At 47.8% G+C, this 142,224-nt stretch overlaps 4 protein-coding genes across 7 annotated transcripts; 2 read left to right on the forward strand and 2 right to left on the reverse strand.

The window, feature by feature from the left end:
* Nucleotides 1-7,258: 7,258 nt before the first annotated feature.
* On the reverse strand, nt 7,259-59,414 carry LOC109283731 (killer cell lectin-like receptor subfamily B member 1B allele A). 3 transcript variants are annotated; one of them, XM_019490025.2, is made up of 5 exons: nt 14,278-22,443; nt 13,661-13,792; nt 12,062-12,216; nt 9,604-9,713; nt 7,259-7,424 (listed from the first exon to the last, which is right to left on the reverse strand). In XM_019490025.2, the coding sequence occupies exons 1-5, from the start codon at nt 14,336-14,338 to the stop codon at nt 7,274-7,276; spliced, it is 609 nt and encodes a 202-aa protein (XP_019345570.1). In that variant the 5' UTR covers nt 14,339-22,443; the 3' UTR covers nt 7,259-7,273. The 3 variants fall into 3 exon arrangements, 1 of the variants encoding a protein (XP_019345570.1); XR_009461887.1 differs by lacking the exons at nt 7,259-7,424; nt 9,604-9,713; nt 12,062-12,216; nt 13,661-13,792; nt 14,278-22,443 and adding exons at nt 31,911-36,348; nt 36,919-37,029; nt 48,256-48,294; nt 56,059-57,194; nt 57,717-57,870; XR_009461886.1 differs by lacking the exons at nt 7,259-7,424; nt 9,604-9,713; nt 12,062-12,216; nt 13,661-13,792; nt 14,278-22,443 and adding exons at nt 31,911-36,348; nt 48,256-48,294; nt 56,059-57,194; nt 59,325-59,414.
* Nucleotides 57,937-63,247, forward strand: LOC132250237 (C-type lectin domain family 2 member L-like). Of its 2 annotated transcripts, none has more exons than XM_059726747.1 (6): nt 57,937-58,221; nt 58,364-58,447; nt 59,339-59,532; nt 60,481-60,584; nt 60,877-61,036; nt 61,858-63,247. In XM_059726747.1, exons 1-5 carry the CDS (start codon nt 58,017-58,019, stop codon nt 60,992-60,994), a joined length of 705 nt encoding a protein of 234 aa, XP_059582730.1. In that variant the 5' UTR covers nt 57,937-58,016; the 3' UTR covers nt 60,995-61,036; nt 61,858-63,247. The 2 variants fall into 2 exon arrangements, with proteins under 2 accessions (XP_059582730.1, XP_059582731.1); XM_059726748.1 differs by having other exon boundaries at nt 60,877-61,025.
* A 1,874-nt stretch (nt 63,248-65,121) lies between these two features.
* Nucleotides 65,122-78,569, forward strand: LOC132250061 (uncharacterized). Its single transcript, XM_059726212.1, has 5 exons — nt 65,122-65,136; nt 66,128-66,138; nt 67,172-67,655; nt 76,513-76,663; nt 77,024-78,569. Exons 1-5 carry the CDS (start codon nt 65,122-65,124, stop codon nt 77,080-77,082), a joined length of 720 nt encoding a protein of 239 aa, XP_059582195.1. The 3' UTR covers nt 77,083-78,569.
* Nucleotides 78,570-129,358: 50,789 nt separating this feature from the next.
* On the reverse strand, nt 129,359-132,518 carry LOC132249871 (C-type lectin domain family 10 member A-like). Its single transcript, XM_059725531.1, has 2 exons — nt 132,401-132,518; nt 129,359-129,588 (listed from the first exon to the last, which is right to left on the reverse strand). The coding sequence occupies exons 1-2, from the start codon at nt 132,474-132,476 to the stop codon at nt 129,359-129,361; spliced, it is 306 nt and encodes a 101-aa protein (XP_059581514.1). The 5' UTR covers nt 132,477-132,518.
* Nucleotides 132,519-142,224: the final 9,706 nt, after the last annotated feature.

The raw sequence follows: 142,224 nt of genomic DNA on the forward strand, positions 1-142,224 counted from the left end.
CCTGACCCCAGGCTGGGATGCCCTCACTGTCTCTGCCTTCAGCCCTCTGGCCCCTGACCTCAGGTCAGGCTGCTCACTGCCTTAGCCCTGAGTCCTCTGGGTCCCTGACCCCAAGCTGAGCTGCTTTTGCTCCCTGTGGACTCAGCCTTCCCAGGCTTAGATTGCACCAGCCCACAGCTCTCTGGGTCCCCAACCCCAGGTGAGGCTGCCTGGACACTGAGTGCCCTCCAGGCACCCCTCCAAGGCCTCCACATCTTGCGCATGGTCACAAACTAGTCCTCTAGTTCCAAGCTCAGAACAGAACATAAACAGAAGCAAGCTGCTTCAAAGCAGCCCACCCTCCTCTGCTGCAGCAGCAAGCAGCTATCCCCTCTTAAAGTTACACAGGCTTCAGTCCCTGTTACAGCACCTTTATAGACTAACTAAATCAGACATATAGAGAGAGAGCACAAGCTTTCATGAACCCAAGCTCACTTCATCAGATGCTGTGAATAATCTCAATTATTAATTGATTAATATGTGATGAATATGTGATTAATCTATTAGTCTCAGAGTTGTTTAATACACACACACCTGTTGGGGTTCATCACTGATGGCTACTGGAAATGCCACTGAAATGAGGACTCTGGAGCCTACAGGTAACTCATGCCAAGCTCTTCATTCACAGGTTTTGGTCCCACTTGTTCTCTACTTGTTCTTTATTTCCTATAATTACCGGCCACACCTTCAGTGTGTAATGTCCTTGTTATCTCACTTCAGAAAATGAGCACTTATGAGATCATTGCCCATCTTTAGCTATAGGAGCAGAACAGTTGCTTCAGTCAGACATGAGATCCACATAGCACAGTATCCCAGTTCTGACACTGACCAGCACTATAAGCTTTTAGGTACAAAACCACCCACAGACATGGAATAAATCCACACTTTCACAAAGGTCTCATCCTAGTAGCTGGATTGGTTTAAGCCTAGTATTTGAGGTTTAAATGCCCATTCCAGTGCACTTTTTCTGGTGTTCATTGTTCTATTCTGTTCCTGCCAGGTTCCTTCTGGATGAAGCAGTTCTCTATGGAAGTGTCAGGGTGTGTGCACTAAATGATGCCTACAACCACCAGACTCTACTTTGTACAACCACACAGCACATCATACAGGTTTTGACTACCTCGTTCTGCATTTGGATGCCAGCATTTTGATTCATTTTATCTTTTCAAATAGTATGCTGGTGGCTTCAGAACTAGTTGTCTGCCAGGTTGTACAGCACTGAGTGGGGTTTCAGCCTGTGTAGCATTTCTCACGAGAGAGTGAGCTAATGGATCACACCCGCTTTCACATTATGAGCAACAAAGAGTTGGCAGAAGTTGCCCATTTTCCAGATATTCAGATTCCCAGGAGGCAGCTGAAAGGGGCAGATGGGCTCAGGCAGGGCTGGTATGATGAGTACACTGTCTGCATGAAAGCAGAGAGGAGGGATGACAACTGTGTCCCACACTCAATGGGCACATCTACACAAGATGCTATGGCACTGTAGCAACTAACTATGAACAGCAATATAGCATTGGCAGGCACGAACTGTGACGTTGATGCTACTGCACAGTAGGGTCCAAAATGACCCATGCACCATCAGGACTGTGCAGTAACAGCAGTTACTACACAGTTGGGCACACGTGTAGATGTTCTCAGTGTGTAGTACAATTTTGACTCACAACAGAAAGGTTTGACAGCCTGCCATCTTTAAAATATGTGAGGTTTCCACTTTGCATAGCTATGGAACACAAGTTTATGTATCTGGAGGCTATGGGTCTGGGTCATTTTTCTTGTTCAGGCATTTTATATGAATACAGTGTTTTTACTGGCCAGTGAACATAGCTCCCTTCCATGTTTGACTGCTGTGCAGATATGCCTTCCTTGTCTGTAACAAGAGGCAGTGGGAGGCCGTGCAGAGAGCTCATTTCATATTTCTGGGAAGTGCTTTGACTAGATGCAGAATTCATAGGCTCCTGCTGCTGCCATGCTATTTCGTACAAGCATTGGAAGGAGCAATTTCAAGACCTCCTCAATGATATTCTGTTGTTGATGAGAGTGTTCTCAATTTCATCCCACAACATCCAGGAAGAGATGATCTCAGAGTCCCTCTAAACCTTGACGAGGTGAGGAAAGCTATCAAGCAGATGACATCTTCAGATTGCTGCTTCCAATGGGCATTGATGGCTTCCCTTTCCTTGATCAGGTCTCTTTCATCCTTAGGTCTCAAGGGAGTTGGCCCCTGAATGCTCAGACCATAGGTGGTTTGGTGGCACTAAAGAAACCATGCATATTGTGGATGTCAGCGAGATGTTGAATCTCTTTTGCCTTGTCTCCCCATTATCTGTTCTTCATATCATAGGTCCTCCTTTGGACCTCTGTCTTTGCTTGTTGGTGATTCAGTTTCTTTTCCTTGGAGTGCTAATAGGTGAACAGGGCTATGGGTGCTCTGGTCAGGTTTCATTTCCAGGTTTGCTGATCTACAATATTCATTCAGGTGAATAGAAAAGATTCTGGGTACTGACTTCTGCAGCATGGCTGCTGTCACAATGGATAATGGGATATACCTTGTTGTCAGGTAAATGTGACTGCTGGGGTCCTGGAGATATTTTTTGTTGGCAAGAAGTGAGTCCTCAATGAAGACAGCAGTGTGTCCAGCTGGACTGGACTCTCTCCCTTCTGGTTATGGAGAACCCTATACTTATGGGCATGTGACCTTAAAGATCCCCAAGGAACTCCTCCTGTGTCTTTTTCAAGACGTTTATAGCCCTGAGAGCTGAGCTGGCATGTACTTAGTGTCTCTACATGACACAATATAGTGATCTGCAGAGATACCCCAAACATGCTGTGAACACATTAGTTCATGTGCTAGAGTCTACACCAGGGATGAGCAATTATTTGGTGGACCACTTAATGAGTTTTGGTGAGCTGTTAAAGGCCACACACATAAACTTAATGGTGTTTAACAATAGCTATGCTTAAAAATTGTTATGACATTTATAGTATAAACCCATTTTCTGCACAACATTGCCATTCATCCACACACAATTCCAGGAAAAAAGTTCCCAAATTACACTAAAAATTATCAGTTTTCCATGCAAAAAACTCACATCTCCATACTTTTCCAGAAAAAGTTCCAAAATTACCACACAATTTTCCAAATATTATATTTTCATAAACATTTCCACAAAATAGTTCCCAAATCACCACAGATGATCATGTTGCCACAATTTCCACTCAACCCACCCCTCCCCTTGTGCTGTGGCAGCTCTCAGCACTGGGTCTTGCCCATGGCACCTGCACCTCTCCTCCAGTTGCTGTCCTGGTGCTGGCTGCATTGCAGTCCATGCTGCGGAGCAAGGCTGGGTAGTGCCAGGCTGTCCCAGGTGCACGACGTCCTCCACTACCTGGAGTGCATCATGGCTGCCATGTGCTCCCTGAGACCAACAAATGTGCACAGGCTCAGGGTGAACAGCAAGCCAAGGCAGGCAGTATGAAGCAGTGCCCTGTTGGCATGGGTTCCACAGAGAAGCAGCCTGTGTCTGCCTGCTGCTTGGCTGCAAACCCTGGAGCTTGGGGAAGCTCAGGGAGGGGCACAGATGGGCTTTGTGTGGAGGGATACCGCTCATTTCCCTGCAGGACATTTCCAGGCTGCTTTGCTGGCTCCATCTGTACACAAAAGGCCTCTGGGTGCATGCCACTGCTCTCCCTGCAAGTGCATGTGGCTGCTGCATACTGGGCCCAGGGCACTGTTGTCCTTCTGTGGGCAAGGGCAGAGGCCACCGTTGCCAGGTCTTAAATATGAAATTATCATATTGGAAGCGCAATATTATCCTATTTGCTGAAAAACTATCAGACACTGAAAAAATAAGCAAATAAGTATGCAAATACATCTTCTTATTTTCTTTATATTGCTCATGTAACTTGCCAGTGAGTGAGTGAGAACTGGGTCATCAAAGTTGAAACATATTTCCAGGTAAACAGTCATAAGAAAGTGCTGACAGCAAGCCAAAAGTCATTTAAGATTCTCTGAGACTGACTTGGGTTTTGCATATGCTGCATTAATTACCTATCACAAAAATTATTGTACACTTGGAACACTTTTGCTACTATTGATTATTCATTGTACAGGGGTTGAAATTATTGTACAAGTAGGATGATTATTGTACACCTAGCAACACTAACAGGGGCAAAGTATTGGGTCTCGCTGCCATCCAGTGGACAAATGCTGCCATAGCAGCTGGAGAGGGCGTGCAGCAGTAGTTCTCCATCTTTCATGTCATTTCCACACTTAATCAAAGTAAGGGCAAGTGTTAACATGCTAACAAACGTAATACATGTCTACCTAAAACTTATTCACAGGCCAGGTACAATCAATTGGTGAGATGGAGACCACCTGTGGGCCATATATTGCCCACCACAGGTCTACACAGTTGTAGCACGTATAAGAATGAAGCTTTTGCCATCTGGAAAGTGGTGAAGTATCAGGCACAAAGTCCCAGTTGGGCTGAAATGATGGAAAAGTCCAAAGTGCAGCCTGACATTTGTCAAAGAATGAGTGATAGGAGATTACAAGATGCAATTATAAGTAACATAAAGAAGAGGAACCAGTCAAGTGATTGCAAGGGTGCAAGAAACAACAAAACAGAATCACAAATATTTTTAAGGGAAAAAATACACCTGCTGATTGTAAGTATTACGTATGGTGACAGCATAACAGACAACTGCCACAAAAGTTAAGAACAGTGAAATAAATGGAATGAAGAACCTATGAAACAAAGGGGCTGCAGTAGAATGGAAAAGAATATGGTCACAAACATTCACATTTATAAGATTAAGTGAATCTCAGAGCAAAGCCATACACAGAATTTAAGCCTCCCAGCATGGTTGCTGTAGAGGAGAGTAACTAACCAGATGTTGTTCTGTCTAATAACCTGTGGAGCACTAGGTCCTCTACTGCAATACTAAGACTGAAAGCACTCTCAGGAGGTCTCTAGTCCAACCTCCTGCTCCAGGCAGGGTCATCCCTGTCCAAACCCCTCCTGCCAAGTGTTTGTCAAACCTCTCTGTAGAGACACCCAGCTGCTCCTGGTGATGTTCTGAATAGGTTCACACAAAGAAGACCCCGTTCAGCAGAACCTAACCTATGTCAGGAGCCCCCTACCAGACATTTCAGCCCTGTGCCTTAAAGCGAGGGGTGTGATAGGCACTAGGGCATGGCTTCCGGGATACTGATCTCACCTGCAGCATGTGTCCAGGAAGCCCTGGAAGAGAAGATGTTAAACATCTTTGTCTCTTCCTTTACTCCAACCTGTCAGTGCAGCCCATTCTCTTTCTTTTCCCTGCCCTGCTCCCTGCCCTACCCTGTCCCACCTAACCCTGTCTCTTGCTCCTTCACTTCCCTCCCCCCGCAGGTGCATGATGAGCCCTTTATCTCCTACCACTGCTTCAACATTGTCTCCCCTTGTCCAAAAAAACAAGAAAAGGATTCTACAAATATGTGAAAAGAGGAAGACCAAAGAGACCATAGGTCTCATACAAAATGCAGAAGGCAATCTAGTTACAGATGATGCAGATGCAGAGAATGCTAATGTATTTAATATCTTTGTTACTTCAGTCTTCACAAACAGAGGCAACTACCAGACGATGAGTGCTATGAGCAGCAAAGACAGGGAAGAAGACTAACAGCCTAGCATAGTAGAACAGGTTAGGAATTACTTAGGGAAGCTAGATGCTTTCCAGTTGGCAGTGCAGTGATTCTCAACTTGGGAATTCTGGCATCCTGGGATAACACTCGATCCTTTTAAGGGTACTCCTGGGTCATGTTGCATATTAGCACTCTTAGGTATACAAACACCTTGTGTGAGTCACAAGATAAACCCAGAGATTTGAAATAGGATGCCATAATGTCAAAAAACATTGTGACCTGTTGTGGTCTTGCTGAGTTCTTGGCAACAGAAGAATTGCTCTACTGTATTACTTTTCCATAGTCAAAAAAATTAGGGAAAGCTAAGAACTGACATTTTCCAAGAGGTGTCTTTAGTCTAATGAGGGGTGCCTTATATCTAAAACCATTGAGAACCTCTGGCTAGAGGTTGAGCTCTAGTTTCTGAAACATGCTCAGATATCCAACCCCAGTCTGATGCCCCCCTGCTTGTCAGCTCCACCTGCTGCACTCTCTGGCTTTGCTTATCTTGTGTCTCTTGCCTCCTGTGCCTTTGATGAGAAAATGATGAGCTTGGGAGGCTGCCTCCAGAGACCAGAGTAGCTTCCTTTGATGACTTCCCTCTCAGCACAGTCCTCGGAGCTTCTCTGTCCCCAAGTTCATCCTTTGGGCTCTACTCATGGCCCTACAGGCTCTAACTGGGGCCTCCTGGTCCTAACTATTGCTTAGAGGCCCTAATTGTGGCCTCCATCCTCCCCATAGCCACACCCATACCTCATAGGTCTTACTCTAAATTAATTCCTTGAGTTAAGGCATTTGTACACATGCTTACACCGCAACACCGGGCACTTTTAGAAGTGCCTAGCACTACAGTGCATACATTTTTATGAATGATGAAATGCATGTCAGTGGTGAGAAAATGATAGTGGTACACTTTTGAACTAAAACACACTGGACTAACACAAATTGAAAAAGACTTGAACATTGGAGGTCCCAGCTGGACTGGAATGGGTGGAGGAATCAATTAACAGGAAGTCAGTATAGAAGCTACATAGGACCTGAGGCAGGGGGATAGATTAGGAGTAAATAGAGAGCAGGTTCCTGGATGAGGGAGGAAATCATGGTAAATGGAGGAAGCAGAGGTGACCGGGAGCTAAAATCCTAATGCACAGCTGATTCTGCATTGTCTTGGGAAAGAACTTGCCTCTCTAGGGGGACAGTGGGTATCTCCTGGCAAGCCTAGCTGAGGCAGAGGGTGCCCAGGACTGGCTGTAGATTTCCTGATGGAAGGCGACACTGGAGATGACCCTCAGTCCCTGAAGAGCAGCCTGTGTCCCGATAGGCTTATGCTCTGTCTCTTGCACATTGAACACGCTGTTAGGAGTTCAGTTTTCTAGGTGAGCTCATTCCAAGGCATAAGGGAGGATTCCATATTCTAGCTTAATTAGTCCTTTGGCTTCAGACCTCATGCTGGGTCCCATTTGCTACATTTGTGTCTGGGCCTGGGGTAAACCCAGCTCCTTACTCCATCTTTGCAGAGGTTTCACTAGGACCGGGGGGGGGGGGGGGGGGGGGGGGGGGGGAGGGTTGTCAGTCCAGCAGATCCATCTTCACAGATGGGAACTTCTTGGTGGCTTTCTCACAGATCCACTTGTTGGGGTTGAAACAGCTCTCAGGCATAACCTCATCTGCACCACAGACAACACAGTTGTGATTGTCACTGCCACCTGCAACCTGAAACCTAATGGAAGACAACATCAGAGAAGCAGGTTTTACACCAAAGATGTTTGCCATCATTTGACTAAGTACTTTTTAAAAACTATTTGTCCAGGTCTGAGTGACATAAATGTTAATAAATGCAAGGAGAACCCTTCATTCTGTAGATGGATGAATAAAAATCCCTTCTACTCTCAGTTATTCAGGTTTTGCTGCTTTGATATTTGAGATCATAATTCTACTGATTCTCCCGTTGTCCATGAAATCTCTCAGTGAGTGAAGAAGGAAGACAAAAATCAGGAAAAAAATGTCATCAAAACAAAGGAAAAATCATACAGACTGCTGCTATGTACCACAGTTAAAGGATGGGAAGTTGCAGGGTTCTGTTGCACTTCTCACTAATCCTGGATGCTGTCAGGATTTAAAAACACATCCTTTCACTACCAGTGTGTTATAAAATGTTGTCCTTTCTTTCCAGATGACAGCCTGGCCACAGTTTTCTAAGGATTGATTGTCAGAGCCTGGGCCTCAAAAAGGCAGAACCCAGGACATCCCCATCCCCTAGGAACTAGGCAATTCATCTCCATGGAAGGCACTCAGCCAGATTTCAAAACCAATGTAAGGTGGTTCGTGTCCAGGCCTTGCCTACACCTATGCTCACACCACAGGCTAGAGGGTAATGCGGAGATAAGTGACCTAACTCTGAATAATAATATGGGTATTTGATGCAGTCTAGCCCTGACAACAAAGGGCTTAGCCTGGGCTAACATGCCCTGCTGCTAGACTTGCAATACCCAAGCTTGCTCTTCAAAAACTAGCTTGAATGTGCCTTCCCTTCCCTGCAATGTACACATACCCTACATAACTTGAAAAGTCTGGCCTTCAGGCACTGCCATGATGGGTAACAATGAAGAACTGATGAAGGGTTCCTCAGAACAAATCTGTTACTTGGGTATTCTCAATGGACCCTAATCATTATTTATTTTATTGTTATTTATTCATTAGATTTATATGCTATCCTTCACAAAAAAAGGCTCAGGGTAGCTTACAGTACACAACAAACAACAAAAATTATAGAAACAGAAAATAAAATATTGAAGAATAAGGTGCCACAAAAAACTCCTCCCACTAAATGACCCTCCTAAATTCAAAACCAACCCACTCTACCTCACTCTCTTCTGCTCCCTTCTTCTGACCAAGGAGAGCTCCTCCCCAATGTTTGCTTCCCAATCCACATTCAAAATCTCTATAAAATAAAACATCACTTCCCTTCACCTGTATTCCCTCCCATCTCTGCTTATTCCCACTCTTACTCCCAGTCCCTTGACTCACATGCAGGGAATCACATTGTTCATTCAAGCTGCAGCAAGGGAAGTTTAGGTTAGATATTAGGAAGAAAAATTATCACTAGAAGGGTAGCAAAACACTGGAACAGGTTACCCAGAGAGGTGGTGGACTGTCCATCCTTGGTGGTTTTTAAGACTCAGCTAGACAAAGCCCTGGCTGGGGTGATCTAGTTGGGGATGGTCCTGCTTTGAGCAAGGGTTAGACTAGATGACCTCCTGTGGTCCCTTCCAACCCTCATTTTCTATGAATCTATGATTCTATGAATCCTCCTACCCCTTACTGTCCCTCACCAGCTGAACCTCCCCCTCTCAAAGCAGGGCTGTGACTCTCTTCCAAACCCACTCATTTTCTTCTTCCCCACAAGGAAATACATTGTTCATTAAAAAATACCAGCAAACACTCCTTTCCCTGTCTCTGTCCCCAGTGAAGGGCAAATGGCAAAGTGGTCACTTGGCTAAGAAAGTGCATTTAAAATGGATGTGATGACACAGATTGTTATACAGAAGATGTTTTCTCTCTGGAACTCAGTACTCACAGTATTATTTCATAGGCATCTGTAGTTCAACGCCTTCTTTCAGGGCACAGAGGAAACACTGTTGGGGATGGGCTTGGGGGTGGGGTGTCTCTCTATGCTTAGACCCCTGATCCAGCTGTGAAATGTTGAACATGGAATTTCACTAAGGGGGACATTCACCTTCCCCAAAAGCATCAGGAACTCGATTCTACCACAAGCCAGGTGCCAAACTAGACAGTGTAATGATCTCATTAGGCACAGCAAGGACAATGTATTAATGACAGAATTCTTATTTGATCCATTCAGTTTTAAAGGTGTCATAAAAAGGAATCATTAAACGTACTTCTCTGGCGGCAAACCAGCACCAGCCACCCACAGCCACTTGTCCGCCACCTTACTGAGTCCCAGCCAAAAATAGCCTTTCTCCATCTTCATCCTGTTCATAATAAAGGTCTGGAAAAAACATGACAGACATCAGAGCATAAGATGGGACCTGGCATGCTAACAAAGGCAAGTGAAGAAGTGTGTGGTCCTGGGTCTTGATGCTTTTGCAGGAAGTAATCCTATTAATGTGCATTTCCCTGGCACCTTCCATCCTAAAGTATTTTATGAGCATCCATTTAGTATTATCTTCATTTTACAGATTGGAAAGCAGGTAGAAAGAATGAAGTTCACTGATTACAAAAGGTCAGCACCAGCCCAGGTAGCACTGAAATGCCATAATGGGCTATATAGAAATTGTTTCTGGTTCACCACCTAAAGATAGATTTCACTCCAAGAACTGAAGTGATTTCATGAAGTCGCACAAGTTTGTGTGAAGACTAGAAATAGAATCTCCTGCCTATAAGACCTACATGCTACGTGTCTCTTCTCTCTGGGAACATATATACTAGGTATAATGTTCATTCATGGTATTAATAGTTTTTTGGGGAAATGATGGTGATTCTGTATCTTAGGACCTTTAAGGAAAAGGAATAGATAGAACAACAGTGAATGTGGAGAGTGTTGTAGGGAACAACCCTGAACTGCTTGGGCACTGGTAGGATAGAGGCTGTGATCTAGTGTGGTCCACTACAGCAGGGTTTTCTGGGGTTTTATGCCATGAAGCATGTAGGAAATTACTCTGCTTTACTAATGACCTTTGCCCTCAGACACAAGAGGAGTCGCTTCAAATGGGTTCAGGTTGGCAGCTGATCGGATGTGGTGCCTCGTTAGAATAAACGCACTGCAACCATTCCTGTGAAAGGGTGAGATGGACAGACTAACATGCCCTTTGAAGCCCTCCAAATGGCAGAAGTGATCCCAAAATGTCCCTCAAGGAAGCAGATCCTATTTAGAAGTGCTTCAAAATGAAACATTTCAGGTTACATATGCACACCCTACAGAGCATGAAAGGAGACCCCAAAGTCCTCCAGCATCCCACAGTGCTTCACTCTTCCCTTCCATAGGTGGAGGAGGGGAGACAAGGGCGCATTGTATCAATGACTGCTCTCCTGCCCAAGCTGGCTCCGCTCTTCCAGAGTGACCCCCTCCACCTCACTGGAACCAGGAGATGGGAGTATCCCCACCACCTCAGACCAGTATTCCTGCTCTCCAGTCCCCTTATACCCATGGAGCTCCTTCCATCTGGTCTCCCATTTCTGGGGAAGGGTGAACATGGTGGGTTTCCAGTTCCAGTGGAGGAGGGATGTTCTGTGAGAGGGGAGATGAAGAGGATTGGAGAGCGCTCGCTGACACTAGTTCCTCCCCCACTCACATTGGGAAGGAGACTGGAGCTGCAGAGCTACACTCATGGTCTGTTCTGCTCCCTCTCATCCCTCTGTGGGGGGAGGCAGGGGGGAAATGAAGCCATATAGGTTGCTCCTGCACATCACTGCATGCAGCTGTGGTGGTTAGAAGTGCTCCGGTCAGGGAGTATGGTATGGGGCCGTACATGTGTCCATGGCTGAAACACTCCATTTTTGAAGCACTTCAAATATTACCTCTCTCCATTCTAGCAGTCTGAGTTTAACATCTGCTGCATGCTCTTCCTCTGACGTACCTCCCTCTCCCCTTTTGAAACAGCACCAGGTGAATGTTTCTTCATGTTCTCTAGAAAAGTGGGGGCTAATCTTTTAGGCAGGTTTGCCACAAGTTAAATCCTTGCACCTTTCCTGAGTGCCACTCTGATCCCCTTCCCCTGCCTAATCTGTTGCTCTGTTTTTTTACTCCCAGCTCTGCTTCCTGCTTGATCTGATGCTCTGCTTCCTACTCCCTGCCGCTGTGCTTCCCACCCCCTCCCCAATCTGCTGCATCCCACAGCCGAGCCTGCCCATGGCATCTGTGGCACTTGGGCTGCAGATTGACCACCCCTGCTCTAGAAGATGTCTGAAAGACTATGCCATCCTTGGGTCCACAAGGAAAACTCTGACTCCAGGTGACAGAAGGCAGGCTTTCAAGGAGAAGTATCTCCTGAAGTAAATATTGCACAATGGAGAGCGCATTGTGGATATACATTCTCAAAGTCAGAAGCAGGATACGGGGTTCAAGGAACGTTTGGAGTGTAACTGGTATGGCAGACACTGAGACAGGACATTGGGGGAGATGGACCACTGATCTAATGCAGAACAAACACAGTGAAAGAGGGGAATCTGGACATACAGATACATGGGGGCTTGACACCAGATGCCATGGCCTGACCAACTGAGGCAGCAAAGGGCTGCACATGAATTCCCTCTGCCCTGGCATCTCTTCTGCTCCCTGGTAGACTCAGCCCTCCCCTCTCCCATCCAATGAGAGGTACAGCTCAGGCATCTCCTCACCTTCTCCTCCTCACTATTGACCACAGCCAGGCTGGCCATCCATGAGCTGCAGTACCTGGTGCTGCCATGCCAATCTCTCTTCTCCTCAGAGAAGTAGTAGCATTTTCCCTGGTGCAGTACCCAGCGGAGTGGGCAGTACTCGCACCGGGTCTGTTCTAGAAGGAGAAAAGAAGGTCGCACAAGAAGTGGAGCAGAGCATTTCCATTCTCTCCTCAACTCACTTTCTCACTCTCTTTATCCACCTCCCACTCCCTTCCAGACACCGCCCTTTCCTCTCAGAGGCAGTACTTGCCAAGCTCCCCATGCCTTAGCCTCCTCCAGGCGAAATTGCATGAACATACAGCCCACCTGTGGCTTCCTGTGAGACTAGTAAAATGCCTCTGTTTGTGTAAAATGCAGCTTCCCACTTCCTAAGTGGTACAAGCAACACCAGCATACTACAGCCAGGCTTATTTCCTGTCACCAGTCACCATTTCACTCTTCCTAAGTGGTACAAGCAACACCAGCATACTACAGCCAGGCTTATTTCCTGTCACCAGTCACCATTTCACTCTTCCTAAGTGGTACAAGCAACACCAGCATACTACAGCCAGGTGCATTTTCTGTCACAGGTCACCCTTCACTGAAAGGTCTGACTATCATCCCTAAAGCTCAGTCAACCTAGGCTCTGGTTCACTCAGACTCCCCCTGTATCTTTGTGTCTATTCATGGACACCCATGGAATGGCTCCTGCTAACCATCCCAGAGGGTTCAGAGAAGGGCCACTCGTATGGTTATGGGTTTACAGGCCCAGCCCTATGAGGAGAGACTAAGGGACCTGGACCTCTTCAGCCTCCACAAGACAAGGCTGAGAGGAGATCTTGTGGCTGCCTACAAATTCATTGGGGAATGCAGCAAGGATGCTCTGTTCACCAGGGCACCTCTTGGGTTAACAAAAAGGTCACAAACTGGCAGAGAGCAGATTTAGGCTGGATATCAGGAAAAACTTGTTCATGGTAAGAGTGGCCAAAATTTGGAACGGGCTCCTAAGGGAGGTGGTGCTCTCCCCTACCTTGGGGGTCTTTAAGAAAAGGCTGGATTGGCATCTGGCTGGGGTCATCTGACCTCAGCACTCTTTCCTGCCTATGCAGGGGGTCAGACTCGATGATCTGTTGAAGTCCCTTCTGACCCTAGCATCTATGAATCTATCATAGCTATGAGTGCCGTGGTACACAAGGTCTCAGTCCTCACCTTTGGAAATGGTTCTTGCTGGAAAAAACAATCTGAGCTGGGCCTGTCCTTACCGGGAGTGTGGTGTAACGTTCACCTTCCTGTCTAGTCTGCAGAGCATGTGCAGGTTGTGGAATGCCAGCTGAACTATCAGGTGCCATCCTCATGTCCTTCCTGGCTGGCTAGCTTGGGGCTGCAGGGGCAGTGGCCTCTACTTTGGGAGAAAAAAAATATTGTTCCTAAACCTACTCTGAATTACTCACACTGCACTCAGATGCTGCAGTGGCTTATGCTTCATGAATGCTTGCAGTCACAATACACCAAGTTATTAATAATAATGTTGGTCCCTGCAGGTTGGAAGGGCATGGAGTGTGCCCATGAGGCTGTTACCTGATTCCTCACTTTCTGGCTCTCTGCAAAAATATTGCCTTAGTTTGCCCAGGGTCTTCATGGCACTTCCATGGAGCTCACTGGAGATGTTCTGGGCACTGCCGAGACAGACAGGCCGAGAGCCTTGGGAGACTTCAAGAGAAATTACACGAACAGAGCTATAAGCATATATAATTCCTGAAGCAAAATGGAGGGAAAGTGAAGCTATTGCAATATCATCCTCTTTTTTACAATCACTGCTTTACACTTGTCTCATGAGGCCACATAGACCTGTAACTGGAGTGACTGGTTATGCAAAGTACAAGATGACAAGCTAGGAAACTCCTCCAGGGGCTGGGTTCACCCTACATCACTTCAAATAGCTGCAAGCTAAAAATCCCAAGGTACTGGGCTCCCAGGCTAATGTTAAGGGAGGGAGATAAAGCGGGGAATATATAATATATAACATAAGAACTGCCATACAGGGTCAGAACAAAGGTTCATCCAGCCCTGTGTATAGTCTCTGGCAGTGACAAGTAGTGGATGCTTTAGAGGTCCTGTGGTAAGTCTGACCCACTCTTGACACATCTTCCCCTTCTTGTGACTTCCCAAAGTTGCAAGAAGGAACCAGAACTTACTCAGAATAGCAAGGCCCATCACAGTTGCCAGAAGAACAATCACCACTCCACCCAGGGACATGGTCAAAGGATGACAAACCGGAGAGGCTGAAAACACAGGGGAGAAGCTATTGTCTGGAAATAAGAATGGTTGCACTAAGGAGCAGGCTGATTATGCACTCTTCGTTATCCTAAAATGGAAGGGGCATCTGTTCTACACAGCATAGAACAGCGCTGGAGCTGCCCTGTGTTAATATTGAGGCAAACCCAGTGAAGGTCCACCTTTGCCCACAGTCTGTTCACTGGAGTTAACGTTTCTAACAGTTTTAGCTTGAGTTAAGAAAAAGTGTGCAAGGCTGTGAAATAGGAGCTACATTGACAGGACAGCTAACAGGCAGCTGAATTGCAGAAGAAAGGCTACCTTGATTAGTGGAACATGAAGACCATTAAAAAGTAAAGCAGGTCATTGACACCTCTGGAATGAAGAATTTAAAAGGAATCAAGCGGATTATAATGAGACATGAAGTCAGTTGCCCCCTTTCCCCCCAGTGTGGCCTAAATAGAAAGGCTGCTGCTTCTCCCAGGCAATTTGGCTTAGATTGGGAGGAACAGGAATCAAAGTTGGGGGGCAAGCAGGGGGGGACACACGCTCCACACTACTGCAGCCTCCCCCTCTGCCCCAGTTCCACCACTGTGAGCACACATGCAAAGTGGGCTCCACTTACTCTGAAGGATGACTTTGTCCTCCTATCAGTTACAACAGGATAAATCAGAAGTACCTCCATGGAAGTGTAAGTGAAAGGGGAATTAGACTCTTTCTACTCCAAGTGCTCTAACCTGACTGTGGCTGGGGCATCACGAAGCCTCAGGAAAATGAACTAAGAGTAAAAATAAATGAGCTGCTGTGTCTTTCAGCTCTCCTCATAGAAGAGACTCAAGAAGTCTCCACATGTCACGTTTTCTCCCCATTAACCATGTAAAACAACATCTCACAGGGAAGGAAGTAGAAGCATGATCAGTTTGAATAGGATGCTGAACTGGAGGTTATGCAGCAAGTCCATAGTGCAGCTGTGCAAAGACCGAAGGAATCCTGATGCCCAGCTCCTGCTCTACCCACTAGATCACACTGCCTGGTGTATAGCCCACTGCTCTTACCTGCTTCCGAACTCTTCTTCCTCCCTGGGAAGCGAAGGGCTGTGTAACCTTCTTCCTCCCCATCTCCCATTGGCAGAGCCTTTTGCAGACTGGAGCGCAGAGAAGTGGACAGAACCCCTTGCAGGGCACAGTGAGAGTATCACAGGGAAGTCAGTAGGCAAAAGGAGTCAGTGTGGTCACCTGTACCTCAGCCAGAACACACAGGAAGCTCGTGCTTTGTTTTGGTTTTAGAGAACATAGTTTAGCTCATGCTGAAAACAAGGGGTTTGGTTTCTAATGAAAAAAGGAATGCTGTATTGGATTGTGCTACAAGTGTCACAGGGGAACAGCAGTGAATTAGGCTCACAGTAGCCCTTTGATTAGTGAGGTGGCCATGAAAACGATGTAACCAGCCAATGTGAAACCTGGAAACAAGTCCAAGGCCTCCTGTCCCTTAAGATCAGTGTCCTCTTTCTCCACAGACAAAGCAACAGGGACAGTGAGTGCTAAATGAGGGAGCAGCTGAAGGGAGCAAGCACCTTTTCACCAAGCAGTTTCAGGTTGGGGTTGCAGCATCACAGCACTTTGGGTAGGTCTCCCACCGCAGGAGTCTTATGGTACTGCATGGGTACGGTGACCATATGTAGGGACCTATTTCATTTGTGATTTCGTGGATTTCATGAAAGGTGTTTTTTGTTGTATCTTTTACTGGACCTACTGAATAGCTGGGGGAATGGTTGAACATGGTTTTGGACATTGAGTGCCCTTCCTCAGATTTGTTAAACACATGGCCCACAGGGCTGGGCTGGAGCATGTTGCCAGCAGGACAGGCAGCTGTGTCCGGGACCACGGTGTGAAGAGAGCCAGTGCCCAGGTGCAGAGTTCTTAGGAACCCAAATCAGCAGGTGGGCTCTGTTCCCTGCTGGCACCCACAGGGTTAACACAGCCACTTTGGTCACCCGTCAACAAAATCAGTGGCATCAGTGATGGGGGAACAGGCTCTCTTAAGCCCCTGGCTGCTGGCAGGGTATATGGCCCACCAAATGATTTGAGTTTGACACCCCTGACCCAGTGGTGTTTTAAGGCAGGTTATGCACTTTAAAAGCATTGCTGATACTGTTCATTGTTCCAGGCCTGAGGAAGGGCACTTGATACCTGAAAGCTTGTCCAACAGCCCTCCCAACTATGTAATTACTTCAGTAAGGGAGATCCCCCCAAAATCCTAGCTTCTAGAAGCGTGTAAGCAATCCTGATCATGGAGAGGAAAGAGTAGACTTGAACTTCACCTCTAAACTGTGTTTGCTTTGCAGCATGAATGGAAGAAATAATTAACCTGACTGACTATGTACAGGGAGCAAGTCCCTTGTGTAATAGATGCCATGTTCACATAGTCTCTCTCCTGGAGCTAAACCGTGTTTTCCCCCGTATGTTTTAATTTGGTTGTATTTTGGCTATGACAGAAAGCTCAGAAAGCTGTTTAGATCTGGTTATGCAGCAGAGCTCCTTGATGGACCAGGGAAACTGTAGCAGGGGCTTTCTCATCCCTTTATTGAAGAAAGCATTCACTGAACTTCTTACAGATGCTTCCTCAAGCTCTTCACTAAAGCTGGTTGGAAACAATTTGGCAGTTGTCATCATTTGTCTTATCATGTAGGCAACTGTCAATCCTTTGAATCATGGTGTACACATAAGAGGTCTAGTCAGGTGCCTGATGAATCTGCTTCTGGCTGACAAGTCAAATTGAGAGTGACAGATCCATACGTTGTCTGAGTTGGACTCCAGGTTTACAGCGTACTGCTTTCTTCTTTCTCGTTTTACTTCCACCCTCTGGATCGAAGCAACTTCATGCTGAACCAAGTGCCAGATGTTCCCTCCAGATTCAGGATTCTGCACACTCCTTCCAGCTTTCTATGTTGATGTTAAATGACTTCATATCATTTTTGCACACGTCATGGTACCACCACAGAGGGCAAGCCTGCTTTCTAAAGCCATCTCAAATTTTGCTATACAAAATATATTTGGGGATGCAGTCTCATCCCATTCTTCTGAACTGGCCAGTCCACGCAACCTCTTCTTCTTAACAGTGGTTTCTAAGTGTGTCAGTTCTGCACGCTCTGTGTTTGGTATTCTGTCATTCCACTTTATATTCAAGATCTTATGTAGACATGTATCATGGAAACTGTTCAGTTTCTTGATGTGCCTAGCATATATAATCTGCTTCTGAACCATACTGCAGGAATGACAGCACACAACTCTTGTAGATTCGCATCTTCCCTTAGCTCATAGTTTGCTGTTAATCCATTCGTGTTTCTGTAATAGCTCAAAATTCTTAGCCGCTTTTCCAATTCTGTTAGTCAGTTCAGTCTGAAGGTCAAGATTCCTGCTCATTCATAGAACCCAAGTAGCAAAAACTGTCAACAACACCAAGAGATTTATCCTCCGGTGTTATCGTAGGTATTGGTTCTTCAACCCCTTAGTACATGGTCACAGTTTTCTTGAGACTAATTGCCATCCCAAACCTCTTGCATGACTCAGAAAATCTGCCCAGGGGATTTTGCAGGGAAGATTCACTGTGGGCAAGCAACCAAGGCCACATCATCCGCAAACAGGAAATCTCTCAGAATGAGTTCTTTCACTTTGGTTTTCACTCTAAACCTACAATGTTGAACAAGTCTCCAACTAGTCTCATTCAAAGATAAATGCCATCATTGCTGTCCTTGAATGCATGAAGAAGCAGGAATGAAAAGTCAATGTTAAAAAGCACAGGGCCTAAGACATAACCCAGTTTCAACCCACTCTTGATGTCAAAGGCATTTGATCCTTGTTTTCATACACCACTACAGTTGCCTTCATACCTTGATGTAATGAGCAAGTGATGTTCTGTAGTTTGGTGGGTGAAAGGGTCCCATCTGTTGATTGTATCAATAACCTTCATCAGATCAATGAAGACTATGTCCAGTTGTATTTGTTTTTTCTCTGCACTTCTCTTGTAGTTACTTGACTGAAAATACCATATCAATGGTGAAGCGTCTTGAGTGGAAACCGCATTGACTTTCAGGAAAGATGCTTTCACCTAGAGACTGCAACCTAGGGAGCATGATGCGAATGACAATTTTTGCAACAACGTTCAACAGGGAGATACCTCTATATTTGCCTCAGTTGCGTCTATCCTCTTTGCTTATGTATACTTTTACAAACTGAGCATCTTTGAAATCTTGCAGCACCACTTCCTTTTTCCAACAGAGCAGTATAACTGCCTGAAGCTTTCAGAGTACTTTGTAGTTGGCACATTTGTAGATTTCAGCAGGCGAATCATTGTCAGATACCTTGCTCCCAGGAATTGATTTAATGGCTTCCTGAGAATCTTCTAATGTAGGCTCATTGTCCAAATCCATCATAACTTTGAACTGCGGTAATCCTTCGAGCTCTGTATGTTTGTTTTCAGTCTCATTGGAGTATAGAATTCCATAGTGTCCAGTCCACTCTCAAGTTGTTTATCAGTCATGCCATTTCTGTTGAAGTCTTTTAGTGGAGCTGTTTTCTACTTGACTGGACCAACTGCTCATTTGATGGCTTCATACATTCCAAGGCTATCACCTAGGTCAGCTGCTTTCTGATTATCATCACAGAGTTTCAGACAAAAATCTTGGGCGCAACTCCTAGCCTCCTTTTGCATTTCTGTTTAAGCCTTTCTTAGATTGTCTTGGGTTATGGTGTGGGGATATTTCTTATAGTTGGTTAGCACAGTCCTTTTATACTCAACCAGCTGTAGAAGGGTTTCAGAGTGTTCTTCAAACCAGTCTGCATTTTTCTTGCATTGTTTTTGCCAAACACTGTTACAGCAGCATTGTACATGTTAGTTTTTAAGCTTTTGCAAGCCTTGGTGGCTAAATTGTTATGTCAACTTGCTTTCACAACTTCTTCATTGAATAGTCTGCATTTTGCCGTGTCTTTAGTTTGACTGATGTCTATCTGTGGACAACTGGTGGTTTTGCTGTGGTGGATCTTTTTTTTAACATTGATTCTGACTTTGCAGGAAACTAAGGCATGGTCAGTGTCACAGTCAGCACAGTAATAAGACCTCATATGCATGATTTCTTTCAGGTGGTTACTCCTGGTCAGTTCTAGATCTAATTGGTTCTCTGATCTTGGATGTTTCCACAATGTCTTTCTTGTGATTTTCCCAGCAAAGTAGGTGTTGATAACACATAGATCTTGACTTGTACAGAGATCTAATGCTCACTTTAGACTACTAATTCATACTACCAAGTCTGTGTTTGCCCACAGTACCAAGCCAATTCTTAAAACTAGATCCAGCTCTTGCACTGAAGTCACCAGTATTATAATGGTCTTGTTTCTGTGAGTTTTCTCAATCTCTTCTTCAAGCTGTCGTAGAAAACATTCTTGTCCTTGTCATTAGCTTGGAGGGTAGGTGCACAGCCACTAAACAACATGATGAAGCCATTCTGCGTATGCACTCTGAGCATCACAAGAACAATGGGGCTTTCACAGAAAGATAGTAAGCTGTTTCTAATAGCAAAGCCTATCCTCTGGTCTTTCCTTTTTACTGTTGGTTTCCCATGCCAGAATACGATGTAATTATTCTCTTGGATAGTACCTGTATTTGAGAGCTGAGTTTCTGATAAAGTAGCAATGTCAGTTCCAAGTTTAACCAATTCATAGTTTAGTAGTACCATTGCCAATAAATCAGAATCTGATTTACAGAGTCAGAGTCTGAACATACCAGCTTGTGAGTCCCTTTATCATTTTGGCCAGTATAGATCACACCAAGATCTTCAGTGCATACACCTAGGCAAGAGTATGGAGGGGTGGAGGCTGCCGTAGACCTACCATCCCCTCTTTAAACCACTGAGACAGAGTCCAAAGGGCAGAGTCCAGATATTCAGTGCCTCAGTGGTTGTAGCTTCTGCCAGAGAGTAACAGATATTAATTGTTGCTGACTACCTATCAATCAAACTAAAATCCCCCTTGCAGTCAGTGCCCTTAGTTCCTGGAATGTGATGTGAATGGACCAAAGGGGTACCACGTGGGCCAAATGACATATTTACTAGCTATGTGCAATATGCAAAGCCTGCCCAGGCATGTACAGGGTGCTGCTCTAGCAAGGGCCTGGTGCTACTAAGGGTCTTGCACCATTTACTTTCATATCACCCATTTCTGTATGCTAACAGAGGCCATGCATGGGTGAAGATGAGGTGAGGAGGCGACTGGTTCAATCTTGCCTGTCCCTCACATATGGCTGATCAGATGAATCCTCTCAAAACTGAAAGCAGTAATTAGTGGATGAAGGTCCGTGCTTTGGCTGAAGCTGCTCCCATGGCTGGAGCACCTAGCTAGCTCTTCTCTTTGGTCTATCCCCAGGACCACACCATGGAATAGAGGGGAGGAATGACTTGGGTTCTAGCGTCTGGGACTGTTTGGCATGATCTTGGGTCTGTTTAGGGTGCTGGGGCAGAGTGACCTGTTCTTGTCCTTTGACCTTGAGAGTTAAAATAGAAAGAGCTCATAGTCAGAATCCTATTGTACTTACCTTGCCCAAATAAAATTTACCAAGTCACTTCATTGCTGCTTTTGGCACTTAGACATAGTTTGTAACAGTGTCCTATGAGTAGTGTGGATCTGCAACCACTGACAGGGCCACTTAGCATGTATAGGAGGCTGCACACTGGCTGGGCAGGCATGCAGGTCTGTACAGAGTTATGGCTGTAACAGTTTCCCATATTCCTTTGTATCTTCTAGTCAGTTGATTATAACTATGAAAACTGATGAGCTTAAGCACTGTGCATACAGGATTTTGTAAGGTAAAGTTGCAGTCATTCATTTAAACTTTGCCAGAATTTTTCTGCACTACGTGAAAATGTGGGGATTTATAACTCTCGTCACTCCCCATCATCACTTGGGTGAGCAGATTACTAGAAATGTGTGAGGTTGGTTGCCCCAAAGAGTTGATTCAGATACTTCACAGCAAAAAGGTGCGTGCTGTGCTATATGTGAACTTTCAGAAGGAACAACAAACTAGCTATGGAATGACACCTTCTAGACTGGACACCATATTCTAGCTCAGACCTAAGGAGCACTGAGTCTTTAATAACAATGTTAAACAGTCTTGAACAGAGTCTTGTTGAACCCCACTTGAGACTTTCTGCCGGTCTGATATTCATTCAGTAACAATGACTTGGTGCTTGCAGATATTGAGCCAATTATGCATCCACTTACCAGTACTTTGGTTTAGGCCACATATTTCCATCTTAAGTGATGAGACTAGCATGTGGGACTATGACAAAAGCCTTACTGAAGTCCATGCATATAATGCCCACTTACATTCCCCTTATCCACCAAATTGGTTACTTGTCAACAAAGGAAATCAAGTCGGGTTGTTTATGACAATTAAATGCATGGTTCCTAGTAGTAACGCTTTCATCATCCAGCATTTTATACACTCACTTCCTATTTGTTCTAGTAAACTCCCAGGTATTGAACCTCCCAGACTGGTCTATAAATCCTCAAATCTTCCTTTTTCAACCCTCTTCTGCCTCCTTTTCCTGGGTATGGTAATCCCAGGACCCCCAACCCTAAGTCTATGGACCTTTGTACACTCAACAAAATTGGCCTTTAAAGTGGCTTAAATTCCCTTTTGCACTACTTTAACAGCATTGCTGTTTGCACGCTCAGCAGCATATTCCGATTTAATGGCGATGCTCTTTGCGTGTTTGGCGGCATATTCCGCTATAAATGACTTTGTGACATAGCAAGATAAAGCCCCTTCAAGGTGTTTTAGTTTGCTACCTAACAAAGTGCAACGGTGCACGGGGCGCTGGAAGCCAATGTGCTTAGGGAAGCTCAGACGTGGTGGGCTGCCAGTGCCTTATGCACCATCCCCGCTGCCTTCCCCCACCACCAGCACACCCAGCCACCCTCCTGCCACCTTGCTGCTCTGCCCCAGTGACAAGCCAGCTGTTCCCAGGTGGTCTCAGGTGGCAGGAAGGCAGCAGAGATGGTGCAGGGGTGCTGGAGATTACCTGCCTCTCCTGTGTTGGGGGGGAGGGGGACAAGCTGCCAGTAGGCTGAGTGGTCCTTGAGCTGTGAGGAAACCTGGTGCTTCCCTCCACAGTGGCAGCACCCCCCAGGCTGCACCCACCTGTTGCCATCTGGCCCAGGTGGTCCTGGGGTGCACCACAGTCATGGAGGGAAGCACTGGGCCCTGTGTAGCTTGGGGGCTGTGTGAGCTGGCAGTAGCTGTGCAGGCAGGCTTGACTACATTAAAAAAAAGAAGTGAGGAGCCTGATCTCTTTTTTTTCCCCCTTCTGGAATCTGTCTGCCTGTCTGAGCTGCGTCCCTGCAGGGCCGCCCGGGCTGGGTGCTAGCAGACAGGTGCCACCTGCTGGGACGGGTGCCACCTGAGGGGCACCACCACTATGAAGGGAAGCACCAGGGTCCCCTACAGCTCAGGGACCACTTGGCCCACCGGCAGCTTGCCCTCTTCCCTGCCACGGGAGAGGCAAGTAAGCTCTAAGGATAGGCCCCTTAACCCTTGTATACAAGCGATGGGGATTTAGCTCAGTTTAATTCTCCATAAATTGAAATGGTGGAAACGGTGGGTTTTTAAAAACCCACCATTTTAATTTAGGGAGAACTAAACTGAACTAAACTCCCATCGCATGTACAAGTACCCTATGAGATTCCTGGTGACTGGTCAATGAGGTCTGTCCCTTGACTCATAGATTCATAGATTCATAGATGTTAGGGTCGGAAGGGACCTCAATAGATCATCAAATCCAACCCCCTGCATAGGCAGGAAAGAGTGCTGGGTCTAGATGACCCCAGCTAGATGCCTATCTAACCTCCTCTTGAAGACCCCCAGGGTAGGGGAGAGCACCACCTCCCTTGGGAGCCCATTAGAGACTTTGGCCACTCTAACTGTGAAGAAGTTCTTCCTAATGTCCGATCTAAATCTGCTCTCCACTAGCTTGTGGCCATTATTTCTTGTAACCCGCAGGACTGCCTTGGTGAGTAAAGCCTCACCAATTCCCTTCTGTGCCCCCGTGATGAACTTATAGGCAGCCACAAGGTCGCCTCTCAACCTTCTCTTGCGGAGGCTGAAGAGGTCCAGGTGCCCTAGTCTCTCCTCATAGGGCTTGGCCTGCAAGCCCTTAACCATACGAGTGGCCCTTCTCTGGACCCTCTCCAGGTTATCCACATCCCTCTTGAAGTGCGGCACCCAGAATTGCACGCAGTACTCCAACTGCGGTCTGACCAGCGCCCGATAGAGGGGAAGTATCACCTCCTTGGTTCTGTTCGTCATGCATCTGCTGATGCACGATAAAGTGCCATTAGCTTTTCTGATGGCTTCGTCACACTGCCGACTCATGTTCATCTTGGAGTGCACTAGGACTCCAAGATCCCTTTCCGCTTCCGTGCCTCCAAGCAGGTAATTTCCTAGGCTGTAGGTGTGCTGGACATTTTTCCTCCCTAGGTGCAGCACTTTGCATTTCTCCTTGTTGAATTGCATTCTGTTGTTTTCCACCCATATGTCCAACCTGTCCAGGTCTGTTGTAGTTGTTCCCTGCCCTCCAGCGTGTCCACTTCTCCCCATAGCTTTGTGTCATCCGCAAACTTGGACAGAGTACACTTCACTCCCTCGTCCAAGTCGCTGATGAAGACATTGAAGAGTATCAGTCCAAGGACCGAGCCCTGCAGGACCCCACTGCCCACACCCTTCCAGGTCGATACTGACCCATCTACCATGACTCTCTGGGTGCGACCCTCTAGCCAATTCGCCACCCACTGGACTGTGTAGTCATCCAAGTTACAGCCTCTTAACTTGTTCACCAGTATGGTGTGGGATACCGTATCGAAGGCCTTCCTGAAGTCTAAGTAAACAATGTCAACCCCTACTCCTGCGTCCAGGTGTTTTGTAACCTGGTCATAAAAAGAGATTAGATTAGTCAGGCATGATCTACCTGCTACGAACCCGTGCTGGTTTCCCCTCAGCATAATTTTTCCTGCCGGGCTCTCGCAAATGTGAGCCTTGATAATTTTTTCAAAGAATTTGCCAAGGATGGAGGTGAGACTGACAGGCCTATAGTTTCCTGGGTCCTCCTTCCTCCCCTTCTTGAAAACAGGGACCACACTGGCCCTTTTCCAGTCCTCCGGGACCTGGCCCATGTGCCATGAGTGTTCAAATATTCCCACCAGTGGCCGTGCAATGTGCCTTCAGTACCCTCGGATGCAGCTCATCCGGGCCTGCCGACTTGAACACATCCAGTTTCTCCAAGTGACTCTGCACCATCTCAGGGTCTATGCTTGGTAGTCTGGTGCCCTGCTGCTGCCTCTCTACAATCCCAGTGAGAGACTTGTCTTGCCCCTCGCTTAGTAACACTGAGGCAAAGAACTCGTTGAGGAGTTCAGCCTTGTCCCCCCTGTCCGTCACCAATTGTTTCTGCCCATTTAGCAGGGGTCCTATTCCTCCCTGGGCCTTCCTTTTACTCCCTATATATCTAAAGAACAATTTTTTGTTATCCTTAACTTGGGATGCCATCCTCAGCTCCATGGTAGCTTTGGCCTGTCTAACTGCCTCCCTACAAGCGCGAGCAGAGGAGGCATACTCCTCTTTAGTAGTCTCTCCCAGTTTCCACTTTTTATATGCTCCCCTTTTTACCTGTAGGCTGTTCTGGGTTTCTCTGGTCAGCCAAGGAAGGCTCTTGGCCCCTTTCCCCCCTTTTCCCCGCATCGGGATCGTCTCCCTCTGTGCCCAAAGGATCATTTCCTTAAGGCACAGCCACCCTTCCTGGGCTCCCATCTCTTCAAAACTCTTACTCTGCAGTGCGTCCTTGACTAAACGCCTGAGTTTATTGAAATCAGCTTTCCTAAAGTGTAGCACTTTCACCCTACTAGTTACCTTACCCACTCGATGTCTTATGACGAATTCTATTATTTGGTGATCACTGTCCCCCAGGTGACCACCGATCTGTAGGTCTCCTACCATGTCATCCCCCATTGCCAATACCAGGTCCAGCAATGCATTCCCCCTAGTGGGACCATGTACATCCTGCGTCAGATGGAGGCATCCAGGGCATTCTCAACAACACCTATGATGAGAACCTGAAAGCAATTGTTTACTCCTAGTTGTGTCTGACACGTTGTAGTTTTCCTTTTTCTGGAGGCCACAGGCTGCCAAATCTCTTCCCCCTTCTTGATCTCTCCTGCAAAGTCCTCCCCACTTCACCAGCATACTGCACTCTGACTAGTGGTGCCTAATTAAAACTCAGGTCCCATGCAAGTGCTCTCACTGCCAGGTCATTACATAAGGAGAAGTGTAAGATGCCTTTACCAAACCTATTTAATAGGCAAGTGACTTGGCTATTCTCCTGGGAAGGGACAGGTGCAGGCTTTAACACCCACAGGCTTAGGTGGGCCTAGAACCGAAGCTGTCCTCTTGCTGGGAAAGTGCTTTAACCAGTTCAGTATTATGGAAAAGGACAACAGCAATACCAACCTCACCAGCGTGCCAAGTGCCAACATCCAGAAGAGGAACAAGGCTATCTGAATCCAAAGTGAAGAGTGGTATTGAAGCTGGAGAGAGACAGTTACCCAGAAATATTCCTCCACTTCTTGTGTCCTCTTGGCTACCTCTCAGGACATCTAGCTTCTTTGGAACTTCGCTGGGTGGCAGCCAAGTCTGCCCAGTGACTATATAGCAATCCTAGACACATTGCCCTATCTGTTTGGTACCTTCTCTTAGGCCAGGGGTGGCCAGCCTGTGGCACACATGCCACAAGTGGCACTGGAAGCCTCTGTGCGTAGCATGCAGCAGCTTGGAGAGGGAGCAGGAAGTATTGTGGCAGGCAAGCAGTGGTGTACCAATGTGGCGAGAGGCGGGAGGGGGCCATGGCCCTGGGGCGCTGGCGGGGTGTGGGGGTTGGCCGAAGAGGCCGGGGCACCTCCTGCATTTTGTGTGTGGTGCACCCGCCTTCCCAGCATGTTGTGGTTTTCTTGGGCTATTCCGGTTGGAAATTCTGGCTGCCGCCTCTCGCCCTATGGCTGGTATGCCACACTGCTAATTCTCCTGCAGGATGATTAGCCTTGGGGCCCACACCCTGCTTAGATCACCCTGGGGTGTGCACAAATGTAAGGATTAGCCCCTGGGTGCCAGAGACCCATGGTACACCACTGCAGACAGGGGCAGGTGTTTCAGGCACAGTGCTCTGTGCAATGATAAAAGGACTCCATTTGGATCGCAAGAACTTGCATCTGTATTAAAAGAGCCATGTGCTCAGTGCTGCTGCTTGCAGCCATGAGGTGCAGACTGTGCTCAGAGCGATGGCAAAATTCTCAGAGCGCATGGAGCTTTCTGGTCTCACCCTCTAAATCCTGCCCACAAAACTTGTGACGTTAAGCATGAAAAATGTATCTTTCATGCAAATGATTTCCACAATAGATCTGCACTTCAGAGAAGCTTCTGTCCAGAGGTTAATATTGGCAACATGAACTGATGATTTCTAAATTCTCATTTGCTTCCTATACAATCTCCTTGCAACACAAATAGAGAGGGAATTATTCTAAAACTTTTACTTGGGGTTGATAATATTTTAGTGCTTATTCATATTAGTATTAGCTTTATTTTCAAAGGTGTTTTTTTCTACTAGATCAAGGTCCTTCAGCAAACAGAGATATTTTGAGGATCTAATTGTTATCATTTATAAAATCAGAAAAAAAAAATTTCTTAAAAAGTCTAGTGGCTTTTATATATCATAAAAACAAGGAGGATGCAAATGTTAGCAGAAGTGTATTCTTGCTTTCTATATTTTAGAAAATAGTTTCTATACATTATCAAGGTTTAATATTAAAAAAAAAGACTGATGTTCTAACTATGTATATGTGGTCTTCTCATTTTCTTTGTTCCTATGTACAGTTAGTCTTTTTGAAGCTGCAAGCCACTTTATTTACCTCAATATTATAAAGAAGAAAGGACACTCAAACCAAAGCAAGACAGGATGTATACCACGTGACTATTTGACCCCAGCTGCCAGCTATAGAAATAACCCAAGTGTGATAATTGTATTATGTAATTATGTAACATGATACTTTTGCTTTCTGTTGAGCAGGTGATGATTGGTAAGAACTCTGCTGGAACATCCATTCTGAGGGTGGAGTTGCTACAGCTTGTTAGAAAAAATATATACACAGACCAGTGCTCTCCAATGGAGACTTTCTCCCTGCTTTCTCTTGTCTGACTTCTTTTCTTTTGGTGCTTGCTTTGAGTGTACAAAACATGGTAAGAGATCTGAGGATGAGGCACTGAACCCAGAACATCAAATTAAAGCAGCAGTAAATTGGGACATACCCAAAATGGCATGAGTTAAGTGAAGTTCTTCCAAATCTATTCACTTCAGTGGGTGTGTCTAGACAAGATGCTTAACTGTGCAGTAGCATAGTTTACTGCACAGCAAATGTGCATCTACGTGTGTGCATGCTTACTGTGCAGGTAGCAAATATACTGTGCAGAGATGGGTTACTGCACAGTTACACACATGTAGACACGACCCACCAGCCGTGCCAGCCCTGGCCACATGGCAAGGGTCACACTGGGGGGAGGGTCCTCCCAGCCCCGACCCCTACCCTGGCCCCTGCCTCTGCCCCACCTCCACGTCTGGCCCATCCACACTCCCCTGGACAGAATGGCCTAGTGGGCCGCATCTGGCCCGCGGGCCGCATTTTGCCCACCCCTGGTGTAGTGGGTTGGGCACCCCTTGGTCCAAGCAAACAGCTCCTCATGCACCACCTGGGGCGCACACAGCAGCGGCATGCTCAGGATGCAGCAGTGGTGAGGTGGTAAGCTGGACCTAAGGCACCTCCCCAGAGATGCCCACCTTCCCACTCATCTAGGAGCCCTGCATCCTCCAAGCCTGGGTGCTGTGGGCAGTTGGTTTGTAGAAGGAGAGGTCGGGGAGCAGGATCTGAAGCCACAGCAGCATGTGTTGCCAGGAGCCTGTCCTGTCCTGCCCTGAGAAGAGGATGTGGGAGGCAGGCTGCCTGCAGCCAGCACCCAGCAACCTGCTGGCCACAGGGGAGCAAGCAGGGACAAGGGCTTGGCTAGTGGCCACATGGGCTGGAGCCTGCCTAGCCAACCATGGTTCCCAACCACCTGTGAATGCCCAACCCCCAATCTGAGGCCAGGCAGTGCATAGCCCCTGGTACAGAGCATCTTATCTCCAAAACATTGCAAACTCTCACAAACAACTTCTGCCTCATGGATCTACAGGGGCTGCAGCTGCATGTGTGGGAGAGGCCCCCCATTGGTAGCCGGGATTCAGCCTCAGGGTCGCCACAGCCTGGTGGCCCTGTGGATGCACCAACTCTGCCAAAAGACAATCCTAGACAAAACCCTCCTGCTGAACTGCCTGGTCATGGTGTTGGAGGACCAGCTGGGGGGCACTGGACAGGACAGGTGGTGGGAGGAGGATGTGGCCCACCAGGACAAGTGGTGACCAGCGGACGTCACCCAGGAGGAGGTGTGGGACCAGGTGGACCAGAAGTCCTGGGAGCAGCTCCTGGCCCTGGAGCACAAGCGCGTGGAGGACCTGTGGAAGCAGAACACCATCCTGGCCCAGGCAGTGCAGGCCACAGACGATGACCGCAGGGTGCTGGACACTGTTCTGGCCCTGGCAGTTGCCTTCGTGCCACCTGCTGCCCAGGCCCTGACCCTGGCCCTAGCTCTGCCTGCCCCTGGCAGCTACCTGCCGCCCAGCAGCAGCCTGCCTCCCTCACCCACTGGGCCTAGGAGAAAGTCCTGTACCACCTCCTGCCTGCCACTGGAAGCTGCATGGCTCCCCTGGGGCTTCAGTGGTGGTGGGGGGTAGGGGTGCCTCCTGCAGCAAGTGGTGTTCCTGCTGCCAGGTGTCCTCTGTGCACCATGCTTCCTCCACCAAGGTCTTGCAGAAGAGCTCTCCCCAGGCCTTGCAGATATTATGCATGCAGGCTGTGACCCTGGGGAGATTGTCCCCTGTGAATTTGAGGCAGGTAGTGAGCGTGCGCCACCATCCCTTGAGGTGGCCAAAGGTGCACTCCACCAGGGTGCGGGTCTTGCCCTGGCAGTGGTTGAAGTGGGCCTGGAAGGGGTCCAGGTGGCCAGTGTAGGGCCACACGAGCCAGGGCAGGACCACCACAGCACCCAGCTGCAGGTCTGGCACCCCCAGCACAAAGCACCCATTCTCTACTAGGTCTGGCAGACCAGAGCTCTAGAAGATGCGGGCGTCATGGGTGCTGCCTACCCAGCCTGTGCTCATGTGCATGAAGGCACCTCAGTGGTCCATAGATTCATAGATGTAGGGTCAGAAGGGACCTTGTAGATCTAATCCAACCCCCTGCCCTGGGCAGGAGAGAAAACTGGGCTCAAATGACCCCAGTCCACAACAGCCTGGAGCACTATAGAGTGAAAGCCCCTCCAGCTGTAGCATAGGCCATCTCCATGGGGGAGGCAGGTGACAGGGATGTGGGTCCCATCGAGGGCCTGACGTACTGAGGGAACCCAGGGCATGGAACTCTACCACCACTGCTGGGGGGGTCGTGCACGCGGAGCACAGTGTGCCACAGCACGTCCTGCAGGGTGCCGCACACCTCCACGATGGCCCCCCAGCGGTAGCCTTGCCCATGCCAAACAGGTGGCTGAAGCACTTCAGGCTAGTGGGCATGGCCAGCTTGAGCAAAGCAAGGGCCAGACAGATGTCCATGGGGAGAGGTGGCTACATGTCAGTGTCCTGCCACTCCAAGTGTGGCTGGAGCTGCTCCAGAAGGTCCCAGAAGGTGACCTGAGTCATATGGAAGGCCTCCAGCCACTGCTTGTCATCCCAGGTCTGCTGGATGACATGCCGCCACCAGTCCTGGCTGGCTTGGCAGGCCCAGAGGTGGTGGAGCTGGAGGCCTAGGAGGGCAATGGTGGCCCCGGTGGTGGTATCTTGGAGCCCACTGGCACCATTCCTGCCAGGGTCCAGCCAGGCAGATGGGGTGGAGGTGGCAGGTGCACAGTGGTGGCCCTGGGATGGCCTGACGTAGCCTGGCAAGCTATCACTGCACTTTGGGCCACTGAGTGGGGTGAGATGGCTATAGGCTAGATGTCAGTGCAGCAGGGCTGTGGGGCCAGCATGGCAGCCAGCAGGAGTGGGGGCGCTGGTCGTTGCTGCCAGAGGCAGGGTCTGAAGCAGCCATAGCGCGGGGAGGCAGAGGTGGTGAGGAGAGCATTGCCGCATGCTGCCCCCGTATTATGCTCAAGGCCAGGGAAGTGGCTAGCTAGAAAGCAGTGAGTGCAGCTGTCTTTTGAAGAGGGCTGCCAGCTGCAGCGGGAGCTCCCTCCCTGGTGGCAGCAGGGGCGCTCTGCAGCACCCCGAGAAGTGGGAGCCAACTGGCAGCAAATCTGCATCTGCTTCACTGCATGTGTAGATACCTGCCAAGCACCATTTACTCACAAGCTATTTACTCGTGAGTAAACTGGTGCCACAGGAAATGCACACATAGACACACCTAGTGGGATCTAGATCAGTCCCTGGGAGAGGAAAGAGCAAAATAAAAAGCTGGATTTTCAAGTAATCTAACTATGCACATAGATACCAGGTGGGATTTACAGCAGTACCCAAGAAGGTTAACTGCCTAACTCTCATTGAAATTTAAATCCTGCAGCAGCCATCCAAAGGAACTTTGCAATTTGGCCCCATGTCGGTCAAGCATTTTGTCTTAACTTTAAACACAATCTCAAATTTGACTGAAGACAATGGAAAGGCTCCCTTTGATGTCAGTGTACTTTGGATCAGGGCCTAGCTGTACAGGGATGCACTTAAGGGTTTTGTTGAACTGGGATCAAGACATTGTCTTCTGAAAGGGGTGACAATGAACTCAGAAAAGACCTAGAAAAGCAATGAGAAATCTAAATGAGGCTCCAATAGAGGTTGTGAATTTCTGATCCTCAGTTCAACCCAGCAGAGCATTCTCTCCCTCCCTTCCTTTTCTTTTCACTACCCAGTCCTCAGCTGGAACAAGCAAAGTGCCATGGTTAAAATGGTCAGATCTTGGAAATTCTGCAAAAGACTTCCAGATAATAAGATGTGACTCCCCAAATTCAACCACACTTTCCCTCAAAGGCTCCAAAGCAATAGGTCTTGCAGGGGACAATTACATTAACAATTATAGAAGTTAGAGAACAAACTATTTGATTTATATATATATAAAATGTGAGAAACTTGAGTGTTGCACATACACAAAACCCCTGGCCTCACTGGGGTCAACACAAAACTCCTACTCACTTCAGGAGTGGGATGTCAGGGCATTTCTAAATTTCACCCCACATTTCTAAAACATTCTGTGCGATTCATGTGATGTCCCGCATGCAACCCCCACAAAAAATAGCTCCTTCTGGGCAAAGACCAGGAGTGAGATACATAATGAAAATTGTCTTTCCTTTGTGGAATTCGGCAGGGCATCCTCATCTTGAATACAATGGAAAGCTAGTACACAGTTGATGTTTTTTTATAGCAGGGAAGGAATACACTGGCGGCCTTACACTTTGGCTTCTTTAATTTAGAGGTTGTGTTCTTCTTTAATAACAACATGCTTTTGCAAGAAGTTAAAAATTAATACAGGCTGTCTGGACTCCATGATGCAAAGTATTTGAATTATGTGTAGTAATTTTGTCCTTTTAAAAGACTGACCCTTCCTTTAAGCAACAGCAGCAAGAGATGTGAAAGGAAGGAAGGTAGGTGGGTGTAGTGTAAAGTACATACCTCACTCAACCTCATACACTCTGAAGAGACCGATCAAAAATGGCGAACAGGACCACGTATATAGACTTACAGTTGCCAAAGGAAAAGAAGACTCCAATTTTAGATCCAGGTAAAAAGCATCTTAATAGTACATTTTAGGAAGATAAAAATTAAAAAGGTTTCTAGATCTGTTAAAAGAGGTTGTTTCATTTTGTTTCTAGAAATATTAAGTAGTTAAATAATGGTGGCTGCTAATGTGGCAGCATCACATTTGAAACCCAAACTATACAGGAAAGAAAGTATGTCTAATAATAGAATGAAACTGACTTTTAACCTGCAGTTTTAAAACACAATCAAGTTTTCTGGCTACAATGATTATTCTGATGTGAGGTCACAGTTAAACTTCTGAGTGTCCTCGTATATTTTGAATTTGTCTTTAAAATTCTAATGTTGCATTCAACGTGTGTGCCTGCAGTTTTTTAGCAAACTGCTACAAGGTGCCAGAAAGCCCTTAGTGGCAAGGAAAAGTGTGCACATTGTCAATGCAAGATAGCAGTAATTGCATATAATTTACTTCTATTTTTAATCTTGGTTTTTATGAGGGGTTCTTAATGGTAACACAAGTTCATAGGGCTATTAACTTCCTTCTCAACAAAATACTAACTGCGTATCTTTAAAAATCCAGCACTGACATTGTTTTGCTGTGAACATTTATCCAGGATTTTAAAAGACAATATTTCTGTGGTTTTTATGTATTTTTGTAAGTGAAACTCACTGTGTATGTGAGCTGACATCTTCAAAAATAGGAGTCTAAAATTCAGCTGCTAGACTTAGATCGTTAAAGGGGCTGGTACGATTTTGGTGCTGGCATGTCAGTGGGAGAAGTGCAGCTCATTTCCCAAAGTTCCCAGCCATAATCCCATATTCCGGCACCTAAATACGTGGTCAGGTGTTCCAAAAACTCAGACCCATGCAGCTGCTACTAATTTACTGAAGCAATAGCTACTGAGCAAAAAGCATTTTTGAACATCAGGGCAGCTGTAGAGATGCTTAAATATGAAGTTAGATGTTTAACTTTATGCTTCCATTTATGAAGATCTCATTCATATTGTTTTTCATTTTTGTTTGGAACGGGACAGAATACATTAAAATGCTATAAGGGAAAATACCTTTTTTTGCCATGTAGTGGCTGACTGGAAGAAAAAATGAATACTGTCAAAAGCATCATTAATGTGTCTGAAAATGACATTGAGAATCAAATGTGTCAGATCCATTAATTCATCATTTCAGGGTATCAGGACTGTTTCCTAAAAGAGCACCACCCAGCTCCTTTGTGATGGGGACAACAGATCTCCTTTAGGCTTCGTGAAGTGGCCTCTCTCCTTTTAATCTTCCAAATTCCTGCAGTTACAAATGCTGTTTTGCATTTCAGGATTAATGAGCATGTACGCAGAACTGCAAATGCCTCGGGATTTGGACAGCACAGTGGAGCCTTCCCCCACTGGTAACAATGGAGAATTTCAGATTTTGTTCAACTTCATTTTTCCGGGGGCAAACCTTGAAATGATTGCTCACAAACTACTTCTGTCATTTCTTCACAGTTAGCTCTGGACCACAGCAGTGCAGACAGTGTGCTCCCCTGGGCAGTGAAGGGGTAGTGCTCAGAGAGGGTGCGCAAAATGTCTGGGGCAGTTGGGTAGGGGCTGGAATGATGTATCAGAGGGATGGAGGGACAGGACCATTGGAGACACTTAGCAGGGCAGGACCATTGGAGTCACTTAACCCTGAGCCTACCAGCTAACCTTCCCCATGACTTAATGTATGCGTGCTGTGTACATACCCACAGACAGTGGGAACTCTTGCAGACCTGAGGCTGCAGCAGAAACCACACAGTAGCATTGATGTGACTGCAGCTGCTGCAGAACAAACAGGGGTAGATTTTTATCTGTGTCTATTGCACAGCACAGGTTCCCATGAAAATTTCATTTGGGCCTCTACTTATGGACGACAAATTGTCAGTGACCCTTTAAAGGGAGCTTTGCCTGAGGGAGGAGCTTGCTGTGGTTTGTAATTACAAGTTTAACTATACAAGCAATTTTCTCAGCAAATGGGGTCATATTTCAGACGAGGTTTTCGCTTGTAGAAACACGTGGCACTGACGAGTTTCTGAGAAGTGTGAAGGAGGTTTGGAATGAAATGTGTCAGTCCCAGTGAAAAGCAAGTGAGACCTAATGATAAGTAATGGTGGCAAATGAATAATATCCACTTAAATGTTATTTTCTCTTTCAGCATCCCTATGGGGACAGGTCCTGACTCCAGTCCCCACCCACTTCCCTTCAAGTTGCCACAGGTTCCAGCTACAGTACAATTCCCAGGCCCTCCTAGAAGGACCCAAAGCTTTCTGAGGGAAATGGGGACAGTATGCAGCAGCTTCCCCCCTAGCATCTCTTTAATAGCCCTGCTCTTTCTAGTGCAGCACAACTGACATTAGAGAGTCAGGACCCACAGGGTCCCAGGAGTCCTGAACCATTTCCTATTAATGCAGAAGGAATTCTCTGGGTCACCTTGGAGGTGTACTAGGATCATGAGGGTCCTGAGACACATTTCCCAATAAAAAACCCTGAGAAATAGGAGCGTGTCCACAGAAAGTGATGTGTGGCTGGGATCACAGATAGAGATGTTCAAAGCCAGCTAGTAAATTTAGCCTTGCAACTCCCTGAAAAACAAAGACGTTGGGTGGCTAAATCCTGAAATTCTGCTTCAACAAGTCTCAGGCATAGAATTTGGCTGGGAGAGATTCTTATCTCTCCCTTCTGAGCACCTGTGACCGTTTGAGAACAGCTTGTATATCCCAGGGAAGCAAACAACCACAAGGCTTGCACCACGGGTGCTGACAGGTGGTCAGGCCCTCATTCTAACTCATGGCACTTTATATAGCACTATGAGGTAGAGCACCTCCCCCTCACCACTCAACAGATGTTTGCCTGTTAGGTGGTGGGGTGGGGGGGGGGTGGAAGGAATCAAGTCTGCTTCCAGAAACCTGAGGAGCTGCCCCTATCCCCAAGCTCTGCCCGCCTCCCCATCCAGCTCTATGGCTATCTGCAGGAGGAGGGGGAGGAAGTGGGAGGGGGGAGGTGTGATAAGCTGCCAGCTGCCAGCCCAACTTGAGCTGGAGTGGGGAGGAGCCGGGAAGGACACCATGAGGTGGGGTGGTTCCAGTCTGCCTGCCCCCCCAACTCCCAGCTCAAGCCAGGCAAACCCCAGCTGCCAGCATACTCCCTCCACCCCCTCCTTGCTCCCTTCTGGCAGACAGCCCCAGGGATGAGGCTGGGCTGCATCAGCTAAGCCCCAATCAAATCACAAATGAATCCTAGGGAACACAAGTTCCCTAAGGCATTCCAAAGTGGAGCACCTTCATCTGATCCCTCATTTGATGTGGGTTAATTTGTCGCAGAATCAGCCACTTCAAAAGCACTCTGCAGCTGTGCACGTGTGTCATAGCACGGCTGTAGAGCGCTTTCAGGGAGCCAACTGCACAACAAACATAACTTCTGTCTGCACCCCATGTGTCACAGGGTCCATGTGAAGGCCTTTCCTGTTTTCCTCTTCCTAGATGCATAGGGCATCAGTTCCTTTCTATTAAAGACCAACCTTTCGTTTGCTATTGCAGGCTCTCGGCGTACAGGCTGGTTCTACATTGCTCTGTTCCTGGGGGTTATCACACTGATTCTGTTTGCTGCACTGATCCCACACCTTCAGGGTGAGTGCTGTTGTGTGATTTACATCTAGCCCATGACACAAAGCTGTGATTCGGGACTGCCAACATGATTGACATAAGGTTGGTCCCTGAGCACAGTCCTCTGTACTGATGAGGTTGTCTTAGCCCCTATGTGCGGAGGTGCTTCCAAGGGGAAAGTAGGGTAAGAAGAGAAAGGAAGAGCATCTGGAGAACCGCTATATATGAGGAAAGGAGGTCTTAAACATAATCCTTAACCTGTTCTTAGGGCACCTACCTCTGTGCTCTTCTCAGGCTCCTGCTACAAGGCAGAAAGGATGTGCAGCCATGCAGCTGTGCTCCCTGCTCAACACCTTTTATCCTCTGTTGGAACTGCAGAGAATCAATCCTGTACTGTTAGCTTCTTTTGATTCTTTTGGAGTCTTCTTTCTTGTAAGTGCAATGGATCCATTTCTGTAAGTTGTATCAGACATACACTGCTTTTAGTTGTACTTTAAGATATTTTTAATTCACCAATGTTGCTATTGGCAGTAATTCGGCTTTTTAATTAAGTTTTTGGATTGCTTTGAGATGCCTCTAAAATACAATGCAGTGGAGCACTAAGTGCAAGCATGTTCTTAATAGACAAAGAAATGCTGGTCCTTAGTTACATTGTGACCAGTCACCTTCAGTGAATATGAATTAATTTTCTCAAGTTCTTATTGCTTTCCCAGAATTTGTTCTCAAGAGCAATGCTTCCTTGTTACATTGTGTAAAATGGAAAGATAATTTTTGAAGATGGCTTTTAATTGGGCAAACCTCAGCGTTGCTTTAAAAGTGTCTCTTTAATCACATTCCTAGTAACCATTGTCAATAAGCTATCAGCACAAGTACCTGCTAGTGCTTTTCCCAGCCTTTTTACAAGCTCTTCAATTATGAGAAGTGGTCCCAAAAATGGGACAAAATCTGTACACAAACCAATCCTTTGGCCACAGATAGAAAGGAAGAATGAACATGATTCTGTTCCTGAATGGTTATACTCACATGGATTCTTGTCCCCTACTCCAAGGACAGCTTCAGTATTTTATATTGGCCAGTAGATAGATATAATATATAAACTTTCCTTGGATCAGGGACTGGAAATCAGATTTTCCCCTACCCATCAGAATGGTCAGGAAAAAGAAAGAGAAATGCGGGACAAGATATAAGAATTATTTTTATATTTGCAAATAATATAATTTGTTTTTATCTTAAATACAAAGAGACATACACTGATTCTATAATATATGAATGATATAAAAACAATACATGAATTGTGATCCTCTGCCACTGACTTTTTCCAAGGTACAAGGTCCAGCTCTGGCAATGACCAAGATTCATATAAGAAGATGTATCTAAATATCTCATCGGAGCTGTCCAAACTGAGAGAGACCCTCTGTGGGCCAGCAAACGCCAATAACACAGGTAACAGCTTCGTCCATTACACTCCCCTTTGCTATTGTTGTTATAGTAAAGTAGCCTTCAGAAAGACCAGCTGGCTGTGGGCCTCACTGTGTTTCTGTCCCTTACTGCCTGAGAGGCAAAAGAATGTAGGGAAGTCAGGAGGACAAGCAAAGGACACTGTGGGACAATGATTCCCAAGGGGTGTGTTGGGGCACACTAGTGTGTCATGAGAACAATGTAAGTATGCTATGAGATCCCCCTGTGTGAGGAGGTAAATGCTGTCCTACCCCATCCAGCACCTGGCACCTGCTCCAGCAACTCCTGTGGCACCTGCAGCTACTTCTCTGAGAAATGCCACTACTGCTGCTGCCTTCCTCGGTCTTTCCCTGCCCCTGGGTAGCACCTGTGCTGCGCTCCCCACCCCCCCATATTCCCAGTAGCAGGCTCTGCTGCTAGCTCAAGCATAGATGCACAGATGGAGCTGTGCTTTGCACCCCAGCTTGCCCCCTCCACTTCCAGGGCCGGCAGGAGGGATTCTGGGGCTGGTTGCCATTGTGTGAGACCCTGGAGGAGCAGCCACAGGCTCTTGCCCCCTGAAGTACAGACCAGGGTTTGGAAGGGGGCAGACAGTGGAAAGAGCAGGTCACAGTAGGATGAGGTCCTGTCTCCACCACCCTTAAATGGCATCAGTGACAAAAGTAGTTTTCAACTTTTTTAGCCTCCACCTCTTCCCCCTCTTCCCCACATCTTTTCTGAATTTAGATTTAGCTCACTGGTGCATGTAGTAGCTGTGTTGGTCTGAAACAAAGAGAAATGCAAAAATCTAGAACCCTTGGTTCAGAGATGATACCTTTTATTACACCAACAGTGAAATAGAAAAAAACCATCTTTTTTCTGCAAGCTTTCAGTTTCACATGCCCTTCATCACATTCAGAGAAAGTTAAAGATGGTAAAAAGTCCTCATATGTAGGAAATAATCTTCATTTTTGCACAGAACGAAGCTGAAGCTGGAAATCTGCCCCTCTGGGTCCGTGAGAGTGTCTTTGTGAGGTGCTCTTTGTTGTGCAGACCAAGCAGGATTCCTTCCCTGTTGGTGCCAGGTGGCAAACATGATAACATTCGGAAGATGCCGAATTTTAGCCGATTTTGGAATATAAACCTCATTCCTAAACAGCATGAAAAATTTCTGTACCTCCTTGCTTGCCACCTCACACCAGCAAGGAAGGAGTCCTACATAATTTGCACAACAAAGAGCACCTCACAAAGACACTCTCATGGACCCAGAGGCGCAGATTTCCAGCTTCAGCTTCCTCTGTGCAAAAATTAAGTTTATTTCCTACATATGGGGACTTTTTCCCATGTTTAACTTTCCCTGAGTCTGATGAAGGGTGTGTGAGCTCGAAAGCTTACAGAAAAAGATTTTTTTTTTGTTGCAATTTCTCAGCTGGTCTAATAAAAGGCATCATCTCTAAACCAGGATTTCTAGATCTAGCTCAGTGATTTTCAGCTGAGGGTCTGTGAAATTCAGACAAGTTATAGAGGGGGGCCTTGAGGCTGAAAAGGTTGAGAACTGCTGGTATAGAGACTAATCCTTTCCTTAAAGAGGTATTTGGTGCCATTTTTAACAGTACATCTCAGTACTGGTATGATTTCCTTTGGCAGGGGAATGGAATATGTTTTGAAAAAATATACAGTACACACACGCGCACGCATACGCATGTGCACACCCTCTTCTTGGGTGTATGAGTCAATTTAAATCCAGAAAAAAGTGTGCCCAGGTATCAACGTTTTGTGAAACACTTCCCTGGGAGGAGGGAGAGGTATGGCCAGGAGATGCTGTGTCACTGTTGTTAAAGGCCTCTGTTTTCTCCCTGTAGAACAGCTCCAGTGTAAATACTGCCCACGCAACTGGGTGCTGCACCAGCGGAAATGCTACAGCTTCTCTGAGGAGAAGAGGAGCTGGAATGACAGTGCAGAGTACTGCAAGTTGCAGATGGCCAAACTGGCTGTGCTCAGCAGCGAGGAGAAGGTGAGAGGAGGCTGGAGGTGTACCTGCAGTGCAATCAAATCAGAAGTGGGCATTTGCCAGAGCAAAGGTTTCCCTCGCTGACCCGGAGAGACCCTCGATTGCCCCTCTGTTTTTACCTGTAGAACCACGGTGCATTAGCCAAACACATGTTTTATTAAATTATCTTTTGTTTCTTCTGGTAGCACCTCAGGGACAGTGAACAACAGAGCCTCATTGAAATAATCCTGTCCATACATGGAGAAGTGCATGGTCTATGCCCCAAGGAACCGGGACTCTATACAAACAGAAAGACACTGGGTTGGGGAGGGCCACGGCACCCAGCTGGAGTGTGAACAAGGCATGGGGGAGGGTGGCAGAAGGGGTATGTTAGTGCCACAGTTTGGAAAGATAAGGGAAGGAAGATCATGAGCAAGAAAGTAAGGGGGACAGCCTCTGAATTAAAACTTCCCAGACCTTAAATGGTGGAGTCTGCAAGTGAGAGAGGAGCTGTGGAAAAAACCCTGTTCATACCCAGTTCATTCTCCCTTGCAACATCCACTCTCTGCCGCAGTACAACACCAAATCCTGGGTAATATGGACCTATGGTCTGACCCAGTAAAAGGCAGTTCTTACGTCCTCACATTCTAAGGGCACGGGACAGGAGAAGTGGCAAGTGTGGAGTGAAGTTGAGGTAAAAGTTGTTCAACCCTGCTCCGCTTTGGCTGTTGGTGCAGCTCTTTGTATGGGCAGTCGACTCTGATTGGTGAACCCTTATGTGCTGTGAGTTTGCTGGAGATGTCCAAGTATGCTAAGTGTGACCCAAAAAAGGAGAGATGTCACACTTTGCGGCAGTTCTTACTTGCTAAACAAGGCTCAGCCAGGCTCACTCCTAGATGAGATATGGGCGCACAATGATCTGTTGGTTCACCAATGCCCAGATCTTATTTGCCCTTCACATGCCTACATGGCTTGTATGTAACATAATAGCAGTTTTTGGCACTTACACAGTTGGGTTTCAGTGAAACCTGCATAAGCCCCCTGAGCATGCTTCCCAACCTTCCTCCTGATGCTGACCCACTGGGCAGCCAAGAGGGGAAAATGTGCCAGGTTTGGAGGAAGGGAGCAAGTCAGAGACTGTATGGTTCAGTGAGATGGATGCTGCCCTGGATGGGAGAGCCCTCTGTTCTAGCCTGGGCCCTTGTTACTAATAAGGCATTAACTATTCTGCTGCTGCTTATTCAATGAATAATAAATATGACATGTAGTGGATCAAGTTCAAGAGGAGAGCTAAGGAGTGACCTGGGCCCAGCCAGGCCAACCTTTTTGGTAGGCATGCTACAAAGTAGGCCTGCACCCTCTCCAAGTGCTACTCTGATCCCCTGCCCCTCCCCAATCTACCACTCTGCTTTCTGCTTCCAGCCCTGTGCTCCCTGTCTTATCTGCTGCTCTGCCTTCTGCTCTCTGCCCAGGAGGTCCCTCCACCTTCCCCAGTCTGTTGTGTACCACTCACAGATGCAGCTCATGCTGTGAATACCACTTGTGCGCCTGGCACAGGCCATGGCATATTGGTTAACGCAGGGGTAGACAATGTTTTTTGGCCGGAGTGCCAAAAACCCCACGATGTCTATCTTGGAAGGTGCCACAGTGCCAACATGCCAGAGCCCAGAGCAGCTGTTTGCTGCCTCCTGGCTGCAGATGGCTCACGGAGCCTGGTCTGCTCCCAGCAGGGCTTGCAGTCTCCCAGCTGCCTGCTGGGAACAGCCTGGGCTCCATGGCTGGCAGCAGCTGCCTAGAGCCTGGGCTGGCAGCTGTGTGCTGAGCAAAATGGCCTCACGTACCATGCTCGGCACGTGTACCAGGGCTTGCTGACCCCTGGGTTAATGCATTTATCTGAGATGCAAGTTCAAATCCCCTCTGTGGTAGAGGAGGCTGAATACCAGGTCACTCATTATCTGAGCAAGTGCCCTGTGGCCTGAAAGGTGGGGTGAAGCATGTGAAGAGTAAGTAGAATCTGTCCCTTTGCTTTCTCTTTTCAAGTCAGAACAGAAATAGTGCCTCAGCATGCAACAAAGGTTGAACTTCTGATGACCATAGACTCATAGAAAATTAGAGTTGGAAGGGACCTCAGGAGGTCATCTAGTCCAGCCCCTTGCTCAAAGCAGGACCATCCCCAACTAGATCATTCCAGCCAAAGCATTGTCTACCCATGTCTTAAAAACCTCCAAGAATGTAGTTTCCACAACCTATCTGGGTAACCTGTTTCAGTGCTTTACTACCCTCTAGTGAGAAAGTTATTCCTAATATCTAACTTGAACTTCCCTTGCTGCAATTTGAGACCATTTCTCCTTGTTCTGCTATCGACCACCACTGAAAACAGTCTAGCTTTATCCTCTTTGGAACCATCCTTCAGGTATTTGAAGGTTGTTTCTAAATCTCCGCTCAGTCGTCTCTCCTGCAGACTAAATAAGCCCAATTCCCTGGCTCTCAAACTATTTTCATTGCTCTCTGCTGGACTCTCTCCAATTCGTCCACATCCTTTCTGTAGTCCCAAAACTCCAACTTATCCACATCCCTTCTGGGGTCCCAAAAGACACAGATATGGCCTCACCACTGCCAAATAGAGGAAAATAATCACTTTCCTTGATCTGCTGGCAATGGTTCCACTAATGTAGCCCACTATGCCATTAGCCTTCTTGGCAACAAGGGCAGGCTGTTGGCTCATATTCAGTTTATTGGCCACTGTAACCCCCAGGTCCTTTTCTGCAGAGCTGTACCAGTGCATGGGATTGTTCTGTCCTAAGTGCAGGACTTTGCACTTGTCCTTGTTGGATCTCATGAGATTTCTTTTGGTCCAATTCTCCAACGTGCCTAGGTCTCTCTGATTCCTAATCCTACCCTCCAGCATATCTATTACTTCCCACAGCTTGGTGTCATCTGCAAACTTGCTGAGGGTGCACTCCATCCCATTTTCCAGATTGTTGATAAAGATATTGAATAAAAATGGCCCCAGGACCAACCTCTGGGGCACCCCACTTGAGACCAGCTACTCCCCTAATGTCAAGCCATTAATCCCCTTGGAGGCTGATGACCCAGCCAGTTTTCTGTCCACCTTACCGTCCGTTCATCCAATCTGTACTTTCTTAGCTTGCTTGCAAGAAGGTGCATCATGTCCAGCCCCATGCACTTGTACACATCCAGCTTTTCTAAATAGTCCCTAACCTGATCTTTTACCCCTGTTGGCTGCTCACCTCCTCCCCAAACTGTGCTGCCCAGTGCAGCAGTCTGGGAGCTGACCTGGCCTGTGAAGACTGAGGTAAAAAAGACATTGAGTACTTCAGCCTTTTCTGCATCATCTGTCACTAGGTTGCCTCCCTGACTCAGTAAGGGACCCACACTTTCCCTTATATTCTTCTTGTTGCTGACATACTTGTAGAAACCTGTTTTTGTGGTCAGATGAAAACAAGGGCTTGGGCTCAGGAACCAACTAATATTACTGAGAAAAGTACCTCATCTCCCCTTCCAGTTCATTCCCTTCCCCACTCACCAACCCAAGTCCTGTTTTCTACAAAAAAGATGCACCACTCTACCTGCCCCCTTACAGCCCCCACCTCCGCCTGCCCTACCATGTGCTCCCCTACTGGCTGTTCCCCACCACCCCCCACAACCTTCCCCGCTACTGCCCCCTAACACCTGCCCTTCTACTGCCTGCCCTACTCTCTGGCCCTCCACCACCTGCCCCATTACAGTCCCCTCATCACCTCACCCCCCGCTGCCTGCAGTAGTGGGAGGATGAATTTAAAATAAGCCTCCAAGAATTAGATTCCATAAATGGAAAATTATATTAAATGTATATTTTTTCCATGCATAGAATCTAGTTATTGGGGGGAGTTGTCCTAAAATCAGGGTCATCTTGTATTTGGGTAAATGTGGTAATTTAATCAGGATACAAAAACCTTAGTGGCACACATTCAAACCAAAGTAAGAGTCCCATGCGTTTCCTTCTCTCTGACATCTGCAGAAACTCTGAGAACAAGATAGGAGCTGTGTCTGCACGCTGACAGACATCTTTAGTACTGTAAAGGAGCAGAGATCAGGACACAAAAGCATTTCAGTTTCATAGATTCATAGATGTTAGGGTCGGAAGGGACCTCAATAGATCATCGAGTCCGACCCCCTGCATAAGCAGGAAAGAGTGCTGAGTCTAGTTGACCGCAGCTAGGTGCTCATCTAACCTCCTCTTGAAGCCCCCCAGGGTAGGGGAGAGCACCACCTCCCTTGGGAGCCCGTTCCAGACCTTGGCCACTCGAACTGTGAAGAAGTTCTTCCTAATGTCCAATCTAAATCTGCTCTCTGCTAACTTGTGGCCATTATTTCTTGTAACCCCTGGGGGCGCCTTGGTAAATAAATGCTCGCCAATTCCCTTCTGTGCCCCCGTGATGAACTTATAGGCAGCCACAAGGTCGCCTCTCAACCTTCTCTTGCGGAGGCTGAAAAGATCCAGTTTCTCTAGTCTCTCCTCATAGGGCTTGGTCTGCAGGCCCTTAACCATACGAGTGGCCCTTCTCTGGACCCTCTCCAGGTTATCCACATCCCTCTTGAATTGTGGCGCCCAGAATTGCACGCAGTACTCCAACTGCGGTCTGACCAGCGCCCGATAGAGAGGAAGTAGCATCTCCTTGGACCTATTCGTCATGCATCTGCTGATGCACGATAAAGTGCCATTGGCTTTTTTGATGGCTTCGTCACACTGACAACTCATGTTCATCTTGGAGTCCACTAGGACTCCAAGATCCCTTTCCACTTCCGTGCTACCCAGCAGGTCATTCCCTAAGCTGTAGGTGTGCTGGACATTCTTCCTCCCTAGGTGCAGCACTTTGCATTTCTCCTTGTTGAATTGCATTCTGTTGTTTTCCACCCATATGTCCAACCTGTCCAGGTCTGTTGTAGTTGTTCCCTGCCCTCCAGCGTGTCCACTTCTCCCCATAGCTTTGTGTCATCTGCAAACTTGGACAGAGTACATTTCACTCCCTCCTCCAAGTCACTGATGAAGACATTAAAGAGTATCGGTCCAAGGACCGAACCCTGCGGGACCCCACTGCCCACACCCTTCCAGGTCAAAACCGACCCATCCACCACGACTCTCTGGGTGCAAACCTCCAGCCAATTTGCCACCCACCGGACTGTGTAGTCATCCAAGTCACAGCCTCTTAACTTGTTCATCAGTATGGGGTGGGATACCGTATCGAAGGCCTTCCTGAAGTCTAAGTATACGACATCCACCCCTCCTCCTGTGTCCAGGCGTTTCGTAACCTGGTCATAAAAAGAAACTAGATTGGTCAGGCACGATCTGCCTGCCACGAACCCATGCCGATTTCCCCTCAGCATAATTTGTCCTGCCGGGCTCTCACAAATGTGAGCCTTGATAATTTTTTCAAAGACTTTGCCAAGGATGGAGGTGAGACTGACTGGCCTATAGTTGCCTGGGTCCTCCTTCCTCCCCTTTTTGAAAATGGCGACCACGTTGGCCCTTTTCCAGTCCTCCGGAACTTGGCCCATGCGCCACGAGCTTTCAAATATTCCCGCCAGTGGCTCTGCAATGACGTTGGCCAGTGCCTTCAGCACCCTCGGATGGAGCTCATCCGGGCCTGCTGACTTAAAGGCATCCAAATCTTCCAAATGACTCTGCACCATCTCAGGGTCTACGCATGGAAGTCTGGCGCCTTGCTGCTGCCTCTCTACAATCCCTGTGAGAGACTTGTCGTGCCCCTCACTTAGGAACACTGAGGCAAAGAACTCGTTGAGGAGTTCAGCCTTGTCCCCCCCTATCTGTCACCAATTGTTTCTGCCCATTTAGCAGGGGTCCTATTCCTCCCTGGGCCTTCCTTTTACTCCCTATATATCTAAAAAACAATTTCTTGTTGTCTTTTACTTGGGTTGCCATCCTCAGCTCCATGGCAGCTTTGGCCTGTTTAACTGCCTCCCTACAAGCACGAGCAGAGGAGGTATATTCATCTTTGGTGATCTCTCCCTTTTTCCACTTTTTATGTGCTCCCCTTTTGTCCCTTAGGTTGCCCTGGATTTCTTTGGTCAGCCAGGGAAGCCTCCTGGCCCCTTTCCCTCTTTTGCCTCGCTCGGGGATCGTCTTGCTTTGTGCCCGAAAGATCGTTTCCTGGACAGACATAGCTGTCTATCCATAGCTGGACAGACAACCAACTGTCCCCTTACGCCACTTCCTTCTTACCCCCATATTGTGCTGATGGTGTGTTTCTTTATTAATACTGTTGCCATGGTTATATATTTGTGCAATGCCATAAATGCATAGTGTACAGGTTGCATGTTCTCTCTTATGCAGAATGTTGTAATAACAAAGCTGAAGATAAAAAGTGACTACCACTGGCTTGGACTGTCTAAGGAGAAAGGCAGATGGTTATGGATGACTGGTGAGGAGTTCCCAACAGAGAAGTACGCTTTCTTTTTATTATTGAGGGGAACCCCTCCTCCCTCCCCTCACCCCCAATAAAAACCAACAACCCAAACTCCAGATCGTATTGTTTTGGACAGGGTGAGTCTTTATTTCACTAGTCATGGCCTGAACTTGCGCTGGCTAAAAAAGGCAGGAGACAGTGCTAATATTGTGTCTTCCTTGTTAAGGCAGTAAGATTCTGTCAATGAGAAAGGTGTTGCAGCAGCAACTACCAGTAAGTACTATGTAAAGTTGTTCTAATCATCAGTTTGTAAGTGCACCAGATTTTCATTTCATTTCATTGTGTGTTTGTTTTTAAAATAAGCATTGGTGGTTCTTACTGCATGCGCTTTAAATTACTGCAAAATTATTTGGTTAGCTTTACACAAAAATATTTATTCATTCATTCGTACTTCTATTAATCTAATTTAGCAGTATAATGGGTCTCCACTTTCCCAAGTTAAAGTAAAGCTAAACTATATTTCCATATGCATTATTACAGAATATGTTCTTCTAAGTACTACAGAAATAATTGTATTTAAAAGTAATAATGGACTTGTAAGGGACCAGGTTTTGTTCTTCATTTCTTAGGGCTTGTCTACATGGGGAAATAGTACAGGGTAATTATTTCATGGTAGCTATTCTGCATTGTGGGACATAGTTAAAGTTGCACCCTGCTGTTTCTAGATCTTTCAAGCAGTTAACTAAAAATCATTATTACTACAGTATACTCACACCCTGTCTTGTTTTTTGCTTGTTTTCTTTGCTTATTTGTTTATAGTGCCCGGGAAACTAGACCCATAACTCTCATTTGATGATCCTTGTGCTACAACAGAATTTAGGATTTTAATCTTCTTCGGCATTCAATTAAGTGTTGCTAATAACTATACTATTGTCATGAGTCTCAGGATAGCTGGTGTTTTTTTCAAAGCCCTAACTTCTGGAGTCATATGAATGCATGATTATCTAAACCATTATGTTCCTAAAAATTAAGTTTGTAAGCATCTTGGTTATAGACCAATGCTTGAAATAGAAACTGAGCAAACCCTGTGGGCCCCTGTAACAGAAGCACGGAGACTCCTGTTATTTTAAGAGGAAACTAGAGCAGGCTGAGCTGGATCAGGGACGGCTGGCAGCTTGGAAGCAAGCTAGCTGCTAATGACCTTGCTGCCAACAGACAGACTGCTAGATCTGGCTAGACATCCACCCTGGGAAGGTAACACACAGAGAGGGGAAACAGAGCAGCAAACTACACTAAGGCAGACAGGGAGACAGCCCTGCAGCAAAAGGCTGCAGGCTGCTAAGATAAATCCTCCTAGGGCAGAGCAGGAGGGTCTTCGGGTCCAGGAAGCAAACACTTGTGAGTATCTGCAGAACCCAGATGGACAGGGCTTAGGAGGGACACAAGGCCAGGGCATGGGAACTCTGGCCCTGCAACCTGAAAAGGTAAGAATGCCTGAGCAGGAAGGAAGGGGACAGCCTGGTGGACTTAAGATGCCATGAGCTCTGCAATACTTTGCAGGCAAGTGGTACTCAGTATGGAGATGGAGCCTAGTGGTCCCTCCAGGGAGCTTATGTAATATTGAAACCTGGGGCGGGGGCAGGTGTTGTGACAGCCAGAGGGCTTTCTGATTGCATTGTGGTTTATAATAGTGGTTTGGATGGGACTAGGTCCCATTAGTGCCCAAGGGGCACTTGATTGCCTTGAAGTGCAGACAGGATGCAGGGAGCCCAGTGTTGCTGGAGAGGGGTGCAGAGCTTGAGACCAAGGGGCCCAGAGCCCAAGGAGAGAGGAGATTTGAAGGCCTGGGAGGTAAATGGGGACAGGGAGCCCTGGGCCCAAGTGGGGCAGAAATAAAAGCCCTGGAGGGCCAAACAACAGGTTGGAGCCCAGAAGCCAGATTTGAAACAGTGGGCCTTGGCTAAGGGACTGGCTAGAGTAGAGGGCTGGAAGCTGGGAAGGCTGAAGCCCCAGGTGAGTAAAGGCCTGAAGTGGCCTGTTGGCTTTTGGATCGAGTGTCCCGCTAGATGTGTGACCTATGCAAGGGATAGGCATGGTGTGAAAGGGATAGTGGGAGCTATATACTAAGCCCTTAAGATGCAGAGTAATGAGACCATATCTCAGGAGTGGATGAGATCTCATTCAGGGATCCCAAGGGGATCCTCCCTTTCCTAAGTACTTGTTCACATCAAGGCGTGGCAGATAAAAAGGGAAGAGTTCTTAAGGGACAGAAGATGTAACAGGAGTAGGGTGATAACCAGGGGGTTGCACAGCCAGCCCTGGGGTCCTTCACAGCCCCCTCCCCCGATCAGGAAAATGAAACTTTTGAAAATGTGTTGGTTTTTTTTAATTATTTTTAATCACTTGCTATTACGTAGACCTTGACTTGTGACTTTTGAATGCTTGTGTTTGGCAATATTAAATTAATCCCAGTATTAATGATTATGTAAATGCCATAATACTCACCTGTCATTATCATTCTCTGTCATTGCCATTGTCATTAACCTGCAGAATGGAATGACAAAAAAGGATACCTTATTACAGCTGCAGAAGGGAGTCCAAGCTTTGCTTGAGACTCAGTGCCTCTCCTCCCCACCCCTGACCCAGCCATCAATACACACCCCATCAAAACCCCTGTGAACAGCACCTGGCCCTTCAAGTTGGGATGGCAGAGATGACCACATGCTGCTGACCCCATCTTTTCCTTGTGTACTTTCATCTGCAGAAAGACACCAGCTTTCTTCTTTATCATTATGTAAATCTATGCCCCTGAGAAATAGCTCAGTCGCACAGCCATCTCAAAAGAGCTTTTCCCAAACCAAGGGAATACTTGTGCTTCTTTGAGGCAGGGCACTACTGCAGCCCTGGTGTTACAGTTCTGTGCTTTCCTCCCTTAGGCATCATATTGAAGGGAGCGAGCACAGCAACCTTGGCTGTGGTGTACTAACAGAAAAGGGCTTTCAGGCTGAGGTGTGCACCAACATCAACAAATGCATCTGTGAGAAAAATGCTATTGAATTTCCAGCCGTCTCTGAACAACCACAGGAATGACGTTCCCCTGGTATCCCTGCTACCCCCAAGATGCAGGCCTGACTGGTTCAGAATCCAGGATTGAAATGCAAAAAAATACAGCCTGGTCTGCCTGTGACATTAGCTGTTCATTTCTCCTCCTGTGCTATGTGCAATGCCCGATGAACACAGACCACAACTAGCAGTGCTATTGATGCATGTTATAGTGAGAAGGAAGCCTGTTCACAGTCAGACTGACAGTCTGTCTTACCCTGCAATTGCACAGGGTCTTATTCTAGACCTGCTGACAGCTACTGTGTCTTTTAATAGAGCACAAGCTTGGAAATCTGTGCGTGTGTGACTTGAGTGCACCACTCTATATACAGTAGTCTAGATTTTCAGCTAAAGAAAGAGTATGCATATATGGATTCCCTGGTATTGTGGTTTTAAGCAACATAAAAACCCTGTAATAATATAATTAAAATAATGTGCAAATAATACACTTCTCTGTCTCATTCAAGACTCCTCAAGGGGCATCATTTCAAAGTTCACCACCACAAACCAGTTGGAAATGTGAGCCTGCCATTGCCAATTAAAATAGCTTTATGCATACTGCAATGGCAAAAAAGCAGAGAGGAAAGAGTACTGCACTACATTACATATTTTAGCCATTCCATATCACCTAAAATACAATGGCGCAGTTTGGAGGAAAATTGGTGAAAAGATGCTACATAATTTTAACAAAAATGAAACTGTGTTGTAGGATATGAAGTGTATGTCAGCTCTTAAAAATGAAGAAGCAATAGATTTAAACAGTATGGCGAGTCTGTTGGCAGGGTTTGGCAAATGTGTGTATTTGTAATTTCCAAAAACTCATGTCATTGCCATTTTGGGGTGAAAAGCAGAGATATCTTTGGTAACATTTGCATAATGCATTTCATAATATCACTCGGTTTTTCAGTTCCTAAAAACTAACCATCTTCAATCATTTGGGTTTTAGTAGAGGGTTCTTGTAGTAATGAGGGTCCAGGAAAGGTCTGAGAGGCAAGGCTTTTTTGTGATTTCTTTTATTGTACTAACTGTCTAGTAGGGAGAGCCACTGAACATGCCTGCAGGCTTCCTCAGGTCTGAAGGAGAAGCAGATGCAGGCTGAGCTTGGGTTTCAATTGCATGATTTCAGGGTGCTGGCTGCAAAGGGCTCTGACCTCATTCAGTGCCCAGGATAGAAACTATGGACAAGGGAAGTACAAAGTGAAAAAATTTAACCAGCTCTAGTGGTTACATTGGACAAATACTGAGAAATGCTGAATTCTTTCAATCTGCCATAATCTCCTGTAAGTGGTGGTGGGCAAGAACATATATCGTATATCCATAAGGGCTGAAAGAAGTGACATGGGCTGCCTTGCCTCTTACCTGTGCATAGATGCTGTGCTTAACTTTGCAATTGCTATGATTTTTTTTAGTGCCACTTTTGAATGTGCTTTGAAATAAACTGAAGAATGACAAAGAACACAAAGTGAGTGAACGTTTTATTATAAGACCAACTAGTTTTAGCCTATTTAGCTAATCCATGATTGTTTACCCCAACAGGACAAGTGTATTAGCAATCAAACTAAAGCAACAACGAGCAAGGACACAAGTCCCTGTATAGGAAGACGATGTATTTTAAAAGTCCTGTGGTCTCTCACGGTGACAAAATCTAAACCCGGCCTATCCATCTGCTTCTGCTGGCATTCATGTGTACTACAAACCACAAAGTAGTATGGCTTTTCCATAGAGCTCCTGCAGAGCAATAGGATAAGCATAAGAGCAGCCTCCGCCTGTCCTGGTGCTGATGCAGGTGGAGACACCCAGTGATGCCACTGGAACAGTGAGGGTGGTGGGGAGCTGGGGGCCATGCTGGGCAGGAAACCGTGGCTGGTAAATAGCATCTGGTGAGAGAAGCACTGGGCACAATGTAGGGCAACCAAGGTGCCTTCCCCAGGGAAAACCTGGCTGGTCCCGCTGAGGATCTCCTGAGGTAAGGGGAGGTAGGGTTGACCTGCAGGTCCCCACTGACAGCTTCCCTTTCACATGGATGGACTCCCTTGTGCTGTTGCTGGTCCCTGCAACAATCTGCAAGCTCCTGCAGCTTGGAACACAAGTTGTAATAGAAATAATTTGTAGTGTGACACCAGGAATGACACTCCGGCTTGAGATGGAAACTCCACAGCAGCCCAATGGTGGAGGATGCCGATATTGCCGAGGTATCTTCATCCTCCAGCTCCTGGGGGAAGGGATCTCTTAGTATGCATCTTTCAGGCCCAATATTAGGATTACCTTCTTCACATAAAAGTCTGAAGAAATTTTCTTGAACACAGCTATCCCTCTTGCCCAATGACTTTTCTACAACTATTTAGTCCTCATTTTTGAGGAAAGCCAAGGTAAGGCCAAGAATCAGCAATGTAGGCACCCCCAGCTTGTGTCTATTTTTGCTATACTGTCCTTCCCAACTCTGCTTGTGTCAAGAGCCTTGGGATTCAGACCTTTCACCTCTTCAGCTGTGAATCCTAGAGTCCACCTTGTTTTTGTCTCCAGCTCAGGCCTTGGATCTTTCCTCACCTCTAGACAATGACTTTTAGATCTTCTGCCCACCTTGGTTCCTGCCTCAGACTCTCCAGTTCCCAGTCCCTGGCTCAATTCCTGAATCCAGATGTGTGATTCTCCCTGAATGTAGCTGCTGGCTCTACCTACTGTACCAAACTGTCTACGCCTTGGTCTAATTGTGTTGTGATACTCAGGGCATCAGAACCCATGATCCAACAGACCTTTATGGCCTTACAGTTTGTTACCTGTCAGCTCTGTGTTCCTGGGGTACCCTGGCGCAGTCCCAGCCTATGTTGGTAAAGCATGTGTGGGCGTGAGAACAAGATGTGATACTGTAATTAATGGACATTGGATTCAACCCATGGTGCCTTATGTTAATCGCTGTTTTTGTAATGTAACCACCATTTTTAGTTGAGATCTGAAGTGTACCATGCCTATATGGACTATACAACATTTGACTGCCTATCCGGAGCTCTGCAAGGTTTCCTCCATTTCACCGGGAATGGGCCTCACTGCTATTAAGAGACTATTCACTCATCCCTCTTTCCAAGCCGAACTGCAAAGGCTCAGACCTTTGGGAGAGAAGGGCAAACCCGAGATTCAAACACCAACCAGGAGATCTCTAGGCTGGCAGCTACAGTTAAAAACACTAGCCATCACTTCTGGTGGGAGGCTTTGCTTGGGTGGAGCCCCAGTGCAACAGGTCTTTTGAATATCATGCTTCACCCCATTGTGGTGATCATCGGTTTCCAAGTTATACTAGCAATTGGTCTGGTTCTGCTGGGTTGCTGGATCAAGCGACTGATGTGGCTGCCATGGACTGAAGATCAGACCCGGGACCATGGAGTAAGGATGTGATGGGGATACTCATCCAATGCAAGCACCCCATCAATGGGGGGACATCTTACCTGTCAGCTCTGTGTTCCTGGGGTACCCTGACACAGTACCCAGCCTGTCTGATTCACGAAGGACTCCCCCCACCCCTCACTCTCCACCTCTGCCTGAACCAGAACTGATCAGAAGAAGGACTTACAAAGGCAATGACGATACAGTGAGAGATGCACCTAAACCCCTCCAGATAAGGCTGACAGGATTAAGGCAACTTCCCTAGTTTAATTTGCATCAGAGATGAGACAGGGTGGCAACTCCCCTAGTCCTACTTGCATGACAGATGGGAAAAGGGGCACCTCCATTAGCATTCAGGATGGAGAACAGAGATTCCAAGGCAAGGACCACACTGACTCTGGGACCAGAGAAGCAGGGCAGCACTGCATGATGGGGGATCCCTGCTCCAAATGCTAATCATCCCACGTCTGCACACACCCAGCCATAGGCGACTGGGGGGTGAATATGCCCCCCCTGACTGGACTGGTGCCCCTCCTAACAGTCAACACTAATGCTGTCAGTAGGGCTGGTGCCCCCACCCCACCCTGACAGGGCCACCACCATTGGCAGCTTCTGCAGGTGCCCCCCCAGATTCAGGCGGCACCAGTCATTCATGCACCCAGCTCAGCATTTATCAGACCAATTCTAGTGATGACTCCTTTATTGGTACCCAAAACACTGAATTTGCCTATTTGTATTGTGAGATCCCTCAGGGTAATGCTGCCTACAGCCAGGGTTAATCAGCTCCTATTGTCCAGCATAACAAAACAACTCTGCTACATTCCCTTAAGCCATCATTTACCCATAAACAAACCTAGTGTCCTCCCTTGAACCATTGTTATTTCCCTACAAAAACCCCTACCCAAGCTCAAGTTCTGTTCTGGTGCTTGGATCCAAACGCTGCACCAGTTCCACTAGGACTTCACCTTCTCCTTTCCTGCCTGGAATAACTCCACTGATCTTGCTGGGGGCTCTGCCTCTCTCAAGCACTCTGGACCCTAAGCTGAGCAGCTTATCTGGGAGCTCCAACAAACACTTGGGAACTGTTAGGGTGACAATATTTGGATTTTGGGGATAACTGGATTTGCAGCTGAATAAAAGGCTATTACCTGTAGCCTAGCAAAAGCTGCTAACCATGAGGCAGAATGATATCCAAGCCATCCATTTGCTTATGCTAAGTAAGCATCTTAACTGTGTCGACCATTTTCAAGTAAGTCTGTGCGAGTCTGTGTGCTGTGAATGAGGTAAAGCCTTAGGAATATGGAAGATGGTACAACAAGGGACTGAAAAGCAGACTGGAATGTGGAAGACAACACATAACTGGTAACAGAATCCGAAATAAACATATGCAAAATGGTGAATGGTGATTGGTGAAGAAGCCTCCAGAAGCTTCCAGATTTTGGTCAAAGTCTGCCCATTGACCAAAGAAGAGGAGTCAAGGTCTAAGACACGCGCTCGTAGCAAAAAGGCATGTAAATGAGTAAAATGCATAGGGAATTCCATGGTAATGAAGTAAACAGTAAACAGAGGCAGAGCTTGAGATAGGAGGAGATATGGGTGGAACAAAAGGAGGAGTGAATGTTAATGGGTATAAACCAAAGTTTAGAAATGTGGAAAAAAACTATTGTTCAGTGCAGGTCCCGGGTTGGTTGTTCTTTTGGACCTGGCCTGAAGCTGTCTCCATTCTGAATAAAGCTGCTGCGAGCAATGTGTGCTGGTGTTTGCTCCCTGCTTGCTCTGGCTAATGAGTAACAGGATCCATGGGCAATTGGCTCATCGTCTCCCTACTCGTTGGGCGCTGCATGGAGTCGGGGTCTAACAGGAACCTCGGCCAGTTCAAGCTTTGCTGAGTGGTGAGACCCCAACCCCCCCTCTCTCTTTCTGTTTAAGCCCACCTTCTAAACCCCAGACTTGGTTTAATCCCTCTCTCTCTCTTCCTCTTACTCCAGGCACAGCTTTCTAAACCTGATTCTTCCTGATCAAACTTGAGCTAGACTTCCCCAAATACCCAAACGAAACTGTGTAATATTGTAATTGCTTTGTTTGTTTGTCTCTCCTTGTATGGCTATTACTACTAGTGTCATTATAAGTTTCATATACCTGGCAATAAAATAACTTTTATGGTCAAGCAAGTTGCCATACTCTCTCTGAACCTCATTTACTCTTCCTTCTCCTCGACCTCCCCATTTGCTCTGCAGCAATGCTTCTTTTACCTAAGCCAAAGACTCCTGTAAAGCCCCAAAATCACGTGGGGTTTGCTCAAGGGAGTTACTACCAAAACAACTGGGACAAGAGATTGGGAAATGCTGAGCCGGGTGTCAGCCTGGACATGCTGATGCTGAGTAACCCTGCCCACTCAGACGTGACCTGTTAATATGTGTGTGTGTTCGATTGATTCGGCAGCTGGAGGAACCCAGCCCCATTGAAACTAAACCCTGCAAGGAGCTCCATTGGGGGTGAGGACATGCAGAAGGGAGAGATAAGCTCCGTATAGAAATACAAGTGACACCGGAAACGTACCCCAAATAAATGAGTATACCCCAAAAGGGATGGGCAAATCTGGTAACAAGTAATCATTCCAAGTACATAACAGAAACTCAGAGGAAATCAATTGGAACATTCATATGAGTAGATGTGCAGACCTGTTTAAGTGTCAGTATTGTTTTCAGTGTCAGATTTTGTTTGTAGTGGCAGTTTATAAAAGTATTTATAAAGGGCCTATCCAGATTATGTATCCATCATGCCAATGTATTCATCATGCCATTAAAAATAGCAGTAATAATTACACACGTTTACTTGTAATAGCATAAATGTCTTGTCTGACCTTTATAAAGTCTCCCAGCAAGTGAGATCTCAGTTGAAGGTTCAACCAGCTAGCTTGTTTCCTAGGAGAAAGTATCCTATCCACTGGCAGGGGTTTAGGTTGTAGCCATGTTGCTCTAAGGATATAGGCAGACAAGGTTCCTTGGGTGAATTTGATATCTTTTATTAGACCAACCCAAATGGTTGGAGAATAGTTATTAAGCAAGCTTTCGGGTTCAAAAACCCTTCGTTGGGCTAAGGAAGCTGCAGCAGTTGGTGTGTGCTCTTCCTGGATGGAAACTTTGTTTACTTTTCATTCCATCCAGGAAGAGCACACACCAACTGCTGCAGCTTCCTTAGCCTGACGAAGGGTTTTTGAACCCGAAAGCTTGCTTAATAACTATTCTCCAACCATTTGGGTTGATCTAATAAAAGATATCCTATCCACTGGCTACATATTAGCTGGGTGGGGGGTTTTTTTGTTTTCTTTTGGGGGGCGGGGGAACAGGGTGGGTGGAAAAGGAGCATTTTCCTTCTTTTGGTGTTTACTAAGAAATGCAAGACTGATAGGAGCAGAAGGATCACGAACAAGAGGGGCCCATCTCTAGGCCATGAGTAAGAATATTCCCATGGAAGAGAACAAGGAAAAAATCCTAGTGTCTGGTCCCCGTTGCCAGCACGGCTCACAGCTGCTTCAATAAACAGGCATCAGAAAAAACTGAATATACAGTGCTAGCATCAATATTTAAGAGCACTGTCCTTTAGTGATCCAGTCACCTGAACATCAGAGTGTAACTTACTAGTGTGCCCACCCTGCAGCCCCAGAAACTGGCAAAAGAAATAGGGGGGAGGGTCCCACTTTAATACAGAAAACCTTGGGGGTTAGTGTCACCAGCTAATGGGCCAAAAGTAGAGAACAGGTAAAAGGTGTTATTAACACTGTAGTAACATACACTCAGCACCTTAATCCGCCACCCCTGCCCCCACCTCCGGAAGTATCGCCAAACCAGCCTTTAGTCCCGAGAGCACCCAAACAGCAGCCTGCGCTTGCTCCCACGTCCGAGTCCAGCTCCTTCAGTCCACAGCCCTGGCCGCCAAACCAGGGAGATCTCCAGTTCCACAGCTGTGCACTCCTGAAGCCTGGACGATCAACACTACCCCTCACACAGCTCTCTGCATTTTCTTCCAACCACCCTGGCTTCCCCTTCCTTTTTCTCTGCCCCCTACCTCCTGGGGGCCTCTGGGAACTGTAGTCCAAATTACAGTCATCATCACCAGGGATCCTGGTTTTGATTTAAAAAAATCCTCACTTTTGAATTAAATAAAAAGGAACCCCAAATCAACATTTTTCTGTGAGTTAAATGAAACACGACTAATTTATGTACATATATGTATAGTGGTGTTTCAGTGTAATCATGGAAAAGTGTAGATTTGGGGATATTTTTATGCACATAATTCCCTGGGGTGTAAAAAGTAAAAGCAACATCTGCATGTGATCCACAGGGAGCATAAGGATGAGCAGGCTCAACTCCCTAGCTGCTACTACTTGCATTGCTTACTACTAGAAAAGATTCTTTTCTTTATTCTGCCTTTCATAAACACGGTGCATAGCTTATTTCATAGTGTGCTGGATTGTAAAAAATACATTATGTCCCCACAAAGCCAGGAGTAGCACTGCTGGAGCTTTCCCCCACCACGTTCACACAATGCCTGAGGCGCAAGGGGTGGAAAAGGATGAGAATAATGGCCGAAGATATTTGTATGCCATGGGCTTTTTAATTGCTTAATACACACACAGTCCACCCCCCCCCCCCCACCTGCCAAACAGCAGGAAGAAGTATGGATGTGCGTTATATGCGAGAAGCATGGATCCACAAGGAAAGTGGTGGCACTTAATGCTGCCAGTTCCCCTGCCCCTAAATCTCTGGATCCGAGGAGCAGCCCCTGCTGGTGGACACGTCAGCTCAGGCTGATGCCCAATCAACCTATGGTGTGTCTCTCCAGCCTTAACGTACAGGTGCAGACTCATTACATTTAGTCTTTTAAATGTTCCAGAAAACCAGTATGTTTCAGCATGAATCTTTAGGGTGGTGCTTTTCAACCTTTCTTTTATCTGTGGACCCCTAAAAAAAAAATTGTAAATGGAGCTTTGCTTTATGGTTGTAGATCCCCCGAATGGCAGTTCTGTTTCACCCACATTTCAGTAGCTCAAGGGTAGGCAATGTTTTTGGCTGGAGTGCTGAAAAACCCCACAGTGTCTACCTTGCAAGGTGCTGGAGTGCTGCCATGCCAGAAAAACAAAACCAGGGTGGGCAGTACACTGCAGGATGCACTAAATATTAATATAGTTATTTACCATAAATGTTGGGGGGGGTGTACAGTAAACACCGGGTTGTCTAAAAATTCAAAACCTGGTGACAATAAAACGTCATATACTACCTGTGTTGTGTGTTGTTCTTTGTTAAGCGTGTCGTAATGAGAGAGAGAAAGAGGGAAAGAGAAAGAAAAAAGAGGAGAGAAAAAAGAAAAAGACAAAAAGAGGGGAAAGAGAATGAAAAAAGGGGGGGGAGATAATTAGGGGAAAGAAGTGAAGAAAAAAGAAAAGAAGAGGAGAGGGGAAAGGAGGACAAAAAAGAAGGACCTACCACGATTCACACTAGGGGCAGAGCTTCCGGAAGCATCGTGTAGGCGACGCTTTCGCTTGGCTGCGCCTGATTGGCCGGGAGGACAGCTGCAGTTTTTAAACTGATTGGTCGAGGAGGTGCTCGGAGCGCCGTTATTGGTAAGATATGGTTTGATCCCAGGTTGCCCGGCAGCGCCGAGGCATACAGCAGAGCTGAGCGGGCGGGGCGGGGCAGGCGAGGGTGAAGGCGAAGCACCAAGACTCCTTACTCCGCCCCGCGGAGCACCACCTCTCCTGCGGCTCTTCATCTCGTCCTCCACCAATGGGAGCCTCCCTGGCGCGTAGTTTAAAATGGTTTAAATCTAGCTGGGCGAGCTGTCAGTTGGTTCTGGTCATAGGGATTGGAGGGATGTTGCAGAGCTGTGTGCAGCTGCCGTCGGCTTCCCCACGGGGTAGCACCGCCCCTGAGCCGCAGCCCAGCCTGCCGCTGCTGCCGGGGCCCTGCGGGGGAGCAGCGGCCCGGGGCGGTGAGCGGGACCTACCGGGACTGGAGGGAGGGGGCGCCCTGCACATGCCACGGAGGCTTCCCCTGCTGCCCCAGCACCGCCCTCCCCGGCGCTGCCGGGCTCCTGCCACATCCCGCTAACCCCCCGCTCTGCTCCGGTTCAGGACCGTGCTCCAGCCTCTGGCTGTGGAGAGCTCTGGCCCTGCTCCTGCTGGCAGCTGTTCTGGCACTGGGGCTGGCTCTGAAAGGTAAGTGCCCTGGGGGAAGGGGACACTGAGGTTCCATTAGATGCTTTTAGGGGTGCTGCACATATCACCACTTGTAGGTGTGCAGATCCCTGCACAGGATTTGAAAAGTAAATGCAGAGCTTTTTAAAGAGGAATCCCTGGTGTCAAAGCAAAGTACAACAAATCCCTTGTTACAGCTCGAAGGCACTGACCTCAGAAACATGGTGATTACTAGAGCTGTGCGAAACAGCACCGTTTCACTTAGACTTTTGTTTCAACAGAACAGTTTCATTTCAAGTTCAGTTTTGTCTCAAAAACACTTTCCTTTTGTTTTGTTGAAACAAGTTTTGATGATTCAATTTTTTGCCCATAGGCTATAATGGGGAAGCACAAAACTGGAAGAGGAGCAGCTTTGTGTGATCACAGGCAGATCAGGGGCCTGCACCCCCAGAGGAGTCTGGCAGAGCCCTCCTGGGGGTGTGGGCAGGAGGCTGCCGCCTGGGACCAACACTGGGAGCTGAGCACGGTGGAGGGGAGCAGACTGCAGCCCCGGCGCTGTGCTCCACTTCCCCCCACACTGGGCTCAGTTCCACAGGGCTGCAAGTCGCTGGGCACTGAGCCCGGTGGAGGGAAGAGGAGCACAACCCTGGCACTGCACGCTGCTCCCCTCACCAGGCAACTGGGTGCTGAGCCTGGTGGAGGGACCACATTGACCTGATTTGGAAATGTTTTGGGCAAACAGAATAATAAAAAACTTTTAGGAAACAAAATGACCCTCTTCAAAGGAGAAATGTAAACACCAGATTTAACTTTAACTGATTCTCTAGTTATATTATTTACTTATCTCAGAGCTGTTTGAAAGCTGACATATATGTGAATAAAATTTCCTGCTGATTACCTTCTGCTTGTTAGGAGCAGTCACTGAGACTGAAACAGCAGCTGCAACTGTTATGGCAGGGAAGTGCAGACCCTGCCCAGAAGACTGGATGTGGTACAGAAATCATTGTTACTATTTCTCCAAAGAAATGCAAAACTGGAACAGCAGCTGGAAGTTCTGCTGGTCACACAATGCCACACTTCCTGTGATAAAAGAAAAATCAGCACTGGTGAGAATAACAGATACCAGGTCCTTCTTGTGCAGGGATCTTCATGGATTATTTATTTCTACCTAGTATTTGTAGCTAATAATCTCCCCACTAATAGATTAGGCAAAGATATTTCAGCAGGAGCAGACTATGCAGACTTCCCGTATTACTTTACCTGACGGTCGTGCTAACGCTGCTTCAAAAAAAAAAAAAAAAGCAGGGAAATACAGATTCTCCACTATAACAGGGTAGCCTGTCTCCTTCAAGAGTTTTGGGATTTTCAGCCAACTACTTGACTGACAGTCAAGGCATAGTTCATGATAAAAATGGTTCTCCAGGAAGAAGCAAGTTGGGGAAAGCACCAGAGCCCTGTACTACTTCAGGCGGTGCAAGAAAGGTCACTGATTGAACCAGAGCCAGGAAAAGAGCTGGGGGCAAGCCTTACTGGAGAAGTGAAGGTGCACAGGCAGAAGAATATGGACATTGGGAGCTAGGGAAGTGCACACACAAAGTGGCACACTTCCATGGAAAGGGGTGGCTGTGTAATCCCTGGACCAATTGGGGAAGAAGTCCAAGCCCTGGCTGAGAAGTAGAAAAGACTTCAGGAGAGGGACTCCTCAGCAAGGCTGGGGTTGGAAAAGATCTTCAGATCTCTCCTTGGAGGAACAGGGAGCCCAGCCCTGCCACAAAAGGATACTGGGAGTCTGACGGGGCGTGGAGTGCAGGGCAGAACGCTGCAGGAGTGCTGTATTGAAAAGACTTAATAGACCAAATGCCATAAATACTCTGTACTAAATGCTCCTGGCTGCGACTAACGGAGAAAAAAGAGAGACAGAATGACTGCAATGCTCCTGGCCATCAGGTAGCATGTTCCTGGACTGTGCCTGCACCTCTACTAATCTCTTCATATTCTGTCTCGAGAGCATTTAAATGGTGTGAATAACTGTTCTTTTCCATCCTTAATTACAGGACACTATCTACTCTAAAAAAGGAAAAGAAAATTACTGGATAGGACTAAGGAAAGAAACAGAGGGATGGCGGTGGGTAGATGGATCACTGTTCACTAATGACATGTGAGTTACTCTAGTCGTGACTGCCTGGAGGGGTGGGGAGAAGCACATCTCTGATCAAAGCCAAGAAAAAAAACCCAAGCTAGCCCCAAAGCAGATTTGAGGAAGTATCTACATGCAAATATATTTAAAAAAATTTTTTTTTTTTCCAGCAAGCTGAGGACTTTTGCTAAACATAAAATCTTGTTGCTTGGCTTTGACTTTGGGAGGTGTGCAGACATGCTTAGCATTTCTGTTGCTTAACTGAAACACCAAGTCCAGAATAGAAGCTGTTTTTTCTTGGGTTTCTTTTCAGAATCTTACTAGACGAAGATGGGCAAAACATGGCCTGTGCATACCTAAATATGGTAGCTTTGGCTCCCATAGACTGCATGTCTTTGCGACACTGGATCTGCGTCAAGAAGTCCACTTGAGCTCTCTGTCAACAGAGCACAGCTTGTTCAAGTAAGGCACAGGTACAATTTGAGTGTAGTTTTCTATTTACCCCTGGGCAGGCTCCTCCAATTTACTGTCTTTGGGGAAAAAAATGACTATCAGATTTTCTCCTGATGGGGAGTGTTCAGGTGTCTGCCATTGCTTTTGTGCATGGGTGTTGCAGCTTTTTGTAAGGTGTACCATCCTGGGTCATAGCAGTGGTCCATCTAGCCCAGTACTCTGTCCCCAGCTGTGAGAGAAGTGGGTGCTATACAGGGCAAGCACTGAAGCGGATTTTCTGAGTGTGATCTATCTATCCCCTTTCAATGACCTTCCTAACATCCACCATTTATTGATTTAGAGTTGTCAATGGCAGCATCTCCCACCTTTGCAAATCATTGTGTAGTTGCATGACTATCTAGACTTACTGTTTCAGGGGCACTCCGGAGTGGCCAAAGAATTTCCAGCTGGCAGAGCCATGTCATTGTTAATATTGCTTGGAGCAAAGTGAGCCAAAAGTAGGCACTCTTTAATTCTAGTGTTGGGTGTGTAACAGATCACCTTCAGAGACCCTTGCCTCACTCTTTGGAGAAGCTAACTCTAATGCCTAGAGTAGAATAGAACTGATACATTACTGTGACACACAGTAGAACTAATTTGTAAACACAATGCAAAATACACTCATTCAAACACACTCAAGAATTTCTAGAGTTTTCATATCTGAAACGTTATTCTGGACACTGAAACAATAGAAAAGCTAAGGTAGCAAGGCTCTGTGGTGATGGTGAGGATCTGTGGGAACTGTTTCCTTTTTCTTATCAAACAATTTCACCTTGTTCAATTCATGATTTCTTGTCTTTAGCAATGGGCCACTACTTCAGAAGCATTAATAACGATGCCGGTGCAGAAAGGTGGGAAGAAACCAAACAGAGAACTCCCAACTTTGCTTTCTGTTCCATGGGCTTCAGCTGTATTCTGGACTGTTTAAATGTCCAACTTGAACACTTTTTAATATTTGGAAAAAGACTTGCTTCACATGTTGTGGAAAACCACCGATTTTAGATTAAGAGAATTTTTAAGATTTGTTGTGTGTGTGTATGTATGTATGTATTTTTTTTTTTAAGTGTAAATCTTGATGTTCCTATTTTTATGTTAATGTTCTGTACTTTTTATGGTGAATGGCCAAAGTGGATGTTTTGTGCTTTGTTTATTATCTGTTTTCTATATGTTAGATTTGTTTCTCCTGCAAGAAACTCAAAACTACTAAAAAGTTCCCCACTTCATGCCTGTTTTTGTTGCTAAAGACAAGTCTGAGGCCCAGCAGTATCCTCCCTGGGAGGACACCTTTCTTGGTAACACGGGAACAATCTTGTTTTGAAGCGATTAATGCTTACCACCAGTAAGGATGAGGACAGAAGTTATTTTTTTAAAAACATTTCAAAACGGTATTATTTCAGCACAGGAGGTGGGTACAACCTCTGCAGTCTGCTGTACTGCTTCAAAATTCCTCCCCAGCCATGGTGTGCAACAGGTAGCTGCAGGCAGCAGATCTTCTGGAGCCCCCTTCCCCTGCCAGAACTGGGATGCCATAGTGGCACCCCCCTCCTCTAGAATTAGAGAGGTAGCCAGGGAATGGGGACTGAAGAGCCAAAATCCCAGCTCCAGCACTTTCTCTGGCAGCAATTTGGGGGCTACACTCAGCCTCTGAGTGCTACCGCTCCTGGCACTGAGGAGGACTTGGGGGGAGGGTAGTAGTAGCCAGAGGAATGGAGGGGCTTACCTGCCTCCAGTGATGGCAGCAGGGAGTGGGGGGAGGTTACCTAGCTCTAGCTGAAACTGTCTGCACTCTGCTCTTCTCCCTTCCCTCCTCGCATTTATGTGCAGGCGGGTGCAGTGAGTTGCTAGCAGACCTATGTGTCCCCATCACCCTCTACACCACATGCAATGTATGGAGCAGTGGTGCGCTTCACTAAAGTGTCTAATTTAAACGGGTGCCATTTTGCAATGCTTCAAATAACGTTTTGTTTCCTGCTTAAATAGCCATGTGTTGAGTCCTTTACTTTAATTTCAACCTCTGTAGAAGTTTTTATTTTAAGTACTGGTAACTGCACATTTCAGCTGATGAATTACCTATGAGGTGTATTTCTGAGAATCAATTACTTAAACAACATAATCTTGTTTCTGTTGGTTGCTTCAGTATGTGAAATAGTTTCAAACTAGTAAACGAGCAGCAATGCAAAATATTTAACAGATCTTTTGTAAAGATTCATGAATATTTGTATAAATAAGCCAGCATGTTTGAGTACTCATAGAAAAACAAAATGGTAGTACAGGTAGCAGGAACTTGCCAGGCGGATTGGTGGACCTCTTCACAGTTCCTTGTTGTGTTCACCAAGCCCTAGTCAGACATGACCCTATGTTTTTGTAGACTACCAGCTGTATGTTACCTGTACTATGCTGCCCACTCCCAACTGAAGTGTAATGAAGAGCTCGATCTACTTAAGTGTGAAGTTCAACTAAGGACAATGATCCATAGAATCCCTGCATTACTCCTAGGCAGCTGGGACTGCCCAAGGCATGCTTTTTCATGGGAACACCCAGTATGGTGCCCATTTTGGTGCAGCTGAGCATACAGGCACCTGAGCCTATTCAGGATTCACACCTTAGATGCCTTTGTACAGAACTCCAGCCAGATGTTGGGAGGAGGGCTCTTCCTTTCTAGCACAGGGGCCAGGCACCTTTAAAAGGATTTTGCAACACCCAGGTTGAGAAGTACTGACTTCCCTGCCACTGGTTGGGGAGGCCTCCCCCCACCATTCCTCCCTACACATGCCCTGTTCTGCTATGTGTGTTAGGGTGTTTTCAGAGGCACTTGGTGTTGGTTACAGCTAAGGCTGGGGACTTGGACTGTGTCAGTGCTCTTGCTGGGACCAAACCTGGAGGTTGGCAAGTGCCCCACCCCTTAACAGGTGTCCCAGTGTCAGGAGACCAATGTCCCAAGGCCAGTACCGGTGGGGCCCAAAGCAGGGTGCGGGCTGGCAGGGGTCCATGGAGCTGGGCTGGACTGCACCAGCAGGGAACGGGGAGTTGGCCCTGCTCCATAGAACCCCTGCCAGCTGGGACCCCATGCTCCTGCCACCCTGCTTTGGGCCCCACCAGCACTGGCCCCAGGACACCAGTGTGGGCCCTGTGCTCCCACTGGCACCCTGCCTGCTCACTCCCAGTACCCTACAGCTCTGGTACAGGTGGGGGACGGTGCACAGCCCCAACCCCCTGCTCGCCAGCAGGGAAGAAGCTGGTGCTAAGCATAGGGAAAAGTGGCCCCTCACCTGCCCCATGGCCGGTGTCCCGCGCTGCAGGTGCTCGCAACCTGCATGAGGCTGTCTGCAGAAGGCACAGGCAGCCCCAGGCAGGCTGCGAGCGGCTGCAGTGCGGGGCGCTGGCCATGGGGTGGGCGAGGGGCCACTTTTCCCCGCGCTCAGCACCAGCTTGTAACCCGGCCTCACTACCAGCCTGGCAGTGGGGCCGGGTTACAAGGTGGTGCTGAGTGTGGGTTGAGGGCGAAAGCAGCCCCTCCCCGTCCCATGCATGGTGCTCTGTGCTGCAGGTGCTCGCAGCCCGCATGGGGCTGTCCGGATCGGGCATGGGTGGGGTGGGGAGGGGCCGCTTCCACCCGCGCTCCTTGCCCGGGGTTCCCGCCTTCCCTTGCCCCCTTACCTGAGCTTCCTGGGCCGGGGCAGCCACTTGCTCCTGACCTAGAAACCCGGGAAGGGGTTTCCGGCTGGGGGATGGGGCCGGGCTGCCTGCTGTTGTTGGAGCCCACTGGGTCCTACTGCCCTTGGTTCCTGTCATTTTTTACAGAAACCAAGGGCAGAGAAATATTTTCCAAAATTTTTAGGGGCCCCCAGGGCGAGAGAGAACGGCCTTGCGGGCCGTTATTTGCCCACCCCTGGAAAAGATGGCTTGTAGTGGTGGTTTTACCAGTCTCACTGTATTTTCTAGTTACTGAGCTTACAAGGGCTATGGAGCATGCCTCCTGGCCAGTTTGATTCTTTTTTGAGGATGACTTATCTCAGAAGCCAATATGCAACATGCTAATCAGTGAAAATGCAAATTGTGGCAGACAATGAGTGAGAAACAGGTAGAGGTGGATGGAGGAGAGTGCTGATGTATAGCTGGAGTCAGAGGTGACCCGAGCAGGGTGCGGGGCAAATTAGCCCATGCGGGGCCCCAACCCCATTCTGATCCCAGACCTGAAAAACCTGCTGCCACCACTGGCAGTAGTAGCAGCATTGGCGGCGGGTGGGGGTAGCGAGCCGCTGGATGTGGAGCCATCACTGCCCAGCTCCGCACCACTGCTGCTCCACCCAGCTCTGTGGGGCCCCCCAAAGTGCAGGACCTAGGGTGGTCACCCCAATTTGCCCCCCCTAAGGACAGCCCTGGGTGGAGTCTTTGGGTAGAAACACTATCTTTTATTAGGCCAACTAAGAATAAGCAAAAAAATTTATTTGCAAGCTTTTGAACACACATCATCCTTCTCAGGAAAAAAAAAGTCATACAGGAGTCTACATGACCACTAAATTAAAACATCCTTCATTTCACATTGTTATACATTTATGGCAATCCCATGCATCTGAGTAATTTTTCTAAGGCAGTTGTTTTATTCAATTTTTTGTGCGCCAAAACTGAGTAGTTCATTTCGACTTTGTGTGTTGTGCTTTATTTATTAACGCACCGTGCAAACATTTAACAGGTCTATTTATTAATGCTTTATACTTTCATATTTATAATGGGGTCTGGAGGGCCTCCAATTTTCTGTTTGCCCAGGGCCCCAATGAAGCTTAGTCTGCCTCTGGGATGGTTTGTAGGGGGCTGTTTGGATAGGGATGATTCTTCCTCAGGCCAGGGGTCAGACTAGATGACCTGTGCAGGCCCTTTGCAGCCCTACTTGTCTATGGCTGTGGTGCATTGACAGTCCACCTTTGCCTTATGGTTCTGTTCAACACGTTACTTCTCCCCCTAAGGCAGATCTGTCTCCCCACATCTCTCCAGCTCCTTGTGTGGATGCATGAGGCAAGGCCAGAAGCCTCCCACAGCCCAGAGGACGTTCTCCCACCACTTTCCCCCCCAAGCTGGTTACAAGGTGAGTGTCTGTGTAACAGGGGTAGTAGGGCACTCTCCTGTTTGTGCAGCCCACTTCCCTCTCTCCTGCCACGTCTTGATGTACTACTTAGATAAAGGATAATGTGGGAGGCTGCCTTACAGATGTGTCCTTAAGGTCTGTAGCATAAAGTGCATGGCTCTACCTTTCTTCACACCATGTCTGTTTCCCCCCTGGGATCTTAATGGCACTGGGCAACTGAGTCCTGCATGATGACTAACTGCATCTTTGTTTAAACTCTGAACCAGGGCCTCAGTTTGATCCAATTGTCCATTTTTAGTCTTCCTACTAAAATTATAATTATTGCAACCCAGAATAATAACTCAAAACAAGGTGTCAATTTACCAACAAGTTCCCCCTTCTCTTGGGGACCTCTTTTTTGCTTGCAATACATGTTCTAACGAACTTAAAGTTACTGGCTGCACTTAGCCGGTTTATGCTTTTCCAGCTCAGTCTGTTTTTTGTCAGGGATACTTTCCCAAGCTGTTATTCTTCACAGGCTGGGGCTAATCCTCTTTGTCAGCAATCCCCTTGTTCTGTCCTGGGAGCTGACTCCTGCACTTATGGCCAGGTCCTCCCTGATGGGATCTTCCCACCCCAGGGTGGGTCTCGATCCTTGGCAGGAGCCTGGTTCTCGATTCACTTTTCCTTTGTCCGAAATCTCTCTCTCTCACTTTTTGCTCGCAGGTCTGGATGAAGTCTCCCCTTGGCACTCAGCATGCACTGCCAGAGGACCAAGGACCAGCTTCTCCCTGCGTGGCTCCTGAGGACCGCTCCATCTTTTCCCTTCTCAGTGCCTCACACCAGCCCTGCAGGTCCTTGTACCTGCTCAGCCCCTTTTGGGGGTCACTCTTTTCTCCTTCGCAGCTCGGCATCTCTTTTTTTTTTCTTCCCAATCTCTGCATCTCGTTTTCCTTTTCCTTTCCCCCTGCATCTCTCCCCGCAGCCACTTTTAATCTAGACTCGCTGCCCCGCAGGACAAGTGTAGCGGGGCAAACTCAACTTCCTGCTAAAGCCCCCGCCGGGACATTTCTGGGGCGGAGCCAGGCTGGTGGCTCTCCTCCCCGGCCCGGCCCCGCTGCCCGGGCGAGGGGCAGCTCCGAGCAGCCGCGGCTCCGAGGCGCCTCCAGCTCGTCCCCGGGGCCGGCGGGCGGGCGCTTCTCCCGGGGCCGCCGCTGGGTCACGGGCCGCCCGGGCGGGCGAGAAGCCGGGTCCGGGGCCAGGACAGCGCCCCGAGCCCGCCAGGCCCACAGACAGGCCGCGGGCTGGCGCCCCTTGAACCACCATTCCTGCCTCCAGCCAAGCCACAGCCCCGGCTCCTCCCCCGGAAGCAGCGGAGCCGGGATACGGGCCAATGGCGGGGCTGGACGAGGAGGGCGAGGTCCGAATCTTCTGCGAAACAAGCCGGCTGTCGCGCAGCTGGGCCGTGGGGGACGCGCAGGCGCTGCAGAGCTGTGAGCTGTTGCCGGGGCCCCGCGGGCGAGGAGCGTCCCGAAGGGGTGAGTGGTGCCTTCCCCCGGCCGGGGCTGGGGTGGGGAGGACGGGGGAAGGGGCTCCTTTGCGGTGCCCTCGCGGCTTCCCCTGCTGCCCCAGCACTGCCGTCCTTGGCGCTGCGTGATCCCTGCCAGCCACATCCCGCTAACCCCCGCTCTGGTCCGTTTCAGGTCCGTGCTCCAGCCTCTGGCTGTGGAGAGCTCTGGCCCAGCTCCTGCTGGCACGGGCTGGCGCTAAGAGGTAAATAACGTGCTTGGAAGTGGGAACCTCTTCCCGAGCCCCTCAGACGCCAGTGGCTGCAGCACTCCAGGGCCTGGGCTCCAGCCCCTTCATGGGGACAGCTGCAACCTTTGTAGGTGTGCACCGGTAGTCATACTTGGTGCCACTATGAAATGACAAGGCAGCAAATGTGTATTTGCCACCATGTAACTTCCAGAAAATCAGCTTTCCTGTTTTTTAAAACCAGTATTTATTCCCAGCCACCCTGTAGTGGAGGAGGCAGCCTTGGGCACAGCTGTTTTACTTCTTCCAGGCTTGCTTGAATATCAAGAAAGCTGCACCCTGCGTTTCATAAGAGTCACCACGGTGCGTTCCTCACGCTGCCAAATCCAAACGACGACAGCCAGGATACACTCTGCCTTGCCCCTAAGCTATATGTTCATTTAGGTTAACACTTAACAGGTCCCTGAGGTTTTTAAATCAATGAGATGAGATTGGTAGTTCTCAACCAGGTGATGCCGCACTCTGGGCTGCCATGACATGCTTTCATGGGTGCTGCACAATATCACCACAAACGCCTGCACATGATTCAAAAGATAAATCCAGAGATTTCAAAGAGGAATCCCTGGTGTCAAAGCAAAATACAACACATCCCTTACAGCTCTGAGGCGCTGACCCCAGAAACATTGTGATTATTTATTTGTGCTGTCACTGCGGTCTTTCTGAATTCTTTGCTGCAGAAAAATTGCTCTTGTTTTTTTCATAGTCGAGAAACAAGTGAAAGTTAAAAGCTGGTATTTTCTGGGAGTGCGTCTTAACTAGGGGTGTGTTGAATCTAACAAGGTTGAGGGCCGCTGATTTAGATCTTTAAGACTTTGACATCATAGCTTCATAACTCCTGGTTTTCTCCAATTAAAAAAAAACAAAAAAAAAAACAAACCACCAAATTTTTGGATATAACACCCCCCCCCAGTCCACCATGATTAAAATTAAATACTCTGTGTGCGTGTGTGTATTTTGATTTATTTTATATCTCAAAAGATGCGGGGGTGGGGTTATTAGACAAAAGCAGGATCCCTGCTCACCCATTGCTGGGGAGAATCATTTACTCCAGAGTAAATGAGTGCTCCAAATGTACCCGTGCTGGTATCTGCATACTAATGTATTCTATTCTTTTCTGGCCTCGACAGCCAGGTTTGGTCATCTTAAGTTCCCCAAATGCCACTTATATCCAGGTTGGCATTCTGTTTTTGGGCATGTATCTAGCTGGTCACGTGTGTAGGGCTATGTATGCAGGAGCAGAGTGCCAACTTGTACATAGCTGGCATTTGGGGGATTAAGAGGACTATGTCTGATTGTCTAGGTGTCCAGAAAAGAACTGAATGCCACACTTTAGGTCTCCAGAGTCCTAACCTCTAGGCCAGTGGTTCTCCACCTGTGGCACCATCAGGCTGTGTGACATGCTCTTAGAACATTTTTAAATGGATGCACAGGCAGTAAGTTGTGTAGGTGCAGCCCATGTAACACATTAAGAGTCGCACGTGTGGCCACTGGCAATTAGGTGGAGAACCACTGCCTCATAACACTTGCTACTTCATTTTTGATTCATAAATGTGTCCAAGAAACAACACAGGAGAACTTGGATAAATGCAAAGTTATTCCAGATGTTCTTGTTCCATTTTATGGAATGATATTTTTATCTCTGAATTTATCCATGTAGCTTTTTAGATTGTGGCTGGTGGAGAGGTGGTGTTAGGTCTCCTAATTCCAGTTCCTGCATAGCTTGAGAGCCCACTAAAAGCACATGCATAATTGCCTAATGCTACTTTCCAGGCAGGCAGGCAATTCTTCTGCTTGCTACAGAGTATTATGTGGAAGGGAGATGTGCCTAAACCTCACATTGCCCATGGTTGGGTTCCTGACCCATGGTGGGTGACCACATTTATAGCTGTTATGCACTCTAGATCAGTACTAAATGCACTTCTTATGTGTTGCAACCTGTACCAAATTTATTTCCTCTGCAGAATGGGCAGTTTTGAAAGACTTCTGCCCAAGCTAATCAAAATAGATCATTACAAATAGACTGGAAGGCACGTTACCTATTTAAGGAATGCTTTTTGGTCAGATTCACCTATCTACCCTGTTTCTTACACCAGTGCAAAATAAGTTACTAAAAGCTTCTCTACAATACATACAGCCTGTGTACTTTTATATCCCTTAAACACATGAGTTAACTCTGCTAAAACTGGGGACCTTCTCACACCCCAAAATAAAGATTGGCTACATGGACCTGACCTGGAAACATATTGGGCAAATAGAAAAATATAAAAACTTTTAGGAAAATAATGACTATCTTCAAAAGAGAAATGCAAAGGCCAGATGTAATTTCAGCTGTTTCTCCAGTTAGATTATTGACTGACTTACAGCTATTTAGATGTTTGAGATATGTGAATAAAATTCACTGCTGATTACCTTCTGCTTCTTAGGACCTGTCACAGAGACTGTGAACAGTGACGCCACTGCTTTGGCAGGGGAGTGCAGTCCCTGCCCAGAAGACTGGATGTGGTACAGAAATCAGTGTTATTATTTTTCCAGAGAAATCTGAGACTGGAAAAACTGTGAAGGTCTGCCTCTCACAAAATGCTACACTTGCTGTGATAAAAGAAAAATCAGCACTGGTGAGCATGAGACATGGCTTTCTTTTCTTGCAGGGATCTTAGATTTCAGATTTCATAGATTTCATAGACGTTAGGGCTGGAAGGGACCTCGGAAGATCATCGAGTCCAGCCCCCTGCCCAAAGGGCAGGAAGTCAGCTGGGGTCATAGGATCCCAGCAAGATAAGCATCCAGTTTCATCTTGAAGGTGTTCAATGAAGGCGCTTGAACCACCTCCGGTGGCAGGCTGTTCCAGACCTTGGGGGCTCGGACAGTAAAGAAATTTTTCCTTATGTCCAGCCTGAAACGATCTTGAAGTACTTTGTGACCATTCAACCTCGTCATCCCTTGGGGCGCTCTGGTGAACAAACGTTCCCCCAGATACTGGTGGTCGCCCCTGATAAACTTGTAGGTGGCCATCAGATCACCCCTGAGCCTGCACTTTTTCAGGCTAAAGAGCCCCAGGGCTCTCAGCCTGTCATCGTAGGGTCTGCTTCCCTGACCTCTGATCATGCGTGTGGCTCTTCTCTGGACTCTCTCAAGCTTCTCCACATCCTTTTTGAATTGAGGAGCCCAAAACTGGACACAGTACTCCAGCTGCGGCCTCACTAAGGCCGAGTACAGCGGGAGAATGACGTGCCGGGATTGGCTTGAGAAGCATCTATGGATGCAAGCCAGCATTTTGGTCGCTTTACTAGCCGCAGCATCGCATTGCAGGCTCATGTTCATCTTGTGGTCAATGATGACCCCCAAGTCTCTTTCTTCAATAGTGCTAGCCAACATAGCACTGCCAAGCCTATAAGGATGCTGCGGGTTTTTCTTCCCAAGGTGGAGAACCTTGCATTTATCAGCGTTGAACATCATCAGATTCTCATCCGCCCACTTGCTGAGCCTGTCCAGGTCAGCCTGGATCACCCGCCTGTCTTCTGGTGTGGATGCTTTGCCCCAAAGTTTGGTGTCATCGGCAAACTTGGCCAGTCCGCTTCTGACTCCAGTGTCCACATCATTAATGAAGATGTTGAACAGTATGGGTCCAAGGACAGAGCCCTGGGGGACCCCACTGGTCACAGGACACCACGATGAGTGACTTCCATCAATTACTACCCTCTGGGTCCGACCCCAGAGCCAGTTTTCCAGCCAGTGGATCGTGGAGGACCCAAGGCGACAATTGGCCAGTTTCTCCAAGAGGCGATCATGGGACACCAGATCGAAGGCTTTTTTGAAGTCAAGATATATGACATCAATCTCATCTCCCTTGTCCAGGTGATAGGTCACCTGGTCGTAGAAGGAAATGAGATTGGTCAAGCAAGACCTACCCGCAACAAACCCGTGCTGGCTATCCCTTCAGATGTTGACGTCGGCCAGTCCATTAAGGATGGCCTCTTTAATAAACTTTTCTAAGATCTTCCCCGGGATAGAAGTCAGGCTAATGGGCCTATAGTTAGCCGGATCCACTTTCCTCCCTTTCTTGAAGATAGGCACCACGTTGGCCTTCTTCCAGTCTTCGGGCACTACACCAGAGCGCCAAGAGTTTTCAAAGATCCGCGCTAGAGGCTGGGCTATGATGCTCGCCAGCTCCTTGAATACCCTGGGGTGAAGATTGTCAGGGCCGGCTGACTTGAAGGTATCCAGCTTCTCAAGATGTTCCTTCAGAAAGTCAGCATCAATGGAGGGCAGGGGATCACCCTCACCCCGACTTCCCGGCCCTGTAGCGGGCATGGGCGTCCCATGGGGCTGATGAAAGACTGACGCAAAGTACCTATTTAATAGGTTGGCTTTTTCCTGGGCGTCTGTTGTCAGTTGCCCTATCTGGTTCAGCAGGGGTCCAGCGTTGCCCCTGCTTTTCCTCCGGCTCCCCACATATCTGAAAAAGGACTTTTTATTGTCCTTGATGCTCAAAGCTAGCTGGAGTTCAGTTGCAGCCTTGGCTTTCCTTGTCTGCTCCCTACAGGACCGGACCAGTGCAGAATAATCCTCCTTGGAGGTGAATCCCATCCTCCATCCTTTGTAGGCCTTTCTTTTTAGCCTCAGGAGGTCTGCTAGGTCCCTGGAGAGCCAGGGAGGCTGCTGTGCCCTCTTGCTGCCTTTTCTCCGAGATGGAATAGACTTAGTTTGTGCATTAAGGATCGCTCCCTTGAGGAGCAACCACTCTTCTTGAACTCCCCTCTCCCTGTGGTCATGGTCCCTTAGGGCTTCACTGACAAGCCTCCTGAGCTTGTCAAAGTCGGCTTTCCTGAAGTCAAGGACTTGCGTGTTGCTGACCGACTTGCCAGCTTTTCGGCTGATGGTGAAGGTGATCAGCTCGTGGTTGCTGTCACCCAGCTTCCCATCGATCACTAGGTCATCCCCAGTAGCCAGTATCAGGTCGAGCAGCGCTTTGCCTCTCGTTGGCCCATAGACTTCTTGAGTCAGGTAGAGGTCATCCATGCACAAGAGGAAGCTCTGCGACCACTCAGATTTTGCTGAGCGATCCTCCCACGAGATGTCCGGGTAATTGAAGTCACCCATGACAGCCATGGTCCTGGAGCAAGCTGCCTCAGCCAGTTCCCGGGCAAACTCCTGGTCAAGCTCAGGACTTTGGGTGGGAGGTCTGTAATAGATTCCCACCATTGTGTCCCCTGTGCCGTGTTCCCCACGGATTTTAACCCAGAGGGTCTCCAGCCGTCCACCCTGGTCGCCAATATCGGCTTGCAGGGATGTGTAGCTTTCCTTTACATAGAGAGCTACACCCCTGCCCCTTTTGTCTACACGATCCCTCCTGTACAGGGTATAGCCATCTATACCCGTGGTCCAGTCATGGATGGAGTCCCACCAGGTCTCCGTTATCCCTATGACATCGTAATTGTTTGCACTGAGCAGGAGGATGAGCTCCTCCTGCTTATTCCCCAAGCTCCTGGCATTAGTGTACAGGCAGGGAAGTGCCCCCTGGGGGGCTCCTTCCTTGCCCACAGATTTTACCAGGGCTGGGGCCGGGGTGGGCTCCCTGAAGCGCTGTGATCTGCTGGCTTTGCAAGGATTGCTCAGCGGGCCAGCAGTGGCGGTAGTCCCCCTGTCCCCCAACGGGCTTAGTTTAAAGCCTGGTAGAGTAGGTCAGCCAGTCTGGCTGAGAAGAGCCTCCTTCCTAGGGGAGAGAGGTGGAGGCCATCTCTTCCCAGCAGCTCGCTGCCTCTCGCCAAAGAGCGGGCTGTGGTCATGAAAGCCGAAGCCTTCCTGACGACACCAGCGCGGCAGTCTTTGGTTGACCACATAGATCCTCCTCTCCCTCCTCAGCCCATAGCCTGAGACTGGGAGGATCGACGAGAACACCACCTGTGCCCCCAGACCCTTAAGCCCCGCTCCCAAATCCCTGTAGCGCCTCATGACCTGGCTGGGAGTGCTCCAAGCAGTGTCATTGGTGCCCACATGAATAAGGAGCATGGGATAGTGGTCTGTGGGTTTAAGGAGCTTTGGGATCCTCTCCGTAATGTCCCGGATGCGGGCCCCTGGGAAGCAGCAGACTTGCCGGGCTAAGGGGTCAGGGTGACAGATTGGCCCTTCCGTCCCCCTCAGGAGGGAGTCTCCCACAACAAACACCTAACGTTTTGTCTTGGGGAGAGCAGGGGCGGGAGCTGCAGTTGGGCCCATGTTGCCTGTGGGGGCCGGCAACTCAGCAGGCTCTGCTGGGGCAGCAAGAGGTGTGTACCTGTTGCTCAGTTCTGGTGGGGGAGGGGCCTTGGTGCGGCGGGCCTTAGGGTCCTTGACCACCTGGGTCCATGCCCCTGGCTGGACACAGCAGGAGGTCCCAAAGTCCTCCTTTGGCGTGGAGGGAGACTGTGATCTACCCTCTGCCTCCCGGGGGAGAAGGGCCTGGCAGTAGGAGTCTATCTCCTGCTCGCAGTCCCTGATGGCACGCAATCTCTGGACTGTGGCCTGGAGCTCCTCCAGCTAGCATGCCAGAGACCCCAAAAGGGAGCAGACCCCGCAAGGGGAGGTCACCATGCTCCCAGGCCCCAGAGCCTGAAAAAGGGACAGGCAGCCCCCGCAGCTGAGAGCCAGGGGCTCCGTCTGCGTGGAGCCCGGAACCAGGGGCTCCGTCTGGGTGGCCGTCTCTGAGGTGCCAGAGGGGGGGGCTGCGGAGCCCGAGGGGACCCTCGGGGTGCGGCGCGTGCCCATCCGTGTCATGCCTCTGGAGGCTGGCTACGGCTGGGACTGTGTACCCTGGGGGGCACTCTGGCAGGGTCCTGGGCCCTTCCGCGCTAACTCCATGCTAACTCTGCGCTAACTCACGCGCCGGCAGAGAAGCACGCCTGTTTGCACAGCCTGTTCGCGTGGCTCCCTGGGGGGCTGGGCAAAGTAGGGGCCTGGGCAGGGCTTGACCCGGCCCGACTCCACTCAGCCACCTCCTCCAACACACACACTAAGGGGTTCGCTCCCTCTCTCCACGGGCCCTGCTTACCCCGGCTGTGCTGGGGGTCGGCGGGGGGCTCTGCGGCTGCTGGAGGGTTTCTGGGGGGCTTCGGGGGAGCGGGGGTGCAGCGAGCTTTCACCCGCGCGTCTCTCGCCGCTTCCGAGCCTAACTGGGCTTTTTCCCAGTCGGCGGGCCCTTTTAAACTGTGCGCGTGCGCAGTGGGCCTGCTGTCGAGGAAGCTGCTCCTAGGGCAATAAGGGGGCCCTGCCCTACTGGATTACTTCTTCATGGATTACTTATTTCTACCTAGTATTTGTAGTTAACCTCCCCACAAATAGATTAGGCAAAGGCATTTCAGCAGGAATAGGCGATTCAGATTTTCTATATTAGTGCAAGTGTCCATCACGCTGCGGATGCTTCACAAAAGCAGGGAAATACAGATTCTTCACTATAACAGGGTAGCCTGTGCCCCGCAAGAGTTTCAGCCAGCCAGTTGACCCAGAGTCCAGGCATAGTTCATGTAAAAACAAGGTACTCCAGGAAAGATCAATTTGGGAAAGCACCAGAGCCCAGTACTACTTCAGGCAGTGCTAGAAGGCCAGGGTCACTGGTTGAGCCAGAGCCAGGAAAAGAGCTGGGAGCAAGTCTTACTGGACAGGTGATGGTACACAGGCAGAAGAATACAAAAACTGGCAGCTGAGGAAGTGTGCCCGAAGGCCAGCACAGTCCCATAGAAAAGGAATGCTGTGTATCCCCTGGACCAAGTGGGGAAGAATTCTGAGCTCTGGCTGAGGACTAGAAAAGCCCTGAGGGGAGAGATTCCTCAGTGAGGCTGGGGTTGGAAAAGACCTTCAGATCTCTCCTTGGAGGAACAGGGGAGCCCAGCCCTGACAAAAAGGGATACTGGGAGTCTGAAGAGGGGTGGAGTACAGGGCAGAAGGCTGGAGGAAAGGGATATTGAGGAAACTTAATAGACCAAATGCCATAAGGTCAAATGCTGTACTAAATACTCCTGGCTGCAAGTAACTGGGAGAACAAAGAAGAGACTGACACACAATGACTGCAGTGCTCCTTGTGGCCATCAGGTAGCATGTTCCTGGACTGTGCCTGCACCTCTGCCAATTTCTTCATATTCTGTCTTAAGAGCATTTCAAAGTTGTGAATAACCATTTTCTTCTAGCCTCAATTACAGCAGACTGTCTACTCTAATAAAATAAAAGAAAGCTACTGGATAGGACTAAGGAAAGAGAGGGATGGCAGTGTGTAGATGGATTGCCTTTCATTAATGACACGTGAGTTACTCTAGTTGTGGCTGCCTGGAGAGGTGGGGAGAAGCACATCTCTCTGATCAAAGCCAAGAAAATAAAAAAGCTACTCCCAAAGCACACTTGTGGAAATGCCTATATGCAAATGTATTTTAAGTTTTTCCAGTGATCTGAGGGCTTTTGCCAAACATAAAATGATGTTGCTTGACTTCAACGGGAGGTGTACAGATATTGTTAGCAATCCTATTCCTTAACTGAAGTACTGAGTCTAGAATAGAAACCATTTCCCTCCCCTCCCATTCCCCCCCACCTCCATTTTTTGCTTTTTCTTTTTAGAATTTCCCTGGAAAAGGGGGGGCAAAATATGACCTGCGCTTACCTAAATATGTGTGCTGCGGTTCCTGGAGACTGCATGTCTTTGAGACATTGGATCTGTGTCAAGAAATCCACTTGAGCTTTCCCAGTCAGCAGAGCACAGCTTGTTCAAGTGAGGCACAGGTGTAACTTGAGTTTGGTTTGCCATTTTCCCTGGGGAGGCTCCTCCAATTTATTGTAATTGGAACAACAAATGACTCTTCAGTTGTTTTCCTGTCCGGGGGAGGGAGGGGGGGTGTTGGGGGTGTTCAGGTGCCTGCCATTTGCTTTTGTGAAGTGTGCTGCTGATCTAGATAAGAACATTAGTAGCTCAATCCTGGGTCATACCAATGGTCCATTTGGCCCAATATCCCGTCCCTAGCAGTGACAGGAGTGGATGCTATACAGGGGGAGAACTAACCAGATATACCCCTAGAGTGATCTATCCTCTATTTAGTGGCCTCCCTGACATCCACCATTTATTGCTTTACAGGTGCCAAAGGAAACCTCCCCAACCTATGCAAATTGTTACGTAGCTGCATGGCCATCTAGACTTGCTGTTTCGGTGGCACTGGAGTGGCCAAGGGATTTCCAACTGGCACAGCCCTGTCACCTTTAACATTGCTTAGGTTTAGAGGAAAGCAAACTGTAAATTGGCAATCTTAATTCCTTGCTTTGGCTGCGTACCAAATCACCTTCAGAAACCCCTGCCACACTGCTTGGAGAGGTTAACTTTTAATAGTTAGAGTACAACAGGACTGATACATTTCCACGATAACCAAACGGAGCTAATCTGTAAAAATATGCAAAATATGCTCGTTCTCACACACAAGAATTTCTAGAGTTTTCATATCTGAAACGTTATTCTGGACACTGAAACAATAGAAAAGTTAAGGTAGCAAGGCTCTGTGGTGATGGTGAGGATCTGTGGGAACTGTTTCCTTTTTCTTATCAAACAATTTCATTTTATTCAATTTGTGATTTCTTGTCTTTAGCAATGGGCCACTACTTCAGAAGCATTAGTAATGATGCTGGTGCAGAAAGGTGGGAAGAAACCAAACAGAGAACTCCCAACTTTGCTTTCTGTTCCATGGGCTTCAGCTGTATTCTGGACTGTTAAATGTCCGACTTGAACACTTTTTAATATTTGGAAAAAGACTTGTTTCACATGTTGTGGAAAACCACCGATTTTAGATTAAGAGAATTTTTAAGATTTGTTATATATATATTTTTTAAAGTGTAAACCTCGATGTTCCTATTTTTATGTTAATGTTCTGTACTTTTTATGGTGAATGGCCAAAGTGGATGTTTTGTGCTTTGATTTATCTGTTTTCTATGTTAGATTTGTTTCTCCTGCAAGAAACTCAAAACTACTAAAAAGTTCCCCACTTCATGCCTGTTTTTGCTGCTAAAGACAAGTCTGAGGCCCAGCAGTATCCTCCCTGGGAGGACACCTTTCTTGGTAACACAGGAACAATCTTAGCAATGGTCCACATCACTACATCAGAAGCATTAATGATGATGCCAGTACAGAACAGTGGGAAGAAACCAAATGGAGAACTCCCAACTTTGCTTTCTGTTCCATGGGCTTCAGCTGTATTCTGGACTGTTACATGTCAGACTTGAACACTTTAATACCTGGAAAAAGACTTGCTTCACATGTTGAAAAGCATCTATTTTAGATAAAAAGTAAGATTTGTTTTGTTTTAAAAAGTGTAAACCTTGATGTTCCTATGTTTATGTTAATGTTTTGTACTTTTTATGTTAAAGGCCCAAGGTGGCTGTTTTGTGCTTTGTTTATTTTCTGTTTTCTAGATGTTAGATTTGTTTCTCCTGCCAGGAACTCGAAGCTACTAAAATGTTCCCCACTTAATGACTGTTTTTGCTGCTAAAGACAAGTCTGAGACTCAGTAGCATAATCCCTGGGAGGACTCCTTTCTTGGTAACACAGAAACAACCTTGTTATGAAGCAGTAATGCTTATGCCAGGGTGAGGACAGAAGTTGAAATAAAAAAAAAAAGTTTTATTATTTCAGCACAGGAGGTGGGTACAAGCTCTGCAGTCTGCTGCGCTGCTTCAAAATTGCTCTTCAGCTGTGGTGTGCAACAGGTAGCTGCAGGCAGCAGATCTTCTGGAGCCTCCTTCCCCTGCCAGAACTGGGATGCCATAGTGGCACCCCCCTCCTCTAGAATTAGAGAGGTAGCCAGGCATTGGGGACTGAAGAGCCAAAATCCCAGCTCCAGCTTTTTCTCTGGCAGCAAGTGTTTGGGGGCTACACCCAGCCTCTACATGTTACGGCTCCTGGTACTGAGGAGGACTTGGGGGGGGGGGGTAGTCGTAGCCAGAGGAATGGAGGGGCTTACCTGCCTCCCGTGATGGCAGCAGGGAGTGGGGGGAGGTTACCTAGCTCTAGCTGAAACTGTCTGCACTCTGCTCTTCTCCCTTCCCTTCTCGCATTTATGTGCAGGCGGGTAGAATGAGTTGCTAGTGGACCTACGGGTCCCCATCCCACTCTACACTGCATGCATGTATGAAGCAGTGGTGCACTTTAAACAGGTGCCATTTTGCAGTGCTTCGGACAAAGTTTTGTTTCCTGCTTAAATAGCCATGTGTTAGGTGCTTTACTTTGATTTCAACATCTGTAGAAGTGTTTATTTTAAGTACTAGTAACTGCAAATTTCAGCTGATGAATTACCCATGAGCTGTATTTTTGAGAATCAGTTACTTAAACAACATAATCTTGTTTCTGTTGCTTGCTTCAGTCTGTGAAATAGTTGCAGACTAGTAAACGAGCAGCAATGCAAAATGTTTAATAGATCTTTTGTAAAGATTCATGAATATTTGTATAAATAAGCCAGTATGTCTGAATACTCATAGAAAAACAAAATGCTATTACTGGCAGCAGGAGGGTGAAGTTGCCAGGCGGATTGGTGAACCTCTTCACAGTTCCTTGTTGTGTTCACCAAGCCCTAGTCAGACATGACCCTATGTTTTTGTAGACTACCAGCTGTATATTACTTGTACTATGGCTGCTGTTGGCCCACTTGAAACAGAAGCTGTATGAAAAGCTCAGTCCACTTTAGGGTGAGGTTCACAGAGGGATTCAGTGCCTCAGCTAGCAACAGAGACTCACAGAATCCCTGCATGACGTTTATGAGCCCAAGACTGCCCAAGGCCTGCTTTTTCATGACAATACCAAGTAGGACGACCGTCTTGGCTCAGCTGAGCATGCCAGCATTTGCCTTCCACCTGAAGCTGTTCAGGATTCACACCTTAGATGCCTTTGCACAGAACTCCAGGCAGATGTGGGCAGGAGGGCTCTTCCCTCCTAGCATGGGCCAGGCACCCTTCAAAAGTTTTTGGGGCAGCCAGGTTGAGAATTGCTGACTCCACTGCCACTGGTTGGGGGATGTCTTCCCCCACATCCCTGCCCTTTTATGTTGTGTGTTGGGGTGTATTTAAGCCTACAGGGTGTTTTTAAGAGGCACTGAGTGTTGGCTACAGCTAAAGCTGGGGACTTGGGCTGGACTGTGCCAGTGCTCCTGCTGGGACCAAAGCTGGAGGTTTCCTGGCTAGAGGGTCTTGCCCCTTTGCTCAGGGTCAGACTGAGCATATTTGGGATCAAGAAGGAATGTTACCCCTTGATAAGACTGGTATGGACTGTGGGGGTTTTAGTCTTCCTCTGTAGTGTTGCCTGGCCTCTACACAGGACCTCATGAGCATTTGATACGTTTCATACAAGCAGGACGTTGGGTGCTGCGGTTCCCCTGCTTTACATGTGGCAGGTTAGGTGTGTGTTGTGTCAGGGCTGCTCCCAGTCTGATGTAGAGTTTAGGTGATGGTGGTTGGGATAGGGATGGTGGTTCGGGTAGGGACGACCCTGCCTCTGGCCAGGGGTCGGACTAGATGATGTGTGCAGCTCCCTTACAGCTCTACTGCTCCATGGCTATGGTGCGTTAACAGTCCAGCTTGGCCTTGTGGTTTGGTTCGACCCCTTACATCTCCCCCTAAGGCAGCTCTGTCGCCCCACATCTCTGCAATTGCTTGTGCGGATGCAGGAGGCGAGGCCAGCAGCGTCCCGCAGCCCACGGGATGTTCCCCCGGCTGCTGACAGGTGAGTGTCCCCCCCGCCCACCCGGCCCCGCATTGCTGAGGCGGAGCCAGGCTGGCTGCTCTCCCCCCCGGCCCGGCCCCGCTGCCCGGGCGAGGGGCAGCTCCGAGCAGCCGCGGCCCCGAGACGCCTCTGGCCCGTCCCCGCGGCGGGCGGGCGTTTTCCCCGGGGCCGCCGCTGGGTCACGGGCCGCCCCGGGCGGGCGAGGACAGCGCCCCGAGCCAGCCCCGCCCCACGGGCAGGCGCTGGGCAGACGCCCCTTGACCCGCAGTTCCTGCCTCCCGCCAAGCAACAGACCCGGCTCCTCCCCGGCAGCAGCGCGGGCGGGACACGGGCCAATCACGGGGGGAGAGGAGGAGCTCCAGGCCAAACTGCCTTGTTACAGTTTATCTGACCAAGGAACAACACAATTGAACTTGGATCAACAATGTAAAGATGTTTCAAATGTCCTTGTTCCTTTTTATGTAATGATGTTTTTATCTCTGAAATTCTCCATGTAGCAATGCTTCCCAGACTGTAGCATGTGGCTTTAGGTCTCCTAATTCCAGTTCCTACATAGCTTGAGAGGCAGCTATAAGCAGGCACATAATTGCTTCTGATGCTGCTTTCCATGCAGGCAATTCTTGTGCTTGCTACAGAGCATTTTGTGGAAGGGAGATGGCCTTTAACGGATGATGTGCCTGAATGTCACATTGCCCACAGTTGGGTTGACCTATGGTAGATGGTCAGGTTTATAGCTGTCATTAACTGTAGATCAGTACTAAACGCACTGCTAACGTGTTGACAACTAGGGATGCATGGATAGAGATTTTTTTGAGCCAATACCGATGGCCTATTTTTAATGAGCCAATACCAGTTTGACTGCTGATATGTGACCTGGCAGCATGAAGAGCAGTGTCCAGCCGGTAAGTCTGTTGTGGGGGGAACAGATTGAAGCTCCCATGGTGAGAGAGGGAGTAAGGCTGGGGCTGGGGCAGGCGCTGGACAGCTGTGGCAAGGTGGGGCATGGGACGGTGCCACAGCTTGTCTTTAGAGTGCAGGGTGGGGGCGGGGGGCAACGATATGGGACTGATGTATTGGTGCACCTCTACCGACAACCTGGACCAATTTCCTCTGCAGAACAGACAGTTTTGAAAGACTTCTGCCCCAGCTAATCAAAATAGATCACCACAAATAGACTGGAAGGCATTTCACTTCTTTAAGGAATGCTTTTTTGTCAGATTCAGCTGTCTACTCTGTTCCTTACACTAGTGCAAACCAAGTTACTAAAAACTTTTCTACAATACAGTCTGTGTACTTTTATATCCCTCAAATGTGTGAGTTAACTTGGCTAAAACTGGAGACCTTCTCACACCCAAAATGAAGATTGGCCACATGGACTTGAACTGGAAACATATCAGGCAAAAAGAAGAAAAAATGTTTAGGAAACTAGTGACCATCTTCCCAAGACTAATGCAAAGGTCAGATCTAATTTTAGCTGTTTCTCCAGTTAAATTATTGACTTATCTAGACTAGAATAGAACTGATACATCTCCGTGACAAAGCGGAGCCAATCTGTAAAAACAATGCAAAATACACTCATTCAAACACACACAAGAATTTCTAGAGTTTTCATATTTGAAACGCTATTCTGGCAATGGAAAACAATAGAAAAGTTAAGGTAGCTAGGCTCTGTGGTGAAGGTGATGGTCTCTGGAAACTTTCCTTTTTCTTATCAAACAATTTCATTTTGTTTTTATGATTTCTTTAGTGCTTCTGGAGTTGTGACATGGCCCATTGCTAATGATGTGATGGGAAGAGACCAAAGGGAGAACTCCCAACTTTGCTTTCTGTTCCATGGTCTCCAGCTGTAATCTGGACACTTAAGTATCAGACTTGACCACTTTGTTTAATCTTTGGAAGAAGACTTGCTCTACCTGGTGTGGAAAACCACTTACTTTAGATGAAGACAAATTAAGATTTTTTTTTATAATGGTTGACCTTGATGTTCCTGTTTGTATTATTAATGTTTTGTACTTTTTTTGCTAAATAGGCAAATTGGATGTTTTGTGCTTTGTTTATTATCTGTTTTCTATTTGTTAGGATTGTTTGTCCTTCAATAAACAAAAAACTACTAAAAAATTTCCTACTTGATGCCTATTTCTGCTGCTAAAGACCAGTCTAAGGCCCGGTAGCATCCTCCCTGGGAGGACTGCTTTCTTGGAAACCCAGAAACAGCCTTGATCTGAAGCAATAAAGATTATGCCAGTAAGAGTGAGGACAGAAGTTATTTTTAAAAAAACACTTTAAAATAGTATCATTTTAGCACAGGAGGTGGGTACAGCCCAGGGGTGGGCTTTGAAACAGCCTCGAAATGAAATGAGTCCAGTTGAAATGTTTTGAAACATTTCGAAGCAGCCAGGTGGTGGGAGGAAGGGAAGAGAGCCAGGGTTGCATTCTGAGCGGCTCTGCAGTCTCATGTGACTCAGCCCAGTGGGGAGTGCAGCCCTGGCTCTCCCCAGTTCCTGCAGCTGGGCTGCGCTCGATGGGGCTGGCGGAGCTGATTGGAGTGCTGCGCTGGCTCTGCCCACCTCCCACTGCTGGGCTGCACTCCTATCATCTCTGCCAGCCCCACGGAGCCCAGCCCGGTGGCAGATGGCAGGCAGAGCCGGTGTTGTGCTCTGCCTCCAGCCACCGGGCTCAGTTCCATGGGGCTGTGAGCCCCTGGGAGCTGATTTTCCCTGGGTCCTGCACCAGAGCCAACCTGAGGAGGGTGTGGGGCCCGCAGCAAATCGGCTCATGCGGTGACCTGCCCCCGCCCTGACCCCTGGGTGGGGGTGGATCCCTGCACGAGCTGATTTGCCCCAGATGCTGCACCCTCCTTGGGCAGGCTGTGGTGCGGGGCGGGGAAAAATCAGTTTGTGTGGGGACCCGCCCCCAACCTGTTGCTAGGATGGGTTCCCGCACAAGCTGATTTGCCCCAGGTCTGCCTGCTGCTGGCCCCAGGCAGCAGCACCAGCCTCCTGTGATCCAGGGGGCAGATTAGGGCCTGTACCCCCTGGAGCAGTCCAGCACAGCCCCTGCACCCCTTCCTGGAGACATATCCAGGCATTGGGGGCTGGAAGGCCAAAATCCCAGCTCCAGTTTCTCTGGCAGCAAGCGTTTGGAGGCTATACCCAGCCTCTGAGTGCTGCTGCTCCTGGCACTGAGGAGAAGTTTGGGGGAAGGGTTATAGTGGCCAGAGGAATGGAGGGGCTTACCTTCCTCCAGCAATGGCAGCAGGGCGTGGGGGGAGGTTATCCAGTTCTAGCTAAGAGAGTGCCTGCAGTCTGCTCCTCTCCTTTCCCTCCTCACATTTACATGCAGAAGGCTGGAGTGGAGCACTGTAACTTGCTAGCAGACCCAGGGGGCCCCATCCCATTCTATACACTGGACACATATCGAGCACTGGTGTGGTTCAAAAAAGTGCCTATTGCATACAGGTGCCACTATGCAGTGCTTCAGACAAAGTTTTTGTTTCCTGCTTAAATAGCTGTGTCATGAACAACTTGTGCCCCTGGTGGCTGAGGGAGCACAGTAGTGGCGGGAGCACGGCATTGGCCACGGGAGCAACAGGAGTGCAGCAGCAGTAAGCAGCAAGATCCTGCAGACGCCACTGGCACTGTCAGCAACAGGGCGGGGGCAGTGGCAAGCACTGACCAAAGGTTGGTGACCACCTGCTGCCACTGCCAGCAGTGGTTGCAGACTGCCCTCAGATGCTGCCGGCAGCACCTTTTTGTAGGGGGTGCACCGCCACGTGCAGGTGGTGAATGTGCACCCCCTACACATCGTGCCTGAGCTGTGTGTTAGGTGCTTCACTTTGATTTCAACATCTGTAGAAATGGTAATTGTGCAAATTTCAGCTGATGAATTACCTATAAAGTATATCTTTGATAAGCAGTTACTTAAACTACATAATTTTGTTTCTGCTGCTTGCTTCATTTCAAACTATAATAAATGAGCAATGCAAAATGTTTAACAAATCTTGTGTAAAGACTTGTGAATATTTGTATAAATAAGCCAGCTGTTAGGGTGACAATAATTTGGATTTTTGGGGAGCATTGGATCTGCAGCTGGAACAAGGCTTTTAATCTGTGTCTCAGCAGAAACTGCTGGTCACAAAGCAGAATGTTATATTAAAAATAACATTGCAAATGTTTAGGCAAGCAGTTTTCTAATAAGGTTGTAGTGTTAGAGCCCTTTGTGTAGGAAGAAGAAGATGCAGCCCACCAGCTATCATCAGGAGATAAAGCAGAAGCAAGTCCTTGGAGCTGAAGAAGGAGTCAGCGAAAAAACAGAAAGAACCAGTGATTGACCGAGAGTATCCAAGTTCATGGCCTTACGCATGTGCTCTTAGCAGAGAGGCGTGTAAATGAGGGAAATGAACAGGCAGTTCCATGCTAATGAAGTAAACAGAGGCAGAGCTTGCGGTGGGAGGAGAAATGGGTGGAATAGGAGGAGGGACGAAGGTGGAGGGAATGTTAATGAACCTGAGCTAAAGTGTATAAATGTGAAGAGAACTACTGTTTGTGGCTGCTCTCCGTGTTCATAGAGTGGATGTCTGTTAGGGACCTCGCCCGAAGCTGTCTCCATTCTAAATAAAGCTGTTGTGAGCAATGTATGCAAGTAGCGTTTGCTCCCTGCTTGCTCTGGCTTTTGAGTAACAGGACCCATGAGTGATTGGATTGTTGTCTCCCTAGTCATTGGGCACCACATGGAGTTGGGGTCTAACACCAGCATGTCTGAATACTCATAGAAAAACAAAATGCTAGTACAGGCAGCAGGATGGTACAGGTTGTCTGCATACCACTGGTGGTACATGTACCACAGTTTGGGAACCACTGACCTAGGAGGATTGTGGGGTTGTACAGCTGGGATTACAATAAACAAGTCAGGACAACCCTCAAACAATCTCCTGCCTGTAGTCTTCAGGTCTAGTAATGGTAATCCTTTCTCTCATCAGTGTCGGGAAACTTGGTCATGAACTACTCCTTGGGTATATTCTCTTCTCTATCATACGAGTACTCTCAATCTCTCACAGGCACTCTGACACTCCCCACCACTCTGTCTGGAAGACATGCCTCCAGCACTCCCAGACACACAGATGCTGAGGAGAAGATTCATATTATATCAGTTCTGCACACCGCATTCAAGATTTTTTCATGTAGCCCAGGTAACTTGTGTATATACTCCCCTTTTCCAATTGAAGGGGATTGTTAGCTGGCAGGTGTGCTGTGGCAGGGAACTGCAGCCTGCTCGGTTTCCCCTCATCCCTATAGAACCAGGCCAGGACAGGCAGGGGACTTACCTAAATACAAATTTATTTACATTAACTTATCACAAGGAAAAGAAAATGGATATAAACATATGTACTATATATTTATAAGATATCTAAACCAGTAACATAAAAAAACCCTCTGGGTAAATTACATAAAACCTTATACCAGTGCTCCAGATACAGGTATGTCACAGGTAAGTATCTGATCTGAAACAGATAAACCCCAAAATAAACATAGATAGCCAACAGATAAACTATAGATAAGTGGGTGAACAATAAATAAGCCACAAATAAATACAAGTAAACAACAGGGGCCAAGAGTGCTTAAAAGTCACCCTGGCTTGCCAAAGGCATTCAGGAACACCTGAAAGCCAAAAAGGAGGCGTACACCCAGGGGAAGGGAGGGGTTATCACCAAAGAGGAGTATACCTCCATCACTTAGGTCTGTAAGGGGGCTGTTAGGAAAGCTAAGGCAGATACAGAACTAGGGCTAGCATCAAGGATAAAGAACAACAAAAAGTCCTTTTTTTAAATACATAGGGAGTATGAAGAAGGCACCAGGTAATGTAGGGCTCCTGTAGGACACACTTGGCAATCTGGTGGTTGCACCAAAGGAAAAGGCAGAGCTTTTTAACAAATTCTTTGCCTCCTTTCCTTTGTGCAGGGATCGGGACATCTCCCCCACCAGGATTCAGGACAGACGGACGAGAGACTCCACCAGGCCTAGGGTCAGGGAGGACTGAGTTAGGGAACTTCTGGAGGGGCTGGACATGTTGAAATCAGCAGGTGCAGACGTTCTCCACCGCAGGGTGCTGAGGGAATTGGCAGGGGTCATTGCGGTGCCCCTGTCATGGATTTACAAGCACTTGTGGTGCTCTGGCCAGGTGCCAGAAGACTGGAAGAAAGCCGATGTGGTTCCCATTTTCAAAAAAGGGACGAGGGAGGACCTGGGCCCATTAGTCTTACTTTGATCCTGGGGAAGCTCTTTGAGAAAATTATCCAGGAGCACACCTGTGAAGGACCAGCAGGGGGGTTGATGCTCAGGGGCAGCCAACATGGGTTCATTAGGGGCAGGTCCTGTCAGACCAACCTGGCTACCTTTTACGATCAGGTCACAAAATCATTGGACACAGGGGTTGTGGTGAATGTAGTCTTTCTGGACTTCAGGAAGGCCTTTGACACTGTCTCCCACCCTATTCTCATTAAAAAGCTAGGTGACTGTGGCATTGATGCCTCTACAGTCAGATGGGTTGCAAATTGGCTAAAGGGCTGCACCCAGAGAATAGTGGTGGACAGGTCATATTCAACCTGGAGGGATGCGGACAGTGGAGTCCCCCAGGGCTCAGTCCTTTGGACCCTACTGTTCAATTTTTTTATTAGTGATTTGGATGAGGGGGTGAAAAGCACCCTATTCAAATTCACTGACGACACCAAGATTTGGGACAAGGCGGGCATGCTAGAAGGGAGGGACAGGATACAACCGGACAGGTTACAGGGGTGGGTGAATGAGAATAGGATGGGATTCAACACTAACAAGTGCAGGGTACTGCACTTGGGCAGTAGGAACCAGCAGCATACCTATAGGCTGGGGAACTCCCTTCTCGCAAGCACAGTGACAGAAAGGGATCTTGGAGTCATTATCAATTCCAAGACAAACATTGGCTGCCAATGTGGGGACGTGGTCAGTAAGGCTAACTGCACCTTGTCATGCATCCACAGATGCATCACGAGCAGGTTCAAGGAGGTGATCCTCCCCCCTCTATGTGATACTGGTCAAGCCACAGTTGGAGTACTGCATCCAGTTCTGGGCGCCGCACTTCAGGAGGGATGTGGCCAGCATGGAGAGGGTCCAGAGGAGGGCCACTCGCATGATCGGGGCAGCAGGGCAGGCCCTACAAGGAGAGGCTACAGGATCTGAACCTGTTCACAAGAGAAGGCTGAGAGGGGACCTGGTGGCCATCTATAAACTTACCAGGGGGGACCAGCGGGAATGGGAGAGACTCTGTTCCCCCAAGCACCTCCTGGAGTAACAAGGAATGATGGCCATAAGTTGTTTGAGAGTAGGTTCAGGCTGGACATTAGAAGGCATTACTACACAGTCAGGGTGGCTAGGATCTGGAACCAACTTCCAAGGGAAGTGGTGCTGGCTCCTACCTTGGGGGTCTTTAAGAGAAGGCTTCATAATTACCTAGCTGGGGTCATATGAGCTCAGACCTACCAGGGGTCATATGAACCCAGTATTCATTCCTGCCCAGGGCAAGGGGTCAGACTTGATCTACTTAGGTCCCTTCTGACCCTACCAACTATAAAACTATGAAATAATAGCAACAGGGGGTCCCAGCAGAGCCCTAGAACTCTACTTATCTACTAATTTAAAAACATGAGAGTTCACAAAATATAAGGCATGTCATCACACCACTTATGGTGCAAGAACCCCAAAGATAAGCTTAAACCCAAGGGGAAACCCCAATGCCCTTGGGCTTTTCCCAAGCCCTACAAGGAAGCTGGTAACTTTAGGGGTGCCCTCCCAGTGGGACCTCCACTTTCACAAGCCCTTAACTAACCAGGGGGGACTCCCCCTCCCCTCTAGGAATCCTCTTTTCCCCGCAACTCACGGCTCCCAGGCCTGGAATGTGGTCCTCATCCTCTGTGCCAAGCTGCTCTCTCACCTGCAGTGGGCTTCGGGGGGTAGGGGTCGCTGTCCCCTGGAACAGGGCTCCTCTATGCAGGGCTTCTGGGGCCTCTGGCTCGGCATTGTCTGCTGGCTCAGTAGCCCAAGCACTGTCTGGCTCCCTGGACTCAACATTTTGCTATGGGTCGGGGGCCTGGGCTGCCTCGTGCAGCACTAGGCTTGGTCTGCTCCTGGACCCTCTGTGCAGCACCTCCTGCACCAAGCTCCCAGCCTCATTCTGGGGGGTGAAGACCTGAGCTGCCCAAGCACTCCAAAGGTCCTGCTCCGTGCACTGTCCTGTGCACCGTGTCTCTCCAGAGGTTGCAGACCCGATCTGCCTCACGCAGCTCCCGGGGTCTGGATGCCGTGTGCCATGCTGTACACTGAGAGCCTAGCTGCAGGAGCCGTCCGCCATTCTCCGCTGATGAAAGTCTTCAGGGGCACTTCTGGGCTACTGCTTCGCCCTGCTTCGCAGCTCTCCTCAGCTCTTCTAAGCCCAGCTCTTCTCTGTCCTGTATGTGTTCCCCTCATGCTGGGCGCGCAGCTCTTTTTACACTCTCCAGGGCTCTGCCCCTGAATTCTTCCAGTCCGGGGTAGGGGGGAAGGTCTGGAATGCCAAAGCGTAATTGAAGTTGCAGCTAACAAGGGATGTGAAGAGTAACAAGAAGGGTTTCTACCATGAATGACGCATGCCTCCGGTGGATGTGAGGGTACAGTGTCTGCCCACAGGCAGCGGCAGCAGTGGCGACAGCGGTGGTGTGGTGGCAGTGACTATTTAGAAAAGCTGATTGTGTAGCATGGGGCCAGATGCAACGCATCTGAGGGAGATGGCTGATGTGATTGCAGAGCCTCTGGCCATTATCTCTGAAAACTCATGGCAATTGGGGGAGGTCCTGGATAATTGGAAAAGGACAAATATAGTACCTATTTTTAAGAAAGGCTAACAACATACTGGGTTGCATTAGTTACAGCATTGCCAGCGGAGTGAATGAAGCAATTTTTCCCCTCTCTTCTGCATTGGTGAGGCCACATCTGGAGTACGTGGCTGCATCTACATGAGATGCTGACTGCACAGTTCTTTCTGTGCAGTCATGTAGTACTTGTATACACAAGTAATGAATGACTTGACAGTAACTAGCATTACTGCACAGTAGCGTCCTTGCTCAGCTTCTTGGTGACGCTGACTGCTCAGTAGCTTGTTACTCATGTGCAGTTGTGTCATGTCACACTTTGTGCCACACTACGCTACTGTGCAGTAGTAATAAGGTACTGTGGAGTCAGCATCTTGTGTAGAGGACTGCATGTGTCCAGTTTTGGGCCCCCACTATAGAAAGAATGTGGAGAAGTTGGAGAGAGTCCAGTGGAGGGCATTGAAAATGGTGAGGGGCCTGGGGTACATGACTTGTGAGGAGAGGCTGAGGGAATTCAGTGTATTTAGTCTGCAGAAGAGAAGATTGAGAGGGGATTTAATAGCAGCCTTTAACTACCTGAAGGGTGGTTCCAAAGAGGATGGAGCTGGACTGTTCTCAGTTGTGGCAGATGACAGAACAAGGAGCAATGGTCTCAAGTTGCAGCAAGGGAAGTTTAGGTTGAATAGCAGGAAAAAAATTTTCACTAGGTGGACGGTAAAGCTCTGGAATGGGTTACCTAGAGAGGTGGTAGAATCTCTGTCCTTAGAGGTTTTTTAGTCCCAGTTCAACAAAGCCCTAGTTGGAATGATGTAGAGGTGGTACTGCTTTGAGCAGGGGGTTGGATTAGATGACCTCCTGAGGTGCTTTCGACCCTCATTTTCTATGATTCTACTACTAGTCACTGTTCTGGTATCACATTAAAATGGCCAACATCTTTGGTCTTTATAAGATACTAAAAGACTTAGATCCCTACCTTAGCCCAGGGTTTCTCCACCTTTTTAGCCTTAAGGCACCCTTCCATAAGTAGTCTTAATTTAGCAGCACTCTGGTTTAGAATCACTAGTCTAGAGCCTCATAGATGGGTACCCTCCATTCTCTTCAGATGCTTCATTAGGGTTCAACTGTTTAATATTTATTTCTACCCAGGTGCCTTCTCAATTTGTCTGTCATGAATTCCAATTTGTGTAATTTTACTAAACCTTTTCAAGTCAGTTGCCTTTCTTGGGACTGGGTGGGGTGGTTTTTTGTTTTTGTTTTTAATTTAACTGTCTTAGATAATAAGTCTCTTGAGTTTTGGGAAATGTGTTATAAATAATATCATACATTCTTCACTTTGCTGGTTTTATTTATTTCTGTGTGGTTCTTAGTCTTTTAAATGTTCCAGAAAACCACTGTGTTTTAGCTTGATTATTTGAAGCAGTTGATTTTCAGATTTTTTTAACCTTTTTTCATTTGGGATTCCTAAAAATTTCAAATGGAGATATAGACCCCTGTGTAGACCTCTTTGAATTGTAAGTGTGGGTATTCACATGCATTCAACCATGAACGGTGCGTGAATTAATGTTGAATAAATGCCATGAAAACAAAGGAGATATTTGGGTCTGAGCATGCCTTCCAGCTGAGCAAATGGATTTTACCTCTAAAGCAGTCGTTTCCAACCTGTGATCCACAGACTCCTGGGGGCCTGTGAAAGATGACTATGATTAGTTGAATGTTACTTCAAACAATAGAGCCCAGGGAGTCCCTGCTGCAGCCCAGGGGGCTCCGCCCTGCTTGCGCTGCACCTGGCATGCACAGAAGCCAAACCGGGAACCTCACGACCTCGGCGTCCTGCCCCGGCCAGGCAGCATTCCCCTGTGAGCAGGGCAGCTACACCCCACCCTCGCGGAGCTGTACGGCCCAGGCCAGGCCCCACCTCTGGTGCCACCAAGCACCCCCACTGCTGCCCAGGTCTGTGGAGCCCATCTAGGACCCTCTCTCCTCCAGCTGACACCTTCCCAAGGGTCCAGCCAATCTGGCCTGCCTGCAGCACCTCTTCCGCATCTGCTTCTCCTCGTGCCTCTCCCTCTCTCTTTTCTCTCCCTGTCTTTCCTCCCTCTCTCATCTCTCGCTCTTCATCCTCTCTCTCTGTTCTCTCTTTCTTCCTCTTCTCTCTTCTCTCTCCCTTCTTCCTCCTCTCTCTCTTCTCTATTCTCCCTCTCTTTTCCCCACTTCTCATCACATACTTAAAAAAAAAGAATACACAAGAACAAAGGTAGTTTTATTTAAAGTTTGAAGTTTTATTTATTGTCACCAGGTTTAGAATTTTTAGAAAACCTGATATTTACTGTAAAAAGAACCAGCAACATTTATGATTATTAACTATATTAATATGCAGTGCATCCTGCCATATATCCTCTGCCCCAGTTCTGTTTTCCTTGCGTGCCCGCACTCCAGCACCTGACAGGGCGCACGTTGTGATTTTTTTCAGTACTCTGGCCAAAAATGTTGTTTACCCCTTGTTTACACTGTCTTTTCTCCAATTTATAATTGTTTTATATGGCTACCATAACTGATAAAACAATGCTTTATGATTACTAAATGTTTTGATGTTTTAATATATAGTCTGTGTCCTATGTGAATGAAAAATTTGCTGGTGGTACTTAAGGCTGTATCATTTTAAATTGATGGTACTCAGTCTGTCAAAGCTTGGAAGCCACTGTCCTTGGTCATTCTTACCCCTCTTTCCTTTGTTATATATCTTTGTATGTATATTTATGTCTTCCCCTGTATATAGTAGTGTGAATAGTAGCTTTCTATAAATATAAATATATATATATATATGTATGTATGTATGTATGTATAGATAGATAGATAGATAGATAGATAGATAGATAGATAGATAGATATTAGGGCTGTGAGAAACAGTATTGTTCTGCTTCTTCTTCCGTTTCAACGGAACAGTGTTTCGTTTTGAGTTTCATTTCATTTCGAAAGCACTGTTCTGTTTTGTTTTGTTGAAATTCTTTTGCTGTTTCAACGCTGTTTCAACATTTTGCCCATAGGCTATTCCACAGCCAGCACCAGGAATATTGGTGATGTTGCTGGCCCCAGCTGGCAGTACCAGTTTCCTGTCATCCTGCAGGCAGATCGGGGGCTCACCCACACCCCCAGGAGGGCTGCAGGGGCTGTGCCAGACTGCTCCTGGGGGTTCAGGCCCTGAACTGCCCCCTGGATCACCGGAGGCTGGTACTGCTCCCTGGGGTGCAGCCTCAGCTCTCCCTCTCCTCGCACCACCTGGCTGCTTCGAAATTCAAAATGTTTCAAAACTTTCAAAATGTTTCAGCTGGACTCATTTCATATTGAGGCTGTTTCAAAGCCCCTTGTTTCATTTTGATTTCACTGTTTCATGCTCAAAACAAGTCAAAACAGTGTCAAAACAAAACAGCTGGCAAAGTTTTGCACAGCCCTAATAGATATAGTTAGTATAGGAACATGTTTAATGAGATAGGTAACAGGTTTTTAGTATTTATAGTAATAATTGTTAAATTAAATAAGCTGTTTTTGATTCATTGCAGTTTTATCAGTGTGTGTATGGAGTGTCTACCACTTAGGGACCTGGCATTCAGGTGATAGATTCCGGAGCTCAGGTCTGCTCCTTAACCCATTGTTTCATTAGGCAGCCAGCATTTGACTATTTGACTAAACTTTTAGACAGACAGGTTTTCTGACACCCAGGGCACCTCCATCACCGGCATCACCAGCTGTGGGTTTTTCAGCAGAAGTTCAGTGAGCAGGTTGATGCCCAAGGGCAACCGTCCACAGAGACCTCTGGAAACCCCCACAGCTCTTCCAGGTCCTGGTTGGGGAGACAAAATCCAAAGGCCATCCTTGTAAAATTATAAAAGGACTAGCCAATTGTGCATCATGAATGACGGAGCATTTCAGGGAGAGCTTACATGCCCTCTACCACTCACCCTTTGGGGTTGGCCATCTAAACCAGGGGTGGGCAATTATGTCAGGTAGAAGGCCACTTACCGAGTTTTGGCAAGCTGTTGAGGGCTGCATAGGTAGCTCCAGCCCTTGGCAGGTGCCCCACCTGGTCACCATCTTGTGGCCCCTAACCCCTGACGTTTGCCACCAGAAGTCCATCCCTTTGCCCCTGGAAGTACTTCTTTCAGCAAGGGGTTGTGCCATCTTGGAACCAGAAAAATACTAAATAATATTCTAAAAAGAAAACATCTACAGCACTCATTAATTTGATTTCAAAAAATATTTTTGTCCCAATGTACATGTGTTTGTGTAGCATACATAGAGGTGATTGCACTGTAGCTTAAAATGAAGTCTTGCTCTTGTATATTGGGGGTATAAGTGTGTGGGGGGCTGTGGGTGTGTGGGTATGTGGGGTGAGGGAGCATGTGGAGGTGTATGTGGCTACGTGGAGTGTGGGTGGGAATGGGGTTTGTGGGAGACTGTGTGTGGGGGGAGGGTACCTGGGCTGTGTGAGGCAGTGTGGATGTGGCAAAAATGTCTCATCTCACTACACAAAAGGCTTCACAGCTGAGAACTGTAATCTCACTACACAAAAGGCTTCACAGCTGAGAACTGTAATCTCACTACACAAAAGGCTTCACAGCTGAAAACTGCAAATTGTTTCTTCTCCGCTCTCCCCCACCACTGTGGGGCCAGGAGGGGGGGGTCCTGTTAGGGGAAGAGAACAGTCCAAACAATGCTTGGTTCACGATAAGGCTGACTCCTGTGGGAACACAGATTAGTTACTGTCTGCTTTGCACATAAACTTTGCAGAAAACTGTAGCAAATCACAGATTGCCACAATGGGATCTTGTTCATGAGAGGTATAAAAATATATCTTCGGGCATGGCTAGGGGTCAACACGGCTTTGAGTATTGAACTCCCTTGTCGATCTGTTTGCAAACAAATAAACTCAAGATGGATCCAGCCTGAGTGTGTATGACTCTCTCCTTGAGGTATATTAAAAAAGCCTCCAGGGGCATGAAACTAGCCGTTTGTGCAACAATTTGGCGAGCCAGGCAGGAGTTGTCCTTGGACAACCTGGGGGTTGGACGACAAGACCGGAAAAGGGGTCCGTGAAGTGCGCACCAGACCACTTTTGGAGTCTGTCACGGGCACTGGAACCGTGAGTCGGGACACCCGGGAAGTTAAAGGCTCTCCCTTAAATGAGTCAACCAGGCTAAGTGGATCAGAAGAGACGGCGCCAGGGTGTTGACGGAGTAAGTATTCATTTGCCTTGTGTCATCTGAGAAGTCTTTCAGGGACTTTGTTGAGTGGTCTCTTGGGGAATTTAGAATTTTGGAACGTTCAGTATATAAGTCTGAACATCAGCCCCGGGGACTTTGTTCATTTAGAAACATGAGCCGCTGACCAGGTCTGGGACTAAGGCTGAGTCTAGCTGCCCCGATTCTGCCTGACAAGGTAGTGTCGAACGCAAGGGGGCTCAGCTGGAACCTCGTGACCCAGTGGACAGGTATCTGAGTGATTTTGTGTATTGGTTGACACAATGAGTTCGGGTAGCTCCCGAGAAGAAAACTCCGCAACCCCATTAGGATGCATGCTAACAAACTTTAGTAAGTTCAAAGGGGATTACGGGGTAAAAATGTCAAAAGATAGATTAATTACTTTCTGTCAGGAGGAGTGGCCATCATTTGGAGTGGGGTGGCCAGATGTCGGTTCTTTTGATGTGAAATTGGCTAATGAAGTGTTAAGTGTGATAACAAAGGATGGTCATTGGGATCAGTATCCGTATGTAGATTGCTGGGTGAGTGCTGTGATGAATCCCAGTCCCCCATGGGTACAGAAGTGTAAAGGAAAAATGTGTAAGATGTTATTGGCAAAAGACGCTGGGAGAAAGCCCCGAGTCCTCTCTGATTCTGGTAGTGAAGTAGATCTGACTCAAGGGTTAAGGTGCAGGGATGAGGCTAGACCACCACCGGACCCAAGGCGCAGAGCAGAGGCTAGGACGCAGCCGGGCATAGACCAAACGGATCAGGAAGAGATAGCCAGCACTAGCTACTCTAAGATAGGCACAGACCAAATGGATCAGGAAAAAACAGCCGGCACAAGCCGCTCTAAAACACCTCCCCCGTATGAGGGAAAGAATGTGACAGAACCTGACTCTTTGTCCCCGACTGCCCCCGATCCTCCCCAGACCCATTGGAGTGCTCTCCAGTCTGACCAGCCCCCCCTTCAAGAACCAAGATCAACTCAAAATCAGAATCCAAACTACCAGTGTCCACTGCGGGAGATAATGACAGGTGGAGGGGACACTGCCTTTGTTTACGTCCCCTTTAACACTTCAGATTTATTCAATTAAAAAAATCAGAATTCTTCATTCAGAGAGGATCCAGAAAAGATGCAAAATTTGTTCCGGTCAGTTGGACAGACTCATCGCCCCACCTGGGCTGATATTCAAATGATGTTACACACCCTTCTAACCTCTAAAGAGAAGCATTTAGTACAGGAAACGGCAGACCAGATAGCTGAGGAGCGTTTGTCGGCGGGAGAGGGAGGAAATATGTGGGACATATGCCCAATTGAGAGTCCCAATTGGGATAATTCAGCTGTTGGAAGACAGCATAACAACACTTATTTAGGAATTATAGTGGAAGCCCTGGGTAAGGCAGTGCCACGGGTGACCAATCTTTCCAAATTATATAAAGTCCGTCAGGAAAAGGATAAATCTCCCTCAGTTTTCCTGAAGCGCTTGTTTGATGCCTTTAAGAAGTATAGTGATTTAAGCCCTGAAGCCATAGAAAATCAGCGCATGGTAAATCTGATGTTTATTGGGCAGGCAGCCCCAGATATAAAAAAAAAGCTGCAAAAGACTGAGGGGGCAGCGGGTAAACCGCTTTCAGAACTCATAGAGATTGCATATAAAGTTTATGAAAATCATGATCAGGTGGCAGAGAGGAGAGAAAAAAAGCGTAGACAAAAACAGATGACAATGTTAACAGCTGCCTTAGACAAAAACACAAATATCGGTGGGAGATGAAAAAAAAAAACCTGCGGGGGGCAAAAGAAAAAAACAGGCCGATTTAAGCCTGATAAATGTACATATTGCCGAGAGAAAGGTCACTGGAGGAGGGATTGCCCTAAGCTGAAAGACAAACAGAAGGAAAGTCAGCGGGGGGGCCGCCAGATGTGGGCGGATTCCTTGGGGGAAGATTCAAGCTGAAGGAGACCAGGATCTGAAACCACCACCCTGCGGGCCAGTGCCCGGAAAGATCCCATGATGAGAATAAGGGTCGGTGATAAAAACTATGAGGCTCTAGTGGATACTGGAGCCACCTTTTCTATGATCGCTGTAAAGCCCCCGTTAGCTAAAGAAAGCGGAAAGCATGTAACTGTAGAAGGCATTGAAGGAAGGCAAATTAAATTACCTGTGTGTAAGCCTCTCCTCACAAAAATTTAAAATAACATGTTGGAACATGCTTTTGTAGTTTCCCCCGCTTGTCCCGTAGCTCTCCTGGGGCGGGACTTACTAACAAAACTACAAGCTGAAATTTTCTTCTGTGAGGATCAAATTGTTGTGCAGCTGCCGGTAAAACAGGGCTCGAATTACCAAATGGCCCTCCGAGGAGCTGAAACTGTGTCAGAAGCCAAAGGAATTGAGATTTTAGAGAATGTTGATCCATGTGTGTGGGCAGATGGGACTCCTGCCCGGGCAAAATGCATTACTCCAGTCAAAATTCCTCTGAAAGAAGGAGAGGGTCCTGTGTGTGTGAGACAGTATCCTCTGAAAAAAGCCACCCGCATGGGTTTGAAGCCGCTGATTAAAAAATTCAAGCAGTATGGGTAGTTAATAGAGGGATCATCCCCCTTTAACACCCCAATTCTGGGGGTGCCCAAGACAGATGGCACCTCCTTTAGGTTGGTGCAAGACCTGAAAGCTATAAACAAAAAGATTTTAGTGAATCATCCTATGGTTCCAAATCCCCACACCATTCTGACCCAAGTTCCAGCAGATGCCAAGGTAATCTCAGTATTAGATCTGAAAGATGCTTTCTTCTCTATTCCGCTACACGAAGACAGTCAGAAATTGTTTGCCTTTGAATGGGAGGACCCAGATATGTATCATAAGACTCAATTGTTATGGACAGTGTTACCCCAGGGATTTGTCTCATCCCCCCATATCTTTGGAACAACATTGCAAAAAGACCTGGAGCATTGGAAAGGGAGACACCCTGAGGTGGCGTTGTTACAATATGTTGATAATTTATTAATAGCAAGTCCCGATGTGCAGATGGGAAAGAGAGCAACAAAATCGTTGCTGAATACCCTGGGAAAGAAAGGGTATAAGGTGTCACAGGAACAGGCTCAAATTTGCCAGCCAAAGGTCACCTTTTTGGGTTATGAGATTGAGGAGGGGGTTCGGGCTCTAAGTAGAGATCAAATTCAAGCAATACAGGATATGCCCACTCCCAGAAACCCCAAAGAGCTGCGAGCTTTCCTGGGACGAACCGGGTTTTGTAGACTGTGGATTCCCGATTATGAAAAAAAAGCCAAACCCCTATATGAATCCCTCACAAAGGAGGGTCTCACAAATTAAAAATAGACTAAGGAAAATCAACATGCATTTGAGTTGTTAAAAGCTGCCCTCTTGCGACCCCCAGCATTGACGATTCCAAATGGGCGCAAGCCCTATAGACTGTATGTGCATGAGAATAAGGGGGTAGCCTCCGGGGTCTTAACTCAACCGGTGGGCCCAACTTGGAAGCCCGTGGGCTACTACTCCAAGGTCCTAGACGAAGGGGTGGCCTGCATGTTTGAGGACTGTCACTGCCACAGCTACTCTTGTGGAGGAGGCTCAAAAGATTGTTATAAGAGCTGATATAAAAATACATACCCCACATGGAGTTCCCCAAATCCTTGGAGGAGAGGGAAGAAAAATTTTAAACCCCTCCAGACAATCCAGATATAAAATCTTTCTCCTATGTAATCCAGGCCTTACCTTCAAGCACACCACTGCTTTGAACCCAGCCACCCTGATGCCAGAACTGGGACCCCTGTGCCATGATTGTCTAGAGGTATTGACTCAGACAGTACTGATTCGTCCTGACTTGGCAGATGACCCACTTGAGAACCCAGAGGAAAAATTCTTTGTAGACGATTCAAGTAGTGTAATACATGGCGTGCGACATACGGGGTGTGCTGTGATAACATTGACTGAGACTATGTGGAAAGAAAACCTCCCTGCAAATTGGTCAGCACAAGCAGCGGAGCTCACTGCCCTGACACGCGCTTTGGAATTAGATAAAGATAAAAGAGTAAACATCTTTACAGATTCGCGATATGCTTTTGCTACTATACATGCCCATGGATTATTGTGGAAAGAACGTGGGTTTATCACGGCCTCTGGACAAAAGATTGCAAATGGGCCACAGATTGTAATGCTATTGGAAGCCCTCTGGCTACCAAAAGAAGTGGCCATGATACACATAAAAGCCCATGACAAGGCTACAGACGAGTGCCAGAAAAGGGGAAACGCAAGGGCCGACGTGCCAGCCAAAGAGGCAACACAGACGGGAGGAGAGGCGGTGTTCCAGGGTTCGGCCCACGGGGTGCCCTTTTGCTTAGAAGACTATAAAATACAATATGGCCCAAAATTAAATCAGCTAGCCACAGAGCTCAAAGCCATCAAAAATCCTCAGGGATGGTGGGTTGTACCTGGAGGAAAGGTATTAGTACCCCGAGGCATCTTAGGGGATGTACTTCACCAGTTACACTATTCCACCCATATGGGGGGCACTGCCATGGGAAATCTGTTAGTTCGTCAGATAGTGGCTCCAGGACTCTATTTTGACGCCCAGAGAGTGGCCTCTCAGTGCCCGACCTGCCAAAAGGTGAACCCAAAATCCGCAAGACCACCAGCCCCCATGGGAGGAAGACTGTGGGCGCATTATCCTGAACAAGCCTGACAGATTGACTTTGCTAAACTTCCTAAGTCCGGTTGTTACCGTTATCTGCTGGTATTGGTCGATCAACTGACTGGATGGGCGGAAGCGTACCCCACAAGAACGGCTACTGCATCCACGGTGACACGAATACTACTCCACGAGATAATACCCCGATTTCTGTTGCCTGAGTCTATTGAGTCAGATCAAGGAAGTCATTTTGTGGGAAAGATAATACAGGAAGTGTCCAAAGCTTTAGATATCACGTGAAAACTCCATGCTCCATGGAAACCCCAGAGTTCATGTCAGGTGGAGCGCATGAATAGAACGCTAAAAGCAATGTTAACAAAAATGTATATTGAGACTCATTTAAAATGGCCGCAGGCACTCCCACCGGCTTTAACTCGTATTCATAGCACACCACATAGAGGGATTAAATTGTCACCTTTTGAATTAATGTTTGGTATGCCTCCCAGAGTCTTGCCAGCAGGGTGGAGAGAACAGATTACTGTAGATTTAAAAAAATCTGAAATTTGGGAACATGTTATCACCTTGCAGTCTGTTTTGTCTTCCCTACACAGGTTCGCTGCACCTTTCCAGAGTCTCCCGCTTGATGCGCCGATCCACAACTTTAAACCAGGTGACCAGGTCCTGGTACAGAAGTGGAGAAAGAATCCTCTTGCGGAAAGGTGGGAGAGACCCTACCAGGTGCTGCTGACTACACACACAGCTGTTCGCTTATCAAACAGCGATAAATAGACCCATTGCTCGAGGATAAAACCTTTTCATCAGGAAGACACCAACTCCCAGGGTGTGGTCACTCCAAAAGCTGATAACACCCGGGAACAAAAAGCCAACAAATGAAAAAATAAACCTGCTGGAGATTTAAAGTTACGCTTGCAAAGATGTGGGCCCTAGTCTATTTGTTGGGGCTCTTTTCCCTTTTAGGCATATCAAACCCAGCTATTATGCCCACCTGTTGTAAGTGTCCCCAAAGCGGGGGTAAAACCCTCACTAAGGCTAACTACAAAATTTCAAAGTCTACAGTACTTAGTGCCCTCCTGCACCCCATTTCCTGGTGCTTCCCGCGTCGAGAAATTATAATTCAGTCCGGCGATACAACACCGCTGTGTGTAAAGCCGGACCCAAAAATCTGGCCTTCAAGCCTTCAACCTGTCAGTAGTATATGGGAACCTAAAAGCCCACCTACAAATACATGGGTAAAAAATTCCTGGGTGGCCCTTCTCAAGGACTCAGCCCGGGCGCTAACTAACCAGAGTTGTCTTTTGTGTGCGCTTACTCCCGTCTCTAGCGATGAGGAAGTCCCTTTCTTGCCTATCCCCCTCAATAGGACAGGTATAGTCTCAGATTGGGGCTTTAATCACAATTTCAATTTCTCTTCGCGATATAATGGTTCTGGGAGACTTATGGTGGCGAAAATTAGTGAATCTATTTACATTTCCCAACACGGAGATGGGTTTAAAGTGGGACAGTCAAGATATAAGGAGACATGGATTTCTAAGGAGATCGCCCCCTGGGAGGGTGCATGGACACGCGCAAATGTCTCATATAACAAGTTTGACAATTGTAGCTGCCTATTGGGTAAGGAGTGGATCTCAGTTTAGGGCATTAATTACACTCACTATCGAAATGATACCACGGTGAGTGAGAGTTCAACACAAAGAGGCTCACTAACTCTAACTTTAATGAGCTCTTGTTCTACCATCACAAATGAAGCCTGTGGGCTATGGTGGATTTGTGGGCGATGGGCATATAGACAGCTTCCCCCCAATTGGACTGGGACTTGTTATTTAGGAGCTTTGATTCCTGGTGTTTAGATAACACAGCCCACAACTCCTGGTGTTTGGACAACACAACCCAAAATTCATCGAGCAAAACACAGCACTGATATCTCCTTCGAGAGAATAGTGGCAGGAGGGGGCCAAAAGTGAGATAAGGATGAGTGGCCAGCAAAAAAAATAATTCAGTACTATGGTCCAACAACTTGGGAGCCAAATGTAGTTGGGAGAGAGCCCACATATTTGACAAATCGCATTATTAGACTCCAAGCCGTAGTGGAGATTATTACAAATAAAACTGCTGCAGCCCTACGCCTGATCGGGGACCAGCTCACCCAACTTTGTACCATGGTACTACAAAATCGCTTAGCTCTTGATTATTTACTTGCAAGTGAAGGAGGGGTATATAAAAAGCTAAACTTGTCAAACTGTTGTGTTAATATCGACGATAATAGTGAGATAATCAAAGCCTTAACAGATGAAATAAAAAAGGTTGCACATGTCCCCGTCCAAACATGGAATGGGTGGAATTTTGATTGGTTTACATCCTGGCTCCCCAATTTTGGATGGTTAAAAGGAGTTTTTCTCGTCTTGTGCCTGCTAATGTCAATACTTTGCTTGCTCCCCTGTATTTTACCCTGTCTCATAGCCCTCATAAAACGGACAGTTCAGTCAGTCTTCAACCGAGAAATGCTTGTGCATTATCAAAAATTAACACTGGCTAAAACCTATTAAGATTAGAGTTAAAAAGCATCTTGAGGGGGGAGTTGTGGCAAAAATGTCTCATCTCACTACACAAAAGGCTTCACAGCTGAGAACTGTAATCTCACTACACAAAAGGCTTCACAGCTGAAAACTGCAAATTGTTTTTCTTCTCTCTCCCCCACCACTGCAGGGCCAGGAGTGGGGGGTCCTGTTAGGGAAAGAGAACAGTCCAAACAATGCTTGGTTCACGATAAGGCTGACTCCTGTGAGAACACAGATTAGTTACTGCCTGCTTTGCACATAAACTTTGCAGAAAACTGTAGCAAATCACAGATTGCCACAATGGGATCTTGTTCATGAGAGGTATAAAAATATATCTTCGGGCATGGCTAGGGGTCGACACGGCTTTGAGTATTGAACTCCCTTGTTGATCTGTTTGCAAACAAATAAACTCGAGATGGATCCAGCCTGAGTGTGTATGATTCTCTCCTTGAGGTATATTAAAAAAGCCTCCAGGGGCACGAAACTAGCCGTTTGTGCAACATGGATGTGGGGGTCTGTGCATATGGCAGTGCGAGAGGAGCGTTGGTGCATGTGTATGGTGGGGTGTGTGTGTGGGACTCGTCCTATAAATAGACACCCCCTGCCACGCACTAAGTCCCTGCCTGCACACACACACACACACACACACACACACCCTGCCCTGGCTGCACAGCCACACCCACCCACCCACTCCGCCCCTGGCTGCACATCCATACCCACCCACCCATGCACTTTGACCCTGACTCCACAATTGTACTCATCCACCCACACTAACCCTGGCTCTACAACCAACTAAAAGGGGGTGCAAAAAAGCAAAGAAACCCTCTTGGTTGAGCAGGGAAATCTGGGAGAGCCTGGAGGGGAAAAGAGAGGCCTATAGGCTGTGGAGGAAGGGGGCACCCACCAAGGAGTATACCTGTTTGGCTCGAGCTTGTAGGGAAGCAGTGAGAAGAGCCAAAGCAGAAATGGAGCTTATGCTGTCATCAAACATTAAGGATAACAAAAAGTATTTTTTTAAATACATAGGAAGCAAAAAGAAAGTGCCCCTTCAAGTGTCCCTTCAAGATGGACTAGGGCAACTGGAAACAGATAGGATGGCCAAAGTGGAGCTCCTAAATTATATCTTTGCATCTGTGTTCCCAGACACAAATACAAACATGCACCACAGTGGGACTTTAGGTAAGTGCAAATTTGATACCAACCCACCAACTGTTAGTGATGACCTAGTAAATGGACACCTAGAGGGGCTGAATGTATTTAAATCAACAGGCCCTGATGATCTTCATCCTAGGGGGACCAGCAGGCAAAATAATGTTAAGGGGCAACCAGCATGGATTCATTGCAGGAACCTCCAGCTTTGGTCCAAGCAAGAGCACTGGCACAGGCCAGTCCAAGTCCCCAGCCTTAGCTATAGCCAATACCCAGTGCCTTTAAAAATACCCTGACACACACAGCAGAAAAGGGCAGGGATGTGGGGGAAGGCATCCCCCAACCAGTGGCAGTGAAGTCAGTGATTCTCAACCTGGCCGCCCCAAAATTTTCTGAAGGGTGCTTAGCCCCTGTGCTAGGAGGGAAGAGCCCTCCTCCCCACGTCTGCCTGCAGTTCTGTGCAAAGGCATCTAAGGTGTGAATCCTGAACAGCCTCAGGTGGAAGGCAAATGCCAGCATGCTCAGCTGAGTGAAGATAGCCATCCTACCCAGTATTCTTCTGAAAAAGCAGGTCTTGGGCCGTCTGAGGCTCATAAGTGTCATGCGGGGATTCTGTGAGTCTCTGTCCTTAACTGAGGCACTGAATTCCTTTGCGAACCTCAACATAAAGTGGATCAAGCTCTTCATTCAGCTTGTTTCGAGTGGGCCGACAGCAGCCATAGTACAGGTAATGTATAGCTAGTAGTCTACAAAAACGTAGGGTCATGTCTGACTAGGGCTTGGTGAATACAACAAGGAACTGTGAAGAGGGTCACGAATCAGCCTGGCAAGTTCACCCTTCTGCTGCTTGTATTAGCATTTTGTTTTTCTAGGAGTATTCAGACATGCTGGCTTATTTATACAAATATTCATGAGCCTTTACACAAGATTTGTTAAACATTTTGCATTGCTTGTTTATTATAGTTTGAAATGTTTCAGGTACTGAAGCAAGCAGCAGAAACAAAATTATGTTGTTTAAGTAACTGCTTCTCAAAGATACACTTTATAGGTAATTCATCAGCTGAAATTTGCACAACTACCAGTACTTAAAATAAACACTTCTATTGATGCTGAAAGCAAAGTAAGGCACCTAATACACAGCTATTTAAGCAGGAAACAAAACTTTGTCTCAAGCACTTCAAAATGGCACTGTGGTGGGCCAGTAGGGGGTGCTCCTGCATTGAGCCACCCACCTCACTGCGCCCAACCACCTTCCAGGCTCCAAGTGCCTCCCTGGGGACGCCTCATGTCTGACTGACTCCCTTCCCGGAGCACACCTGCAAGCCTGGGGGTAATACCGCCACCACCCAGAGTTTGGACTGGTCTTGGACCTGTGCCCCCTGAGGAACACAGGCTGAGTAGCCCTTGAGGGTACTTGACCCACTACTAAAATATGGGGCGCTTCCTTCAGTCTGAAGCACAAACAGTAGTCTCCCTTAGCCCACCAAACCAAGGGGACCCCAAGGCATAATCTGGACCCTCTCGCAATAAGTCTCCCACTCTAGGTACAAAGGAGAACTTAATTGGTTACAAAGAGTAGGTTTGGAATAGGGTACAGGGTAGAGCAATATCAGAGAAATAGTTTAGGACAAACAGTGGCATGGTAACCTTTGATTATGCATCTCTGTTACTGCAAACTATATATCTAGTTAGATCTCAAGTAACTTACTCACAAGTATCATCCAGAGGCAGGGAGAGATTTTCTCTGGAGGCAAGCAGTTCATTGACCATGAGTTTCAAGAGAGAAAGCAAGTTTCCAATGGTCCAGCTTCTCTGAGAGTTCTCATCATGGCTGCTATCCTGCTTCCTGGGAAATCCTTAATTTATTTAGACCTTATGACCTCATTTACCTGATCCAATGAAAGCCAGCAACTGTTGGCCGCCAACCAACCAATTTGAAATGCATCACTGCTTGCCGGGTAGACTGGCAGGATCTCTAGCCCTCTCCCAGACATGATAACATTGCTTAGAACAATAGGGAGGTTAAACCTCCCACCCAGGTAAGTGAAGCCAGCCATGTAGGCAGAAGGAGCAGGTTTCCCTCTCCCTCTAGAATGTATCCAGCTCAGGTTACAACTCAGGGTTCCCTGAAGCCAATGGGGCCAGAGGAGTCTGCCCTCTACTGTAACCATTAGGGCTATACGAGGCTTCGGATGGTGCTTCAGATCCAGAGAAGCTTGAGGTGCTTTGGCATCCAAAACAGCATGTCCAGATTGAAGCACTGGCTTTGTTAAGCTTTCCAAAGTGGTTTGGAGCTTCTGAAGTGCTTCAGAAAAGATTTGGGGCCACTTTGGGGATCAAGCCATAGGGTATAAAGGGGAAAAAATGAAATATCTATAACTTTGTTGTTTTTTGTCTGAGTTGGATGAAATTTGGAGAGATTGTAGCCTCTGCAGATAGCATGAAGTCTGCCAAGTTTCAAGAATATCAGTATAGGAGTTCAGGGGCAACTGCACCCCAAAGTCTTGATAGCAAAACTCATGTCACGTGTATGTGTTAAGTCATAGTGGGGTCAAAACTGCAGGTGTGGTAGCCCCTGGTGAGGCCAGAAAGCCTGCCAAGTTTCAAGAAAATTGGTGCAGGGGTTTGGGGGAAACTGTACCTCAAGCTGCAGACAAGCAAAATTCATGTCATGGGTGCTTGTGCAACTGCTGCCTCTTATCAGGCAGCAGGACTGACTATCCCCCATCACTTGTCACCACAGACCTGGGGGTAATAAATGACCACAGTATGAAAACGAGCCAGCAGTGCGATGCTGTAGCCAGCAGGGCCAACAATACCCTGGCATGCATCAATTGCTGCATTTCTAGGAAAATCATTGCAAAGGAGTGATTCTCCTGCTCTGCTCAACATCTTTGAGGATCAGGCCTGAGAGATTAGAGACAGGTAGTTGGGTGTTCTTGTCTTTAATAGATTTTCAGCATGCATTAATTTTGGTGCGCAGATGTTGCTTGGTGTCTCCTACGCATTTTCCATCAGGGCACTTGGTTTTGCATGTCTTGTCATGGTATGGTCTGGCTCCATTCAGTGTGTTTTGGGCTGTAGGAAGTTGGCCCCGTGTGGGGCTGCCTGTGCCTGCTCAAAACAGCCCCATAAGGGCTGCAAGTGGCTGCAACACAGAGCACCAGCCACGGGGCAGGTGAGGGGCTGCTTTTCCCCATGCTCAGCTTTTCCCCGGGCTACTTCTTCCTGTGCCCCTTCCCTGCCCAGGGTCTTCCCCTGCCCCCTGCCCCACCTTACCTGCAGTTCAGTGCAGGGCAGCCACATGGTCCCAGGCCAGAAGCCCCTACTAGGGCTTCCAGCTGGGGGGCATGGACCTGGCAGACCCTGCTCTTGTAGGAGCCCGCTGGGCTTCACCTGGGTCCTACTGCCCCTGGATCCTGTCATTTTTGACAGGAACCAAGGGCAGATCAATATTCATTTTCTAAATTTTTTAGGGGCCCCGTGGGCCGGATAGTACAGCCTTGAGGGCAAGATCCGGCCCACGGGACATATTTTGCCCACCCCGCGCTGTACCCACCTCCTGTGCTAAAATGATACTATTCTGAAAAGTTTTTTTAAAAATAACTTCTGTCCTCACCCTTACTAGCATAATCATTATCACTTCAAATCAAGGCTGTTTCTGTGTTTCCAAGAAAGGTGTTCTCCCAGGGAAGATGGTACCAGGCCTTAGATTTGTCTTTAGCAGCAGAAATAGGCATCAAGTGGGAAATTTTTTAGTAGTTTTTTGTTTATTGCAGGAGAAACAAACCTAACAAATAGAAAACAGTAACACATCTAAAGTAAGTGGTTTAAAGTAACACTACACATCTAAAGTAGGTCCCACACCATGTGGAGCTAGTCTTCTTCCAAAGATTAAACAACGTGGTCAAGTCTGACACTTAAGTATCCATATTACAGGTGGAGACCATGGAACAGAAAGCAAAGTTGGGAGTTCTCCCTTTGGTCTCTTCCCATTGCATCACTCATTAGCAATGGGTCATGTCACTATTCCAGCAGTACTAAAGAAATCATAAAAACAAAATGAAATTGTTTGATAAGAAAAAGGAAAGTTTCCAGAGACCATCACCTTCACTACAGAGCCTAGCTACCTTAACTTTTCTATTGTTTTCCATTGCCAGAATAGTGTTTCAGATATGAAAACTCTAGAAATTCTTAAATGTGTTTGAATGAGTATATTTTGCATTGTTTTTACAGATTGGCTCCGCTTTATTTGTCACAGAAATGTATCAGTTCTATTCTAGTCTAGTCATTAGAGTTAGCCTCTCCAAGGAGTGAGGCAAGCGTCTGTGAAGGTGATTTGGTACACAGCCAATGCAAAGGATTAAAGAGTGCCTACTTTTGGCTCACTCTGCTCCAAGCAATACTAACAATAACATGGAAATTCCAGCTGGAAATTTCAGCTGCCAGCTGGAACTTCCTTGCCCACTCCAGGGTGCCCCTGAAACAGCAAGTCTAGATGGCCATGGAGCTACGTAATGATTTGCATGAAAGGTGAGTGATGTTTCTTTTGACAGCTCTAAATCAATAAATGGTGGATGTCAGGGAGGTTATTGAATAGGGGTAGATCACTCTAGGGAAATCCACTTCAGTGATCTCTCTGTATAGCAGCCACTCCTATCACTGCTGGGGACAGGACACTGAGCTAGGTGGACCATTGGTATGGCCCAAGATGCTAGTTTTTCTGAAGATCTGCAACACCCATGCACAAAATCTATGGCAGACACCTGAACACCCTATGTCAGGAGAAAATCTGACATTCATTTGTTGTTCCAGTTCCAGTAAAATGGAGGAGTCTTCACATGGGGAAACGGAAAACCAAACTCAAGCTATACCTGTGCCTTACTTGAACAAGCTGTGCTCTGCTGGCAGAGAGCTCAAGTGGACTTCTTGACACAGATCCAGTGTCTCAGAGACATGCAGTCTACAGGAACCAAAGCCACCATATTTAGGTACGTGCAGGCCATGTTTTGCCCCTGTTTTTCTTGTGAAATTCTAGGGGGGGAAAAAGAGAAAAAATGGCTTCTATTCTGGACTTGGTATTTCAGTTATGGAACAGAAATGCTAAGATTACCTGTACACTTCCCACCAAAGTCAAAGCCAAGCAACAGAATTTTATATTTGGCACAAGCCCTCAGATTGCCCTCAGAAACTCCTGTTTCTCCAAGGAGAGATCTGAAGGTCTTTTCCAACCCCAGCCTTGCTGAGGAGTCTCTCTCCTCAAGCCTTGTCTACTTCTCAGCCAGGGCTAGGACTTCTTCCTCACTTGGTCCAGGGGATAAACAACCTCCCCTTTCCATGAGCCTCTACCAGTCTTTAGGCACACTTTCCCAACTGCCAGTTTCCATATTTTTCTGCCTGTGGACCATCACTTCTTCAATAAGATTTTGTTCCAGCTCTTTTCCTGGTTCTGGTTCAACCAATGACACTTCTTGCACCCCCTGAAGTAGTACTAGGCTCCGGTGGTTTCTCAACTTGGCCCTTCCTGCAGTACCTTCTTTTACATGAACTATGCCTTGACTCTGCCAAGTGGTTGGCTGAAGACATCAAAACTCTTGAAGGGCACAGGCTACCCTTTTAGGCTAGAGGCACACATTACACATAAACCAGTTTAAGTGATCAGAAACTGGTTTAAACCTGTAACAGAACAGATGTTCACTATACATAAACCAGTTTGAAAATGCCTGAAACCATTTTGAGATAAACCTGGCTGAATGTAGTATCAAACTTAACCAATTTGGGTCACACCAGTTCATGCAATTTGTCTCAGACCCCTTGCTGGCTTAAAGTTAAATCAGACTCCCCCAGCATCCCGGCATGCCCTCCAAGCTGGGAAGAGCTCTCTGCTCCACAGCAGGGCTTGTCCCTCCTCTCTGCTCCCTGGCTGCAGCTCTGGCAGAGACTTGCAGGCACAGCAGCGTCTGCATGGCTTCCTTCTGCTCTCCACCCCCGTCACCACTCCCTGCTAAGCAGGGATCCCCTGTTCCCTGTATCTTACACAGACACATTGCATTAGCTAGCACACCACATGCTGGCTATGGTCTGTGTTATGGCAGACAGCAGTGTTGGCTTAGGGCTTTTTGGAGCTAATCAACAGCTCAGCTGGTAATGTCCCCCCATTCCATCTTTGTTTAAGAAGAGTTTGAACTAATGAGAAAGGCTGCTTGTTTTCTGATGGGGTGATAAATGTTGAGAACAGAGCTGATAAATGCTCTGTTACCAAGGAGAGGAGGGGGAGGTGAACCACTCCCTAATCCCGCCAGGGCCTGGCCATGCCCCTAAACTCAGCCTTGTGCAAGGGGAGGGCTGCTCTAGTGCCCCCTGGCTTCTAGCCTGAGCCACTGCAGGGATATGCCTGCATGTCTGACATATCTGTGCAGTTACAAAGTGATTTAACCTAGGCAGGTTAGACTAACCTTCAAAGATTGAATCAATTCAGGCTCAGGCTTTTTTAATGTCTGTCCCTAGCCTTCTGGTGGATAATCTGCATTTTCCCTACTTTTTTGAAGCAGCCACAGTATAACTGACACTTGCCATAATACGGAAGTCTGAAATTGTCTGTGCCTGTTAAAATGTCTTTGCCTAAATCTGATCTTGGGGAGATTATTAGCTACAAATACTATGTGGAAATAAATAATCCATGAAGATCCTTGCAAGAGAAGAAAATTATATCTCTTATTCTCACCAGTGCTGATCTTACTTTTATCATAGCAAGGGTAGCATTGTGTGACCAGCAGAACTTCCAACTACTGTTCCAGTTTTGCATTTCTTTGGAAAAATAGTAACACTGATTTCTGTACCAAATCCAGTCTTCTGGGCAGGATCTGCACTTCTCTGCCATAACAGAGGCAGCTGTAGTCTCAGTGACAGCTCCTAACAAGCAGAAGGTAATCAGCAGTGTATTTTATTCACATCTCAGCTTTCTAAACAGCTCTGAGATTAGCTCCAGTTAGATTGTTGACTTAAGTTAAATCTGACCTTTGCATTAGTCTTGGGAAGATGGTCACTAGTTTCCTAAAAGTTTTTTTTTTCTTTTTGCTCGATATGATTCCAGGTGAAGTCCATGTGGCCAATCTTTGTTTTGGGTGTGCGAAGGTCTCCAGTTTTAGCTGAGTTAAATCACACATTTGGGGGATATAAAAGTACACAGACTGTATAGTGAAAAAGGTTTTGGTAACTTGGTTTGCACTAGTGTAAGAAACAGGGTAGACAGTTGAATCTGACAAAAAAGCATTCCTTAAAGAAGTGCAATGCCTTCCAGTCTATTTGTGATCTGTTCTGATTAGCTGGGGCAGAAGTCTTTCAAAATTGCCTGTTCTGCAGAGGAAATTGGTACAGTTTGTCAGTAGAGGTGCACCAATACGTGAGTTCCATATCGTATCAGCAACAATAAAAGGAAAATTGACATTATTGGCAATCGGCTTTTTTGGCCAATAATGTCATCGATAAATGCCTCATGCATGCGTGCAGCCACAGCAGAGCATGCAGGCAGCTGGGAGCGCAGCCCAGCAGTGTGGAGAGCAGCGTCCAGCTGGTAAGTGTGTTTTGGGGGAAGGGGCTGGGGGAAGGGAAGAGGCATGGTGGAGGCAAACCAAGGTCCCCGCAGTGAAGGAGGGACTGGGACTGGTGCTGGGACAGGCGCTGTACAGCTAGAGCAGGGCACAGGACAGAGACGTGACTCATCCAGGGGATGCAGAGAGGGGGGCAGCTCCTGCTGCTACATGCGACACGAGATGGCATAGAGGAATGTGTGCTTCCTGGATAAGTGCGTGGGGTGAGGGTGGGTTGCTGCTGTGGTCTGAGGCCAGGGGTAATGCTGGGTACTTCCTGGTGGGGGGGCTGGACCGGGCTGCACTCAGGGCAGGAGGTGGTGGCGCTGAGGGGGGCTACAAGGAGGGCTACAGCCACCCCAAAATTTGCCATAGTCCCCCTCCCAGCATTGCCACCATCCACCCTGAGAGCAGTGCAGTGTGGGCCTGCCACCGGGGAGAGCCCAGCACCGGCCCCAGCCCACAGACACAGCCCACCCTTGCCCTGTGCACAGATGCAGGGGTACAGGCCCTCAAGCCCTCCTGGGGTGCATGCAGTGGCAGGAGCCCCCCTCACCCTCTGCACTCTAAAGATGAGCCTTGGCACCGTCCTGTGCCCCGCCTCGCCACAGCAGTCCAGTGCTTGCTGCAGCCCCAGCCCTACTCCCTCTCTCACTGCGGGGGCTTCAATCTGCTCCTCCACAACAGACTTACCAGCTGGACACTGGTCTCCATGCTGCCAGGCAGCATATCAGCAGTTGAGTTGATACTGGCTAACATGGCTCATTAAAAATAGGCCATCGGTGTCGGCCCAAAAAAATCTCTATCCATGCACCCCTAGTTTTCAACACGTTACCCGTGTGTTTAGTACCAATCTACAATTAATGACAACTATAAACCTGACCACCCACCACAAGTCAGGAGCCTAACCGTGGGCAATGTGACGTTTAGGCACATCATCCGTTAAAAGGCATCTCCCTTCCACAAAATGCTCTGTAGCAAGCACAAGAATTTCCTGCATGGAAAGTAGCATCTGAAGCAATTATGTGCCTGCTTGTAGCTGCCTCTCAAGCTATGTAGGAACTGGAATTAGGAGACCTAAAGCCACATGCTACAGTCTGGGAAGCATTGCTACATGGAGAATTTCAGAGATAAAAACATCATTACATAAAAAGGAACAAGGACATTTGGAAAATCTTTGCATTGTTGATCCAAGTTCAATTGTGTTGTTCCTTGGTCAAATAAACTGTTATAAGGCAGTTTGGCCTGGAGCAGTAGTTCTCACCCTATTCGGCATAGTGGGCCATGCTTGCAGCTCTCAATGTGTTATGTGGGCTGCGTCCATACAACTTACTGACTGTACATCCATTTAAAAAATGTTCTGATAGCATCTCACATGGCCTGATGGGGCCAGGGGTGGAGAACCAGTGGCCTAGAGGCTAGGACTCTGGACACTCAAAGGGTGGCATTCTCTTCTTTTCTGGATACCTGGGCAACCAGATGTAGTCCTCTTAATCCCCAAAATGCCAGCTATACACAAGTTGGCATGTGTGGAGTATGTGTGTATTATGCAATTAAATACAGGGTGAGGGAAAGTTGTCCTTGGTCTTAGTCTCTTTTTTCCTGACTATTATATTTTCAAATTTTTTCATGCAAGCAATTGAGTGCAAACAGGAGTACAAAAGCCCATGGCTTACAAATATCTTTGGCCATTATTCTCATCCTTTTCCACCCCTTGCACCTCAGTCATTGTGTGGGAGTGGTGGGGGAAAGCTCCAGCAGTGCTACTCCTGGCTGTGTGGGGACATAATGTATTTTTTACAATCCAGCACACTATGAAATAAGCTATGCACCGTGTTTATGAAAGGCAAAATAAAGAAAAAAATCTTTTCTAGTAGTAAGCAATGCAAGTAGTAGCAGCTAGGGAGCTGAGACTATAATTTGGAGTACAGTTCCCAGAGGCCCCAGGAGGTAGGGGGCAGAAAAAAAGGAAGAGGAAGCCAGGGTGGTTGGAAGAAAATGCAGAGAGCTGTGTGAGGGGTAGCGTTGATTGTCCAGGCTCCAGGAGTGATTATCCCTGGCTGTGGGCAGCATTACCCTGAGGGATCTCACAATACAAAGAGGTAAATTCAGTGTTTTGGGTACCAATAAAGGAGTCATCACTAGAATTGGTCTGATAAATGCTGAGCTGGGTGCATGAGTGACTGGTGCCTCCTGAATCTGGGGGGGCACCTGCAGAAGCCACCAATGGTGGCAGCCCTGTCAGGGGGGGCACCAGCCCTACTGACAGTATCACTGTCGGCTGTCATGAGGGGCACCGGTCCAGTCAGGGGCGGCACATGCTCCCCCATGCATACCATACCAGTCGCCAATTTCATAGATTTCATAGACATTAGGGCTGGAAGGGACCTCGGAAGATCATCGAATCCAGCCCCCCACACGCAAGGCAGGAAGCCAGCTGGGGTCATAGGATCCCAGCAAGATAAGCATCCAATCTTCTCTTGAAGGTGTTCAATGTAGGTGCTTGAACCACCTCCAATGGCAGGCTGTTCCAGACCTTGGGGGCTCAGACAGTAAAGAAATTCTTCCGTACGTCCAGCCTGAAATGGTCTTGCAGGAGTTTATAACCGTTCGACCTCGTCATCCCTTAGGGCGCTCTGGTGAACAAATGTTCCCCCAGATCCTGGTGGTCACCCCTGATAAACTTATAGGTGGCCATCAGATCACCCCTGAGCCTGTGCTTTTCCAGGCTAAAGAGCCCCATAGCTCTCAGCCTGTTGTCATAAGGTCTGTTTTCCTGACGTCTGATCATGCACAGGCTCCTCTCTGGACTCTCTCAAGCTTCTCCACATCCTTTTTGAATTGTGGGGCCCAAAACTGGACGTAGTACTCCAGCTGCGGCCTCACCAAGGCCGAGTACAGGGGGAGAATGACGTCCCGGGATTTGCTTGAGAAGCATCTATGGATGCAAGCCAGGAGTTTTGGTTGCTTTACTAGCCGCAGCATCGCATTGAAGGCTCATGTTCATCTTGTGGTCAATCATGACCCCCCAAATCCCTTTCATCCATAGTGCTAGCCAGCGTAGCACTGCCAAGCCTATAAGGATGCTGCAGGTTTTTCCTCCCAAGGTGGAGAACCTTGCATTTTTCAGTGTTAAACACCATCAGGTTCTTGTCTGCCCACTTGCTGAGCCTGTCCAGGTCAGCCTGGATCGCCCTCCTGACTTCAGGTGTGGATGCTTTGCTCCAAAGTTTGGTATCATCGGCGAACTTGGCCAGTCCACTTCTGACTCCAGTGTCTACATCATTAATGAAGATGTTGAACAATATGGGTCCAAGAACAGAGCCTTGAGGGACTGTACTGGTCACAGGGCACCATGACGATTGACTTCCATCAATTACCAGCCTCTGGGTCCGACCATGGAGCCAATTTCCCAGCCAGCAGGTCATGGTGGACCCTGTGCGGGCCGGAGGCGAGCCAGGCCCGTCTTCGTGCATGCGGGCTGTGGCCAGCAGCCCGGGCACTCGGGGCTGGAGAGAACTGCGGGGCGGTTTGGTACGTGCGAGCTAGAATTAGTTACGGAGGCGTAATGGTTGATTGAAAAGGTTGTTTACTTACACCTGAAGATGGTATTGGTGTAGGCTGGACAGGTTTCCAGGCACAGCTCCCACTTAGATCCTCGCTAGAGGACCACGACAAATTTGATTGCTCCCACGGAGTTGTTTAGGCTCCGCGGGTCCGGTTCGGGGTTCGAAGGGTTCCCCGGAGTTGTTTAGGCTCCACGGGTTCGACGTTTACAGGAAAGGAATACATCTGGGATTGCGATCGGCGACGGGGAGAGGCTAGAAGCGAAAGCTCCGTAGGTTCGGTTCTATCGCCTCTATTGCCTGCTTAGTAGAGGCGCGTTGGGTCCGCGAGGGTCCACAGCGCTTGGAGATCTTCACACTGAGTCTCTCTTTCTCCCTCTCTCCTGGTGTTCGTGGAGTCCTCCAACTTGGGCGGAAACCACTCAAGCCTTTTGTACGGCTAGCAAGCCAATAGCTAGCCACCTCGTGTGCCTACATTTGGAATTGGCCAATAATGTGGCGCGAATCCGAATACAAATGGCGGGAACTCCTTTGCAGCGTGTATCACTAGTATGCAAAAGAAATGCACCCTGCAAAGAAGCTGTAATTTGGCGGGAAATCCCCCATTGCACCAGAGTTCTCTCTCGCAGCAGAGAACTCTACCGTGCAAAGAAAGTGACAATCGGCGGGAAAATAATTTAGCGGTGCCGAAGCGCACACACAAACAAAACCCACAACTTTGGGTTGTGACAGACCCAAGGCCACAATTGGCCAGTTTCACCAAGAGGTGATCATGGGATACCAGATCGAAGGCTTTTTTGAAGTCAAGATATATGACATCGATCTCTTCTCCCTTGTCCAGGTGATAGGTCACCTGGTCATAAAAGGAAATGAGATTGGTCAAGCAAGACCTACCTGCAACGAACCCATGCTGGCTATCCGTCAGGATGTTGGTGTCAGCCAGTCTATTAAGGATGGCCTGTTTAATAATCTTTTCTAAGACCTTCCCCGGGATAGAGGTCAGGCTGAGGGGCCTGTAGTTTGCTAGATCCATTTTCCTCCCTTTCTTGAAGACAGGCATCACATTGGCCTTCTTCCAGTCTTCGGGCCCTACACCAGAGTACCAGGAGTTCTCAAAGATCTGTGCCAGGGGCTGGGCTATGATGCTCGCCAGCTGCTTGAGTACCCTGGGGCGTAGATTGTCAGGGCCAGCTGACTTGAAGGTATCCAGCTTCTCAAGGTGTTCCGTCACGAGGTCAGCATTGATGGAGGGCAGGGGATCTCCCTTACCTGGACCTCCCTGTCACATAGTGGGTATGGGCATCCCATGAGACTGATGAAAGACCGACGCAAAGTACCCATTTAGCACATTTGCTTTTTCCTGGGCGTCAGTTGTCCCATCTGGTTTAGCAGGGGTCCAATGTTGCCCTTGCTTTTCCTCCGGCTCCCCACATATCTGAAAAAAGGACTTTTTATTGTCCTTGATACTCAAAGCTAGTTGGACTTCAGTTGCATCCTTGACTTTCCTGGTTTTCTCCCTGCAGGACCGGACCAGTGCAGAATATTCCTCCTTGGAAGTGAATCCCATCCTCCATCCTTTGTAGGCCTTTCTTTTTAGCCTCAGGAGGTCTGCTAGATCCCTGGAGAGCCAGGGGGGCTGCTGTGCCCTCTTGCTGCCTTTCCTCTAAGATGGAATAGACTTTGTTTGTGCATCCAGGATCGCTCCCTTGAGGAACAACCACTGTTCCTGAACTCCCCTCCCCCTGGGGTCACGGTCCCTTAGGGCCTCACTGACAAGTCTCCTGAGCTTGTCAAAGTCGGCTTTCCTAAAGTCAAGGACTTCAGTGTTGGTGACTGACTTGCCAGCTTTACAGAGGAAGGTGAAGGTGATCAGCTCATGATCGCTGTCACCCAGCTTCCCATCAATCACTAGGTTGCCAATTAGGTCATCCGCAGTTGCCAGTACCAGGTCGAGCAGCGCTTTACCTCTTGTTGGCCTGTAGACTTCTTGAGTCAGGTAGAGGTCATCCACGCATGATAGGAAGCTTTGCGACCACTCGGATTTTGCTGAGCGATCCTCCCACAAGATGTCTGGGTAGTTGAAGTCACCCATGACAACCATGGTCCTGGAGCATGCGGCCTCAGCCAGTTCCCAGGCGAACTCCTGGTCAAGCTCTTGACTTTGGGTGGGAGGTCTCTAGTAGACTCCCACCGTTGTGTCCCCTGTGCCATGTTCCCCACGGATTTTAACCCAGAGGGTCTCTAGTCGTCCACCCAGGTCAGCTTGCAGGGATGTGTAGCTCTCCTTGACATAGAGAGCTACACCCCCACCCCTTTTATCTACTCGATCTCTCCTGTACAGGATATAGCCATCTATACCTGGGTGGAGTCCACTCCTGGGTGGAGTCCCACCAGGTCTCTGTTATCCCTATGACGTCGTAATTATTTGCGTTAAGCAGGAGGATGAGTTCCTCCTGCTTATTCCCCAAGCTCCTGGCGTTTGTGTACAGGCAGGCAAGTGTCCCCTTGGAGGCTCTTGCCTTGCCCAGATTGTACCACGGCTGGGGCAGGGGTGGGCTCCCTTAAGTGCTTTGGCCTGCTGGCTTTGCAAGGGTCGCTCAGCGGGCCAGCAGTGGCGGTAGTCCCCCCGTCCCTCAGTGGGCTTAGTTTAAAGCCTGGTAGAGCAGGTCAGCCACTCTGGCTGAGAAGAGCCTCCTCCCCAATGGACAGAGGTGAAGGCCGTCTCTTCCCAGCACCTTGCTGCCTCTCTTGCCAAAAAGCGGGCTGTGGTCATGGAAGCCAAAGCCTTCCCAATGACACCAACACCACAGCCTTTGGTTCACTACCTGGATCCTCCTTTCCCTCCTCAGCCCATAGCCTGCAACTGGGAGGATCGAAGAAAACACCACCTGTGCCCCCACACCCTTTAGCCCCACTCCCAAATCCCTGTAGCACCTCATGACCTGGCTGCGAGTGCTCCAAGCCATGTCATTGGTGCCCACGTGAATAAGGAGCACGGGATAGTGGTCAGTGGGCTGGAGGAGCTCAGGGATCTTCTCCGCAATGTCTCGGATGTGGGCCCCTGGGAAGCAGCAGACTTCCTGGGCTAAGGGGTTGGGGCGGCAGATTGCCCCCTGAGTCCCTCTCAGGATGGAGTCTCCCACAACAAACACTTTGTGTTTTGTCTTGGGGAGAGCGGGGGCGGTAGCTGCAGTTGAGCCTGTGTTGCCTGCGGGAGCTGGCAACTCAGCAGGCTCTGCTGGGGCTGCAAAAGGTTTGTACCTGTTGCTAAGCTCTGGTGGGGCAGGGACCTTGGTGCGGCAGGCCTTAGGGCCCTTGACCACCGTGGTCCATCCCCCTGACTGGACAGAATGGGAGCTCCCTGAGTCCTCCCTTGTCCTGGAGGGAGACAGTGGTCTACCCTCCACCTCCCAGGGTAGAAGGGCCTGGCAGTAGGAGTCTATCTCCTGCTCGCAGTCCCTGATGGCACACGGTCTCTGGACTGTGGCCTGGGGCTCCTCCAGCTGGCATGCCAGAGACCCCATTAGGGAGCAGACCCCACAAGGGGAGGTAGCCACACTCCCGGGCCCCAGAGCCTGAGAAAGGGACAGGCAGACCCCACAGCCGAGAGCCAGGAACTGTGTCTGGGTGGAGCCTGGAACCAGGGGCTCCGTCTGGGTGGCTGTCTCTGAGGGGCGGGGGGGTGGGGGACGCAGAGCCCGAGGGGACCCTTGGGGTGCAGCGAGTGCCCATCCACGGCATGCCGCTGGTAGGCGGGCTGGACCTGAGTCTGCCTACCCTACAGAGCTCACATGCAGGGCCTCAGGCCCTCCTGCACACACCTATGGCTGGGTGTGTGCAGACATGGGATGATTAGCATTTGGAGCAGGGATCCCCCATCATGCAGTGCTGCCCTGCTTCTCTGGTCCCAGAGTCAGTGTGGTCCTTGTCCTGGAATCTCTGTTCTCCATCCTGAATGCTAATGGAGGTGCCTCCCTTTCCCATCTCTGATGCAAATGGGAATAGGGGAGTTGCCACCCTGTCTTATCTCTGATGCAAATGAAACTAAGGAAGTTGCCTTAATCCTGTCATCCTTATCTGGAGGGGTTTAGGTGCATCTCTCACTGTATCTTCATTGCCTTTGTAAGTCCTTCTTCTGATCAGTTCTGGTTCAGGCAGAGGTGGAGAGTGAGGGCTGGGTGGAGTCCTTCGTGAATCAGACAGGCTGGGTACTGTGTCAGGGTACCCCAGGAACACAGAGCTGACAGGTAAGGCGTCCCCCCATTGATGGGGTGCTTGAATTGAACGAGTATCTCCATCACATCCTTACTCCATGACTTGGAAATTGATGATCACCACAATGGGGTGAAGCATGATATTCAAAAGACCGGTTGCACTGGGGCTCTACCCAAGCAAAGCCTCCCACCAGAAGTGATGGCTAGTGTTTTTAATTGTGAGAGATCTCCTGGTTGTTGTGTTTGAATCTCGGGTTTGCCCTTCTCTCCCAAAGGTCTGAGCCTTTGCAGTTCAGCTTGGAGAGAGGGATGAGTGAATAGTCTCTTAATAGCAGTGAGGCCCATTCCCAGTGAAATGGGGGAAACCTTGCAGAGCTCCGGATAGGCAGTCAAATGTTGTATAGTCCATATAGGCATGGTACACTTCAGATCTCAACTAAAAATGGTGGTTACATTACAAAAACAGCGATTAACATAAGGCACCATGGGTTGAATCCAATGTCCATTAATTACAGTATCACATCTTGTTCTCACGCCCACACATGCTTTACCAACATAGGCTGGGACTGCGCCAGGGTACCCCAGGAACACAGAGCTGACAGGTAACAAACTATAAGGCCATAAAGGTCTGTTGGATCATGGGTTCTGATGCCCTGAGTATCACAACACAGTTAGACCAAGGCGTAGACAGTTTGGTACAGTAGGTAGAGCCAGCAGCTACATTCAGGGAGAATCACACGTCTGGATTCAGGAATTGAGCCAGGGACTAGGAACTGGAGAGTCTGAGGCAGGAACCAAGGTGGGAAGAAGATCTAAAAGTCATTGTCTAGAGGTGAAGAAAGATCCAAGGCTGGAGCTGGAGACAAAGACAAGGTGGACTCTAGGATTCACAGCTGAAGAGGTGAAAGGTCTGAATCCCAAGGCTCTTGACACAAGCAGAGTTGGGAAGGACAGTATAGCAAAAATAGACACAAGCTGGGGGTGCCTACATTGCTGATTCTTGGCCTTACCTTGGCTTTCTTCAAAAATGAGGGCTAAATAGTTGTAGAAAAGTCATTGGGCAAGAGGGATAGCTGTGTTCAAGAAAATTTCTTCAGACTTTTATGTGAAGAAGGTAATCCTAATATTGGGCCTGAAAGACGCATACTAAGAGATCCCTTCCCCAGGAGCTGGAGGATGAAGATACCTCGGCAATATCGGCATCCTCCACCATTGGGCTGCCGTGTAGTTTCCATCTCAAGCCGGAGTGTCATTCCTGGTGTCACACTACAATTTATTTCTATTACAACTTGTGTTCCAAGCTGCAGGAGCTTGCAGATTGTTGCAGGGACCAGCAACAGCACAAGGGAGTCCATCCATGTGAAAGGGAAGCTGTCAGTGGGGACCTGCAGGTCAACCCTACCTCCCCTTACCTCAGGAGATCCTCAGCGGGACCAGCCAGGTTTTCCCTGGGGAAGGCACCTTGGTTGCCCTACATTGTGCCCAGTGCTTCTCTCACCAGATGCTATTTACCAGCCACGGTTTCCTGCCCAGCATGGCCCCCAGCTCCCCACCACCCTCACTGTTCCAGTGGCATCGCTGGGTGTCTCCACCTGCATCAGCACCAGGACAGGCGGAGGCTGCTCTTATGCTTATCCTATTGCTCTGCAGGAGCTCTGTGGAAAAGCCATACTACTTTGTGGTTTGTAGTACACATGAATGCCAGCAGAAGCAGATGGATAGGCCAGGTTTAGATTTTGTCACCGTGAGAGACCACAGGACTTTTAAAATACATCGTCTTCCTGTACAGGGACTTGTGTCCTTGCTCATTGTTGCTTTAGTTTGATTGCTAATACACTTGAACTGTTGGGGTAAACAATATGGATTAGCTAAATAGGCTAAAACTAGTTGGTCTTATAATAAAATGCTCACTCACTTTGTGTTCTTTGTCATTCTTCAGTTTATTTCAAAGCACATTCAAAAGTGGCACTAAAAAAAATCATAGCAGTTGCAAAGTTAAGCACAGCAGCTATGCACAGGTAAGAGGCAAGGCAGCCCATGTCACTTCTTTCAGCCCTTATGGATATATGATATATGTTCTTGCCCACCACCACTTACAGGAGATTATGGCAGATTGAAAGAATTCAGCATTTCTCAGTATTTGTCCAATGTAACCACTAGAGCTGGTTAAATTTTTTCACTTTGTACTTCCCTTGTCCATAGTTTCTATCCTGGGCACTGAATGAGGTCAGAGCCCTTTGCAGCCAGCACCCTGAAATCATGCAATTGAAACCCAGGCTCAGCCTGCATCTGTTTCTCCTTCAGACCTGAGGAAGCCTGCAGGCATGTTCAGTGGCTCTCCCTACTAGACAGTTAGTACAATAAAAGAAATCACAAAAAAACCTTGCCTCTCAGACCTTTCCTGGACCCTCATTACTACAAGAACCCGCTACTAAAACCCAAATGATTGAAGATGGTTAGTTTTTAGGAACTGAAAAACCGAGTGATATTATGAAATGCATTATGCAAATTTTACCATATATATCTCTCCTTTTCAACCCAAAATGGCAATGACATGTGTTTTTGGAAATTACAAATACACACGCGCTAAACCCTGCCAACAGACTCGCCATATTGTTTTAATCTATTGCTTCTTCATTTTTAAGAGATGGCATACAGTTCATATCCTACAACACAGTTTCATTTTTGTTAAAACCATGTAGCATCTCTTCACCAATTTTCCTCCAAACTGTGCCATTGTATTTTAGGTGATATGGAATGGCTAAAATATGTAATGTAGTGCAGTACTCTGTCCCCTCCCCTTTTTTGCCATTTAATTGGCAATGGCAGGCTCACATTTCCAACCGGTTTGTGGTGGTGAACTTTGAAATGATGTCCCTTGAGCAGTCTTGAATGAGACAGAGAAGTGTATTATTTGCACATAATTTTAATTATATTATTACGGGGTTTTTATGTGCCTAAAACCACAATACCAGGGAATCCATATATGCGTACTCTTTCTTTAGCTGAAGATCTAGACTACTGTATATAGAGTGGAGTACTCAAGTCACACACACACAGATTTCCAAGCTTGTGCTCTATTAAAAGACACAGTAGCTGTCAGCAGGTCTAGAATAAGACCCTGTGCAATTGCAGGGTAAGACAAACTGTCAGTCTGACTGTGAACAGGCTTCCTTCTCACTATAACATGCATCAATAACACTGCTAGTTGTGGTCTGTGTTCATTGGGCATTGCACATAGCACAGGAGCAGAAATGAACAGCTAATGTCACAAGCAGACCAGGCTTTATTTTTTTGCATTTCAATCCTGGACTCTGAACCAGTCAGGCCTTCATCTTGGGGGTAGCAGGGATACCAGGGGAACGTCATTCCTGTGGTTGTTCAGAGATGGCTGGAAATTCAATAGCATTTTTGTCACAGATGCATTTGTTGATGTTGGTGCACAACTCAGCCTGAAAGCCCTTTTCTGTTAGTACACCACAGCCAAGGTTGCTGTGCTCGCTCCCTTCAATATGATGCCTAAGGGAGGAAAGCACAGAACTGTAACACCAGGGCTGTAGTAGTGCCCTGTCTCAAAGAAGCACAAGTATTCCCTTGGTTTGGGAAAAGCTCTTTTGAGATGGCTGTGCAACTGAGCTATTTCTCAGGGGCATAGATTTACATAATGATAAAGAAGAAAGCTGGTGTCTTTCTGCAGATGAAAGTACACAAGGAAAAGATGGGGTCAGCAGCATGTGGTCATCTCTGCCATCCCAACTTGAAGGGCCAGGTGCTGTTCACGGGGGTTTTGATGGGGTGTGTGTTGATGGCTGGGTCAGGGGTGGGGAGGAGAGGCACTGAGTCTCAAGCAAAGCTTGGACTCCCTTCTGCAGCTGTAATAAGGTATCCTTTTTTGTCATTCCATTCTGCAGGTTAATGACAATGGCAATGACAGAGAATGATAATGACAGGTGAGTAATATGGTATTTACATATCATTAATACTGGGATTAATTCAATATTGCAAAACACAAGCATTCAAAAGTCACAAGTCAAGGTCTGCATTATAGCAAGTGATTAAAAATAATTAAAAAAAACCAACACATTTTCAAAAGTTTCATTTTCCTGATCTGGGGGGCTGTGAAGGACCCCAGGGCTGGCTGTGCAACCTCCTGGTTATCACCCTACTCCTGTTACATCTTTGGTACCTTAAGAACTCTTCCCTTTTCATCTGCCACGCCTTGATGTGAACAAGTACTTAGGAAGGGGAGGCTGCCCTTGGGATCCCTGAATGAGATCTCATCCACTCCTGAGATATGGTCTCATTACTCTGCATCTTAAGGGCTTAGTATATAGGTCCCACCATCCCTTTCACACCATTCCTGTCCCTTGCATAGATCACACATCTAGCAGGACACTCGACCCCAAAGTCACCAGGCCACTTCAGGCCTTTACTCACCTGGGGCTTCAGCCTTCCCAGCTTCCAGCCCTCTACTCTAGCCAGTCCCTTAGCCAAGGCCCACTGTTTCAAATCTGGCTTCTGGGCTCCAGCCTCTCGTTTTGCCCTCCAGGGCTTTTATTTCTGCCCCACTCGGGCCCAGGGCTCCTTGTCCCCATTTACCTCCCAGGCCTTCAAATCTCTTCTCTCCTTGGTCTCTGGGCCCCTTGGTCTCAAGCTCTGCACCCCTCTCCAGCAACACTGGGCTCCCTGCATCCTGTCTGCACTTCAAGGCAATCAAGTGCCCCTTGGGCACTAATGGGACCTAGTCCCATCCAAACCACTATTATAAACCCCAATGCAATCAGAAAGCCCTCTGGCTGTCACAACACCTGCCCCCGCCCCAGGTTTCAATATTACATAAGCTCCCTGGAGGGACCACTAGGCTCCATCTCCATACTGAGTACCACTTGCCTGCAAAGTATTGCAGAGCTCATGGCATCTTAAGTCCACCAGGCTGTCCCCTTCCTTCCTGCTCAGGCATTCTTACCTTTTCAGGTTGCAGGGCCAGAGTTCCCATGCCCTGGCCTTGTGTCCCTCCTAAGCCCTGTCCATCTGGGTTCTGCAGATACTCACAAGTGTTTGCTTCCTGGACCCGAAGACCCTCCTGCTCTGCCCTAGGAGGATTTATCTTAGCAGCCTGCAACCTTTTGCTGCAGGGCTGTCTCCCTGTCTGCCTTAGTGTAGTTTGCTGCTCTGTTTCCCCTCTCTGTGTGTTACCTTCCCAGGGTGGATGTCTAGCCAGATCTAGCAGTCTGTCTGTTGGCAGCAAGGTCATTAGCAGCTAGCTTGCTTCCAAGCTGCCAGCCGTCCCTGATCCAGCTCAGCCTGCTCTAGTTTCCTCTTAAAATAACAGGAGTCTCCGTGCTTCTGTTACAGGGGCCCACAGGATTTGCTCAGTTTCTATTTCAAGCATTGGTCTACGACCAAGACGGTTGCAAACTTAATTTTTAGGAACATAATGGTTTAGATAATCATGCATTCATATGACTCCAGAAGTTAGGGCTTTGAAAAAACACCAGCTATCATGAGACTCATGACAATAGTATAGTTATTAGCAACACTTAATTGAATGCCGAAGAAGATTAAAATCCTAAATTCTGGTTGTAGCGCAAGGATCATCAAATGAGAGTTATGGGTCTAGTTCCTGGGCACTACAAACAAATAAGCAAGGAAAACAAGCAAAAAACAAGACAGGGTGTGAGTATACTGTAGTAATAATGATTTTTAGTTAACTACTTGAAAGATCTAGAAATAGCAGGGTGCAACTTTAACTATGTCCCACAGTGCAGAATAGCTACCATGAAATAATAACCCTGTACTATTTCCCCATGTAGACAAGCCCTAAGAAATGAAGAACAAAACCTGGTTCCTTACAAGTCCATTATTACTTTTAAATACAATTATTTCTGTAGTACTTAGACGAACATATTCTATAATAATGCATATGGAAATATATTTTAGCTTTACTTTAACTTTGGAAAGTGGAGACCCATTATACTGCTAAATTAGATTAATAGATGTACGAATGAATGAATAAATATTTTTGTGTAAAGCTAACCAAATAATTTTGCAGTAATTTAAAGCGCATGCAGTAAGAACCACCAATGCTTATTTTAAAAACAAACACACAATGAAATGAAATGAAAATCTGGTGCACTTACAAACTGATGATTAGAACAACTTTACATGGTACTTACTGGTAGTTGCTGCTGCAACACCTTTCTCATTGACAGAATCTTACTGCCTTAACAAGGAAGACACAATATTAGCACTGTCTCCTGCCTTTTTTAGCCAGCGCAAGTTCAGGCCATGACTAGTGAAATAAAGACTCACCCTGTCCAAAACAATACGATCTGGGGTTTGGGTTGTTGGTTTTTATTGGGGGTGAGGGGAGGGAGGAGGGGTTCCCCTCAATAATAAAAAGAAAGTGTACTTCTCTGTTGGGAACTCCTCACCAGTCATCCATAACCATCTGCCTTTCTCCTTAGACAGTCCAAGCCAGTGGTAGTCACTGTTTATCTTCAGCTTCGTTATTACAACATTCTGCATAAGAGAGAACATGCAACCTGTACACTATGCATTTATGGCATTGCACAAATATATAACCATGGCAACAGCAATAATAAAGAAACACACCAACAGCACAATATGGGGGTAAGAAGGAAGTGGCATAAGGGGACAGTTGGTTGTCTATCCAGCTATGAAACTCAGAGGCTTTTGTTTCCTGATCTCTGCTCCTTTACAGTACTAAAGATGTCTGTCAGCGTGCAGACACAGCTCCTATCTTGTTCTCAGAGTTTCTGCCCATGTCAGAGAGAAGGAAACGCATGGGACTCTTACTTTGGTTTGAATGTGTGCCACAAAGGTTTTTGTATCCTAATTAAATTACCATATTTACACAAATACAAGATGAATCTGACTTTAGGACAACTCCCCCCAATAACTAGATTCTATGCATGGAAAAATTATACATTTATTATAATTTTCCATTTATGGAATCTAATTTTTGGAGGCTCGTTTTAAATTCATCCTCCCACTACTGCAGGCAGCAGGGGGTGAGGTGATGAGGGGACTGTAATGGGGCAGGTGGTGGAGGGCCAGAGAGTAGGGCAGGCAGTAGAAGGGCAGGTGTTAGGGGGCAGTAGCGGGGAAGGTTGTGGGGGGTGGTGGGGAACAGCCAGTAGGGGAGCACATGGTAGGGCAGGCGGAGGTGGGGGCTGTAAGGGGGCAGGTAGAGTGGTGCATCTTTTTTGTAGAAAACAGGACTTGGGTTGGTGAGTGGGGAAGGGAATGAACTGGAAGGGGAGATGAGGTACTTTTCTCAGTAATATTAGTTGGTTCCTGAGCCCTAGCCCTTGTTTTCATCTGACCACAAAAACAGGCTTCTACAAGTATGTCAGCAACAAGAGAAAGATAAGGGAAAGTGTGGGTCCCTTACTGAGTCAGGGAGGCAACCTAGTGACAGATGATGCAGAAAAGGCTGAAGTACTCAGTGTCATTTTTACCTCAGTCTTCACAGGCCAGGTCAGCTCCCAGACTGCTGCACTGGGCAGCACAGTTTGGGGAGGAGGTGAGCAGCCAACAGGGGTAAAAGATCAGGTTAGGGACTATTTAGAAAAGCTGGATGTGTACAAGTGCATGGGGTGGACATGACACACCTTCTTGCAAGCAAGCTAAGAAAGTACAGATTGGATGAACGGACGGTAAGGTGGACAGAAAACTGGCTGGGTCATCAGGCTCCAAGGGGATTAATGGCTTGACATTAGGGGAGTAGCTGGTCTCAAGTGGGGTGCCCCAGAGGTTGGTCCTGGGGCCATTTTTATTCAATATCTTTATCAACAATCTGGAAAATGGGATGGAGTGCACCCTCAGCAAGTTTGCAGATGACACCAAGCTGTGGGAAGTAATAGATATGCTGGAGGGTAGGATTAGGAATCAGAGAGACCTAGGCACGTTGGAGAATTGGACCAAAAGAAATCTCATGAGATCCAACAAGGACAAGTGCAAAGTCCTGCACTTAGGACAGAACAATCCCATGCACTGGTACAGCTCTGCAGAAAAGGACCTGGGGGTTACAGTGGCCAATAAACTGAATATGAGCCAACAGCCTGCCCTTGTTGCCAAGAAGGCTAATGGCATAGTGGGCTACATTAGTGGAACCATTGCCAGCAGATCAAGGAAAGTGATTATTTTCCTCTATTTGGCAGTGGTGAGGCCATATCTGTGTCTTTTGGGACCCCAGAAGGGATGTGGACAAGTTGGAGTTTTGGGACTACAGAAAGGATGTGGACAAATTGGAGAGAGTCCAGCAGAGAGCAATGAAAGTAGTTAGAAAGCCAGGACACGTGACTTATGGGGACGGGCTGAGGGAATTGGGTTTATTTAGTCTGCAGGAGAGACAACTGAGTGGAGATTTAGAAACAGCCTTCAAATACCTGAAGGATGGTTCCAAAAAGGATAGAGCTAGACTGTTTTCAGTGGTGGTTGATAGCAGAACAAGGAGAAATGGTCTCAAATTGCAACAAGGGAAGTTCAAGTTAGATATTAGGATAACTTTCTCACTAGAGGGTAGTAAAGCACTGAAACAGGTTACCCAGAGAGGTTGTGGAAACTCCATCCTTGGAGGTTTTTAAGATGTGGGTAGACAACGCTTTGGCTGGGATGATCTAGTTGGGGATGGTTCTGTTTTGAGCAAGGGGCTGGACTAGATCACCTCCTGAGGTCCCTTCCAACTCTAATTTTCTATGAGTGTATGGGCAACTCCATCGGAAGTTCAACCTTTGGTGCATGCTGAGGCACCGTTTCTGTTCTGACTTGAAAAGAGAAAGCAAAGGGACAGATTCTACTTACTCTAGACATGCTGGTTTGAACAAAGTCCCACAACCATTGTTTTTGGAATTTGTACCTCGTCTGGGCTTCGATTTCCTTCTGTGGTGAAATAGAGTCACCCTGTGCACTTACCTGTTGGGAGCAAAGTGGAATAGGGCCACCCCACCTTTCAGGCCATTGGGCACTTGCTCAGATAATGAGACCTGATATTCAGCCTCCTCCACCACAGAGGGGATTTGAACCTGCATCTCAGATAAATGCATTAACCCAGGGGTCAGCAACCCCTGGCACACGTGCTGAGCATGGCATGCAATGCCATTTTGCTCAGGACACTGCTGCCAGCCCAGGCTCTAGGCAGCTGCTGCCAGCCATGGAGCCCAGGCTGTTCCCAGCAGGCAGCTGGGAGGCTGCAAGCCCTGCTGGGAGCAGACCAGGCTCCGTGGGCCAGCTGCAGCTGGGAGGCAGCAAACAGCTGCTCCGGGCTCTGGCATGTCGGCACTCCGGAACCTTCCAAGATAGACATTGTGGGTTTTTTGGCACTCCGGCCAAAAAACATTGCCTACCCCTGCATTAACCAATATGCCATGGCCTGTGCCAGGTGTGGCCAACCTGCAGCACAAGTGGTATGCACAGCATAAGCTGCATCTGTGAGTGGTACACAGCAGACTGGGGAAGGAGGAGGGACCTCCTGGGCAGAGAGCAGAAGGCAGAGCAGCAGATAAGACAGGGAGCACAGGGCTGGAAGCAGAAAGCAGAGTGGTAGATTGGGGAGGGGCAGGGGATCAGAGTAGCACTTGGAGAGGGTGCAGGCCTACTTTGTGGTATGCCTATGAAAAAGGTTGGCCCCACTGGGCCCAGGTCACACCCTAGCTCTCCTCTTGAACTTGATCCACTACATGTCACATTTATTATTCATTGAATAAGCAGCAGCAGAATAGTTTCTGCCCTATTAGAAACAAGGGCCCAGGCTAGAACAGAGGGCGCTCCCATCCAGGGCAGCATCCATCTCACTGAACCATACAGTCTCTGACTTGCTCCCTTCCTCCAAACCTGATACATTTTCCCCTCTTGGCTGCCCAGTGGGTCAGCATCAGGAGGAAGGTTGGGAAGCATGCTCAGGGGGCTTATGCAGATTTCACTGAAACCCAACTGTGTAAGTGCCAAAAACTGCTATTATGTTACATACAAGCCATGTAGGCATGTGAAGGGCAAATAAGATCTGGGCATTGGTGAACCAACAGATCATTGTGCGCCCATATCTCATCTAGGAGTGAGCCTGGCTGAGCCTTGTTTAGCAAGTAAGAACTGCCGCAAAGTGTGACATCTCTCTTTTTTGGGGTCACACTTAGCATACTTGGACATCTCCAGCAAACTCACAGCACACAAGGGTTCACCGGTCAGAGGCGACTGCCAATACAAAGAGCTGCACCAACAGCCAAAGCGGAGCAGGGTTGAACAACTTTTACCTCAACTTCACCCCACACTTGCCACTTCTGTCCCGTGCCCTTAGAACATGAGAACATAAGAACTGCCTTTTACTGGGTCAGACCATAGGTCCATATTGCCCAGGATTTGGTGTTGTACTGCGGCAGAGAGTGTATATTGTAAGGGAGAATGAACTGGGTATGAACAGGGTTTTTTCACAGCTCCTCTTTCACTTGCAAACTCCACCATTTAAGGTCTGGGAAGTTTTAATTCAGAGGCTGTCCCCCTTACTCCCATGCTCATGATCTTCCTTCCCTTTTCTTTCCAAATTGTGGAGCTAACATACTCCTTCCCCCACCCTCCCCCACGCCTTGTTCACACTCCAGCTGGGTGCTGTGGCCCTCCCCAACCCAGTGTCTTTTGGTTTGTGTAGAGTCCCGGTTCCTTGGGGTATAGACCATGCACTTCTCCATGTCTGGACAGGATTATTTCAATAAGGCTCTGTTGTTCACTGGCCCTGAGGTGCTACCAGAAGAAACAAAAGATAATTTAATAAAACACGTATTTGGCTAATGCAACGTGGTTTTACAGGTAAAAACACTGAGGGGCAATCGAGGGTCTCTCCGGGTCATCAAGGGAAACCTTTGCCTTGAAAAATGCCCACTTCTGATTTGATTGCACTGCAGGTACACCTCCAGCCTCCTCTCACCTTCTCCTCGCTGCTGAGCACAGCCAGTCTGGCCATCTGCAACTTGCAGTACTCTGCACTGTCATTCCAGCTCCTCTTCTCCTCAGAGAAGCTGTAGCATTTCTGCTGGTGCAGCACCCAGTTGCGTGGGCAGTATTTACACTGGAGCTGTTCTACAGGGAGAAAACAGAGGCCTTTAACAACAGTGACACAGCATCTCCTGGCCATACCTCTCCCTCCTCCCAGGGAAGTGTTTCACAAAATGTTGATACCTGGGCACACTTTTTCCTGGATTTTAATTGACTCATACACCCAAGAAGAGGGTGTGCACATGCATGTGTGCGCGCATGTGTGTATTGTATATTTTTTTTCAAAACATTATCCATTCCCCTGCCAAAGGAAATTATACCAGTACTGAGATGTACTGATAAAAATGACACCAAATACCTCTTTAAGGAAAGGATTAGTCTCTATACCAGCAGTTCTCAACCTTTTCAGCCTCAAGGCCCCCCTCTATAACTTGTCTGAATTTCACAGACCCTCAGCAGAAAATCACTGAGCTAGATCTAGAAATCCTGGTTTAGAGATGATGGCTTTTATTAGACCAGCTGAGAAATTGCAACAACAAAAAAATCTTTTTCTCTAAGCTTTCAAGCTCACACACCCTTCATCAGTACAGTATATCCAATAATAGAATGAAACTGAATTTTAACCTGTAGTTTTAAAACACAAGTTTTCTGGCTACAGTGATTTTTCTGATGTGAGGTCCCAGTTAAACTTCTGAGTGTCCTCATATATTTTGAATTTGTCTTTAAAATTCTAATGTTGCATTCAGCCTTTGTGCCTGCAGTTTTTTAGCAAACCCCTACAAGGTGCCAGAAAGTCCTTAGCGGTAAGTAAAGGTGTGCACATTGTCATTGCAAAGATAGCAGTAATTGCATATAATTTATTTCTATTTTTAAGCTTGGTTTTATGAGGGGTTCTTAATGGTACCACAAGTTCATAGGGCTATTAACTTCCTTCTCAACGAAATACTAACTGCATATCTTTAAAAATCCAGCACTGACATTGTTTTGCTGTGAACATTTATCCAGGATTTTAAAAGATAATATTTCTGTGGTTTTTATGTATTTTTGTATGTGAAACTCACTGTGTATATGAGCTGACATCTTCAAAAATAGGAGTCTAAAATTTAGCTGCTAGGCTTAGATCATTAAAGGGGCTTGTGCAATTTTGGTGCTGGCGTGTCAGTGGGAGAAGTGCAGCTCATTTCCCAAAGTTCCCAGCCATAATCCCATATTCCAGCACCTAAATACGTGGTCAGGTGTTCCAAAAACTCAGACCCATGCAGCTGCTACTAATTTACTGAAGCAATAGTTACTGAGCAAAAAGCATTTTTGAACATCAGGGCAACTATAGAGATGCTTAAATATGAAGTTAGATGTTTAACTTTGTGCTTCTATTTATGAAAATCTCATTCATATTGTTTTTCATTTTTGTTTGGACTGGGACAGAATACATTAAAATGCTATAAGGGAAATCACCTTTTCTTGCCATGTAGTGGCTGACTGGAAGATAAAATGAATACTGTCAAAAGCATCATTAATGTGTCTGAAAATGACACTGAGAATCAAATGTGTCAGATCCATTAACTAATCATTTCAAGGTATCAGGACTGTTTCCTAAAAGAGCACCACTCAGCTCCTTTGTGATAGGGACAACAGATCTCCTTTAGGCTTCGTGAAGTGGCCTCTCTCCTTTTAATCTTCCAAATTCCTGCAGTTACCAATGCATTTCAGGATTAATGAGCACGTACGCAAGCATGAAAGGTGGCAAGAAGGGAAGTACAGAAATTTTTCATGCTGTTTAGCAATGAAGTTTATATTCCAAAATCAGCTAAAATTCGGCATCTTTCGAATGTTATCATGTTTGCCACCTGACACCAACAGGGAAGGAATCCTGCTTGGTCTGCACAACAAAGAGCACCTCACAAAGACACTCTCATGGACCCAGAGGGGCAGATTTCCAGCTGCAGCTTCCTCTGTGCAAAAATGAAGTTTATTTCCTATGTATGGAGACTTTTTACCATCTTTAACTTTCTCTGAGTGTGATGAAGGGCATGTGAACCTGAAAGCTTGCCGAAAAAGAATTTTTTTTCAATTTCACAGTTGGTGTAATAAAAGGTACCATCTCTGAACCAAGGGTTCTAGATTTTTCCATTTCTCTGTTTCAGACCAACATGGTACCACATACACCACTGAGCTAAATGTAAATTCAGAAAAGATATGGGGCAGAGGGGGAAGAGGTGGAGGCTAAAAAATTTAAAAACTACTTTTGTCACTGGTGCCTCATCCTACTGTGACCTGCTCTTTCCACTGTCTGCCCCCTTCCAAACCCTGGCCTGTACTTCAGGGGGCAAGAGCCTGTGGCTGCTCCTCCAGGGTCTCACACAGTGGCAACCAGCCCCAGAATCCCTCCTGCTGGCCCTGGAAGTGGAGGGGACAAGCTGGGGTGCAAAGCACAGCTCCATCTGTGCATCTATGCTTGAGCTAGCAGCAGAGCCTGCTACTGGGAATATGGGGGGGGTGGGGAGCGCAGCACAGGTGCTACCCAGGGGCAGGGAAGGACTGGGGAAGGCAGCAGCAGTAGTGGCATTTCTCAGAGAAGTAGCTGCAGGTGCCACAGGAGTTGCTGGAGCAGGTGCCAGGTGCTGGATGGGGTAGGACAGCATTTACCTCCTCACACAGGGGGATCTCATAGCATACTTACATTGTTCTCATAACACACTAGTGTGCCCCAACACACCCCTTGGGAATCATTGTCCCACAGTGTCCTTTGCTTGTCCTCCTGACTTCCCTACACTCTTTTGCCTCTCAGGCAGTAAGGGACAGAAACACAGTGAGGCCCACTGCCAGCTAGTCTTTTTGAAGGCTACTTTAATATAACAGCAATAGCAAAGGGGAGTGTGATGGATGAAGCTGTTACCTGTGTTATTGGCGTTTGCTGGCCCACAGAGGGTCTCTCTGAGTTTGGACAGCTCCGATGAGATATTTAGATACATCTTCTTATATGAATCTTGGTCATTGCCAGAGCTGGACCTTGTACCTTGGAAAAAATCAGTGGCAGAGGATCATAATTCATGTATTGTTTTTATATCATTCATATACTTATAGAATCAGTGTATGTCTCTTTGTATTTAAGATAAAAACAAACTATATAATTTGCAAATGTAAAAATAATTCTTATATCTTATCTCACATTTCTCTTTCTTTTTCCTGACCATTCTGTTGGGCAGGGGAAAATCTGATTTCCAGTCCCTGATCCAAGGAAAGTTTATGTATTATAGCTATCTACTGGCCAGTATAAAATACTGAAGCTATCCTTGGAGTAGGGGACAAGAACCCACGTGAGTATCCTAACCATTCAGGAACAGAATCATGTTCATTCTTCCTTTCTATCTGTGGCCAAAGGATTGGTTTGTGTACAGATTTTGTGCCATTTTTGGGACCACATCTCAGAACTGAAGAGCTTGTAAAAAGGCTGGGAAAAGCACTAGCAGGTACTTGTGCTGATAGCTTATTGACAATGGTTACTAGGAATGTGATTAAAGAGACACTTTTAAAGCAAGGCTGAGGTTTGCCCAATTAAAAGCCATCTTCAAAAATTATCTTTCCATTTTACACAATGTAACAAGGAAGCATTGCTCTTGAGAACAAATTCTGGGAAAGCAATAAGAACACAAGAAAATTAATTCATATTCAGGGATCAGCCTTCTGTCACTCATGTTGGCAGTCCAGAATCACAGCCTTGTGTTACGGTCTGAATTTAAATCACACAACAGCACTCACCCTGCAGATATGGGATCAATGCAGCAAGCCGAATCAGTGTGATAACCGCCAGAAACAGAGCAATATAGAACCAGCCTGTACACCAAGAGCCAGGGCCTGCAATAGCAAAGGAAAGGTTGGTCTTTAATTGAAAGGAGCTGGTGCCCTATGCATCTAGGAAGAGGAGAAAAGGAAAGGCCTTCACATGGACCCTGTGACACATGGGGTGCAGACAGAAGTTATGTTTGTTGTGCAGTTGGCCCCCTGAAAGTGCTCTACAGCTGTGCTGTGACACACGTGCACAGTTGCAGAGTGGTTTTAAAGTGTCTGATTCTGTGACAAATTAACCTTCATGAAATGAGGTATCAGATGAAGATGCTCCACTTTGGAGTGCCTTAGGGAACTTGTGTTCCCTAGGATTAATTTGTGATTTGATTGGCGTTTAGCTGATGCAGCCCAGCTCCACACCTGGTGCTATCTGCCAAAAGGGAGCAGGGAGGTGGTTGAGGGAGTATGCTGGCTACTGGGGTTTGCCTGCCTTGAGCTGGGGGGTGAAGGGGCAGGCTGATTAGAACCACCCCACCTCGTGGCGTCCTTCCCAGCTCCTCCCCACTCCAGCTCAAGTTGAGCAAACCCTAGCTGGCAGCTCACCCCCCACTCCCCTATCCCTCCCTCTCCTCCTGCAGACAGCCATGGAGCTGGGTGGGGAGAGGTGGAGCTTGGGGATAGGGGCAGCTCCTCAGATACAGGCAGGTTCCTCAGGATCCTGGAAGCAGACCTGATTCCTTCTGCCCCCCTCCGCCCCCCCACCCAACAGGCAAATATGTGTTGAGTGGGGAGGTGCTCTACCTCATGGCGCTTTACATAAAGTGCCATGAGTTAGAGCGAGGGCCTGACCATCTGTTAGCACCTGTGGTGCAAGCCTTGGGGTTGTTTGCTTCCCTGGGATATACAAGCTGTTCCCAAATGGTCACGGGTGCTCAGAAGGGAGAGATGACTCACATCAAATTAACCCACATCAAATGAGGGGTCAGATGAAGGTGCTCCACTTTGGAGTGCCTTAGAGAACTTGTGTTCCCTAGGATTAATTTGTGATTTGATTGGGGCTTAGCTGAGGCAGCCCAGCCCCATCCTTGGGGCTGTCTGCCAGAAGGGAGCAAGGAGGGGGTAGAGGGAGTATGCTGGCAGCTGGGGTTTGCCTGGCTTAAGATGGGGGTTGTGGGGGCAAGCAGACTGGAACCACCCCACCTCATGGCATCCTTCCCAGCTCCTCCCCACTCCAGCTCAGGTTGGGCTGGCAGCTGGCAGCTTACCGCCCCCTCCCCCCCGCCCACTTCCTCCCCCTCCTCCTGCAGATAGCCATGGAGCTGTGGTGCAAGCCTTGTGGTTGTTTGCTTCCCTGGGATATACAAGCTGTTCCCAAACAGTCACAGGTGCTCAGAAGGGAGAGATAAGAATCTCTCCAGCCAAATTCTATGCCTGAGACTTGTTGAAGCAGAATTTCAGGATTTAGCCACCCAACGTCTTTGTTTTTCAGGGAGTTGCAAGGCTAAATTTACCAGCTGGCTTTGAACATCTCTACCTGTGATCCCAGTGACACATCACTTTCTGTGGACATGCTCCCATTTCTCAGGGTTTTTTATTGGGAAATGTGTGGTGCATCTCAGGACCCTCATGATCCTAGTACACCTCCAAGGTGACCCAGAGAATTCCTTCTGCATTAATAGGAAATGGTTCAGGATTCCTGGGACCCTGTGGGTCCTGACTCTCTAATGTCAGTTGTGCTGCACTAGAAAGAGCAAGGCTATTAAAGAGATGCTAGGGGGGAAGCTGCTGGATACTGTTCCCATTTCCCTCAGCAAGCTTTGGGTCCTTCTAGGAGGGCCTGGGAATTGTACTGTAGCTGGAACCTGTGGCAACTTGAAGGGAAGTGGGTGGGGACTGGAGTCAGGACCTGTCCCCATAGGGATGCTGAAAGAGAAAATAACATTTAGGTGGATATTATTCATTTGCTACCATTACTTTTCATTAGGTCTCACTTGCTTTTTACTGGGACTGACACATTTCATTCCAAACCTCCTTCACACTTCTCAGAAACTCGTCATTTGCTAAGAAAATTGCTTGTACAGTTAAACTTGTACTTGTAATTACAAACCACAGCAAGCTCTTTCCTCAGGCAAAGCTCCCTTTAAAGGGTCACTGACAATTTGTCGTCCATAAGTAGAGGCCCAAATGAAATTTTCATGGGAACCTGTGCTGTGCAATAGACACAGATAAAAATCTACCCCTGTTTGTTCTGCAGCAGCTGCAGTCACATCAATGCTACTGTGTGGTTTCTGCTGCAGCCTCAGGTCTGCAAGAGTTCCCACTGTCTGTGGGTATGTACACAGCGCGCATACATTAAGCCGTGGGAGAGTTTAGCTGGTAGGCTCAGGGTTAAGTGACTCCAATGGTCCTGCCCTGCTAAGTATCTCCAATGGTCCTGTCCCTCCGTCCCTCTGATACATCATTCCAGCCCCTACCCAACTGCCCCAGACATTTTGCACACACTCTCTGAGCACTACTCCTTCACTGCCCAGGAGACACACAGTCTGCACTTTGCTGTGGTCCAGAGCTAACTGTGAAGAAATGGCAGAAATGGTTTGTGAGCAATCATTTCAAGATTTGCCCCCGGAAAAATGAAGTTGAACAAAATCTGAAATTCTACACTGTTACCAGTGGAGGAAGGCTCCACTGTGCTGTCCAAATCCCGAGGCATTTGCAGTTCTGCGTATGTGCTCATTAATCCTGAAATGCAAAACAGCATTTGTAACTGCAGGAATTTGGAAGATTAAAAGGAGAGAGGCCACTTCACGAAGCCTAAAGGAGATCTGTTGTCCCCATCACAAAGGAGCTGGGTGGTGCTCTTTTAGGAAACGGTCCTGATACCCTGAAATGATTAATTAATGGATCTGACACATTTGATTCTCAGTGTCATTTTCAGACACATTAATGATGCTTTCAACAGTATTCATTTTTTCTTCCAGTCAGCCACTACATGGCAAGAAAAGGTGTTTTCCCTTGTAGCATTTTAATGTATTCTGTCCCATTCCAAACAAAAATGAAAAACAATAGTAATGAGATCTTTATGAATAAAACCATGAAGTTAAACATCTAACTTCATATTTAAGCATCTCTACAGCTGCCCTGATGTTCAAAAATGCTTTTCACTCAGTAGCTATTGCTTCAGTAAATTAGTAGCAGCTGCATGGGTCTGAGTTTATGGAACACCTGACCACGTATTTAGGTGCCGGAATATGGGATTATAGCTGGGAACTTTGGGAAATGAGCTGCACTTCTCCCACTGACATGCCAGCACCAAAATCGTACCAGCCCCTTTAATAATCTAAGCCTAGCAGCTGAATTTTAGACTCCTATTTTTGAAGATGTTAGCTCACATACACAGTGAGTTTCACTTACAAAACCATATTAAAACCACAGAAATATTATTATCTTTTAAATTCTGGATAAACGTTCACAGCAAAATAACGTCAGTGCTGGATTTTTAAAGATACACGGTTAGTATTTTGTTGAGAAGGAAGTTAATAGCTCTATGAACTTGTGTTACCATTAAGAACCCCTCATAAAAAACAAGATTAAAAATAGAAGTAAATTATATGCAATTACTGCTATCTTGCAATGACAATGTGCACACTTTTCCTTGCCACTAAGGGTTTTCTGGCACCTTGTAGCAGTTTGCTAAAAAACTGCAGGCACACACGTTGAATGCAACATTAGAATTTTAAAGACAAATTCAAAATATATGAGGACACTCAGAAGTTTAACTGTGACCTCACATCAGAATAATCATTGTAGCCAGAAAACTTGATTGTGTTTTAAAACTGCAGGTTAAAAGTCAGTTTCATTCTATTATTAGACATACTTTCTTTCCTGTATAGTCTGGGTTTCAAATGTGGTGCTGCCACATTATCAGCCACCATCATTTAACTACTTAATATTTCTAGAAACAAAATGAAACAACCCATTTTAACAGATCATGAAAGCTTTATAATTTTTAACTTCCTAAAATGTACTATTAAGATGCTTTTTACCTGGATCTAAAATTGGAGTTGTCTTTTCCTTTGGCAACTGTAAATCTATATGCTTGGTCCTGTTCGCCATTTTTGATCAGTCTCTTCAGAGTGAATGAGGTTGAGTGAGGTATGTACTTTACACTACACCCACCTACCTTCCTTCCTTTCGCATCTCTTGCTGCTGTTGCTTGAAGGAAGGGTCAGTCTTTTAAAAGGACAAAATTACTACACATAATTCAAATACTTTGTATCATGGAGTCCAGACAGCCTGTATTTCATTTTTAACTTCTTGCAAGAGCATGTTGTTATTAAAGAAGCACACAACCTCTAAATTAAAGAAGCCAAAGTGTAAGGCTGCTAGTGTATTCCTTCCCTGTTATTAAAAAACATCAACCGTGTACTGGCTTTCCATTGTATTCAAGATGAGGATGCCCTGCTGAATTCCACAAAGGAAAGTCAGTTTTCATTATGTATCTCACTCCTGGTCTTTGTCCAGAAGGAGCTATTTTTTGTGGCGGTTGCATGCGGGACATCACATGAATCACACAGGATGTTTTAGAAATGTGGGGTAAAATTTAGAAATGCCCTGACATCCCACTCCTGAAGTGAGTAGGAGTTTTGTGTTGACCCCAGTGAGGCCAGGAGTTTTGTGAATGTGCAACACTCAAGTTTCTCACATTTTATATATATATAAATCAAATAGTTTGTTCTCTAACTTCTATAATTGTTAATGTAATTGTCCCCTGCAAGACCTATTGCTTTGGAGCCTTTGAGGGAAAGTGTGGTTGAATTTGGGGAGTCACATCTTATTATCTGGAAGTCTTTTGCAGAATTTCCAAGATCTGACCATTTTAACCATGGCACTTTGCTTGTTCCAGTTGAGGACTGGGTAGTGAAAAGAAAAGGAAGGGAGGGAGAGAATGCTCTGCTGGGTTGAACTGAGGACCAGATATTTACAACCTCTATTGGAGCCTCATTTAGATTTCTCATTGCTTTTCTAGGTCTTTTCTGAGTTCATTGTCACCCCTTTCAGAAGACAATGTCTTGATCCCAGTTCAACAAAACCCTTAAGTGCATCCCTGTACAGCTAGGCCCTGATCCAAAGTACACTGACATCAAAGGGAGCCTTTCCATTGTCTTCAGTCAAATTTGAGATTGTGTTTAAAGTTAAGACAAAATACTTGACCGACATGGGGCCAAATTACACAGTTCCTTTGGATGGCTGCTGCAGGATTTAAATTTCAATGAGAGTTAGGCAGTTAACCTTCTTGGGTACTGCCGTAAATCCCACCTGGTATCTATGTGCATAGTTAGATTACTTGAAAATCCAGCTTTTTATTTTTGCTCTTTCCTCTCCCAGGGATTGATCTAGATCCCACTAAGTGTGTCTATGTGTGCATTTCCTGTGGCACCAGTTTATTCAAGAGTAAATAGCTTGTGAGTAAATGGTGCTTGGCAGGTATCTACACATGCAGTGAAGCAGACGCAGATTTGCTGCCAGTTGGCTCCCACTTCCCGGGGTGCTGCAAAGGGCCCCTGCTGCCACCAGGGAGGGAGCTCCCGCTGCAGCTGGCAGCCCTCTTCAAAAGACAGCTGCACTCACTGCTTTCTAGCTAGCCACTTCCCTGGCCTTGAGCATAATACGGGGGCAGCATGCGGCAACGCTCTGCTCACCACCTCTGCCTCCCCGCGCTATGGCTGCTTCAGACCCTGCCTCTGGCAGCAACGACCAGCGCCCCCACTCCTGCTGGCTGCCATGCTGGCCCCACAGCCCTGCTGCACTGACATCTAGCCTATAGCCATCTCACCCCACTCAGCGGCCCGAAGTGCAGTGATAGCTTGCCAGGCTACGCCAGGCCATCCCAGGGCCACCACTGTGCACCTGCCACCTCCACCCCATCTGCCTGGCTGGACCCTGGCAGGAATGGTGCCAGTGGGCTCCAAGATACCACCACCGGGGCCACCATTGCCCTATTGGGCCTCCAGCTCCACCACCTCTGGGCCTGCCGAACCAGCCAGGACTGGTGGCGGCATGTCATCCAGAAGACCTGGGATGACAAGCAGTGGCTAGAGGCCTTCCATATGACTCAGGTCACCTTCTGGGACTTTCTGGAGCAGCTCCAGCAACACTTGGGGTGGCAGGACACTGACATGTAGCCGTCTCTCCTCATGGACATCTGCCTGGCCCTTGCTTTGCTCAAGCTGGCCATGCTCATTAGCCTGAAGTGCTTCATCCCCCTGTTTGGCATGGGCAAGGCTACCGCTGAGGGGCCATCGTGGAGGTGTGTGGCATCCTGCAGGACGTGCTGGGGCACACTGTGCTCCGCGTGCACGACCCCCCCAGCAGTGGTGGTAGAGTTCCATGCCCTGGGTTCCCTCAGTACGTCAGGCCCTCGATGGGACCCACATCCCTGTCACCTGCCTCCCCCATGGAGATGGCCTATGCTACAGCTGGAGGGGCTTTCACTCTATAGTGCTCCAGGCTGTTGTGGACTGGGGTCATTTGAGCCCAGTTTTCTCTCCTGCCCAGGGCAGGGGGTTGGATTAGATCTACAAGGTCCCTTCTGACCCTACATCTATGAATCTATGGACCACTGAGGTGCCTTCATGCACATGAGCACAGGCTGGGTAGGCAGCACCCATGACGCCCGCATCTTCTAGAGCTCTGGTCTGCCAGACCTAGTAGAGAATGGGCGCTTTGTGCTGGGGGTGCCAGACCTGCAGCTGGGTGCTGTGGTGGTCCTGCCCTGGCTCGTGTGGCCCTACACTGGCCACCTGGACCCCTTCCAGGCCCACTTCAACCACTGCCAGGGCAAGACCCACACCCTGGTGGAGTGCACCTTTGGCCACCTCAAGGGATGGTGGCGCACGCTCACTACCTGCCTCAAGTTCACAGGGGACAGTCTCCCCAGGGTCATCATCACAGTCTGCATGCATAATATCTTCAAGACCTGGGGAGAGCTCTTCTGCAAGACCTTGGTGGAGGAAGCATGGCGCACAGAGGACACCTGGCAGCAGGAACACCACCTGCTGCAGCAGCAGTAGTCCTACGCCCCACCACCACTGAAGCCCCAGGGGAGCCATGCAGCTTCCAGTGGCAGCCAGGAGGTGGTGCAGGACTTTCTCCTTGGCCCAGTGGGTGAGGGAGGCAGGCTGCTGCTGGGTGGCAGGTAGCTGCCAGGGGCAGGCAGAGCTAGGGCCAGGGCCAGGGCCTGGGCAGCAGGTGGCACGAAGGCAACTGCCAGGGCCAGAACAGTGTCTAGCACCCTGCGGTCATTGTCTGTGGCCTGCACTGCCTGGGCCAAGATGGCGTTCTGCTCCCACAGGTCTTCCACGCGCTTGTGCTCCAGGGCCAGGAGCTGCTCCCAGAACCCCTGGTCCACCCAGTCCCACACGTACTCCTGGGCGATGTCTTCTGGTCACCACCTGTCCTGGTGAGCCACATACTCCTCCCACCACCTGTCCTGTTCAGTGTGCGCCAGCTGGTCCTCCAACACCATGACCAGGCAGTTCAGCAGGAGGTTTCTGTCTAGGGTCGTCTTCTGGCAGAGCTGGTGCATCCACAGGGCCCCAGATGTGGGCACTGGCGACCCTGAGGCTGAGTCCCGGCTACCAATGGGGGGCCTCTCCCACACATGCAGCAACATTTTGGAGATAAGTTGCTCTGTACCAGGGGCTGTGCACTGCCTGGCCTCAGATTGGGGGTCGGGCATTCGGAGGTGGCCGGGGACCATAGTAACTTGGCTGGGCAGGCTCCAGACCATGTAGTCATCTGCCAAGACCCTGTCCCTGCTTGCTCCCCTGTTGCAAGCAGATTGATGGGTGCTGGCTACAGGCAACCTGCCTCCCCCGTCCTCTTCTCAGGGCAGGACAGGACAGGCTCCTGGCAACACATGCTGCTGCAGCTTCAGATCCTGCTCCCCCACCTCTCCTCCTGGAGACCAACTGCTTTGCTGTGATGCTGCCCATCTCACTACACTCTGCTGCTGATTATCCTCATAGTGCCCTGGGTGCACCAGTGTACCTGGTACAAAACTCTGAACTATGACGGTATGGGAGGAAATCCTGGGCTGCTCCACAACCTCCACTGCTGTCTGGAGGGCTACCTGTGGCTTCACTCCACTTCCCTGATCCCCTGCAGCCATGCCACCAGCATCAATGCATTCCTTGGCATGTGAGAGGCCCGTGCCCACCTATTTGCAGGGGCATGGACTGCTCAATAAAGTTTTGCACTGTCTCCTGCCCCCTTCGTGCTGAGGGGTGTGTGGTGGGGAAACCTGGGGCCAGAGGACTGTGGATGGGCCAGACAGGGAGTGGGGGAAGAGGCAGGAGCCAGGGTAGAGGCCAGGGCTGGGGTGGGGCGGGAGGGCCCTCCCCCCAGTGTGGCCCTTACCATGTGGCCAGGGCTGGCGTGGCTAGTGGGTCATGTCTACATGTGCAGAACTGCTCAGTAGCTAATCACTGCGCAGTAAATTTGTTACCTGCACAGTAAGCATGCACACACGTAGATGCACATTTGCTGTGCAGTAAACTACGCTACTGCACAGTTAAGCATCTCATGTAGACACACCCACTGAAGTGAATAAATTGGGAAGAACTTCACTTAACTCATGCCACTTAGGGTATGCCTTAATTTACTGCTGCTTTACTTTGTCTGATGTTCTGGTTTCAGTGCCTCATCTTCAGATCTCTTACCATGTTTCATACACACAAAGCAAGCACCAAAAGAAAAGAAGTCAGACAAGAGAAAGGAGAGAGAAAGTCTCCGTTGGAGAGCACTGGTCTGTGTATATATTTCTTCTAACAAGCTGTAGCAACTCCACCCTCAGAACGGATGTTCAGGCAGAGTTCTTACCAATCATCACCTGCTCAGAAAGCAAAAGTATTATGTTACATAATTGCATACATA

The sequence above is a fragment of the Alligator mississippiensis genome, chromosome 4 (genome assembly GCF_030867095.1).
Source record: "Alligator mississippiensis isolate rAllMis1 chromosome 4, rAllMis1, whole genome shotgun sequence".
Taxonomy (NCBI): Eukaryota; Metazoa; Chordata; order Crocodylia; family Alligatoridae; genus Alligator; species Alligator mississippiensis.

What these genes read in the sequence shown, in the direction of transcription:
- LOC109283731 (XM_019490025.2), bottom strand. Translation starts at nt 14,338, where the DNA reads ATGTCCCTGGGTGGAGTGGTGATTGTTCTTCTGGCAACTGTGATGGGC. An exon ending in GCCAGAAAGTGAGGAATCAG is followed by an intron (nt 12,217 to 13,660) that starts GTAACAGCCTCA and finishes TTCTCCTTCTAG; the next exon opens with AACAGACCCGGTGCGAGTAC. An exon ending in GCTGGTTTGCCGCCAGAGAA is followed by an intron (nt 7,425 to 9,603) that starts GTACGTTTAATG and finishes GTCTTCCATTAG; the next exon opens with GTTTCAGGTTGCAGGTGGCA.
- LOC132250061 (XM_059726212.1), top strand. An exon ending in GCGAGGAGCGTCCCGAAGGG is followed by an intron (nt 67,656 to 76,512) that starts GTGAGTGGTGCC and finishes TTTTCTTTTTAG; the next exon opens with AATTTCCCTGGAAAAGGGGG. An exon ending in GCAGAGCACAGCTTGTTCAA is followed by an intron (nt 76,664 to 77,023) that starts GTGAGGCACAGG and finishes ATTGCTTTACAG; the next exon opens with GTGCCAAAGGAAACCTCCCC.
- LOC132249871 (XM_059725531.1), bottom strand. Translation starts at nt 132,476, where the DNA reads ATGTATCTAAATATCTCATCGGAGCTGTCCAAACTCAGAGAGACCCTC. An exon ending in AGCAAACGCCAATAACACAG is followed by an intron (nt 129,589 to 132,400) that starts GTAACAGCTTCA and finishes TTCTCCCTGTAG; the next exon opens with AACAGCTCCAGTGTAAATAC.
- LOC132250237 (XM_059726747.1), top strand. Translation starts at nt 58,017, where the DNA reads ATGGGAGCCTCCCTGGCGCGTAGTTTAAAATGGTTTAAATCTAGCTGG. An exon ending in ACTGGGGCTGGCTCTGAAAG is followed by an intron (nt 58,448 to 59,338) that starts GTAAGTGCCCTG and finishes TCTGCTTGTTAG; the next exon opens with GAGCAGTCACTGAGACTGAA. An exon ending in TAAAAGAAAAATCAGCACTG is followed by an intron (nt 59,533 to 60,480) that starts GTGAGAATAACA and finishes CCTTAATTACAG; the next exon opens with GACACTATCTACTCTAAAAA.